Source organism: Trichomycterus rosablanca, chromosome 1 (genome assembly GCF_030014385.1).
Source record: "Trichomycterus rosablanca isolate fTriRos1 chromosome 1, fTriRos1.hap1, whole genome shotgun sequence".
NCBI lineage: Eukaryota > Metazoa > Chordata > Actinopteri > Siluriformes > Trichomycteridae > Trichomycterus > Trichomycterus rosablanca.
In genome coordinates, this window is record NC_085988.1 from 49,358,998 (window position 1) to 49,482,509 (window position 123,512).

At 39.5% G+C, this 123,512-nt stretch overlaps 2 protein-coding genes across 3 annotated transcripts; both read right to left on the reverse strand.

Annotated features, from left to right (window-relative positions):
• Positions 1–25,841: 25,841 nt before the first annotated feature.
• Positions 25,842–87,010, reverse strand: slc38a4 (solute carrier family 38 member 4). Of its 2 annotated transcripts, none has more exons than XM_062993968.1 (16): positions 86,938–87,010; positions 64,202–64,397; positions 63,983–64,073; positions 62,419–62,534; positions 60,408–60,481; positions 59,737–59,829; positions 58,275–58,356; positions 56,190–56,272; positions 55,128–55,186; positions 53,935–54,201; positions 52,835–52,914; positions 52,637–52,737; positions 50,930–51,054; positions 32,626–32,770; positions 30,218–30,315; positions 25,842–30,014 (listed from the first exon to the last, which is right to left on the reverse strand). In XM_062993968.1, exons 2-16 carry the CDS (start codon positions 64,312–64,314, stop codon positions 29,910–29,912), a joined length of 1,632 nt encoding a protein of 543 aa, XP_062850038.1. In that variant the 5' UTR covers positions 64,315–64,397; positions 86,938–87,010; the 3' UTR covers positions 25,842–29,909. The 2 variants fall into 2 exon arrangements, with proteins under 2 accessions (XP_062850038.1, XP_062850029.1); XM_062993959.1 differs by lacking the exon at positions 86,938–87,010 and adding an exon at positions 68,276–68,327.
• A 2,811-nt stretch (positions 87,011–89,821) lies between these two features.
• LOC134322037 (uncharacterized) lies at positions 89,822–90,738 on the reverse strand (the record flags this gene model as incomplete). Its single annotated transcript, XM_063003911.1, has 1 exon — positions 89,822–90,738. A coding segment is annotated over one exon (897 nt), but the record flags the coding sequence as incomplete, so codon positions are not given.
• Between the last annotated feature and the right edge of the window lie 32,774 nt (positions 90,739–123,512).

Genomic DNA, 123,512 nt, shown 5'->3' on the forward strand with positions numbered 1-123,512 from the left:
AGTGTTGGTCATGGTTTGTACTGGGCCCCTTATTTTTAGTGGACAGAAATTTTTATGCTGTAGTATAAATACAATGATATTATGAAGACTGTGGTAGAAGCTGTCAACTGCAATGGACATTACAAAATACAATACATGTATCATGTTGGAGTAAATTATTTACTTTAAAAGAAGTCAGGATGTGAAAATCTCAGAGACAGGTGATAGAGTAATTTTGCACTTGAATGTGAGCGGTTTGATGGATGCATTTCAAGTGTTTGTGCCGACAGAGGTCTTTGACCTTTTGCTCCATGTGTGATTTGCTCTGATCTGATTCACACAAACACTTACCGTAGGTCTTACTCAATAAGAGTGTATAATGGTTCAGACATGAGCAAAGTGTACTAATTGTGCACAGTAGTTGTATATGATTGTTGTATATGATGGAAACGTGTATTATTTGTGGGAGTAATTCATTTCTTCCAATAATCCAAGTGCTTGTTTGAGAAATTGTACTGCTTTTGTACATTTGTTTTATTAATTTAACATTTTTACTGACCAATTAACTGTAATTTGTAAACATATGCAAACTCCTGCAAAAGCTGGGACAGAGGTATGCTTGACACAGTGTTCCATCTCCCTACCTATTAATTACACTTTTTAATGGTTATATAACCGAGGATACTAATTGCTGCAATTTTGCAAATGGAATCTGCCCATTCACGTTTGATCAAGGACTTCAGCTGCTCAAAAACCTGTGGTCACTGTTGGCTAGTTCTCCTCTTTATAATACACCATATGTTTCTAATAGGAGACTGGATTGCAGTCAAGCAGCCACTCAGTGTCTACTAAGCTGTTGTTGCATATGGTATGGTCTTGCTGAAATAACCTTTATTGTCCCAGGAATATACCTCACCTTGATGGCAGCATATGTCTCTCTAGAATCCCAATTTATGCCTCCACAGTAATGGTACGTTTACACATATGCAAGTCACCCATGCTGTGGGCATTGATACACCCTCCATACCAATACCATGACAGTCTGGATGGTCTTTTTTGTCTTTTGCTCAGATAATTTGACATTTGTTTTTCCCCAAAAACAAGCTACAACTGGGACTCATCTGACCACAGCACACATTTTTACTCCACTTTCAGTCTATCTGAGATGAGCTCAGGCCCAAAAAGCTTGATAGCATTTCTACCATAAATGAATATTTGTTTTTTTCTTTGTGTAAGTGTTTAGTTTCATTTATTGATGCAGTGATGGACTGTTTTAAGTGATAACAGTTTTGCGAAGTAATCCCCAGCCAATGTAGCTATATTTATCACTGTAGCATTATGATTTTGCATGCAGTGCCATCTGAGGGCTCAAAGGTCAAACATTTAACAGTAGTTTCCAGTCTTGACCTTCTCTGACAGAGTTTTCTTTCGGATGCCCTGAATCTTTTTTGCAATCTTGCAATAAGAAATGTTCTTTTACAGAATTCTGCAAAAAGTGGAAAACCACATCCCATCTGTCCTTGTGAATTCTCAGCCTTTTGTGGATCCACCTTTCAAACCCAGTTATGATACCCTTATTATGCAGACTTACAAGTAACAATTGTTTTATTTTTACTAAATACAATCAAATTGATCAGCCAGAACATCAAAAGTCATTTCTTTGTACTTTTATTAGCTAAATAAAGGTTCAAGAGAACCACAGATATTGCATTTTCTAAAAATAGGGTTCATTCTCTTGAAGTACAAGGAAACATCTTTTTATATTCTGGCTGACAAACTTGGCTGTATTTTGTAAAAGATACACATTTTAACTTTTAACTGCAATCAGACTTTTTAACTGCAAAAACGTGTCTATTATGTGTTAAGAGTAACAGTGATGCTTAATCACTTATCGCTGGCATGATGCTAACTTGGCATTCAGTCTGGCCTGAAGGTCTAGGGTTCAGCCAGACAGTTATATAATGATTTGTTTCAGCAGTGTTAAGTGAAAGTCACAGTCCAAGATTGGTTCAAACCTCAGAATCATCCATTTTTTTTTGTCCCTTTCTTATAGCCACACTCATACACAATAAACACCTCAGACTATTCACTGATACAGCTCTAGACTGAATGAATAATCAACTACTCCAATCCAATTTTTCATCTATCCTAAGTGCCAATACTGTGTACCCAGAAACAGTCTGGCTTTATCTAACCCTGTTACGTAAACGTGTTCCTGAAAAGTGAGTTGAGCAATCTGTAAATAAATATGACACATTCACTGTTAAGGTAACTCAAGGTGATGTGTTACATTTTAAATAGTTAATTTACTATTTCCCCAAAGCTACAGGTTATGAGTTTGATCAGTGCCCCTGATTATTGCCTGAATAAAAAATTGGCATGTTTGACATGAGTTTTCTCCAGGTACTTTGAGTGCTGCACAGCACTTGGGTCCTGAGGATCTTGGTTCAAACCTCACTTATGGTCACTGTCTGTGTGTCTACATCGGTTTTGCTTAGGTACTTCCATCTTCCCCAAATTCCAAAAGCAAGCAAGTGTTAAGTGTGTAATGGACTGGCACCCTGTCCAGGGTGTACTCCTGCCAGAAGGGACAATTGTCTGGTTGAGGCTGGACCAGCCGCCAACCTGTATGGAATTACATGGTTATTTAGAATAAATGAATGAATAAATGAATGTATGAATCAGAAGCTACATTAAAAAAACAGTGATACAGTAGGTGCCGTGGTTGGTGATGTATAGCTTCAGGTTTTTAGATTTAATCCTTTCATTTAATTACTGTCTGCAGGAGGAGTCTAGTTTACAAGGACTAGACAAAGTGCATACTACTTTAATACATAGAATTTTTAATAATTGTTTTCTGTACCCATTAGGGTCTAAAGCCTACTTGACTAGAGATAAAGCAATTCACCTCTTGAAGCTAAAAGCTAGAATACTGAAAAGGTGCAGCACTGTTGTGTTTGGTATGTGGTACCCATGTCTATGTGAGTTTTCTTGTGGTACACTAGTTTAGGAATCCCCCTAAACATGCCAATAAATTGTGTGGGTGTGTCACTGTGATGGGCTGTTGTGCTTTTTTGGTTGTATTTTGTGCCTAGTGTTTGATTTAACTGATATAAACCTAAACAGGTTACTAAGTTGAATGTTTAATATGAGTTAGATTGGCTAATTGGGGCTATCAAAGTTCTAAAGGGCTCCACTTTTCTGAAAATACTTACCACAGAATTTTGTCTGTAAGAGTTTAAAGGAGGGCTACTGGAGTTCACAGAAAGCTAATCAAAACCATGTATTTAGAGGCCTTGGTTTGTGCACAGATTCATGTTGAAACAGGCTTTCTCCAAACATCTGCCACAAAGTTAATATAATATAATAATATAATATACTATTATAATATAATATTGTATAATTATATAACTGTTTTTATATACCTGGTTGGAGTAGGTGTGTCTGATACACCTGGACCTAATAAAAGTATCCACACACTTTTGAATTGTACAGCACCCCTGGAGTCGAGAGGATTAAGGGCTTTGCTCAAGGGCCCAAAAGTGTCTGTGTAGCAGAACCTTTAAACAGCCTTCTGTTTGCAAGTCCAAAGCTCTTCCCACAAGGCTACCACTGTCCTTAATAGCAGACCAGTTTTATTTACAGCTCAATAAATGTTACAGGTTCTTTTTATGAAATGATTTAACCTCCAAATGAAGCATACTTTTGGATAAACCATTGGATTAGGCTCAGTGTTTTTGGAGCCACTAGCTCACTGTCTGGATATTTCTGTCTTGTGATAAAAACATTTCCCCCCTTAAATTACTACTGCGTTAAGAGGCTTGATGTAGGGTTACTCAGCATGAGTCAGCATTCATTAAATGTTTATCCATGAGAGTTATTTATCATCATCCTGACCCAGCACTTTTACAAGAGTTAGGTGAGTGTTACTGTTGTGCTAAGTACAGTCTTTTTAATGACTGGGTAGCATGAAGAGGTGAGAGTCAGTTTCTGATTCTGCTGTCATGCCCTCTTTACAAACCTACCAGACGGCTTCTGTGTCTGCTACTTCACAGTGGTTTCTGCTTGCCCTGCATTAGCTCTAGTCTGCCCTGACATGGCCTGATTATTATCATCTGTACCTGTTTCTTATTCATGGACTCATCAGTACTCTCACGTATACAGGTCCTTCTCAAAAAATTAGCATATTGTGATAAAGTTCATTATTTTCCATAATGTAATGATAAAAATTAAACTTTCATATATTTTAGATTCATTGCACACCAACTGAAATATTTCAGGTCTTTTATTGTTTTAATACTGATGATTTTGGCATACAGCTCATGAAAACCCAAAATTCCTATCTAAAAAAATTTAGCATATTTCATCCGACCAATAAAAGAAAAGTGTTTTTAATACAAAAAAAGTCAACCTTCAAATAATTATGTTCAGTTATGCACTCAATACTTGGTCGGGAATCCTTTTGCAGAAATGACTGCTTCAATGCGGCGTGGCATGGAGGCAATCAGCCTGTGGCACTGCTGAGGTGTTATGGAGGCCCAGGATGCTTCGATAGCGGCCTTAAGCTCATCCAGAGTGTTGGGTCTTGTGTCTCTCAACTTTCTCTTCACAATATCCCACAGATTCTCTATGGGGTTCAGGTCAGGAGAGTTGGCAGGCCAATTGAGCACAGTAATACCATGGTCAGTAAACCATTCACCAGTGGTTTTGGCACTGTGAGCAGGTGCCAGGTCGTGCTGAAAAATGAAATCTTCATCTCCATAAAGCTTTTCAGCAGATGGAAGCATGAAGTGCTCCAAAATCTCCTGATAGCTAGCTGCATTGACCCTGCCCTTGATAAAACACAGTGGACCAACACCAGCAGCTGACATGGCACCCCAGACCATCACTGACTGTGGGTACTTGACACTGGACTTCAGGCATTTTGGCATTTCCTTCTCCCCAGTCTTCCTCCAGACTCTGGCACCTTGATTTCCGAAAACAGTACTTTGGACCACTGAGCAACAGTCCAGTGCTGCTTCTCTGTAGCCCAGGTCAGGCGCTTCTGCCGCTGTTTCTGGTTCAAAAGTGGCTTGACCTGGGGAATGCGGCACCTGTAGCCCATTTCCTGCACACGCCTGTGCACGGTGGCTCTGGATGTTTCTACTCCAGACTCAGTCCACTGCTTCCGCAGGTCCCCCAAGGTCTGGAATCGGCCCTTCTCCACAATCTTCCTCAGGGTCCGGTCACCTCTTCTCGTTGTGCAGCGTTTTCTGCCACACTTTTTCCTTCCCACAGACTTCCCACTGAGGTGCCTTGATACAGCACTCTGGGAACAGCCTATTCGTTCAGAAATTTCTTTCTGTGTCTTACCCTCTTGCTTGAGGGTGTCAATGATGGCCTTCTGGACAGCAGTCAGGTCGGCAGTCTTACCCATGATTGCAGTTTTGAGTAATGAACCAGGCTGGGAGTTTTTAAAAGCCTCAGGAATCTTTTGCAGGTGTTTAGAGTTAATTCGTTGATTCAGATGATTAGGTTAATAGCTCGTTTAGAGAACCTTTTCATGATATGCTAATTTTTTGAGATAAAACAATAAAAGACCTGAAATATTTCAGTTGGTGTGCAATGAATCTAAAATATATGAAAGTTTAATTTTTATCATTACATTATGGAAAATAATGAACTTTATCACAATATGCTAATTTTTTGAGAAGGACCTGTATATACTTCCTTTGTGTCTGGTCTCTGTGAACTCTTGCCAATAACTATTTAGCTTGTTTTGACAATGATTCCTGATTGCTTTAATATAAAAGTCTGTGTATCATATAGTTAAAGCCTCCTGTAAGCTGTCAAATAGTTATACTTTCACATTAGATTACTGTACATGATGTACATGATGAAGTTTTCTTTTGCAACTGACTCTCTAACATAGGACAATTTTCACTGATTTGAAAAAGGTATCCAGTACATTTTAGAACCCGACTGTGGTGATTCCATGAAGTTACAAGTTCTTTAGTGAGGTCAAAGACTGATGTTAAGAAATATACACTGATCCATTTATTTCTCTACATACTTTTTTAGCCTGCTTTCTCCCTGTTCTTCAATTATCAGGACCCCCACAGCACCACCACACAGCAGGTATTATTTAGGTGGTGGATGATTCTCAGCACTGCAGTGACACTGACATGGTGGTGGTGTGTTAGTGTGTGTTGTGCTGGTATGAGTGGATCAGACACAGCAGCGCTGCTGGAGTTTTTAAATACCATGTCCACTAACTGTCCACTCTATTAGACACTCCTACCTAGTCGGTCCACCTTGTAAATGTAAAGTTGATCAGACAATCGCTCATCTTTTGCTGCTGTTTGAGTTGGTCATCTTCTACATCTTCATCAGTGGTCACAGGATGCTGCCCACAGGGCGCTGTTGGCTGGATATTTTTGGTTGGTGGACTATTCTCAGACTGGCAGTGACAGTGAGGTGTTTAAAAACTACAGCAGCATTGCTGTGTCTTATTCACTCATACCAGCACAACACACACTAACACACCACCACCATGTCAGTGTCACTGCAGTGCTGAGAATGATCCACCACCTAAATAATACCTGCTCTGTGGTGGTCCCGTGGGGGTCCTGACCATTGAAGAACAGCATGAAAGAGGGCTAACAAAGCATGCAGAGAAACAGATGGACTACAGTCAGTAATTGTAGAACTACAAAGTGCTTCTATATGGTAAGTGGAGCTGATAACATGGACAGTGAGTGTAAAAACAAGGGGGTGGTTTTAATGTTATGGCTGATCAAAATAAAAAAACAATGTATAAGCAATAAACATCTGGAAATTATTCAGTATTAAAGAATTCTACATTTTGCTGCTACTGCAAATGCAAGACTGTGGCTTATATAACAAAGATGTGCTCCAGTCGGAAGGAAGCTATATCAGAAGTCATGTCCTTACCTACGGTAGGTGTTTGATCAAACAGCATTTAAACCCCCGAGACATTTTATTTGGAAAGCACTCATTTTAGACTTTATGTTATACTTCTCTCTTAGAACGCCATGTGTTTATTAAATAATTGTAGTATATTTAGTAATTTCCTATATTATATTTTTATAATTTGGGAATGATATGTGAGACACATGCAGACACAAGGAGAACATACTAACACACTCCACACAGAAAAGACTCTGGCTGCTCGGCCGAGAAAAAAAATCTAACCCAGGTCCTTCTTGCTGTTAGGCTACCCACTGCACCATGGTGCCACCACCATTTTATATATAAGTCAACTGCAAATATAAACTGTATAAAATTAGGCATGAAAAGACATCCATTCATGAAAAATGAGGAGCTGAGACACTGTGTCTATAGACTATAACAAAGTGCTTCTATTTGGTAAGTGGAGCTGATAAAATGGACAGTGAGTGTAGAAACAAGGATGTTATGGCTGATCGGTTTATGTACAGTGTATCACAAAAGTGAGTACACCGCTCACATTTCTGCAAATATTTCATTATAACTTTTCATTGGACAACACTATAGACATGAAACTTGGATATAACTTAGAGTAGTCAGTGTACAACTTGTATAGCAGTGTAGATTTACTGTCTTCTGAAAATAACTCAACACACAGCCATTAATGTCTAAATAGCTGGCAACATAAGTGAGTACACCCCACAGTGAACATGTCCAAATTGTGCCCAAATGTATCGTTGTCCCTCCCTGGTGTCATGTGTCAAGGTCCCAGATATAAATGGGGAGCAGGGCTGTTAAATTTGGTGTTTTGGGTACAATTCTCTCATACTGGCCACTGGATATTCAACATGGCACCTCATGGCAAAGAACTCTCTGAGGATGTGAGAAATAGAATTGTTGCTCTCCACAAAGATGGCCTGGGCTATAAGAAGATTGCTAACACCCTGAAACTGAGCTACAGCATGGTGGCCAAGGTCATACAGTGGTTTTCCAGGACAGGTTCCACTCGGAACAGGCTTCGCCAGGGTCGACCAAAGAGGTTGAGTCCACGTGTTCGGCGTCATATCCAGAGGTTGGCTTTATAAAATAGACACATGAGTGCTGCCAGCATTGCTGCAGAGGTTGAAGACGTGGGAGGTCAGCCTGTCAGTGCTCAGACCATACGCCGCACACTGCATCAACTCGGTCTGCATGGTCGTCATCCCAGAAGGAAGCTGACGCACAAGAAAGCCAGCAAACAGTTTGCTGAAGACAAGCAGTCCAAGAACATGGATTACTGGAATGCCCTGTGGTCTGACGAGACCAAGATGAACTTGTTTGGCTCAGATGGTGTCCAGCATGTGTGGCGGCGCCCTGGTGAGAAGTACCAAGACAACTGTATCTTGCCTACAGTCAAGCATGGTGGTGGTAGCATCATGGTCTTGGGCTGCATGAGTGTTGTTGGCACTGGGGAGCTGCAGTTCATTGAGGGAAACATGAATTCCAACATGTACTGTGACATTCTGAAACAGAGCATGATCCCCTCCCTTCGAAAACTCATGGCAGTTTTCCAACAGGATAACGACCCCAAACACAACCTCCAAGATGACAACTGCCTTGCTGAGGAAGCTGAAGGTAAAGGTGATGGACTAAACCCAATTGAGCACCTGTGGCGCATCCTCAAGTGGAAGGTGGAGGAGTTCAAGGTGTCTAACATCCACCAGCTCCGTGATGCCATCATGGAGGAGTGGAAGAGGATTCCAGTAGCAACCTGTGCAGCTCTGGTAAATTCCATGCCCAGGAGGGTTAAGGTAGTGCTGGATAATAATGGTGGTCACACAAAATATTGACACTTTGGGCACAATTTGGACATGTTCACTGTGGGGTGTACTCACTTATGTTGCCAGCCATTTAGACATTAATGGCTGTGTGTTGAGTTATTTTCAGAAGACAGTAAATCTACACTGCTATACAAGTTGTAAACTGACTACTCTAAGTTATATCCAAGTTTTATTTCTATAGTGTTGTCCCATGAAAAGATATAATAAAATATTTGCAGAAATGTGAGGGGTGTACTCACTTTTGTGATACACTGTATATGACAAATAAAGACATTCTTCATTCTTCTTCTTCTTGAGCAGGAGCAAACTTACTACAGTCAATCCATGAGGTTAAGTCTGAGAGATACATGACAGAACATGCTGGATATAAACAGCATCCCACGTTGTGGCCTAACCATGATCTCTTTGTACATTAATATAGACTCATCTGTACTCCTCCGGCAAGGCTTTTCACAAAATGTTGGCGTGTGAATATGCTATTTGTTTTGCAAATTTAGTAAAGAATAGCACTTGTGAGATTGGCTGGCTTGAAAAATTTTAACCAGTTTAATCAAAAGGTGTTTAATGAGGTTAAGGTTAATAAGAGCTCTTTGCAGACCAGTGGAATTCCTTGATAGATAGATAGATAGATAGATAGATAGATAGATAGATAGATAGATAGATAGATAGATAGATAGATAGATAGATAGATAGATAGATAGATAGATAGATAGATAGATAGATAGATAGATAGATAGATAGACTTTATTGTCATTGTAGTTATACAATGAAACTTTGTTGGTAGCTCTCAGTGAGAGCAGATACCCAACACACTAAACCATGTCTTTATGAACCTTTATGAACATATTGTGCACAGTGGCACAGTTATGCTGAAACAGGGAAAGATTCTGTTAGCAGTAGGTGTTGCTGAAACAGCTGAACTCTGTAATTATAGTGTATACTGTAGCTTATAGTGTATTAACAAAGTTTGCTTCAGAGCAAATTTTTGCTGTTAGCTACAGCAATGCATTAAACAACATTTAAAATAACTTAATTAAATGGTATGGTTATTCCTCAAGAAATATTTTTTTAAGATTAGGATTGTTGTTTTGCTTGTTTTATACACTGATCAGCCATAACAATAAAACACCTCCTTGTTTCTACACTCACTGTCCATTTTACCAGCTCCACTCATTACCAGCTCCACCATATAAAAGCACTTTGTAGTTCTACAATTACTGACTGCAGTCCATCTGTTTTACTGCATTGAAGAACAGCATGAAAGGGGGCTAACAAAGCATGCAGAGAAACAGATGGACTACAGTCAGTAATTGTAGAATTACAAAGTTCTTCTATATGGTAAGTGGAGCTGACAAAATGGACAATGTGTATAGAAACAAGGAGATGATTTTAATGTTATGGCTGATCAGTGTAATTTAGCTTCTCTATTGTTGAACTGGGCGCATTTTAAAGCTCAAAATTTGCTATTTTGTAGGAGTCTGTATGATGGTCTCAGGGACTGCTGTGTTTTCTGAATGGTGTTGTTGCCAGTATCCTGTCCTTGGCACATGGATAAGTAAATGTTGATTGGGAAATATGACGTGTCCCAGTGTAGGAGTTAGTGACCCTGACACATCAGATCAAAAGTAGTATCTAGAAAAATGTTCTCCTGTTTTGTGTGCTTTAGTGAACACACCTCCATAATGCTGGGCATAGCCCTTATGATTATGCAATTTCTGGCTTGTAATGATCAAATAAATGGCTCTTCTTGTGGTTTGGAGTCATTAAGCTCTAGCATTTTTTTGGCATTTGACAACAGTTATTAATTCATGTTTTGAATGTTTGATTCAGATTAGTCTTAAATATGGGATAAAATAATTAGACTAAAAATGCCATGCAATGTGGCATATGCTGGAATTGGTGAGTTGAAAGGATTTTACTAACAACACACAAACAATTGTATTTACTTACAACCCCAAATCAGAAAAAGTTGGGATATCATGGAAAATGCATATAATAAAAAAAAAAAAAACAATTTCTTACATTTACTTAATAAACATCCATTCCTACATTTCAGGTCTGCAACACATTCTTAAAAAGTTGGGACAGTAAAGCATTTACCACTTTGTAATGTTGCCATTCCGTTGCAATTCCTTCCTCACCGCACTTAAAAGACATTTTGGCACCGAGGATAAGTGATTTAGTACACATTTCCACTGTGTGATGGTCCATCCTAGATGTCTTAGAGCCCATAGAAGTCGATGCCACTTCTGGACATGGTTAACATAAGGATTCTTTTTCGCACAGTAAAGTTTTAAGTGGCATTTGTGCATGTAACTCTGTATTGTAGTGCTTGCGTAGGTATGCCAAAGTAATCCCTCACCCATGTGGTTATATCAGCTATTGTTGAGCGACGGTTCTTGATGCAGTGCCGTCTGAGGGATCAAAGATCACAGGCGTTCAGCTTAAGCTTGCACCCTTGGCCTTTATGCACTGAAATTCCTCCCGATTCCTTGAAGCGTTTAATGATATTATGCACTGTAGAGGGAGAAATATGCAAATATGGTTTATTGTTTTTAAACATTTCAATCATTTTCTCATGCATCCTCTGATCATCTTTGCTCATCAAAGACTCAGCCTTTCCTGGATGCTGCTTTTGTACCAAACCATAATTACAATCACCTGTTGACATCACCTGTTTGGAATCACATCATTATTTAGTTTTGTCACCTCATTACTAGCCCTAAATTGCCCCCATCCCAACTTTTTTTGGAATGTGTTGCAGGCCTTAAATGCAGGAATGGAGGTATATTAACAAATGAAATGAAGTTGAGCAGACGAAACATGAAATATCTTGGGTTCAAACTGTCTGCAATCAAACAAATGTCAAAGTAAATATAAGGAAAACTGCATTTTTATTTTATTTGCATTTTCCATACTGTCCCAACTTTTTCTGATTTGGGGTTGTATCATTTACTATCAAAGCTGTGAAAGCATCTAAACCTCTGTGTATATGCCTTTTCCAAAAGATGCAACTTATGTGCCTATGCTTTGTAAAAAAAAATACACCAGGAGCACATTGTGAAAAAGAAGGTAGCAACTAAAGAACCTGCAGAAATCTAAAGCTTTTGCTACAGTATTTGATTGTGTCCACTTTTACACTAAACTTATTTATTAATAGTTCCCAGAGACCACCACTGCTGTTAAAAATACATCTGTTCCAATGGTCTATAAACATCTAAACAGAATTTTTTAAATGCTCAACTTGGGGGGGGGGGGGGGGGGGATTGTATTGCACACCAACACCAACACTTCATTCCAACTAATCTTCAGAGTGAACATCATATTTTAGAGTGGCTTAGTACCTGGATGGCTTAATAAGAGATTTATACCAGCTTTAATTCAGTGTATTAGATTTTTTTTGTGCATAAAACAGTTGACTGTCTTTAAACAGTTCTTTTTTTCCCCTATTTTATTTACGCATTTCCTCCCAGTTTAGCCTAGTCCCTGATCAGGGGGATCCCTGATTTGCAGTCGAGGTGGGTTTATTGCTGCTCACTGCAAGGCATTCTCGCAAATAAGTCTTCCTGCAGGACAGTGATCCTAAGGATTCCTTCAATATCATCACAAAATAGCTTAAGAACAACAGGGTGAATGTATTGCAGTGTTCATTGCCAAGTCCTGAACTGAATACTATATATAAAATTTATGGGCTGAACTAAAAAAAGTGTGTCAAGTAAGGAAGCAAAACTCGACTGAATTGGCCCAATTCTGTCAGGAGGAATAGGTTAAAATTCAAAAAAATATTGTGAAAAGCTTGTGCAAGGCTACTCTAAGCAGAAATGTGTAGTTTTGTTTTTCTAGACCAGTGTTATTTTGTGATGTCCTTCTGTAAACATTCCTATTGTTTTTGTTATAACAGGTATACGCTCAATAATTCCTGACATTTTTGATTGTTCTTGGTGGGATATTTACAGGACATCACTTCTAGAAAGATTATCAACTTGTAGACAGTTTGTTGTATTGTAGATTAGTGAACTTTCAGGTCTTTACAATTCTTTATATAAGCTTAAAAACTGTTTGGATATAGTAGTAGTAGATAATAGTACATCTACAGTATCTCACAAAAGTGAGTACACCCCTCACATTTTTGCAAATATTTTATTATATCTTTTCATGGGACAACACTATAGAAATGAAACTTGGATATAACTTAGAGTAGTCAGTGTACAGCTTGTATAGAAGTATGGATTTACTGTCTTCTGAAAACTCAACACACAGCCATTAATGTCTAAATGGCTGGCAACATACTGTAAGTGAGTACACCCCACAGTGAATTTCTATAGTGTTGTCCCATGAAAAGATATAATGAAATATTTGCAGAAATGTGAGGGGTGTACTCACTTTTGTGAGATACTGTAGTTATTACAGATCATTTTGAGAACAGTAGATTTCAACACAGAACAGCTTCAAAAACATGGAAAACAAGTTTTAATTATATCTGTTGTATCTAATTTTGGATCATTATTATAAATGTAGACAATAACTATGTACAATATTTCAATAATAAGATTTAAAAAAGCTACCTAATATGAATACATTCATGAAAATACTTGACTAGTGACCACAAGGTCAAGGTTTTACAACCCCAAATTAGAAAAAGTTGGGACAGCATGGAACATGCAAATAAAAAAAAAAAACAGAGTTTTCATTTATTAATAAACATCCATCCCTGCATTTCAGGCTTTCAAAACATTCCAAAAAAGTTTTGTCCCATTCTGCCTGCAATCATGTCTTAAGATGTCTTAAGGTACTGGACTAGTAAACAGAAGGTTGCCGGTTCAAGCCCCGCCACCACCAAGTTGCCACTGCTGGGTCCCTGAGCAAGGCCCTTAACCCTCAATTGCTCATCGTGTTCCGCTCACTGTGTAAGTCGCTTTGGATAAAAGCATCTGCTAAATGCTGAAAATGTAAATGTTGTCGCATTTTTCATTTTAAAATTGTCCACACAATGTCTATTGGAGGCAGGTCAATGCAGGAATGGATGTTTATTAATAAATGAAATAAAGTTGTGCAGGCAAAACATAAAATATCTCAGGTTCATCCTGTCTGCAATCAAATAAAAGTCAAAGTAAATGCATTTTTATTTTATTTGCATTTTCCATACTGTGCCAATTTTTTTCTGATTTGTGGTTGATTCTTCCAAGCTTTCACTTTTGGGCACTTCAAAAAGATCAATAACCATAAGTTGCTTGGACTGTATCCTGTTTTTAACAATAACGTCAAATTCATAAATGTCAATCTCTCTTTATTTCAGTGTTCCTTCCTGAACATATTGTCTTAAACCTTTGATTATTATTAAAAAGGGTAACAATTAAACTGGCATTGTTGTTACAAAGCTTATTGTTACAAAGCTTAAGATTAATAAACAGACTTTGGAGAAGAATGTGGAGGAAAAGTCACAGCTCTGATTTATCCAAAGAAATTAAGATTCAGGGTCAGAGTTGGTGTGTTCAAAAGGTTTGAGTTACCGTTCTCCGTTTGTTTATGGAAGAGCAAGAACTGTGTAACATTGCTCTCGGCAGGTCCCTGATCAGCAGGTGGGGTCATGACGCAGTTGGAGGTCAGGATCACGGAGTCCTCCTTTGCTCTAACGCTGGACTGCTGCTTCTGGCACATTGTCACTAAGTCCATAGTTTGTGTGAATGCTGGGAAGGGTGTGTAAAAGAGAATGGGAAAAGCAGAAGTGTGGTTTTACAGCTGGACTTATGGTCAGGGCCTACACATCTCTCACAGACTATATGATGAGTCTGAAGAGTATTGGCATGTACTGTAACCCTGCCACCACTGTGAATTTTCAGTTCCAGTTTAATTATAGCACATTATGTAGTATTATATATTGAATACACCAAGTTAAATAGTTTGTTCCAATTTACCCATAACACTGTGTTCATTCACCTTAATAAACTAGTGGCACAGTAAATGTATGTTGTATTGGTGCTCTGCATCATCTAAGGCCCAAGCTAGATTATTGCCTTTGATTACTGTACTTATAACTTCATATGCGTCAGGGTTTGCCCAGAGTACTTCGGTTTCAAACCAACTACTAAATATATGTCCATAATTGCTACTTAATAAGTTATTGTGAGTTGCCCTGTGAGGTGTATTTAGAACTTACTAAACTGTAGCTGTAACTAATAAAATAGCCTACAAAAATACACATAAGATAAACTTAATACTTAATACTTAATAACGTGGTTACTGAGTATCATGGGGTGGTGAGGGTCTTGTAACAGAAGTGTGAGATATAACCATGCATCTTGATCATGGAAAAAAACAGGCAACTATAAGTACTAAATAAAAATAAAACTCAAGAAAGCGAGACTCAAAAGTAAAACATAGACAGACCAATGACTGCATTACAGGGGCAGAAATGCTGTGCTTCATGAAACTCAACCACCAGGAACATGGGGGAAAAAAAAGGACAGACTTAAGACAAAACTAAAGAGCTCTTGTGCAGGTCCACCAGCTACTCAATCCACCGATTACTTACAACCTAAAATAAACCAAACTGGGTAACTTAATAAACTACAGACACTGCCACACTACCAAAAGGAAAACTTGAGAACAGAAGGGCACCCATTGCAGCTGCAAAACCAAAACACTGCTGCTGTTTACTACATTTCTGGAAAGTGCATCAGGGAGTCAGAGGCATCCCCCTTAAGCTTAGTCCAAGGTTTGCCTTTAAACCTCCCATTTGCATTTAAATGCAGCAGGAAGATAAATGAAACAGATTATTTAACACTTTTCCTGGCACTATAAGGCAGGATGATGTCTTTTGCCTAATGAATGCCACAACCATCTTTAAACAGTTAACTCTTGACTTTGGGAGGCTCTGGGCTGTTACATGTTTTTGTGGATGATAAATGTTACATGCTTGTCTTTTTGGATGATATTCTTATATATATATATATATATATATATATATATATATATATATATATATATATATACAGTATATATACAGTATATATATATATATATACTGTATATACACGTTGTATCACAAAAGTGAGTACACCCCTCACATTTCTGCAGATATTTAAGTATATCTTTGAATGAAAAGTAGTCTGTGTGCAGCTTATATAACAGTGTAAATTTATTCTTCCCTCAAAATAACTCAATATACAGCCATTAATGTCTAAACCACTGGCAACAAAAGTGAGTACACCCCTAAGAGACTACACCCCTGAATGTCCAAATTGAGCACTGCTTGTCATTTTCCCTCCAAAATGTCATGTGACTCATTAGTGTTACTAGGTCTCAGGTGTGCATAAGGAGCAGGTGTGTTCAATTTAGTAGTACAGCTCTCACACTCTCTCATACTGGTCACTGAAAGTTCCAACATGGCACCTCAATGCAAAGAACTCTCTGAGGATCTTAAAAGACGAATTGTTGCGCTACATGAAGATGGCCAAGGCTACAAGAAGATTGCCAACACCCTGAAACTGAGCTGCAGCACAGTGGCCAAGATCATCCAGCGTTTTAAAAGAGCAGGGTCCACTCAGAACAGACCTCGCGTTGGTCGTCCAAAGAAGCTGAGTGCACGTGCTCAGCGTCACATCCAACTGCTGTCTTTGAAATACTGAAGCAGAGCATGATCCCCTCCCTCCGGAAACTGGGTCGCAGGGCAGTGTTCCAGCATGATAATGACCCCAAACACACCTCTAAGACGACCACTGCTTTATTGAAGAGGCTGAGGGTAAAGGTGATGGACTGGCCAAGCATGTCTCCAGACCTAAACCCAATAGAACATCTTTGGGGCATCCTCAAGCGGAAGGTGGAGGAGCGCAAAGTCTCGAATATCCGCCAGCTCCGTGATGTCGTCATGGAGAAGTGGAAAAGCATTCCAGTGGCAACCTGTGAAGCTCTGGTAAACTCCATGCCCAGGAGAGTTAAGGCAGTTCTGGGAAATAATGGTGGCCACACAAAATATTGACACTTCAGGAACTTTCACTAAGGGGTGTACTCACTTTTGTTGCCAGTGGTTTAGACATTAATGGCTGTATATTGAGTTATTTTGAGGGAAGAATAAATTTACACTGTTATATAAGCTGCACACAGACTACTTTTCATTGTGTCAAAGTGTCATTTTGTCAGTGTTGTCCCATGAAAAGATATACTTAAATATCTGCAGAAATGTGAGCGGTGTACTCACTTTTGTGATACACTGTATATATGGACAACCAACTCAACGTGAAACTGGAGCAGTCACATTGATTTGGTTACTTTTCTTGGGTTTGTACTATACAAGGGCAGTGTACATATAGATCCAGGCAAGACCAAGGCCATTACAAAATGGCCACAGTCCATCTTTGCCTGACTGGTAAAGCGGTTACTGGGCTTTGTCAGTTTTTAGTGATTGCCCAAAATAGACACCCTGTTGGACTGGCTGTACCTGCTTCTACCAGGGTATATATGCTAAATATTGTTTTATTCTTTGATATGTGTAAAACACTCACACAAAAATGTGTATTTAATGATGTAATACCTTATATTGTTGCAGGTATGTTTCCTTAAATAACACTGCACTGTTTTAGAAGAAATGTTTGGCTTAACTATGTGTATTTTGAAGTAGGTAGCTCCTTACAAAATTCATGGGATGTAGTTTGCTGCCATATAAAAGGAATGTAACCATTTTACTATACCCTAATTCATAAAAATGTGAATTAGGATTAGGTTTCCTACCTTTCACAGTGAATTGCACTTACTGCGATCCTGAATAGGATAAAGCAGTGTTAAACAGACTATGAATGAATGAATGTATGGTATTTGAAATACTATATGCATCCTCATAACTCTTACTCACATGTTCACTAGCACACCCTTTGTTTGTTTAGACATATCAGTACCACGTCATACCAGCCAATTAAAAAAAATTCCTTTGTTCATGATATTCCTATGCCCCGTGATGCGCTGCATGATAAATGGGCAAGACCTCGATTGGAATGTAAACAAATGCACTGGATAACAACAACAATCTGAGAGCAAAACAGAACCATGTTAAAGCTAGGTGAAATTATCTTACCTTTTTCTTTTATAATAGAAGAATAGGTTAATGATGTAAAGAAGTGGCCAAGAGTTATGTACAGAAATATTTTTACTTACTTTGTGGAGTCATTAGCTAGTGACAAAGAGGCTATGGATTTTTTGAAGCTCTGAGGCATGTCATTATCTTCAAAGCAATGAGGCTGATCAGATTCTAGTGAGGACTGTGGACTATTTAAAAACAGACATTAAGCCTGGCTGGATTCTGAAGAATTCATTCCACCAAGCTTGAGCTGTGTCTACTGGAGAGATCTACTTATGCATGCAGGAGCTCATAGTCATGCTGCTACTATGTAGTGCAAGGTTAGCTGACAGAGTAAACAGTGCATGGAATAATATGAATAAGTTTGTTCCTAATAAATTGTCATTTCAGTGTTCACCGCCGAAAGTGCCAACAATGGGCATCGTGAGCATTGGAACTGGACCATGGAGCAATCGATGAAGGTGGCCTGGTCTGTTGAATCACGATTTCTTTTACATCACGTGGATGGCCGGGTGCGTGTGTGTCGCTTATTTGGGGAACACATGACACATGCACTATGGGAAGAAGGCAAGCCAGTGGAGGCAGTGTGATGCTTTGGGCAATGTTCTGCTGGGAAACCTTGGGTCCTGTCATCCATGTGAATGTTACTTTGACACGTACCACCTACCTAAGCATTGTTGCAGACCATGTACACCCTTCCATGGAAACGGTATTCCCTGATGGCTGTGGCTTCTTTCAGCAGGATAATGCGCCCTGCCACAAAGCAAAAATTGTTTATATACTATATAACGTATATAACAATATCATATTGCCATTACTGACAGTATTAGATAATGTATTTAGGCATTAGAAATAGACTGGTATACATTACCTTTATTTTTTATTGTAAATTGCTAGTATATCTTTTATATATTATTTTGTACACATAACAACCTTGACACAATAAATTGCCTTATTGGAATTAAAAAAACTTTTTAATTAACATGGTAAATGTATAGAAGAAAGGGAAACTGTTATAATTTCCTTTTCTTTCTTAAGCCTTTTATTGGATGTAAGTAAGCATTTGCAGTTGTACATACTGTATAGGTGTCTCAGAGAGTTTTTCTTTAAACAAAGACTACAAATCATCCGTGCTCTTTGGCAGACAGCAGCCAATAAGCTCTGGCATGAAGCTCTGGCATTTTCAGCAGTTTGAGATCAAAACATTTCATACTTTTTAGAGACATTTGAATCACAGTGAAACTATAATTTAACACGCAGGACCAGCTTCGCCAAAACAATGTTTAAAGGCACTTCCGTTTCTAACCGGTTACTCCACCTATATGTTAGAATACAGAGGTCACATAAAATATATTGGATCAGCTTTTCTTTTGTTTTTGACGTCAGCAAGGCCGTCAGTTAGGTAGTAACTGATGATACAAATGCCAACAATGCCAACGTCTGCTCTTAAAGAAACAGTGAAAAACAAAACAGAAACTTCATGCCTGTTTCCCTGATCAAGGTTAAAAAGATTATGTTTTTCGGAATGGCTGTACTTAGTTAATCCCCTGCAATGTATTAATCCGCTCAGGTTACATAAGAGCAATAGAAAAAGACATTGGCTTATATACATGAGTGAACATTAATGAATAAAAAGTTTAGCTAACCAATAGTTCAGTTTTCTTGCTGAATTCGATTCTTGCTTGATGAGTTTTGCATGTTCTATGTGTCTGTGTGGTATTCCCCTCGTACTTCTGGTTTCCATTTCAGCTTCAAAAAACACCCAAACAAACAAATTGGCTACTCCAGATTGACTGCAGGTGTAAGTAAATGTATATGTGAATGTGTGAGTGTATGTCTCTTTGCAATGGATTGGTGACCTGTCCATGATGTGTTTCTGCCTTCGCTTAGTGTTTTTTGGCTGAAATGGACCCAAAACAACACCGACCAGAATAAAGCAGTTAGTAAAATTAGTTAATGAATAAAGCATATTGGAACAGAGATAGAGAAAAATAAAAAGACTATAGCATCACTTCATTATAACAAAAAGATTTGAATAGATGTTTGTTTTGACACTTATACACTGAAATAACACAAATATAATATAAGAAAACACTAAACACAATTGAAAAACAGTTAAATACAATAAAATCTGCACTTTACCTTTACTTCTTTATTGTTTCCTTATGCTTCTTAATCGTGGCGATGCTTGATCTTGGAATACTGTGTTCACTTCAGTAAAGGCTCCTTTACACGGGAAGCTCCACAACAGTGTTTGCACTGGCTGTCCCGGTGCACAAAGCTTAACATGACTTATTGCACCAATAGTTTCAAAGATTTTGAGTTTGGCGAATGTTGAGTTACAAGGTACCACTGTGATTTATTTGCACAAACCTCTTCATTCTCTAAGCTGCTATGAGTCCGGCACCACCAAAAACACTGGGGGCAATACAGGGGGCAAAACAAATTCATTAACTCCTTTCTAAGACCAAGGGACAATTTATTGTTTTGCTGGTATAGAAGTAATGCATTGCCAGTAGTTGATATTATGGAACACTTATAAAAAAATACTTTCAATCTTTGATGCAATTATTTGTTCCATCATGAAAACAAGGACCCAACACATTTGTCAGGACTGGTTTTGGAACCAACTAAATGAATGTAAATCAAGTTGTTGGAATCCTATTGTAAATATATGAACTGCACTGAAAAGTAAAACCAAAGCCAGAAAGGCAAGTTGAGCTCTGCCAGTTTATGCAAGTAGAGTAGGCAAAAATCCAAAAGCTTGTTTGATTAAAGGGGATTGATTGAAGTAAAAGTGCAAAATGTGCTGTATGTACTCAGATAATGACACAGATGATTTGTCCTATTAGAGAAAATTTATGAAAGAACAAAAATACAAAAGTAGTGTGCTCCAATTATTTCATCAGAGAGGAATAACAGTTGCCATGGCAAACACTATACACCGACCAGCCATAACATTAAAACCATCTCCTTGTTTCTACACTCACTGTCCATTTTATCAGCTTCACTTACCATATAGAAGCACTTTGTAGTTCTAAAATTACTGACTGTAGTCCATCTGTTTCTCTGCATGCTTTGTTAGCCCCCTTTCATGCTGTTCTTTAATGGTCAGGACACAGAGCAGGTATTATTTGGGTGGTGGATCATTCTCAGCACTGCGGTGACACTGACATGGTGGTGGTGTGTTAGTGTGTTAGTGTGTGTTGTGCTGGTATGAGTGGATAAGACACAGCAATGCTGATGGAGTTTTTAAACACCTCACTGTCACTGCTGGACTGAGAATAGTCCACCAACCAAAAATAACCAGCCAACACGACCCATGGGCAGCGTCCTGTGACTACTGATGCAGGTCTAGAAGATGACCAACTCAAACAGCAGCAATAGATGAGCGATCGTCTCTGACTTTACATCTGCAAGGTGGACCAACTAGGTAGGAGTGTCTAATAGAGTGGACAGTGACAGTGAGCAGCACTGCTGTGTCTGATCCACTCATACCAGCACAACACACACTAACACACCACCACCATGTCAGTGTCACTGCAGTGCTGAGAATGATCCAACACCTAAATAATACCTGCTCTGTGGTGATCCTGTGGGGGTCCTGACCATTGAAGAACAGGGTGAAAGCAGGTAAAAACAGTATGTAAAGGACTACAGTCAGTAATTGTAGAACTTCAAAGTGCTTCTATATGGTAAGTGGAGCTAATAAAATGGACAGTGAGTGTAGGAACAAGAAGGCGGTTTTAATGTTATGGCTGATCGGTGTATGACCAAAGGTATACAGACATCTGACACACAAAGCTAGCTTTTTGGACTTCCTATTTGAAAACAATGGGCATTAACTGTGCCCTAAAATCTAAAATCTTTACTGGCAGGTAGGTCTAATTAAAGTCTGAGGAGAGGGGTTTGATGTGCCAGGGGATGCCGGACGGGGGCGTGCACACATCACGGAAATATTAGGCCTTCTATAATTAGACTTTACAATTATGATTTAGTAGTCTTTTTGTAATACAGTGGTACCTTGTAACCTGACGTCCCCTAAACTCGAAATCTTAGAAACTCAACCCCATTATTTTACATTAGCCTAAAATATATGCAGTTTCACAGGATCATGAAATGCATTAACAGGTTTCCCACACATCCTTATGGGAAAAAATACCTTTAAAACTTGACGCCACTCCCAGAACCAATTGATGTCAAGTTTCAAGGAACCACTGTATTTAGAAATAACAATATACATAGTATTAGTAAAAAATAGAAAAAAATAGAATTAAATTCAATTGGAACACTTGGGCATCTCTATGGATGGACGGTGCCCTATGCCGGCCATGCCACGGGCTGGCTCTTAGCAGGAGTGAGAGGCAGTAGGCGGAAGATCATCCTGTATCCAGGACTGTAGGCTTTACATAACCAGCTGTTTATCTACAAACGTCATACTGCAATCTAAGGCCACACACACGTGCGTACACATGCACACACATACCTTAACACACACACACCTACACACAATGTGTACAAATAAAGAGCTGTTCTGTCATGACCATAAATCCCACCTAGCTATGTCAGTGTGTAAAGTGTTTTTGTTGCATATTGTGGTGAAAAAGGCAGGGCCAGTGTGTACTTGTGTGTCCTTAGACCAGTTGGTAGAGCAATGTGAGTGTACAGGAGGTCAGAGAGAGCAGATCACCAGTATGTGAGCAGACTGAGAGGCATGGCAGTCTGGTGATATTTTCAGCTGCAAGATTAGGTGTGTGTGTGTGTGTGTGTGTGTGTGTGTGTTGGGGGGTGGAGACATCATACAGTCAAGCCCATAAATGTTCACATGTAATTTGTAATTGTGAATTGTAATTTAGCTGTCTGTCACATGATATTGGAGTTAAATATTAGATATTTGAGCTTTAATTTAAAGATTTAGTTAAAAAGTTGTACAACTCGTGGCAATAACAGTCATTTTCAAACAGAAGGCACAGATTTCATAAGCTAAAAATTAAAAGTGCCTAACAATCATAAATTTAAATTGGCTAAAAATCCTTCGCAGTCAATGACTGAAATCTGATACCTACAGACATCACCAGACACGTATCCCTGCAGATGATTTGCCAGACCTTCACTGCAGCCATTTTTAATTACTGTTATTAAACAGCAAACTATTCTAATTTTGCTCTGCTTTTAGTTTTCTCTCCAGCAGGTTAAATAAATGTTCAGTTGGGTTCAGGTAATGAGAAAGACTTCTAGAAAGGCACTTCTTTGACTTTAGAAATTCTTTAGTAGCCTTTGCTAGATGCCTTGGATTATTTTTCTTCTGCAGTGTGAAGCACAGTTCATTGAGTTTTGGAGCATTTGACTGGACATGAATTAATAAAATTGTCCTACATACTTCAGAATTGCTCCTCTGCTTTTTCCAGCCATCACATTATCAATAAATACAAGGGATCTTCAAAAAGTTTCCACACTTTTATATTTTGGTTGGAAACGATGAGGGTGGAAGTAGTAATTGCTCTTGTCTGAGAGACTGAGAGAGAGCTTAAAGTCTGCATTTAGCACCATCTGATTTCCACCTTTTTGAACCGCTCAAGGAAGCTTTAAGGGGAAGAAGATTTTCATGTGATGATGTGAAAGCAGCGGTGCATCAGTGGCTACGCGCTCAACCAAAAAAATTTTTTGCTGATGGCATTACAACGGTACGACGCTGGGAAAAATTCATTGCAAAAGAAGCTGACTATGTAAACGAAAAGTTATGTAATTCGTTTTAAACAAAATCTTAATAAATAGAGTGCGGAAACTTTTTGAAGAAAAGTACAAAGGAAAAAGTAGAATTTGCAGCCATACTAGAAGATGCCATAACACTACCTCTAGATCTGGTCATTTGTTGTCTTTCAAAAGAAGGAACTGTTTAGTCATCTACAGCAGTTGATAACCTTAATCTTCTAGGTCTTTTAGTGTTTCTTAACTCACACTCAGTCACTCACTCACTTTCTTAACCGGGGGGCTGCTAGCCTATCCCAGCTTTTCAGTGGGTGCAAGGAACACAGTAACACCCTTGATGGGGCGCCAGTCCATCGCAGGGCAGACACACATACACATACCCATTCACCTATAGGGCAATTCAGGGTCTCCAATTAACCTGACTGCATGTTTTTGGACTGTGGGAGGAAACCGGAGCTCCCAGAAGAAACCCACGCAGACACAGGGAACATGCAAACTCCACAAAGAAAGAACACGGACCGCCCCGCCTAGTAATTGTAGAACTACAAAGTGCTTCTATATGGTAAGTGGAGCTGATAAAATGGACAGTGAGTGTAGAAACAAGGAGGTGGTTTTAATGTTATGGCTGATCAGTATAGGTCTAATTACTGTGCTTAGGTGTTTTATCCACACCCATTGCTAACAGATGTTGAAAAGTGCCTCTTTATAGCTAGGTCCATAAAGATATAATCGTTTGGCGTTTGTACATGTTTGGTGTCAAAGAACTCCAGTGCTCTGTGCTGAGCCCTGACCTCAACCCCACTAAACACATTTGAAAATGAAGTGAGGCCTTGATTGTGAGCCAGGTCTTCTCATCCAACATCAGCGCCTGAACCTTTTTTTTACTGAGTGGGCACATAACCTCACAGACAGACTAGAAAGCCCTCACAGAAGTGTGGACGCTGTTTTGGATGCAACAGAGATGGGGGCACTCACAGCGACTTCAGACTCGTTTCAAATGACTCAGACTCATGACTTGCAAAAAAATTACTCGTAAACAACAAAAGTCTCTAGCTTCAGCATGTTAACATTAGTTACGTGTGACAATTATATACGGTATATATCTAATTATTGTTATTATAAATATTCCGCACTCTAATAACGCTCCGTCCATCTTAACCCGCAACGCATGCAATGGGTAAATGTTACAGCCAGCTTCCAGCATAGTGATGAAGCGTCGCTCCCTACTCCCTACACAGTTTGAACATTTGAACATTTTCATTACCTTTGTACTGGAATCTCACTTAAAATGGTGGAATACCCTACGTAGTTCACTTCACAGGAACAACTGGGGTGAATGGAATGCTCCTACAGAATTGGCACTAATGGTTGAAAGAACTGCTTTCTGAATCAATCAGACCTTCTGATTTAAATTTTTAGTAAGAAATGCTGTTATTTGCATTTATTCAGTTACGTCACACAGATGATGTGTCAGTGAAATGCTTGATTGGCTTGATTCACTAACGAGTTCGTGTTTTACTTCACAACCGGGAAAAGTTTTTTTTTTTTTTATTATAAGCACATTTACAAAATAATGAATTATATTCCTAATGGGACAACACACGGTTATAAATGTAATAGCATCTGGAAGAACATAAGCTAAGGTAAGCAGTGGTCATGATTTGTTTTGCTGTGTTTTGGATTTTGGCCGCTGTGCCGTGTTTTATCGCACGCTTTTGTTTTGCAATGAAAACAAAACGTATCAGTTTAAGCTTTTAATTGGTACATATTTGTTACAGAGATTACATTAATTTGCACAATGACTAGGAAAGTAAAGGCACTAAGTAAAACGGCAAAATACAGTTGCTAATCTGTTGTTTTTATCTGAACTTAGATTATTTGTTTATTTCTACTCTACATTTCCAATATATGTTTTGTGTAGATTATATTGACTCGTGACTTGACTCGGACTCTAGCCTAATGACTTGTGACTTGGCTCGGACTCTAGCCTAAAAGACTTGTGACTTGACTCGGACTCTAGCCTAATGACTTGTGACTTGACTCGGACTCTAGCCTAAAGACTCATGACTTGACTTTGACTCACATTTTGTGACTTGTGAACATCTCTGGGATGCAAAGATACAGTGATTCCCATGGTTTTTGAATGGAATATCTGCAGGTGTCCACATACTTTTGGTCATATTGTATATGTACTGAAATGCTCCTAAATTCAAAAATTGCTTTGTAATTTTTTGTGTGTAACAGCTGCCCACGAAACCTGTCAGAAGAACCACATCATTACATGAGCCAAAAATAACAACATCTGGACACCACAATTATGATTTTTGATCTTGTTTATTTTTTGCATTACATAATATCAATCAATACAAAAAAACCTTTGACATGTTCAATATGCAAATCACGCATGGTTGATCCACAGGAGGCAGATTCTGCTTGGCCAGCAGTGTGCTAGTGCTTCTTGCGGGTCAGATGGCACTGTTAGAACATTTAGGAAGACGGGTCGAGCTCTAGCTGTGGGGTCGGGCTTCAATTGCGGAGGTGCTTTCGGCTTTTAGCTTTGTGCGATCAGCGCTTTAAAAGTTTAATCAAAGTTAGCATTACATACAGCAATAAATATTTCATTCTGAGGTACTGGAAAAATCAGTATAGGCTCCTCAACAAGTAAAGCTGACTCGCTCTTGTTAAAGACCTGAAGAATAATTAAGGCACAAAGCTAAAGCCCATCCAGAATGAGTTCAACACACTGAGCACACACATGCGTGCAAGATGAACTACAGCATGTTTCAGCATTTTTCTGCTCATGTACAGAAGGACTGGACCAAGCTTTATGTTAGTTTACTCAAGACATTGCAGGTAAGTTTACAAATGTACAAAAAGTGTTTTAAAATGAAATGGACAAGGAAGATACTCAGAACTTCACATGAACAACAATGTGTCTATCATTAAATGTACCATCATGAGCTGACAAGTAGGATAAAAAGGTTTCACGTTTTTGTTGATTCATAAAAATGGCCAAGGAGGACAATGAACAATAGAAATACAATAATCCTTTTCACAAAATTTACAAAGCAAGCTCAAAATAGAAAGAAAAAAACGTTAGTAGACTGTACCAAACACCAGTATCTAAAATACATAATGCTAAAACTGTATTGATAAACACTTGAGATGATATCCCTTTGCACCCTTAAACAACTCATAAGTTTTACCTAATAGATAGGAGATTATTTACAATGAATATACAACCGTCAAAAAAGACAAAAGTTTGTGTTCCAAAACATGAGCAAAATATACCATTTCATTTGAAATATCCATTCGTCTAAGTAGATCAACAAACGATCTATAAATATTGTCCACTTTGGCTGAATAGTAACAAAAAACACACTCGGTCAAATTTGCAGTGTTTGGTTTGTCTGGCAAAATGGTCTCTGCACCAAACATGGAGACAACTCCTCTCCGAAAAGGCAAAGGAGCTACGGAATAAACCAGTAAGGCAATACAGCAAGGCACGGCACAACATAAATATATAGGAGACTAAGATGAACTTCTACCATGCAAAACCTGTCAAACTAGTTCCTTTAAGAACAATAAAAGTGAAGTATTGGAGCTGGGGGTGTCCAGATTAATAAGGAGCCGGGAATGACATCAGGTCAGATCTGACATACAGACAGGTGACAAATGAAAACCATAATCTGATTAAATGTGTTGGGAAACATAAGGACAAATGCTTTCAGACAGGGGTACTGCATGGTTTGGGTCCAATTGTCCCCCTGAAGCACGGGTGTCAGAGTCTAGTTTTTTTTAATGCATTTTCTCCCCATTTTCCTCCCGATTTAGCGTGCTCAAATTTTTTTTCTTCTGCTGCCGAGAGATACCAGATTGAATCCGAGGAGAGCACGTCGCTGTGCACGCCTCTTTTGACACATGCACAGCTTTTTTTCGCCCCTGCATTCTGCACAGGCGTCTTTCCGCCAATCAGGGTCCTTACACAGTGTATGAAGCCCTACCCACCCACCCACACATAGTCCGGCCCCCACGCTGCAGATACGGTGGCCAATTAGTATCTGCTGCAGGCACTACCAATCATGCCCGCTAGATGGCAACACTGAGTTTCGAACCGAGGAGTTTAGTAACTCAGTGCTGGTGTGCCAGCGGAATATCCCGCTGCGCCACCTGGGGGCCAGAGTCTAGTTTTACAGAACTAAAGTCGTGAAGCGTTAATAGTTCTATTATACTGAACATACCTCATCCAAGAGGTTGTTCTGCCATTTCTATACTTATGGGAACGATCTCTTTCAGAATGTCAGTGTCCCTATCCTCACTACAAAAAATGATGTTTATCAGGTGGTGGGGCTTTACACTCACCAGATCTTAATTGGGTTGGAAAGCTGAGGGAAATTTTGGTTTGATGTGTGGGGTAATACACAGCTCTCTCAACCACCATCATCAAAACCTCAGACGAAACATCTTTTAGAGAATCAATGCTCAATTTCATCAGTGTAGTCATCTGTGCTAATGACAGTTCATTACCACAGATGTTTTTTGGGATCATTTGTCACCTGACTGTATTTTTCAGTTTGATCTACTGATATATTTTACAGTGTACATGATCACAAGCATTTTAAAAAACTTGCAAAAAGACAGTAATGCCTACCAAATAGTCTTATAACGGGAAAACTGGTCTGGATGTTTACTATTTTAACCCCTTTTTATAGCCCGATATAAGGGAAGCTGTGACTATGGCAAACCTTCAGTAGACATACGCACAGTAAATGTTTGAAATTTGAGGAGCTGTACAGTACAATACTGTAGTGTGTGCTCCCACACTGTGATGGCTATGTTTAGCCTGTATCCTTGCGTCCTGTCTCAAACAAATGCATTTCATATATTTACTAGTGGTGGATAAGCCTTTCATTTAGATCTACTGTATGTCGTTTCATTGTGGCAGAGGGGGTTGGAAGAAGCGATCTATAAAAGTAAGGGGACAGGATTAAAAATAGAGTTCGAATTTTATTAAATTAAGTGCAGAATTAACACAATAAAAACAAAAAGCTCTGCATTTCCCTGCACCTGTGACCTGTGTTTTTTTTTAACTCCACCAATGGCTCTTCAGTACTGTTTGTCTTTGATTGGCTCTTCAGTAATGTTCACAATTGATTGACGGCATACGGTTCATTTGAGCCCAATGACTATTTAAGCATTTTAGAGGATGTTTTGTTGAATTATCGTCATAGGTGTCACTTGTGGGACCGTGCTACCACCCGTAACTCTCTGAATCAATCCTGCTCCACAAGCTGTTGTGTCAGGACCATGATGCAGGGCACTGCAGTACAGTACATTAGAAAATTTTAGGAATTTTATCATCAGATCTGAAAGCAATCACTCCCTTACATTCAGAATAAAGCACTAGTCAAGTTAACTGGTATGTGAGGTTCAGAGTGGTCGATGACTATACTGTACAGGCCTTCCAGGCATCAAGTTCTCAATGTCAATGTCAGCCATTTTATTTTTGTTCCATGCCCGGAGTCAAAGTGACAGCATCGGAGCTGAAATGCAGGTGGACTCAGCATTTAGGCGAATGTTTCTGAAGCCATCACGTCAACTGAATCACATATTCAGTTTGTCTTACTGACACTATGCATCCAGCATAATATAAGCGGATATGACTCTTAACTCAAGGATTTTCTAATTCTCTTGAGTGGAAACACTAAACTGGAACATTTCCCTTGAGATAAAAACAGCTTAGGACTTTACAAGTCTGCAAACAAGATAATAATGTGATTGATCAGATTAAACTACCATCAGCAATATAATATGAAAATTCTTTTTAAAAATAGATTATGGCCTAAACAAGAAATGCTCTATGACATGTATAAACACTGATGTTAGTTAAAAAACGTCTTTGTTAGCATGTGTGTTCGAGTGAATTCACCTGCTTGTGAACACATATAAAAAATATTAAAACGCAATCTAAAAGTGCTCTTTATACAACCTAAAAATGACCTCCTAAAGAAGAGGTGGCCATTTCTTTTGAGGCAGCTGAGTCAGACTCAGTGTTTTTTTTTTTTGCATCTCTTTCTATCTCTTTTCCAAAGCAAGAACTCTGTGACATTACCTATTCAAATGTGCTGCAATGCAAGTATGAACATTTTTAGTAATTCTCAGCATCAATCTACATTCACTATGCACTAAAGTACTACAGGATCTGATCTAAAACGAGGCAAATGGCACATACAGATGATGTGTAATGATATCAGTAAAACAGAGAGACAGAGAAAGATTCTGATGGCTGAACGTCTGTTGGTAATACTGTGTTCGAGGGTGAACTCGGCAATGTGACTGTCACATTGCGTATTGTAAACCTCAGTCAGCGACTTTGGGGAAGTTTAGTGGCCACCTCCAGAGCCTGGGGGATTATGGATCCAGTCGAGGATGATGAGAGACAAGCTGCCGATCATAAAGACAACGCCGACTGTCAGGAAAATGGCTGCCTGTGGACACAGAACAAGATACAGTGAGTGGCTACTACTAACTACATGCAGACTCTAAGGTTAGACACAAAAATGTCTTCTCTTTATTTGGCATTATTCTGCATTAAGACAGAATGTGATGGTGCAGTGTTAGACTAGCTTACAAAAATTGTAAATAACAATGAAAACATTGTGTTAATGTTCCAGTTTTAAAACAGACTTACGGATATCTTTTGGGTGGATCTGAATGGTATACTTTTCACCAGGCGCAGATAGAAGGCAGCAGGTAGGATAAAGATCAGCATCGTGGCAGCAGAGGAGCCTATGTAAGAAACAAGAGTGGAAATGAAAACCCTAGCAGGCATAACTTGATTTTTCTAATAATCTCTCTTACTCTTTTAGTAACTAGTCTTTATTATTAACAAATACCAGGTAATTTAAGATGTACTACAAGCCCCTACAGATGCGTTAGGATCCCCTGATGGAAGGTGTGCACTGGTGTAAGAATTGTTCTTTATTGATCTGATAGATTGCTTATATAGATATTCTCAACACAGATAGTTCTCTCAAGTTTCTTTAGTAATTTTGAATGGGGTAATATGCAACACCGGCCACTACCTTACCGCCTGGGTCATCCAAGTTCAGTGACTCAGCAAAGAATTAAACTCCAGGGTTGGTTAAATAGCCCCAGGAGTCAGCTGCTTTAGCGCATAAACTTTAGTGCAGATGAGCACTGAAGCTCTTGGGATTTGTAGTCCGCTTGAGACGAAAGCGAATTAAAAGGCAGTTGAACCGTTAAAAAAGCCTAAGCAGCTAGTTTCCCAAACCTTAAACTCTAAAATAAAATATGCATATGTGATATGTACTATATCTTCAGCCTTTTAATGCATCTTCCTATGGTTTATGTGATCCTTATTGAGTTGCCTATAAAGAAAACTGCATCCACATTGTTCATGAGAGTGGGCAGAAACTGTGCAGTATGTACAGCTTCATGAGTTTACATGTACACCGATCAGCCATAACATTAAAACCACCTCCTTGTTTCTACGCAAATTGTCCATTTTATCAGCTCCACTTACCATATAAAAACACTTTGTAGTTTTACAATTACTGACTGTAGTCCATCTGTTTCTCTGCATGCTTTGTTAGCCCCCTTTCATGCTGTTCTTCAATGGTCAGGACCCCCACAGGACCACCACAGTGGGGTAGGTATTATTTGGGAGGTGGATCATTCTCAGCACTTAAGTGACACTGACATGGTGGTGGTGTGTTAGTGTGTGTTGTGCTGGTATGAGTGAATAAGACACAGCAGTGCTGATGAAGTTTTTAAACACCTCACTGTCACTGCTGGACTGAGAATAGTCCACTAACCAAAAATATCCCGCCAACAGCACCCCATGGGCAGCGTCCTTTGACCACCGATGAAGGTCTAGAAGATGACCAACTCAAACAGCAAGCAATAGATGAGCAATCGTCTCTGACTTTACAACTTCAAGGTGGACCAACTAGGTAGGAGTGTCTAATAGAGTGGACAGTGAGTGGACACGTGTGTCTGATCCACTCATACCAGCACAACACACACTAACACACCACCACCATGTCAGTGTCACTGCAGTGCTGAGAATCATCCACCACCTAAATATTACCTACTCTGTGGTAGTCCTGACCATTGAAGAACAGGGTGAAACAGGTTAAAAAGTATGTAGAGAAACAGATGGACTACAGTCAGTAATTGTAGAACTACAAAGTGCTTCTATATGGTAAGTGGAGCTGATAAAATGGACAGTGAGTGTAGAAACAAGGAGGTGGTTTTAATGTTATGGCTGATCAGTGTATAACTGTATAGTATATTACTATTCTCTAATTTTAAGAAGTTTGATTAAGTAATGAGAGTTTAGCCTAAATCAGTTTATTCTGAGTATGTAACAAATAATCTTTGTTAAACATGCAACAACAGAAAAAGAAATATACAAGATAATGGATTGACTAATGTTGTGCATTACTAAAATCAGTATGAGGTGCTACCAGTTTGTTAAAATAATAAAAATAACTTTTAAACGAGATTAAAATAAAATAAACAGTTATTTTAAACGAGAAGTAAAGCTGCCACTGCTATATGGGAAACTGAATTAACCAAAATATTTAGTACATAATAAAGATGCAGCTGTGAAATGGCTGAGTGAAATATCTGGACCTGTGCCTTTCCGTTATCAGAAGTGCAGGTGTTAGACATTTGAACCTATAATTGATTAACATAAAGCACCTTAAACTTCAAGCTCTTCGTGAAGTACATTTATCTGATTTAATATGTGTTTCCAATGGAATTTAAACTCCATGTGCATGTATCTCCAATTGTGAATATAAATTTTTTTTTAGTTATCTAATTATTCTGTGCATGCAAACACACTGACTGATAAGCAGTGTCTCCTTGACCATAACTGACTTCACCACATTCTTTTGTTTATTTTCGTAGGTCAGACCAGCCTCACAATCTGTACTTTCAACAATTAGTCACACAGGAAACCTAGAGGTATCTATGATCTCAATAATTATATATTAAGAACACACAATAATGGTTTTGATGAAGATGTATGACAGATATGTGAGTGGACTGTGGAACATTCTGACTCACCTATGAAGCCAAAAATATCTCTGATGGTTGGAACAAAGATCACAAGGAGATTGTTAAACATCAGGATGGCGGCGGCGATGAGGATGTGCCGGATCCAGCTGAATTCTCGACCAGGAAAAAGCAGTGTGGTGATAGATGAGCGAATCTAACAACAAAAAAGAGACACAGAGAGAAGCACAGGTCAGTATGTAGAGTAAAACATGTACAAGTGTTGCACAGGCAAAAGTTTAGACATTTTGTTGACGTTCTAAGTGCAAATAAATGAATACATCTTCTACCTGAAACACATTTAAATACACCTACCAGGCATAAAATTATGACCACTGACAGGTGAAGTGAATAACACAGATTATCTCTTTATCTGTTAGTAGGTGGGATATATTAGGCAGCAAGTAAACATTTTATCCTCAAAGTTGATGTGTTAGAAGCAGAAAAAATGGACAAGCCTAAGGATTTGAGCGAGTTTGACAAGGACCAAAGTGCGACGGCTAGACGGCTGTGTCAGAGCATCTCCAAAACTGCCGCTCTTGTGGGGTGTTCCCGGTCTGCAGTGGTCAGTATCTATCAAAAGTGGTCCAAGGAAGGAACAGTGGTAAACCAGTGACAGGGCTACTGTAGCTCAAATTGCTGAAGAAGTTAATGCTGGTTCTGATAGAAAGGTGTCAGAATACACAGTGCATCGTGGTTGCATGGCTGTTTTGACAGCAAAAGGGGGACCAACATAGAAAAAATTAACCCCTATGTCTAGGGGTGGGTGCAGAACAGCCTAGCCATAGGAAGTGCATTTGTCAATGCACTCTCAGTGCCGGTCCTAAGCCCAGATTAAAAAAATGGGCAGGTTGTGTCAGAAAGGGCATCTGGCACAACAGAATGTTAACTCGTCTTTATTTAGAACAGAGATAAAACATAACATGACAAGCGGTGTCCAAACTTTTTGGAACTGTATGAAACTGCTACTACCTATTATATAGTTCCCGAATAAGGCAAGGGTGTCCTAATGCTGTAGAAAATGGTATTCTGTTATATTGTAAGCTTTAGTCTTAAGTCTTTCAAAAAGTCAGCATTTATGCCATTTAAGATACAGGATATTGTGGATTTGTGGTAAACAGAGTAAAAAATGAAAAAAACAGGTGCATTGCTGAAATCTAAACCTGGATTTATAGTCTAATAAAAAGCTTTGGTAGGATACTGGTAAAGGATATTGAGATAATATGTACTTCTTATTTAAAAAAGTGGGGCTGTTTTCTTTCTTGCCAAGTGAAAAGTACAACCCGTCTCCAACAGTTGTGGGAACCATAAACAAAATGAGGTAAATCTATATTTACAATATTTTAAACATGTCAGTGAATTACAGTTACTACTACTACATTTAAAGGAAGTGACTAAATTATCAATTAGTTTGGGTAACTGTTTAGGTCAATTATTTTAACTACATTTTCAGGCACTACTGCATGACTGAACAAAATAATGGTATTTTTTAAATCAAGATGCAAAGGACAAAGTTGCAGACAGAACTATGTCCACCAGCACTATTATCCTCCAATGTATATGGTCAATGTGAATGGTATGTAAACATCAAACCGTGAGCTTGTTAATTAAATTAAACATTAAATTCAAGATCCATGGGTATTAATATGTACTTTGCCCAACCTTTGAGGCCTCAATATTCTGGCGCTTGTGGGAATTTCTGCTCATAAAGTCAGGAGAACACTCCTGAAGTAAGACACTAACACTGGACAGGAAGGTCTGGGTTAAAATTGACACTTCATCCAACCCAAGTCAAGACTCTCTATAAACTCTCACTCCAGTCTTTATAGACTTCTCTCTTACTATTTTTGTTGCCACAAAGATGGAACCATATAATGTATTTTATACAACTAATTAGGCAATGGGTGTGGTTGAAACACCTGAATTTAATAATTAAGAGGGGTAACCACATACACATAGTGTACTCTAGCACATAGTGTACTAGAGTAGGAGCAGGTGCTAACAAACTGTTCTAAGCAGTCTATGAGCTGAAGCCGGATCACAAGACCAGCGCTGATCTGCTCAGTGGGAACTGGGGGAGGAGTTTACCAACCAGAAGTGAGGACAAACCATAGTCACTCACACACACACACACACACACACACACACACACACACACACACACACACGAGGGCGGGACCTGGCGCTTCAGATTAACTAGATGTGTTTGAAGCTTATGAAAGGGCAGGAGAGAGTTGCATCAGACAGCTTGTCGGAGGTGTGGCACTGCAGCTCCCATACTGTGTTTAACGTGCCTAAAGTTTATTGTTAAGAACAGCCTAAAGAACTTTGTCCAGTTGATCTGAGAGCACTGATTTGGTATCTATACAACAAAATCAGTTTTTACCAAACCAGGGATTTTTTCCAAATCAACACAAGCTTCTTTATTGCAAAGAAAAAACAAGGATAATACTTTTTCACAGTTATTCCTGTTAGATTACTAAAACAAAGAATAAAACTAAATACAAATGTACAACCCCAAATCAGAAAAAGTTGGGACAGTATGGACAATACAAATTGTGTTTTTTACATTTACTTTGACTTGTATTCATTGAAGTGCAAACCCAAGACATTTATTTCATGTTTTGTCTAGTCAATTTCAACTTTGACGCTTAAAATACATTTTGGCACTGAGGATACCAAGCGATTAAGTGTTTCAGGTGTTATTTTGTTTCATTCTTCCCGCAAACATGCCTGCAAACAGTTTTTTTCCCCCTCATTACGATACCTAAATTGCCCCATCTTAACTTTTTAAGAATGTGTTGCAGGCCTGAAATGCAGGAATGGATTTATATTAACAAATGAACAAAGCTGACAGGACAAAACATTAAATATCTTGGGTTTATACTGTCTGCAATCTTCAAGTCAAATAAGCACTACAATTATTAAAATCAGCATTTTACATACTATTCCAACATTTTCTGATTTGGGGTTGTATTAAAACTAGTCTACAAAAAGATATCCCTAAATATTAAGGTCTTATTTGGTCATATTTACATTTTTGTCAAGTTAATGCACAATAACTGGTCTTTTATAATAGTAATTTTCAGTGTAGGATAAATGTGACCAATGTGCATGCTGTGATGACCTAATGGTATAAAATATAGACACCATAGTTGTGAATCATAAGAGGAAATTAACTAGAAAAATATTTCAAGCTGTAGCAACTGGGACTGAAAAAAGTCTTGTTGCCTCCACCTGTGTTAAAGTCTATCTCCTTCCCTCACAGCTCGGTGTCTAGGTTGTATTTTTAGCAGGCTGATACCATGGTCCCTCTTTTTTGCATGGGGTCTCAGATGAAGGAGCTGCTATTGGTTGGCACCTAAGTGTGACATTTCGGTTGTCCCAGCTTTGGGCAGCAAAAATTCGGCATCCACCAGTGAGCATGAACCTTTAGAAAACGCATGTGTGATCTTCACCCAGCCGCTTTGTCCGTTTTACTACTTACTAAGGTAAAGCATGTGGCAGCCAGCCAGCTATGAATTATAGGATGTCCGTGCAAATGTATTGCACTTCATAAAGATTTACCAATCATGCCGTAGAACTAAGGCAGGAACAGGTCATTATGGGAACGAAACACCTAAAACTAAGCTATATTCTTGTCCTAATGCTTCGGTTTGTACTGCATTGTTAAAATCGGTGCATTTTAATCCTGTGAATAAGGCATGCCTTAGTATTATGCGGATTAGTCATGCAGTTAATCCGTCTGGTACAACGGCAGGGCTAGCATTTTAAATGCTGAATGCCTTTGGTAGGATGTAGACAGCATGCTCGTCTGTGCTGCATCATACGCCAAAGACAGCCAGTGATTAATACGAATGTGTGCCTGTCAGACCCGGGGTGACAGTTAAGACAGGACACACCAGCAGAGATTCTCCCTAGGATCTCCTTGCTGGCAAAGTCCAGTTATTGCACAGATAAAACAGGTGCACATGTGCATGGGCACAGAAGCCAAGCTAGAGACATCTTGTATTAGTGCTGCACAAATAAATCTTATTTAATTTAATCATATTTACTTATTGCATTAACTGCATCAACTTTTGTCTTCCTAATTTCATTAAAATAATCAAGTGTGATATTTATTAGCTTGACCTAAACAGCCAGTTGGTTAATGTTAAATTCCTTACATAAAATCATGATTTACACATTTATTTATTTATTAATTCACGTTTAGTACCCACTTAATCCAAAGGGTCAGGGAGAGCCATGTGCCACCTAAAAAAACTCAATATACAGTGTATCACAAAAGTGAGTACACCCCTCACATTTCTGCAGATATTTAAGTATATCTTTTCATGGGACAACACTGACAAAATGACACTTTGACACAATGAAAAGTAGTCTGTGTGCAGCTTATATAACAGTGTAAATTTATTCTTCCCTCAAAATAACTCAATATACAGCCATTAATGTCTAAACCACCGGCAACAAAAGTGAGTACACCCCTAAGAGACTACACCCCTAAATGTCCAAATTGAGCACTGCTTGTCATTTTCCCTACAAAATGTCATGTGATTTGTTAGTGTTACTAGGTCTCAGGTGTGCATAGGGAGCAGGTGTGTTCAATTTAGTAGTACAGCTCTCACACTCTCTCATACTGGTCACTGAAAGTTCCAACATGGCACCTCATGGCAAAGAACTCTCTGAGGATCTTAAAAGACGAATTGTTGCGCTACATGAAGATGGCCAAGGCTACAAGAACATTGCCAACACCCTGAAACTGAGCTGCAGCACAGTGGCCAAGATCATCCAGCGTTTTAAAAGAGCAGGGTCCACTCAGAACAGACCTCGCGTTGGTCGTCCAAAGAAGCTGAGTGCACGTGCTCAGCGTCACATCCAACTGCTGTCTTTGAAAGATAGGCGCAGGAGTGCTGTCAGCATTGCTGCAGAGATTGAAAAGGTGGGGGGTCAGCCTGTCAGTGCTCAGACCATACGCCGCACACTACATCAAATTGGTCTGCATGGCTGTCACCCCAGAAGGAAGCCTCTTCTGAAGTCTCTACACAAGAAAGTCCGCAAACAGTTTGCTGAAGACATGTCAACAAAGGACATGGATTACTGGAACCATGTCCTATGGTCTGATGAGACCAAGATTAATTTGTTTGGTTCAGATGGTCTCAAGCATGTGTGGCAGCAATCAGGTGAGGAGTACAAAGATAAGTGTGTCATGCCTACAGTCAAGCATGGTGGTGGGAATGCCATGGTCTGGGGCTGCATGAGTGCAGCAGGTGTTGGGGAGTTACATTCCATTGAGGGACACATGAACTCCAATATGTACTGTGAAATACTGAAGCAGAGCATGATCCCCTCCCTCCGGAAACTGGGTCGCAGGGCAGTGTTCCAGCATGATAATGACCCCAAACACACCTCTAAGACGACCACTGCTTTATTGAAGAGGCTGAGGAATAAGGTGATGGACTGGCCAAGCATGTCTCCAGACCTAAACCCAAAAGAACATCTTTGGGGCATCCTCAAGCGGAAGGTGGAGGAGCGCAAAGTCTCGAATATCCGCCAGCTCCGTGATGTCGTCATGGAGGAGTGGAAAAGCATTCCAGTGGCAACCTGTGAAGCTCTGGTAAACTCCATGCCCAGGAGAGTTAAGGCAGTTCTGGGAAATAATGGTGGCCACACAAAATATTGACACTTCAGGAACTTTCACTAAGGGGTGTACTCACTTATGTTGCCGGTGGTTTAGACATTAATGGCTGTATATTGAGTTATTTTGAGGGAAGAATAAATTTACACTGTTATATAAGCTGCACACAGACTACTTTTCATTGTGTCAAAGTGTCATTTTGTCAATGTTGTCCCATGAAAAGATATACTTAAATATCTGCAGAAATGTGAGGGGTGTACTCACTTTTGTGATACACTGTAATTGTTTTTGGTAGTGCATTAAGGTTATTTATTTATTTAGATTGTTTAAATTATGATTTATTTTTATTGTATTTTTTAATTTTTTGAAAATTAAATTATGTTTGTATTTACCTTTTTAATTGAATTTAAATTTTCTTGTCACTAAATTTTATTATTATTATTATTGTTGCTATTAGGTGGAAATAGTAGTAGTTGTCAGTAACACCCTGGACGGGGCACCAGTCCATTGCAGGGCAGAAACACATACACATACACTCACACTCATACACACACCCATTCACCTATAGGGCAATTCAGTGTCTCCAATTAACCTGACTGCATGTTTTGGACTGTGGGAGGAAACCGGAGCTCCCGGAGGAAACTCACACAGGCACGGGGAGAACATGCAAACTCTGCACAGAAAGCACCCGGACCGTCTTGCTGTGAGGCGACAGTGCTACCCACCGAGCCACTGTGCCGCCCTAGTAGAAAACTAGTAAAATAAACTAAAGAAACCTAAAATTTAAAATAGTGCATGTGGCAAAAGGCAACACTGACTGGCAACACCAATCCCACAGTAAACTATGCTCATGGCAGCAAGAGTTAACAGGGATTGTGGCAATCTAGTTAGGCCCTATACAGAATCAAACTATTCACCCTACAGGGAGATCCTAAAGAACAACCCTTTCTCCCTACCCAAAAGGTTTGTGATTATATAGTTAAGGTTTGCCATATCATAATTGCCTTTTTGGAGTGCAGCTAACAGTTAAATTAATAACACTAGTGCTTAGACACTTAAAGGTTTAGTAATCGCTGCTTTACAGTGTCAACTTCTTGACAGGTAATGAACCGCTTGAGGAATATAAGATTAAATGCTACAAATATACAAGATACAATGTTACAAATACAAGACAAATGACACAGTGAACTACGTGTATATTTACACACAAACATTTGCAACGCAAATGTAATTCGCCTAAAAGAGTTGAACCACCACATGAGTCGAGTCAACTTATTCCTGAAATCACATGTGTAGCACAATGGAAAAATTGCAGTACGGGAACCTGTGTCGTTGTGACTATGAGTAAGAGAAATATTTATAATTCTTTATCACTTTTGCTAGCCCAAGGTCTCTGTATCCCAGAGACAAAGCAAATGTAATCTTTTTTCCCCCTGTAGAGATGTGACCTTTCAGTAATGTAAAGAACACGCACTACCAGAAAGCACAATGTGTCTCTCAATGTTCACAAGCCCTCTTCTTTAAAAAAAAAAAAAAACTTCACTAACGTACTTTACTAAAAAGTTCAGCTGTCTGGCTGACATTTATTTATTTTCAATATTTGCTTCACTCTGATTATTGCTATTGCCATGAGGCATGAATACACAGTGGGCAGGGATCTAGTGTATTGCAGGGAATCAACCATTTCTCCATTCATTCACTTACCTAGGAACAAACTACAGAAAGTGACAAAAAATGCTTTTTGCTGTGTGGCACCCTGTGCTATACAGTGGACCCTTGAGTTACGAACGGTTTACCATACAAACATTTTAGGTTACGAACGATCTTTTTCAACTTAATGTACAAACAAATTTCGGATTACAAACCGAAATTCGCGAAACACGTGTCACGAACAAGTTGACTGACCGTCTCTCTCTCTCTCTCTCTCTTTTTATATATATATATATATATATATATATACAGTGTATCACAAAAGTGAGTACACCCCTCACATTTCTGCAGATATTTAAGTATATCTTTTCATGGGACAACACTGACAAAATGACACTTTGACACAATGAAAAGTAGTCTGTGTGCAGCTTATATAACAGTGTAAATTTATTCTTCCCTCAAAATAACTCAATATACAGCCATTAATGTCTAAACCATCGGCAACAAAAGTGAGTACACCCCTTAGTGAAAGTTCCTGAAGTGTCAATATTTTGTGTGGCCACCATTATTTCCCAGAACTGCCTTAACTCTCCTGGGCATGGAGTTTACCAGAGCTTCACAGGTTGCCACTGGAATGCTTTTCCACTCCTCCATGACGACATCACGGAGCTGGCGGATATTCGAGACTTTGCGCTCCTCCACCTTCCGCTTGAGGATGCCCCAAAGATGTTCTATTGGGTTTAGGTCTGGAGACATGCTTGGCCAGTCCATCACCTTTACCCTCAGCCTCTTCAATAAAGCAGTGGTCGTCTTAGAGGTGTGTTTGGGGTCATTATCATGCTGGAACACTGACCTGCGACCCAGTTTCCGGAGGGAAGGGATCATGCTCTGCTCAGTATTTCACAGTACATATTGGAGTTCATGTGTCCCTCAATGAAATGTAACTCCCCAACACCTGCTGCACTCATGCAGCCCCAGACCATGGCATTCCCACCACCATGCTTGACTGTAGGCATGACACACTTATCTTTGTACTCCTCACCTGATTGCCGCCACACATGCTTGAGACCATCTGAACCAAACAAATTAATCTTGGTCTCATCAGACCATAGGACATGGTTCCAGTAATCCATGTCCTTTGTTGACATGTCTTCAGCAAACTGTTTGCGGGCTTTCTTGTGTAGAGACTTCAGAAGAGGCTTCCTTCTGGGGTGACAGCCATGCAGACCAATTTGATGTAGTGTGCGGCGTATGGTCTGAGCACTGACAGGCTGACCCCCCACCTTTTCAATCTCTGCAGCAATGCTGACAGCACTCCTGCGCCTATCTTTCAAAGACAGCAGGTGGATGTGACGCTGAGCACGTGCACTCAGCTTCTTTGGACGACCAACGCGAGGTCTGTTCTGAGTGGACCCTGCTCTTTTAAAACGCTGGATGATCTTGGCCACTGTGCTGCAGCTCAGTTTCAGGGTGTTGGCAATCTTCTTGTAGCCTTGGCCATCTTCATGTAGCGCAACAATTCGTCTTTTAAGATCCTCAGAGAGTTCTTTGCCATGAGGTGCCATGTTGGAACTTTCAGTGACCAGTATGAGAGAGTGTGAGAGCTGTACTACTAAATTGAACACACCTGCTCCCTATGCACACCTGAGACCTAGTAACACTAACAAATCACATGACATTTTGGAGGGAAAATGACAAGCAGTGCTCAATTTGGACATTTAGGGGTGTAGTCTCTTAGGGGTGTACTCACTTTTGTTGCCGGTGGTTTAGACATTAATGGCTGTGTATTGAGTTATTTTGAGGGAAGAATAAATTTACACTGTTATATAAGCTGCACACAGACTACTTTTCATTGTGTCAAAGTGTCATTTTGTCAGTGTTGTCCCATGAAAAGATATACTTAAATATCTGCAGAAATGTGAGGGGTGTACTCACTTTTGTGATCACAAAAGTGAGTACACCCCTCACATTTCTGCAGATATTTAAGTATATCTTTTCATGGGACAACACTGACAAAATGACACTGACACAATGAAAAGTAGTCTGTGTGCAGCTCATATAACAGTGTAAATTTATTCTTCCCTCAAAATAACTCAATATACAGCCATTAATGTCTAAACCACCGGCAACAAAAGTGAGTACACCCCTAAGAGACTACACCCCTAAATGTCCAAATTGAGCATCGCTTGTCATTTTCCCTCCAAAATGTCATGTGATTTGTTAGTGTTACTAGGTCTCAAATGTGCATAGGGAGCAGGTGTGTTCAATTTAGTAGTACAGCTCTCACACTCTCTCATACTGGTCACTGAAAGTTCCAACATGGCACCTCATGGCAAAGAACTCTCTGAGGATCTTAAAAGACAAATTGTTGCGCTACATGAAGATGGCCAAGGCTACAAAAAGATTGCCAACACCCTGAAACTGAGCTGCAGCACAGTGGCCAAGATCATCCAGCGTTTTAAAAGAGCAGGGTCCACTCAGAACAAACCTCACGTTGGTCGTCCAAAGAAGCTGAGTGCACGTGCTCAGCGTCACATCCAACTGCTGTCTTTGAAAGATAGGCGCAGGAGTGCTGTCAGCATTGCTGCAGAGATTGAAAAGGTGGGGGGTCAGCCTGTCAGTGCTCAGACCATACGCCACACACTACATCAAATTGGTCTGCATGGCTGTCACCCCAGAAGGAAGCCTCTTCTGAAGTCTCTACACAAGAAAGCCCACAAACAGTTTGCTGAAGTCATGTCAACAAAGGACATGGATTACTGGAACCATGTCCTATGGTCTAATGAGACCAAGATTAATTTGTTTGGTTCAGATGGTCTCAAGCATGTGTGGCGGCAATCAGGTGAGGAGTACAAAGATAAGTGTGTCATGCCTACAGTCAAGCATGGTGGTGGGAATGCCATGGTCTGGGGCTGCATGAGTGCAGCAGGTGTTGGGGAGTTACATTTCATTGAGGGACACATGAACTCCAATATGTACTGTGAAATACTGAAGCAGAGCATGATCCCCTGCCTCCGGAAACTGGGTCGCAGGGCAGTGTTCCAGCATGATAATGACCCCAAACACACCTCTAAGACGACCACTGCTTCATTGAAGAGGCTGAAGGTAAAGGTGATGGACTGGCCAAGCATGTCTCCAGACCTAAACCCAATAGAACATCTTTGGGGCATCCTCAAGCGGAAGGTGGAGGAGCGCAAAGTCTCGAATATCCGCCAGCTCCGTGATGTCGTCATGGAGGAGTGGAAAAGCATTCCAGTGGCAACCTGTGAAGCTCTGGTAAACTCCATGCCCAGGAGAGTTAAGGCAGTTCTGGGAAATAATGGTGGCCACACAAAATATTGACACTTCAGGAACTTTCACTAAGGGGTGTACTCACTTTTGTTGCTGGTGGTTTAGACATTAATGGCTGTATATTGAGTTATTTTGAGGGAAGAATACATTTACACTGTTATATAAGCTGCACACAGACTACTTTTCATTGTGTCAAAGTGTCATTTTGTCAGTGTTGTCCCATGAAAAGATATACTTAAATATTTGCAGAAATGTGAGGGGTGTACTCACTTTTGTGATACACTGTATATATATACAGGTCCTTCTCAAAAAATTAGCATATTGTGATAAAGTTCATTATTTTCCATAATGTAATGATAAAAATTAAACTTTCATATATTTTAGATTCATTGCACACCAACTGAAATATTTCAGGTCTTTTATTGTTTTAATACTGATGATTTTGGCATACAGCTCATGAAAACCCAAAATTCCTATCTCAAAAAATTTAGCATATTTCATCCGACCAATAAAAGAAAAGTGTTTTTAATACAAAAAAAGTCAACCTTCAAATAATTATGTTCAGTTATGCACTCAATACTTGGTCGGGAATCCTTTTGCAGAAATGACTGCTTCAATGCGGCGTGGCATGGAGGCAATCAGCCTGTGGCACTGCTGAGGTGTTATGGAGGCCCAGGATGCTTCGATAGCGGCCTTAAGCTCATCCAGAGTGTTGGGTCTTGTGTCTCTCAACTTTCTCTTCACAATATCCCACAGATTCTCTATGGGGTTCAGGTCAGGAGAGTTGGCAGGCCAATTGAGCACAGTAATACCATGGTCAGTAAACCATTCACCAGTGGTTTTGGCACTGTGAGCAGGTGCCAGGTCATGCTGAAAAATTTTATCTTCATCTCCATAAAGCTTTTCAGCAGATGGAAGCATGAAGTGCTCCAAAATCTCCTGATAGCTAGCTGCATTGACCCTGCCCTTGATAGAACACAGTGGACCAACACCAGCAGCTGACATGGCACCCCAGACCATCACTGACTGTGGGTACTTGACACTGGACTTCAGGCATTTTGGCATTTCCTTCTCCCCAGTCTTCCTCCAGACTCTGGCACCTTGATTTCCGAAAACAGTACTTTGGACCACTGAGCAACAGTCCAGTGCTGCTTCTCTGTAGCCCAGGTCAGGCGCTTCTGCCGCTGTTTCTGGTTCAAAAGTGGCTTGACCTGGGGAATGCGGCACCTGTAGCCCATTTCCTGCACACGCCTGTGCACGGTGGCTCTGGATGTTTCTACTCCAGACTCAGTCCACTGCTTCCGCAGGTCCCCCAAGGTCTGGAATCGGCCCTTCTCCACAATCTTCCTCAGGGTCCGGTCACCTCTTCTCGTTGTGCAGCGTTTTCTGCCACACTTTTTCCTTCCCACAGACTTCCCACTGAGGTGCCTTGATACAGCACTCTGGGAACAGCCTATTCGTTCAGAAATTTCTTTCTGTGTCTTACCCTCTTGCTTGAGGGTGTCAATGATGGCCTTCTGGACAGCAGTCAGGTCGGCAGTCTTACCCATGATTGCAGTTTTGAGTAATGAACCAGGCTGGGAATTTTTAAAAGCCTCAGGAATCTTTTGCAGGTGTTTAGAGTTAATTCGTTGATTCAGATGATTAGGTTAATAGCTCGTTTAGAGAACCTTTTCATGATATGCTAATTTTTTGAGATAGGAATTTTGGGTTTTCATGAGCTGTATGCCAAAATCATCAGTATTAAAACAATAAAAGACCTGAAATATTTCAGTTGGTGTGCAATGAATCTAAAATATATGAAAGTTTAATTTTTATCATTACATTATGGAAAATAATGAACTTTATCACAATATGCTAATTTTTTTAGAAGGACCTGTATACATACACACACACACACACACACACACACACAGTGAGCAAACATTTGGACAGCGGACGTTTTTTCCGGTGTTTTCTTTATATTTTGTAAAAGTCAATATTAAAATGGCCCCAAAAAATATGCAGAAAAAGCATAGTGTTGAGAAAATGAAAAAATCTATTACATTTGTTGTGTTGTATAATTACTCCTGCCAGTAGCTGTCACTGTATCAGACAGGGGACAGTTAGTGAGAGAGAAGAAGGAAATCGCTGAGTAAAGTATTCTTTCTTTCGTGCATTACATCTACCAAACACAACACTATTGAAATAAAGAAGGAAATAATAAAGAAATATGAGAGTTGTTGTTTCTGGTAGATACATTTTATTAAAAAAGAAGGAAATTTATTATGGTACTGTACTGAAACGTGATGTGTATTTTTTATGTACAGTACAGTACTACTGTGTGTTGTTTAGTATTGCTTATTACAGTATTATCTATTCTATAATTTAAGATTTAAGGGGAAATATACTTGTATTTATAACAAAAATGAGCATTTAAGACATTAGAAAGGTTAGGTAAGGGGTGGTTTGGGAGGTCTGGCCCGGATTAATTTTATTTACATTATTTCTTATGGGAAATATAGGTTTAACTAACGAACATTTTGACTTAAGAACAGCCCTTCGGAACCAATTAAATTCGTAAGTCAAGGGTCTCCTGTATATTTATTCAGTTATTTAGTTTTATTACTATAAACAGTAAAAATGTACTGTTTTTAAATATTAAAATGACTTATTACATCTGACAAACTAACATAAAGCAAAATTGTTTTATTTAATTAACAATTTATTATTGTTTTTCACAGTATTTTATCTACATGTTCTTGGGAAACGTGGGAAAGCCCACATTAGAGGACTGATGCAATGTTACTTGCTTGCAGCACTACTAGCGGCAGTTAGGTGCCACTGCACTGTCTAAGTCTTTTCAAGGTCGTGTCTGTCTGCGCAGCACCTGCTCAGTACAGTGGAATATTCCACTCACATGTACCCTGTTCAGTGGCCCCCCTCTTTTCTGTCGTAAATCTGCTTTGTGCATGTGCACCATCCTGATGAATACAGGAGTGGGTTCTTACACTCCTTTGTATTTTATCTTGCAATCATATTTGACTTGATGCAGATCATTATAAGAGGCAAAACTGATGATAATATAGTACTTTAGTACAAATGAAAATGATTGGTTTTCTTAGTCTTTTCATTATAAGCACCCAAGCAGGTTCATTTGCTGTACTGAATAGCTACAGAGTTATTTCAACCTCTAGTATGCAAAAATGTTGTCATATGCATTGGGATGTATAAACATCCTCATATCTAGTGCTGTGCTAGATGAAAGCCTTAAATGAGCCAACCAATGAACTGCTCTACAATTTTCTGCAGTGTTTGTGTTGAATTCATGGACTCATAAATCAAAGTAATTATCAAGCAAACATTTGTTTACTTTATTTTAAGGCTTGTAACATATTTAACACAATTATGTATATGCAAATGGCAATGCAAGGTACTTCCTGTTATACATCAGCCATAACGTTAAAACCACCTCTTTGTTTCTACACTCACTGTCCATTTTATCAGCTCCACTGACCATACAGAAGCACTTTGAAATTCTACAATTACTGACTGTAGTCCATCGGTTTCTCTACATACCTTTTTAGCCTCATTTCACCCTGTTCTTCAATGGTCAGGACCACTACAGAGCAGGTATTATTTAGGTGGTGGATGATTCTCAGCACTGCAGTGAAACTGACATGGTGGTGTGTGTTAGTGTGTGTTGTGCTGGTATGAGTGGATCAGACACAGGAGAGCTGCTGGAGTTTTTAAATACCGTGTCCACTCACTGTCCACTCTATTAGACACTCCTACCTAGTTGGTCCACCTTGCAGATGTAAAGTCAGAGACGATCGCTCATCTATTGCTGCTGTTTGAATTGGTCATCTTCTATTCTCAGTCCAGCAGTGACAGTGGGGTGTTTAAAAACTCCATCAGCGCTGCTGTGTCTGATCCACTCATACCAGCACAACACACACTAACACACCACCACCATGTCAGTGTCACTGCAGTGCTGAGAATGACCAACCACTCAAATAATACCGACTCTGTAGTGGTCCTGGGAGAGTCCTGACCATTGAAGAACAGCATGAAAGGGGGGTAAAAAAGCATGCAGAGAAACAGATGGACTACAGTCAGTAATTGTAGAACTACAAAGTACTTCTATATGGTAAGTGAAGCTGATAAAATGGACAGTGAGTGTAGAAACAAGGTGGTGGTTTTAAAGTTATGGCTGATTGGTGTACTTAGCATCCATCTCATGTGACAGTTAGGCTGATGTACTCACAAACTTTTTTCCCTTTTATCTGACAGTTACCTTGTCAGAGTCAGTGTAGAGCTGACAGAATGTGTTGTTTGTACTGCTGAACTAGCTCTAACTTTGCCTCTTGTCCATTTTTGGCTGGCACTGTTTGCATTAACGTGTTTGCATTGAGTATGTTCTTAGTCTTGAGCATTTTTACTGTAAAGAAATGTGTTCTGTATCAAATCCAATGCTATCAATCTTTAGACATTCTCCAACTGTTTAACATTCAACACAAGACATCAGGCTGAATTGAGGAGTAAATTTAGCAGTATTTTTGGACTCTTAGAGAGATTTTAGTCCATCCTTACTATGTTAAGCCTACTTGAAATGGCTGTTCATGTCTGGGACCTTTTTCAATTTTACTAAATACCCCTAGCTTTACTCATAAGCGTTACAGAGTCGTAGAAGCTTCTAACGGCACAATGGCACCATCCCATGGACACTCATGCTCACTGATCATCTTAGATTAATATCCTCTGTTTTATAAACCGATATTGCAAAAGCTGCTATACTCCAATGAATTAAGTAAATTACAGTAAACATTTGCTAATGCTCTTGAATCTTTAACTGACAAAAGTAGAAAAAATAGATTTCCAATGTTTCTCTGATAAACTTCAGTTTAACCCTTTGATGCACAAGCTAAGCAAACCCCTTCTAATGCACAACAGGGGTCAAAAATGACCCATATTCATCCATTCAAGAATATTTTCATATGCACATTTGTCAGTTATTCATGTATTTGCTGTCTTAGCTAATAAAAGCTATCTATACTAGAATATGTAAACAACTAACAAGCAAATAGTATTGGACATATTCAAGATTCAAGAGCCTAATCTTTCAAAAGATCAGTAAATATGTTTTTGACTACAAACACTTACAAATGTCAGTAGTTTCTGTAAAATTCCATAGTAAATACATAAGGGTCATTTTTGACCCATGTTGAGCATTAGAAGGGTAGTGATACAAAAATGATTTTTATTAAAAAAGTAAAAAATATAAAACTGAAATAAGGATTTGTGATGATCAAAAACAAGTTAATTGAAGCTTGAATGACAAAATAAATTTTTTGCAAAGATGTAGAAAATAAAAACTCAGTTGGGTCACTTTTGACCCAGGTTGTGCATCAAAGGGTTAATTATTTGCAAGACTGCAAATAATTTAGTTTCCATACCATGACAAAAATAAAAATGGAAATCATTTCTTTCAACTTTTATTACATTTTGCAAAATGGCCTGAAATGGGGTTTGTATGCAAACCAATTAAAAAGCACTCACAAGGCTCAAAAGCTTAAACACAGCTTTAAAGATTTACAACGTGCTGTGCTTCACAAATTCAGACATGATATGCTCTCAGAAACAAGACTTTTGATTTGCATCTTGAAAAAGCTTTGAACTGGCTGCTAAAGAAATACTTTTGTTTGAAATTCTCTTTTTCTTTTATCTAAAAATCCTTCCTGATTTATTAATACTCATCACCGTACAAATAACTATAAGCAACTCACTTAAACTTCCCTAGTGACTAAGATTTAGGTTTTTACGAGATTCTCATAAGAATGAAGGGAACATGTGTATATAAATGTACATGTATAAGTGTGAAAGAACCTGACAGGGCTTCAACTATGCCACACTTCTGCTAGTGCTTTAATATAGCTGCTGCCATGTAGGGGTCCATAGCTACAGTAACAGATCTCACCCCTGTTGCCCTCTCTCACCCATAGACGCAAAACCCCATGTCGAACGCACATTAGGTCTTAAAGAGCTACACGTTAAAACAGTTTTATACTGCTGTTCACTGACATTATGAGGGAAAATGATGAACAACGATGTATAAACCCTAGAGCACAGCAAAGCTCACTAAAAATAGATTTTTGACTGCCAGCAATAAAAAACAAAGCTGTATTTTCTACAGTTGCATTGCCAGTTACTCACAAATCATTGCTGAACATGCATTTAAATAGTTTGTTTTTAAATTACCTTTCATCCCCATTCTGTTTTATTACATTTTATTTATAACAAATATCTTTATACATACACACACTGACCAGCCAATATATTAGGACTACCTCTAAAAATCTGTATTTCAGGGTGAGAAAGATATTAAAAGTTGGGTTGATGGTAGTTACCCAAATAACTCATATCGAATGAAGAATAAATAGAATAGTATTATATGTCATATATACATATAGAGGTGTACAGTACAACAAAATTCTTTTTTTGCATATCCCAGCTTGTTTGGAAGATGGGGTCAGAGCACAGGGTCAGTCATTGTAAGGCACCCCTGGAGCCAAAAGGGTTAAGGGCCTTGCTCAAGGGCCCAACAGTGGCTGCATGGCAGAGCTAGGATTCGAACATTCAACCCTTCAGTTGCTAGCCCAAAGCCCTACCTACTTAGGCTTATGACTTACTAGGCATATGACTGGGCATGAAGACCTGAGTAACTGTGATTAGAACCAAACCATTATGACTGGGTTGGAATATCTCTGAAACAGCAAGGAGTGCTTAAAGGCAGCCGTGGTGAGTAACCACCAACAGCGGTCTGAGGAGGGACAAGCCACAAACCACTAACAGGTTGTTAGGAGGCCAAGACTCAATACAAAAAGAAGGCTAAGGCATCTCTTATGGACCATCAGAAGAGCTAATGCAGATCAAATTGCAGCTCATTTTATTAATGGTGATATGTTATTGAGTCACACACGCAGTGCATCAAACCCTTCAGTTTATAGGGCTGTGCAGTAACAGGCCAGTCAAAGTGCTCATGCATTTTGTAACTCTTGTTTACCTCATATAGTACAAAAGGTGAAGGACCTGCTGGTAATGGCGTAATTTAAGTTACCACAGGACTATTTCTGTTGTTTGTGGATTGCAAGTCTTTGTGAAGCAGACATGTTTTGACATAACATATTGACAGGTGGTCTTAATGTTTTGGTTTGTATGTATATAATTTACATGTACATCTATATTTCAAGATATAATGGTTTCATGAATGTGTTATTATTGGATGAAATGCTAAGAGTGCAGATAATTTCATTTTAGGGTACCTGTAGGAAACCTGCATTTAAGAATGTTGGACCAGAGTAAATATCACCAGTATGCCACAGACTATGTTTGAGTCATACTTGGCTACATAGACTGGTTAGACAAAGTCCAACCGCATAGTTACAGTATCTGAATGTTTCAATCATGGTTTTAATCAAGTGTTGCTATTGGAAATTACATATTACTGGAGAATGTATACAAGCCAGTCAACTTTTAAATACAAAGGCAACAACAATTATATGTTGACCCTTAAATTGATGCAAATTTAACAGTTTTAAAATAACATCAACAAATTGTTCTGCTGAGATTATTTATAGCTATTGTAAATTGCTGGAGCAGAAAATTTGAATATGTAGCTGAAGGCCAAACACCCCAAGGTGTTAGTGTGTTCATGTCTGTGTGTGTGTGTTTGTGTGAGTTTGTTTGTCACATGGTACTTACAGGAAAGAGGACAATGGGAACGGTGAGCGTTACAGCAGTCAGCACAGCCAAACGCACCAAGAGCAGCATAGTGTCAAACTTATACACTTTAGTGAAGGTGTGTAGCAGCTCTGCTTCAACGTTATCTGTGTGTGAAGGAAAGAAAACTTTTAATACACTAGTTTTTAGCTCTATTGCTAATTTGTTACAGTTGTATCATCATTTGTATGGATAGAAATTAACCTTTGAAATGGTATTTTTTAATCACTGGCCCATGGTAAAGTCACTTTGCTTTCTGACATTTAGAAAAATACAGCATATCTATGTATTGCTGTAAATTAAACTGAATCATTATGCATTAATACTGTTAATATTGATTATATTCACAGCATTTAGCAGACACTTTTATCCAAAGCCACTTAAATTTGTGACAGTACACAGTTTAAGCAATTGAGGATTAAAGGCCTTGCTCAAGAAACCAGCAGCGGCAACCTGGAAGGGAGTGGGCTTGCACCAGTAACCTTCCAGTTACTAGTGTAGTACCTTAACTTGTTGAACTATCACCGCCATATACTGATAATCATTCACCAAGCATAACAAATTATAAACTAAATAGATATCAATCTACTATAAAGGAGCTCAGGTGGCGCAGTGTTCTAGTACACTGATCTGTAGTATTTCCAGAAATTGGAAGTATTGATCTCTTATCAGTAATACTAATTGCCTTTCCGATTGCCTATTTTGCATATTTGTCATAATATACACAGAAAGAAGTAAAAACACTTCATTTTAATGTATTCATTTAGAAATCAACATTGTCACACATTCACATTATCCCTGTACAAAAAGTACTTACCCTCTTGGTTACTCAGTGTATATATATATAAACCACATACAACTGGTTAGCCAATTTTGCTATTACAACACAGCCAGGCTTTATTTCATTAACCTCTGCAGCATGTGAATCTGGCTTAGTTTAAAATTAACCATTTAAGTCAAAGCAGTCACTTAAAGTTTTCTAAGAACACTAAGCCACAATGTAAATAATTTTCACAAGGGCTAAGCAATACATTGTTCTATTGTATTAATCTGGACAGGGTAACACGGCCATGGTGAAAGTAATAATATTCAAAGAGGGAAAACTAAAACCCCTTTTCAAAGTCATATTAAGGAAGTTTTCACAAAAATAATGATAAAGAACTGCAGATTTATTCAGCATAATCTAAGGTCAGTCCTAATTACTTATGAATGCAAAAAAGACCAGATAACAATGGTAATAATGGTAGACTGACAAAATGCAAATACAGCATTAGATGTCCCAACAGACAAATTTGATGGTGGAAATGTAATGGTGTGTTGCCAGTTTTGAGGTAACATTGAAGGTAATGATCAAATATTTATAGGGTTGAATGTGAGAATGTCAGTGAGCTGAAGCTAAGGTAATCAGGCAAGACAATGTTGTGAGACAATGAGCCAAAACACTAAAGTGGGTGTACGGAAACAGAATTTAAGTTTGGAGTGGTCTAGTTCTGCAAATAAAGCAAACTAATGAAGTAATTAATGAAGCAAAGTGTTTATTTGCAGTCATTGCTGGTACAGGTAGCGTTGCATGGTCGATATGGATGTTGGATGACTTTGCTCTTTGAATAAACACAAGGTTTAAATTTGTGATACATTTGCAATAACAAAGGTAGTCAGAAAGAGGGGTCGAGTAGCTGAAGAACATACCATAGAACGTGAGGTAGCCGAACAGAGCTGACAGCATGTACATGACAAGCATAGCCAGAATGGACAGGTTAGATACACGCTGCATTTTCCTTCGAGAGCGACTGTGAAATTGTTGGAAAAACACAAAAGCATGTTAAGGTCATAGAACCACTTTATTGTAGGTAAAAATGCTGCAATCAAGTGTGAGAATGTACTCACTCTTTGAGTTCACTGTAGATGGGAAGGACTTCTGGGTGACACACAAAGGCAAAAGCCAGAATAGGAATAGTGTACGCGGTCTGCAAAATGAAGTCATGGGGTCATTTACAAGTGAATAAAATAAACCACTGTAAACCTTACTTCCTTTTTATATTACAGTTGGTACTGTGAGTCTAGTCATCTACTGTAATTTTACTTCAGCTACAAACATTTCTCATAATGTTACCGTAGTGAACAGTTTATTTTTACAAACTGTATTGTTCTCCTTATCAGGAGACATGCCTCAACAGTAAACTGATGTTATCTCGTAATTTTTAGCTATGCTGGCTTACATACGCAGGTAGATTTCGTAGCTGTGCCCCAAACCACATCCTGGTTGCTACATTATGTGTAACTACATCATTACTAGTGCATATTATACATGCTAAATAGTGCCTCATTAAGCATGATTTTGCATAAGCTGTTGAAAAAAGGCACTGGTTGGCTAAACCTCTTAGAGAAAGTAAATGTTAGCCCTTACCCTTTTAAGGGTGGTAGCCATTTTGTATTTAGCTAGTAAATGGGAACTGGCAACTACTCACTGTGAACTTATTTGGCTTAATGGTAGGGGCCTGAGTTACCTGAGCCTGGGTTCAAATCCTGGGCTAGGCTGATAGGTTGTTAAATATTGAAGGCACATCATGCAAATGTGAATGGCACAGTGCATGTGGTGGGAGGCTATGCTAAACATTATTTGTCAGTAGGTAATGTAATGGAATAGCAATCAGAAGGCTGCTGGTTCAAGCCCTACCACCGCCAAGTTTCACTACTGATGAAAGTTTGAACATCTAAAACAAATGTCAAATTACATGCCTTTTGGCATCATTTAAAACAAGTGTCTATTTTTAACTAACTAAGTATAGATAATAATTGGCAACAATTTCTTGGGTGCCACACAGCATCATGGTCACCGTGTTCTATTTAAACTGCAGTAATTACTAAAGGTAAATGAAAAACCTGATTTAGCTTACACAGCCCTAATTGTACTGCTTACATATTAATAACTAAGAGGTAAACAAGCCATGAGGGTTCAGCAGACAAACACAAACACATTTCCTCACCTGGGAGTTGAACACAAAGTATTTAGGTGTGCACATGTCCACATAATTCTCTGCGTGTGGGGTGTAGTGGACACCAGAAACATGGGACACTGCAGGAGAGTGCGGGTCCAGGTGATCATTGCCCACAATGGCTTGAGAGAAATCCATTAGAGCTGAGCTGTTATGTAGCATGTAAGGACTCAATTCTGAACCATTCAGACTCATATTAGCTGCGTGGTGGAAGAAGAACGGTAAAGGGCATGGAAGCTGGGTCTTCTTGTAAATCAACTATGGATAAAGATTAAAAGAGGAAAATATTATTATGGTACAAGAAAGATTCACGTAAGTCAAAAGCAATAAGGAAACATTAATAAATGAAGCAAAATGTACAATAAGTGTTACAATTCAAAATGATTTTTAATGGTGGAAAATGTTACATTATGTAAATAATTAAACTCATTTATTTTTTTAATTCAAAGCCTTATTAAGAAAAAGATGGTTTGCAAGACTAATCTCCTAGGATCTAACACGCTATAATGAACAACTCACTATCCCACATCCGCCCCGGTCTGCAGTGGTCAGTATCTATCAAAAGTGGTCCAATGAAGGAACAGTGGTAAACCGGCGACAGGGTGATTATGCACGTGGGGAGCAAAGGCTGGCCAGTGTGGTCCGAACCAACAGACGAGCTACTGTAGCTCAAATTGCTGTTTCTGATAGAAAGGTGTCAGAATACACAGTGCATCGCAGTTTGTTGGGTATGGGGGAGCAAAAGGGGGACCAACACAATATTAGGAAAGTGGTCATAATGTTTTGCCTAACTGGTAGCCTTACACTGTATTCAATTATTAGAGCTTCGCTACCCACACCCAGCATGGGAAATTACAGAATAAAATGAACACATGTCTTGAACCAGTTTGAGATGAGGGATACACTTGGACCAGTTTGTTTAACCTGCTTTACATGAGATTACATAAAACACAAAAATTGTAGTGTGACCGTTTTACTTTGCAACAAAGGCAAAATTATGGTAAAACCTGATTAAAAATGATTAATTATGAGAGAAATTCTTGAAAATAATTTTAATGCTTTTCGGGTTGGCTATTGCAAATCATGCCCTTTAGCTAGCATATTAAACTAGTAAAAAGAATGACTATTATTATTAATCATTTCTTAATTAGTGAACAAAAAATAAGAAGCTACAGCACACTTACCACCCCTACAAAGAAGACCATACACGAGAGAGAGAATCCACTGGTGTAACCCAGGTAGCCTGAAAAAAAAAAAAATAATAATAATAATAAATATATATATATATATATATATATTAGGGCTGTCGAAGTTAACGCGATAATAACGCATTAACGCGATTTCAATTTAACGCGATTAAAAATAATAGTGCCGTTAACGCAAATTCTAGTTAATGTTGAGACTTGACTGGTAGAACTACAACGCTCGGTTACATTATGTTAACATTATGTTAAAACAAACGTTTTAATGTCGGACTTGCCACCGTTTTTCATTTGCGGTTTGTTATCATAATGTAACCGAGCGTTGTAGTGATGCACTTATAAAGAAATAAATACACGCTATATTCACAAGTTGTCAGGAGCAGAACACTTTTATTAACTTATTCTGTTAAGGTACCAAATACCGGAAAGCTGAGTCAAGCACGTTAGTCCATGAACTATGGAAGCCCCAAAGGGTCAAAACACACTCACTTCGTGTAGAAACGGCCATCAAACCAGTGTCACAATACAACCACAGAAAAGTCTGTTACAATAACTACGCCTTATCCCACCTAAAGCACCGCTGATCTACAATGTTTGCTGATGGAGAAATTCTAAACTACAATCTGACATTTACTGCCTAGTATGTGAGTGAATAAAACTCCCTTACAGTTTTCTCTTGTCCCAGCAGTTTTTAACATCAGTACATTTAGCATAAAATGTGTTCACCATTTTAATTGTAACATTTCACATAAAAATCCTTGTTTTCTATAACATTTACACAGATTTTTTTTTATGCGATTAATCGCGATTAACTATATGAAATTCTGAGATTAATCGCGATTAAAAATTTTAATCGTTTGACAGCCCTAATATATATATATATATATATATATTGTATATAATGCATGAAACAAATATATATATATATATATATATATATATATATATATATATATATATATATATATATATATATATATAATGCATGAAACAAACACATGCCTTTTACAATGTACATACACAGTAGAACAACACAATGCTTACCAAGGTTTTTGAGAAGGGCCAGGGGTAGTATAATACCAGCAGACACAAACACCACCAGGTAATTACCATTGAGGTACCATTCACTACAAAGGAACAGGGAAGAGAAACATTACAAGTTCATACTTTTAAAGGACTACACTTTCAACCATTACAGCATGTAATGTCTGCATGATTTTGGAAGTGGTATGGAGAAAACTAGAGGACCCAAACATACAGGGGTTGGACAAAATAACTGAAACACCTGTCATTTTAGTGTGGGAGGTTTCATGGCTAAATTGGACCAGTCTGGTGGCCAATCTTCATTAATTGCACATTGCACCAGTAAGAGCAGAGTGTGAAGGTTCAATTAGCAGGGTAAGAGCACAGTTTTGCTCAAAATATTGCAATGCACACAACATTATGGGTGACATACCAGAGTTCAAAAGAGGACAAATTGTTGGTGCACGTCTTGCTGGCGCATCTGTGACCAAGACAGCAAGTCTTTGTGATGTATCAAGAGCCACGGTATCCAGGGTAATGTCAGCATACCACCAAGAAGGACAAACCACATCCAACAGGATTAACTGTGGACGCAAGAGGAAGCTGTCTGAAAGGGATGTTCGGGTGCTAACCCGGATTGTATCCAAAAAAACATAAAACCACGGCTGCCCAAATCACGGCAGAATTAAATGTGCACCTCAACTCTCCTGTTTCCACCAGAACTGTCCGTCGGGAGCTCCACAGGGTCAATATACACGGCCGGGCTGCTATAGCCAAACCTTTGGTCACTCGTGCCAATGCCAAACGTCGGTTTCAATGGTGCAAGGAGCGCAAATCTTGGGCTGTGGACAATGTGAAACATGTATTGTTCTCTGATGAGTCCACCTTTACTGTTTTCCCCACATCCGGGAGAGTTACGGTGTGGAGAAGCCCCAAAGAAGCGTACCACCCAGACTGTTGCATGCCCAGAGTGAAGCATGGGGGTGGATCAGTGATGGTTTGGGCTGCCATATCATGGCATTCCCTTGGCCCAATACTTGTGCTAGATGGGCGCGTCACTGCCAAGGACTACCGAACCATTCTGGAGGACCATGTGCATCCATTGGCGGTGCCGTGTATCAGGATGACAATGCACCAATACACACAGCAAGACTGGTGAAAGATTGGTTTGATGAACATGAAAGTGAAGTTGAACATCTCCCATGGCCTGCACAGTCACCAGATCTAAATATTATTGAGCCACTTTGGGGTGTTTTGGAGAAGCGAGTCAGGAAACGTTTTCCTCCACCAGCATCACGTAGTGACCTGGCCACTATCCTGCAAGAAGAATGGCTTAAAATCCCTCTGACCACTGTGCAGGACTTGTATATGTCATTTCCAAGACGAATTGACGCTGTATTGGCCGCAAAAGGAGGCCCTACACCATACTAATAAATTATTGTGGTCTAAAACCAGGTGTTTCAGTTATTTTGTCCAACCCCTGTAGAAAAACATGCCAAACTCAATAAGGTTTCAATCCAGGTCCACAGGGCCTTGTTACTGTGGGGCTTCAACGTGTACCAAGAACCTTGATATGCTCTTAGTATCCTTCCAGCGCTCAGGCTTATGACTCAGTCCGACAGCAGGAACTGACAGCAAAGAGGTAATTGCCCATCTAGCATTCCCTTCCTCAAATACCAGCAATGACAATACTTGTCATAAAAATTTTCAAAAACAGGAAATAAAATCTGCCAAACACTACACCTAAAAGAAATCTGGTCTAACATCACTAAACTTTGGACAGTGTCAAGATTACCATTAGGCCAGTCATTTAGTCTACTTCATATTTTAATACATGCTCCCATACGCAACCCTCCTTATTTAAGTACATAAGGTTCTCTGTTCGACTAGAAACAGCTAACAAAGTCCATTGCTGTTTTAATAATTTCATGAGTAGCATTTTTAATACAAGATTGCCATGTCTAAATGTCATTAAAACGTTTGTACACTGTGTCCTTCAGCAATGTTTCCCGGTATTACGAACTGATAAAGATCACTCTAACCTCACCTTTCCCATCACAACAAACAAACACACCCACTTAAATTAAATATGTTAGCATAACTTACCCAGATATCTCCTCCAGTCCCAGAAAGGCTCGAATGACCTCGGGTAGCTCGTATTTCACTATGAACAGGTAGCTCGACATGGCTGAGAAAAAGAAAAAACTTCAATCACATGCTAACAGTTTACACGGCAAACTACTTCTGTTAATATTTACTTTTTTTTTATTTGTACTGTTATATAGATATTCAATATTTAATATAGCTTAACATATTGAGTAAGTAGTCATCTTTAAATGCAAAACAGAAACCCGAACAATCACAACTCAGCTCATGCTAGGCTTGATCCTAAACAACATATGGTGCACTAAATTAAATGTTAAATTGGCATCATAATGTTGTTTTTAATAATAGATTTTTGTCAAACTATTTATAATGGGGGGAATATACTGACACTAGCTCGGTCATAATTATGGAATTATACATGATGGAAGCTGATCTTAAATTGACACTGGTCCTATTCAATGTAATTTTTTAAGTGAAAATAATTTCCTCAACAGGGAACATATTGCTCATTTTAATGCACAATTACTGTTTATTTGCTAGATTTAACCATAAGAAAAAAATACATTGTTTATTGATAATTGATTTTTTTTTCTATTGAATGCTGATTTTCCAACTGGTGAATTTCTTATATAAATGTGTTTTTAAATTCTCTTTAGCAGGAGTGCCAGTAATTGTGAGGGGGGCAGTAAAATGTACCATGTGTAATGGGTATGGCACTTTTTAAAATGCTGAATTGTAATCAAATGTGCAGATTTAAAGTTGTTTCCTGTAGATTATCCAATATAAAAATTAACAAAACTAAAATGAAATTTAATCAGGGTTGTGGGACACTGGTAGCCTAGTGGGTAGAGCTTTGAGTTATCAATCGAAAAGTTGGGAGTTTGAATCCCAGCTCTGCCATGCAGGCACTGTTGGGCCCTTGAGCAAGGTCCTTAACCCTCTCCGCTCCAGGGGCGCTGTACAATGGCTGACCCTGCGCTCTGACCTCAGCTTCCAAATGAGCTGGGATATGCAATGAAAGAATTTCATTCTACTTTACACCTGTATATGTATATATGACAAATAAATCAGATTCAAATTACTCCATGTCCATACATTTAACAGATAACATGATAACAGATAACAATGACAATACTGCAACCAAAAAGTCAGTTCTGACACAACCTATATGCTTATGAATGGTAATTGTTGGGAATTTGAGACCAGATCCATGGGTGTCTTCGCACTAATGCACTATTTTGTACACTCAGTGTTGCTTTGGTGATTAAGTTTAAGAAAATAGAATTTATTAAGAGCTGCAACACTTCAACAATATTAACATTGCATAAGCCACAGTGCATGATCCATCCCAAGCATAAACACAATATAACATGTGACAAAAAAGTTTGTTTAAGTCTAACTCTTCAGTGAAAATAAAGAGCACCCAAGTTCCCAAGCGGTTCATTATGGCTCTAGTCCTCACCTCCTATATTCTGCATGATTATAGATCCAAACGCAGCCATTTTCCCTGGCCAGCCAAACGCCCGTTCACCCAGCTTTTCATAGATAAGTGAACCTAAAAACAAAATAAGATGATTACTAAACAGCATAGAACACTGATATAATGTTGATATTTGCATTTGCAAAGATGACACATTTCCATGTTCCATTAGCCATATGGTAAAAAGTATTGGACTCCTGATCATGAGCTTGTTGGACATCCTATTTAAAAAACAAATGGTTTCGAAACAGAGTGACCTCCATTTGAGCTTTACAGCTATAACAACAGCCTCTCTTTTGATCCTATTTAGTCAAAAGAGCATTTGTACGGTTGGGCACTTATGTTGATCTAAAATTACTCAATTAATGTTCCAGTTCAAGCTGTTTAGTAGTGGTGGGGTCAGAGCTTTGTGTAGGCCACTGGAGTTTCTTTAAACCAAGCTTTTCTTTGTGTCTTTGTAGACAACGTCACAGTCATGATGGAACAGAAAGTATCTTCCCTACACTGCTGATGGAAGCTCATCATTTGCTTTATACAACTGATTTACTACATCTGTTAGCAAGTGTTATGTCTGAAGCACATGGATTCAATAATTAGAAAGGGTTTCCCAATACTTTTGTTCATATATTGTATGTTATAGAATAAATGTCTACCTCCTTCTTTTGCTGTAACCAGCAGCAGGTGTATAGAGTAGAGTGAGAGAATAGCCACAGCAAAGAGCAGAATGCTGCAGAACAAAAGCAAGAGAAAAACATCAAAATAAATTACATTTTCCACAGCAATATACATGTAAACTATAGGAAACTGTATTTTTTCTTAATCTTTCACCATCTACTGTTCATAATATTACGAAAAGATTCAGGCAATCTGGAGAAATCTCAGTCTGTCTAGGCTAGTCAAGTCACTGCTTTAAATTTCAAAGAAATATTTCAAGTATTCAAGTTAAATGATCGGCTTCAATTTTACTGTGCACTCAATCAGGAAATAGGAGTTTCTGAATGTAAACAGTTAATTAAACATTTAAGACTTCAAGCTTTCCTCCTGTTGTTGCCTCAGTGTGTTAATAATTTAAATTAGGTGTCTCACTATACACCAGCATGTTTTTAACAGTAAAGTACCAGTTTGCCTACGCACATAAACGCTACCGGTTATTCTGGTATTTAAAAATTGTACTTGTTCTTTCTTGTCCTCTCTCCACTGTTTGTCTTTGGTTTGCATTCACATGTAACCCAGTACTCAATAAAACTGAGTAGACTAAGTACAGCTGCATGTGTGAAAGTGGCTGTACAATGGAATGAAGGAATGAAGTAATGTATATACAGGAGTGGTCATACTGTATGTATTTCTGTTTGTCTGGAGACAATGCGGGGTGGCACGGTGAGTAGCCTCACAGCAAGAGGGGCCAGGGTTCGATTTCCTGCCCAGACGACCAGGATCCTTTCTGTGTGGAGTCTGCATGTTTACCCTGTGTCCATGTGGGTTTCCTGAAGGTGCAGTCTAAAATTGCCCTAAGTGTAAATATGCGTGTGTGCCCTGTGATGGACTGCTTTTTGTCTAATAAATCTGACCCACTGCAAAAAGATGTGACATTACATATCAGTCATCAGCAGTCCAGGTGACTCTCTTTAACCCAGTTAACTTTCCTGCCAAAGCACTTGACATCTTGACATCGGAGCAAGAATGACATAGAAAAAGATTGAATAAAGGGAACCCTATGAACCTATTCATTACAGTTCTCCCTTTTAATGGATTTACCAGACATTGAGACAGGGTTAAACACTGACCCATGGTCAGGTGAAAACAGGTGTCCTTTTTACCACACGCTATGAAGGGAACGTCAAATAAACCAAGCAGTCCAGCTGGTCGCCGTCAGTCAGAGCCGGCCAAGTCCGATCGTACCCAGAAAGATAGCTCTCTCCCATTTATTTCCTCTCAATCATCTTTCCGTCTCTCTCTGTGTCTGGATCTCATTCGTTCTTCACCCTGGCCCCTTGGCCAAAAATAGTACTGGTGTTTGTTACATCTATCACGTTAACTGGAACAAGTCTACACACACTGTCCCATTTCAATGTTACATATAGAACTATGAAACCAAGCAACCAAAAGCTTCTTAAATTATGTACATATAGTACAAACCTGTTTGGTTGCTAATAAAAAATTATTTGCACAGTACAGCCAGTCATTTTGACAGTGTGTAATGTTTTTTACATAAAGGCTGATGCACTGCTGATTTAGGTGATAGACACCCAGAGAGCGGCAGAAGCACAGCAATCTGGTTTCTAGGAACCTGGGTTTGATTCTCACCTCACATGTGGATCTGCTAAATGCTGCTACATAGACAGATGTGCATCTACACAGCATATTACCAATAAAAGTGTTTGGAGTTTTTTTTGAGTTTTAGTGCTGTTCTGACCTGTAGTGGAAGCTTTCAGTCCTCCAGGTGTACAGAAGGAATGCATGTTGGTGTTGCTCTACTCAAAGCTGAGTCTTGTCTATCCTGGCAATTTAATACCTACTGTATTGAAATTGTATTGTATTGTATTGAACCCTTATTGGTGATTCCACAGCAATCAATACAAGATGTTTAATCTGTCCTGTGTTCACACTTATACACATATCTCATACTTCAGCTTTGATCAGATGCTCAATAAGTAGCTCACTTACCAAAAGAGAATGATTCCAGTGTTGGCCATGGCAAAAGATAGACCCAGAATCCCACTACCCATGATGGCATTGCTGAGGTTAAAAACAGACATCCCAGTGGAAATATGACCTGGATGCTGTAGAAAAGAGATGGAAAGACAAAAATCAATAAAGTGTCACCCTCAATAAACATGGTTTTAATTATAGTTCAAGCTCTAAAAGGTATTACCATTATATGGTAGCCAAATAGACCACTGAACTAAAGGGAGTTTCAAGGAAAAATAGAAATGAAGAAACAGAGAAAGACTTGGTTGTGCCCCTAGGCTGGCTTGGCTTTGACTAGTCTAATGATTACTGAGCAGCACATAATTCAAATGCTCTTTCCTTTGGGCTAAATGCAAACATTTACTAGTGAAGCTGCCAGAAACACAGAAGGTGGACAAAACATTATATAAAGTGATTCAATTTTAAAGTGACAAAATCACAATAATAAAGGCAGCTGATTATATCCATCCTATTATGTTTATTGCCACTCAACAGTATAGATCAGCTATGAAAGATAGCTGATAATTACCAATTTAAAATGTGATCAATTAAAGCAACATGCACCATGTAACTGGGTTCTGGAAAGGCCAAAATAGCAAGTGCCCTAAATTGCTGGTGAATTGCTTACAAAAACTAAAAAAAACTGCATAATGTTATAGTAAAAGCAGCGTCAAAATGACAGTAAACATTAAACATGGATAAACGGCTTCATTAAAGAGGAAGAAAACTGGTAAACTCAATGACATGGATTGATGCCACTTTACAGGATAGTTGTTAATTATGAAAAATTCCTCCCCAATAACCACAGATTTGAGTAAGCACCTAAGAGGCATCCAGTCTGAATAACAACTGTACATTGTACAAACATGCATGAAGGGAGACTGAATCTGAAACCTAAGCTATGTAAAAAAAAATGATATGATCTAATGTGTGAAGCATAACATTATGACCACCTTTCTAATATTCTGTTGGTCCCCCTTTTGCTGCCCCATTTGCAACAAACCACGATGCACTGTGTATTCTGACACCTTTCTATCAGAACCAGCATTAACTTCTTCAGCAATATGAGCTACAGTAGTTCGACTGTTGAATCAGACCACACAGGCCAGTCTTCACTCCCCACGTGCATCAATGAGCCTTGGTTGCCCATGACCACTGTTCCTTTCTTGGACCACTTTTGATAGATACTGACCACTGCAGAGCGGGAACACCCCACAAGAGCTGCAAGTTTGGAGATGCTCTGACCCAGTCGGCCCTTGTCAAGCTCGCTCAAATCCTCAAGTCCATTTTTCCTGCTTCTAACACATCAACTTTGAGGATAAAATGTTCACTTGCTGCCTAATATATCCCACCTACTAACAGGTGCCGTGATGAGAACATAATCAGTGTTATTCACGTCACCTGTCAGTGGTCATAATGTTATGCCTGGTCGGTGTATATATGAGGGAATTCACAGTATACCATTTCCCCAAATTTCTGCTGGCAAATTTACTCCCAGCACAGAGAAACATAAACTTCATGTATCATTTCATATACTTACATATTCTTCATGATACTCCTCAAACTTCTTTTTCGCTAGTCCATTTGTGAGAAATTTTTGACTCTCTGCGTCCTCCTCATCAATAAACCCACTGGAAAATACAAAAAGGAAAGTGTGTTGGAAGAAAAATCTAGATAAATTAAATGAGTTGGGCACCGGGCTGATTAACGCAAAGCAGAAGCATAGAAACCACACATGAACAAGATTTGTACTGCTGACCTGTTAATTGTGGCCTTTTCTGAATCGATGGGCCCTGTGTAACGCTCATCCAGGCTGTCATTGCTGTCTTCATCCGCCTCTGTGCTCACTTTCTTCAGTTCCATTCGCTCCATGCCTCTTAGGTGAAGTGCAGACTACTGGTTGAACAAGGAGTGCAGAGCAGAGTCTTCTTTTGGTCTCCAGGAAAGAAACCTTACTGTAAAACAAAAGTGTAAGGGACTGTTAGACAGACACCTTGAAAAATAATTTTACTTACAAGTAAAGTATAAGAGCAATGAACAGGCAAACTAGATAAGATGCATTTACTGAAAGCAAGCAAGATACAGCATATGTGCTCTTGTTGAAGGACAGATTCAAGGCCAAGAACGGCTGAGATAGATGTGCAGTTACTATGTGACTATTTCTTTCCTCATGCTCTAAAAAAGCAGTATGTATGCTAGCCCACCACTGCTGAGGTGCTGGGTTCGAATCTTAGCTGTGCTCTCACCCCTTTGGGAGTCTGCACAGACATGTCTGAGGAAGGCGGCTGAACAGCCTAGCCATCAGAAGGTGCACTTGTCAGTTTGTTCATCAGTTCACAAGGTAATATCGAACACAGTCAATTTAGTATCACATGGACAATTTAGTATCTCCAATTCACCTCACTTGCATGTCTTTGGACTGTGGGAGGAAACCGGATTACCCGGAGTAAACCCATGCAGACACAGGGAGAACATGCAAACTCCACACAGAAAGGACCCGGACCGCCCCACTTATGGATCAAACCCAGGACCTTTTTGCTGTGAGGTGACGGTGCTACCCACTTAGCCACCGTGCCATCCATGTTGTAGTATTTCTGAGCACTACATTGACATTATATGTTTAATCAATCATACACCTTTCTCCATAGTGTTTTCAGTTTGATTATTAAAAAACGCACACGCTCTGGGAGCAGCTCTTAGCTGAACCCAGGCTGTGCCTCAGTTTGTTTTTATTATATGCCAGAGCAGAATGGCATACTGTTTGTGCCAGAATGGCATGGATCTGGGTACATTCTGCTCGTCAGCTGAAAGGAGAAAGTTACACAACTCGTTATTGGACTGTAAATAAGAAGACCGGGCCAAACCGTTCATACGTGCAATTACCCACAATTTGCCTCAACTTCTCACAATACCGCCTTTGAAACGATGTGACGTGCGAAGTTAGAATTGTTCCAGACACTGAGATTTAGTTTATGGAAAGCCAAAAACTTTCCACTGCAGCACTGCTGGACTGCCTGAATGCTGTAGCCAGGTGCCTCAGTCGTAGCTGAGGAAGAAAGCTCTGACGTGAAGAAGACCTAACAAGGTGTGGTTGGTTTGCTCGTGATCATGTCAAGTCAATTAGATTTATTATCACCTGCTGCACAACTAGTTTTTAAACTGCCATCTAAACCACTAGTGCTACTTTAACTACTTCTAGAGAGATCGGTCAGGAGTACGATATGTAGATTTGTAAATAGGCCATTTCAGTGATAAACCCGAGCAACTGTTATCAGCAATTACGGACTTTCTGGGAAAAATCGCCTTGATGGCAGCATGTGTCCCAATGTACGCCTCTGCATTAACTGTACCTTCACACATATGCAAATCATCCATACCATGGGCACTGATACACCCCATACCATGTCAGATGTTGGTCTAACAGTCTGGATGGTTCCTTCATTTTGGCACAGATTACTCAACGTCCATTTTTTTCCCAAAAACAAGCTGAACTGTGGACTCATCTGACCACAGCACAAATTTCAGACCATCTCAGATGAGCTTGGGCCCAGAGAACTTGAAGCAGTTTCTGCATAGAATTGATGTATGACTTTCTCTTTGTGTAACAGAGCTTCATGTTGCTTCAATTTCTTGAAGCAGAAGCACAATAATAAAGAATTATCAGGTTTTTGTTGTTGCCTGCCTGCATAAAGTTCATTCATTTTATTTCATCAACCACTATTCACACAGTTTCATCAGGAAAAGCAGGAATATCCTGGGCAGGGCTCCAATGGTTGGAAGAACATTTGTTTGGGGATAAGGACAAAGTGCACAATGTTATTTTCAATTTGGTTCTATTTGGTTGGAAAAACAGATGCGGACGAAAGCAGCACCAAGCAATTGTTTGTTCTGTTGCAGGCTTAGCTTTGGTGATATTTGCTTTATTTCTTTTGTCTGCATTCTAAGGTTATCTAATGCAAAAACAGACTAAGCAACAGACTATTCAGTGAATATAATTATTTTATCTAACTTTAAATGTCTGTAAACCTTAACCTACTCCTTAACTGTAGTTAATTGCTGGGAGAGCAAACAAGTCAGGACATAAGCACAAAAGAAAGCCTATTGCCTATAAACCATGTATAATTATTTATTGTATTTAGTAATCACATAACCAATGACAGTTACCTAGCAAAACATTTCCATCATTTAATAAGCCTTGTGCCAGACATTACCTATGTCTACAATCAAAGCTATTGAAAGACAACAACATTTAGTGGCTATAGAAAAATAATATTAAAAAATATTAACTACAGTACCGAGTCCAGTCACAATTGGCTGGGGTCTGTCTATTTTGCCAGGACTGCTGGTTTGATATGCAGCCCTAAACCAAGACAGACCCTCCACTATGTTTTAGTAAAGCTCAAAAACACTTATTCTTCACTTATTTCTTGTTGGACCCAAACAATTTAAACTTGGATTTGCCACTCCATAATACTCTTTTCCACTAATCTTCATTCCAATCTTTGTGAACTTTATCATACCTTTATCCCCTTCCATAAAATTGGTATCTTGGCCCTTTTAAAAAGACCATTTCTAATCTAGCTACTTCAGGTCAACTTTGCATCCGGATGAAGCTGCCAAATGCTGAGCTTGGTCTTTGCTGGATTTATTCCAGTCTCTTATAGAAGAAACTAAATAATTTCTCATCAGATTTTGGAAGCCCTTTTTGCCCTTGACCTATCCTGATTATTCAAATTTCAAGAAATGCAACCTGAACCTCTATTACACATAGAGAAAGCCAGAGATCTATTCTATACCGCAACGGTGCAGAGTTCTTGGGCCTATGCTCATCTCAGATAGACCAAAAGACAATGGAAACATGTGCTGTGGCCAGATGAGTCCACAGTTTAGCTTGCTTTTGTACATGCTACAACAGTGTGGCTTTGTAGACAGGGTGTGTGTGCTTGACTGGCCTGTCTGCAGTTTAGACTGGTGTCCTATTAAGTGCAGCATGAAGAGAAGAACTAGACTACGGCAGTCAAAGAAAGGTCTCATTAATAGGAAATGTGATTGAACACACGAGTAAACAGGCCTCTGTCCCAACGTTTTTAAGTGTGCTGCAGGATTGAAATTCTAAATGTGTTCATATTTACCAAATACAGTAAAGTTGATCAGTGAAAATAGTGAAAATCTTTTCTGTATATCAGGATTATATACATATAAAAACATCAATAAACACATATTGACAGTTGACACTTGAACCGATAGATAATGTAAAAGTATTAACAACTCCTGACAACAAAATATGAAGTGCTACAAATTAAAACAAAATATTCTAACATTTACCAAATAAAACAAAACATTGCAACATTTAATTCCAAGAACTGTATCATATTGTAACTGATATATTGCCCAGCCAATATTTAAAACCCTGCTGGCAGGGCTAGCAGACCAGTCAACTCCTAAATGCAGGACATTCGATGAAGTGCTAAAGTCAAAACATTTACACTTACTGCAGTTTAAAGTCCCATAAATAATGTCCAGCCTCAGTACAAATGCAAATCAAGCTTCTTTGCTCCATACAGCAGATCAGCTTCCGCTCACTGACTACTCTAGGAATGCAGGCCATCTGGATACAGATAGTGCTTCACAGCAGGGCAAGCCCTTAATTTTTAAAGTGCACCCATGCTACGATTTTGGCATGTTCAATACCAGTTCTGATACCAATCAAGAGGCCTCTGCAACCCCTGAAGCATTCAGATAACATGCTGACTGAGGTGCAGCATACAAAACTCAAACATGCACCAACACAGGTCTGATGAATTGAAACTGGAAGTTGCATTTTTGTACTTACATTTAGTGTATGGTCACTTCTAGCTGACAGGAACGATTCAAACAGACTGATTTTACTCCTGCAGGTGAGTGGCAGCTATAAAGAGCAGAGGGAGGTCCCTTCCTAGCCAATCACTTCACCTCTACTCTGAGCTATTGCTCCAATAACCCCCCTTCCTCCACTTCACCTCCCCCTAACCTGCGTCATTAGACACAGAGAGGACACACGCTCCTAAAGCCAAGTGCAAACCAGAGAACACCCATTACATGTTTGTGGATTTGTTACAATTTAAAAGACACCAGCTACAGATACATACTCCTTCATCATCATGAACTCCTCAGAATGTGGACAGTACAGAACTGTGACTTTAAGAACATGGTGAACATCTTCATGTTTCTCTCACTATGACTTACCAAAATCAGTACATGTTTGAGCAGAGAAATCATCAAACAGCTGGACTGGATTGGTGCCCCCCTGATCTATGATTATCTAAAATTGGCATACAGTGTGGGTGTTTCTACTGTTACTGATTGGTGGGTGCAGTCACTGCCTCCAATACTGAAACAGCTGACCGCACGTGTGTGTGTGTGTGTCGGTATGCGTGCGTTAACATGTGATCATGAAAACAATGAGGGTGAATACCCCACTCCCATAAAAAAGGCCATCCCGAGCATCCCAAAAGAACAGAACAAACAGTGGCTGATGCAATGCGTGACACAATTTCGTCTGCACAAAGTTTCTACATGGTTTTAACAAAGTTTTTCAGCATGCTTTTGTATTACACTTCGACTTTAATTAATATTTAAAATACACCTACATTTTCTTTTTGCTATTTGTATAATTCTTTTTTTTGTATTTTCAACCAAGATACAGATTACGAATGAGAACTAGAGAGGGAGCGAGAACTTCACTGTGCTTTCTGCCCAGGAAATCAGCTTGATAACTCCTGGTAGGTAAAGAAAAAAAAACTAAATCCTACTAAGTAAATTCATTGCTTATGAAATTCATTCATAAGAACTCATTGCTTGTGATGAGTTGAAAGCAGTCTTAGATATTTGTTGTCTGTCTGTACCGTAGGGCATCTCATATGCTACATAAAAAATGGTCCAGAGGGTGGTTTTAGAGCTTGTATGACATCTGAACTTGTTGTGTGTTGAGCATGACTTTGTTGCTTTGCTTTGACCCTTGAGCCACAGATTGTGATTGGCTTGTAGGGTTGAGCCACGCACTTTAAAGAGAGCTGACTCCAAATAAGGAATGACCCTCAGCAATGGAATAGTCCTTCTTGAGATTTGCAGAGAAATGCATTTGCATCCATACAGTAAGACTCACTTTCTTATATTAGATTATTACAGGGGTTGGACAATGAAACTGAAACACCTGTCATTTTAGTGTGGGAGGTTTCATGGCTAAATTGGACCAGTCTGGTGGCCAATCTTCATTAATTGCAGCATTAATTGGACCATGTGCATCCAATGGTTCAAACATTGTATCCTGAAGGTGGTGCCGTGTATCAGGATGACAATGCACCAATACACACAGCAAGACTGGTGAAAGATTGGTTTGATGAACATGAAAGTGAAGTTGAACATCTCCCATGGCCTGCACAGTCACCAGATCTAAATATTATTGAGCCACTTTGGGGTGTTTTGGAGAAGCGAGTCAGGAAATGTTTTCCTCCACCAGCATCACGTAGTGACCTGGCCACTATCCTGCAAGAAGAATGGCTTAAAATCCCTCTGACCACTGTGCAGGACTTGTATATGTCATTTCCAAGACGAATTGACGCTGTATTGGCCGCAAAAGGAGGCCCTACACCATACTAATAAATTATTGTGGTCTAAAACCAGGTGTTTCAGTTTCATTGTCCAACCCCTGTATATATTTCTTATATTGTTTGGCTCTGGGATCTTGACTAGATGTTGTACTTTTTTTTGTGTTTCTTGGTTTGAAAAGTCAGGATGTGTTTTCTTATTTCATAATTGTAATATTGTAATGCTATTCTTAAATGAACTGCTCTGCTCTTTAATTTAAATACAACTGTTGTGACATTTGCTATGCTATGCATACACTATAAAAAGTGTTTACATACATTACTTTTATTGCCTATTTTTATAGTTAGTGAATGCTGTATGTTGTATGTATGCAAGAAGTTGTTGTCTGATGTGAGCTGCTGTAACATTATCTATCTATCTATCTATCTATCTATCTATCTATCTATCTATCTATCTATCTATCTATCTATCTATCTATCTATCTATCTATCTATCTATCTATCTATCTATCTATCTATCTATCTATCTATCTATCTATGATTTAAGCTGTTAGAAGAGGTTGGTATTTAAAAGTCCTGAGAGTACAGAACTGTGCCTTCTGGAACACGTTTACCATGTTCATATTAACTCACTAGTTAATTAAAACTTTAATGAACTGGAACTGTACACACTGGTGTAGAATACAACTGCCAAAACTCTGTAAGTGCGTAAATGATGTGTGTGCTACTCTGATTCTGCTGATTGGTGGCTGCAGTCACTGCCTTCAACCCCCAAACAGTAGTCTGCATGTGCTCACGTGTGATCACAAGAATAATGAGGATGACCGGCCCAAAAAAAAAAAAAGAGCCATCCGGAGCATCCCAGTAGATCAAAGCAAATGCAATATGTGTTATCTCATCTGAACATGTAGGATCCTGTATTGCCTATGCGTCTGTGCTACAAATAAATTGTGCATAGACAAATAATTGTATGTGTAAAGATAGATAAGACACAAAGTTTCACTATCAAGGCTGAAAGATAATGGAGGAAAACATTGTTATATTTTGAGTTTTACAATTAAAAATATGCACTGTTACCCAGATTGTATTCTTTATTATTGATTGTGTGTCAGTATACACCGATCAGCCATAACATTAAAACCACCTCCTTGTTTCTACACATACTGTCTATTTTATCAGCTCCACTTACCATATAGAAGCACTTTGTAGTTCTACAATTACTGACTGTAGTCCATCTGTTTCTCGGCATGCTTCGTTAGCTCCCTTTCATGCTGTTCTACAGAGCAGGTATTATTTAGGTGGTGGATCATTCTCAGCACTGCAGTGACACTGACATGGTGGTGGTGTGTTAGTGTGTGTTGTGCTGGTATGAGTGGATCAGACATGGCAGCACTGATGGAGTTTTTAAACACCTCACTGTCACAGCTGGACAGAGAATAGTCCACCAACCAAAAATATCCAGCAAACAGCACCCCGTGGGCAGCATCCAGTGACCACTGATAAAGATCTAGAAGATGACCAACTCAAACAGCAGCAATAGATGAGCGATCGTCTCTGACTTTACATCTACAAGGTGGAACAACTAGGTAGGAGTGTCTAATAGAGTGGACAGTGAGTGGACACGGTGTTTAAAAACTCCAGCAGGGCTGCTGTGTCTGATCCACTCATACCAGCACAACACACACCAACACACCACCACCATGTCAGTGTGACTGCAGTGCTGAGAATGATCCACCACCTAAATAATACCTGCTCGGTATGTAGAGAAACAGATGGACTACAGTCAGTAATTGTAGAACTACAAAGTGCTTCTATATGGTAAGCTGATTAAATGGACAGTGAGTGTAGAAACAAGGAGGTGGTTTTAATGTTATGGCTGATCGGTGTATAGTATGTGCTCTAATAAATTATTCAGGTATTGTTAATTTCTCTTTCAAACATTTTATAATGTATTTACTTAGTAAAAAGTGGTTGGGACAAAAAAGCAGTGACTCTCCACCAGGCCCAAGTGCAAGTGTTAAACAGAATCAGAAATAACAAACAGGGCACAATATCACATCAGAACTGTGAGTAGACAAAAACTGTTTTTTTCTCAACCACCAGAAACAGGATTTGAAACCAGACTATAAACAAGCTGACACTGTGTGGCAGCTTGGCAAGCAAATGAAAAATAAGGGTATAGAGTTGAATAAATTAGGAGTCAAGGAGTTGATTCTTTTCTCACAATGACTATTATGAGAACTTAAGTATGGCTAGTGAGAGATTGTGGAACTGTTGGAATCCTGACCGTGGCCAGCAGGTCAGCTCATAAACCAATCAAAATACTGACACGCAATAATGACACTATGCTTCTTTCTCTTTCTAAATGAAAGGAAAAGGGAACTGGAAATATAAAGCATGGAGTTTCTTAATGAACTGATTTAAACAAGGAATTCAGATGAATAAAAAACAAAGCAAAATCAAAATTCAAATGTTTACAAGCAAGGCCAAATATAGAGCTGTCTCAGAATAAGAACGGCTGCAACACCAGTCGACTACATCACTAACTGAGTTGGTCCAATGATTAAGCACCACACTGGTCACTGGGCAGATCTTTATATAGCCCAGGAATGAGCGGCAGCATACTAGCAATGATGAGTGCTACAGCTCCTGGTATTTGTAGTCCACTTGAGAGAATAACAAGTTGATTTACACTTCCTGTCTCAAGAGGGAGCGGACAAAGGTCCCCCAGTTCAGGGAGTTGGTTCCGGCAGATGCTTTTAGCCTCTGGTTCTCTTTGGAAATGTGTATATTGGTGTGAAATGTGTAAATTAATATTCAAATGAGCTGGTTTAGGGTTTTCTAATATAAAGTGGCTGTGAAAGTAGTGTCATAACATGTAAATGTAAAATCAACATACTCTCATGAATTGTTCTAAAGCTTGTCTATTGCAAAGTGACCTACAGTGCCAAAACATACCGATCAGACATAACATTAAAACCACCTCCTTGTTTCTACACTCACTGTCCATTTTATCAGCTCCACTTACCATATAGAGGCACTTTGTAGTTCTACAATTACTAACTGTAGTCCATCTAGTTCTCTACATACTTTTTTAGCCTGCTTTCACCCTGTTCTTCAAATGGTCAGGACACCCACAGGACCACCACAGAGTAGGTATTATTTAGGTGGTGGATCATTCTCAGCACTGCAATGACACTGACAGCGATTCCATCAGTTTTCACTAACTAAGCTAACACAGTTAGCCTAATGCCATTCAAATCAATGGGATGGGGTGGCACAACATACTAGCATGTCAACTAACATCTCTCTCCATGTACCGAAAACAGTTAAATTCACAGACAAGCCCGTTTCTCCGCACCGTCCGCCATATATATTTTTTTCTGTGAGAAAAGTTGTGCCGCCTTGAATGCTGGGATTGCCTCCACCGCTAAGGCAGCATCGGATGCTCACTCATTCTTGAGTCAAAATAGCGTTGAAATTTTAAGATACATAACTAGTGAGGCATCTAGGATTACAAACAGCCTACTTCTCGGAAGCGCGTAGGATGACGTAAAATGCTTTCTATGTAGAGAGCTCTAGGTTTTCAAACACACCCTTTGTCACAGACAAGCCTGAATTTGCTAATAAATTACACTTCTACACCTATACAAATAAATTCAAAATCAATGAGAATTTACTTTACATATAAAAAGAACCACACATTCATCTGACATTTGTAATTTTGTGCTGTACTGTACTGCACTGAATGCTGGGGTTGCCTTCACCAGTAACGAAGCATCAGGTGCTCCCTTGTTATTCAGTCAGATTAGAGCTTCAAAATAAGTCACCTTAGTAGGCAGTATTTTAAGGTATGTAAGAATTCGGACAGACTTCTTCTCTGAAGCGCGCATGAGATGACGTAAAATGCTGTCTATGTAGAGAGATCACTGGGTTTTCAGACAGACCCTGTGACATATTTCCAATAAGTGAACTAGCTGATTTAGCACACGTGATTTATCACCACCGCTTCAGACTAACATTCCACATCTGTCACGAGGTGTTGAGCGTCTAGTGACAGAGATACCAGGTGTAACCCCACACCTGAGATTCCAACAGGCAGAACCCAATCACAGGAGGCTTAACCAAGGCAAAACAACAACATGGCAAAAAGACAGGAAAATAATAATCAGCAGAATCAGACTGGCACAATCACAAGACGATAGAATGAAACCAAATCAATGATGCAGCACAAAATAAGACTCAAGAGAAGAAAAGACAGACAGCGAATCACATCACTGGAGCACAAACACTGCCATGCAATTGCCAGAAATTCATTAATTATCTATCTATCTATCTATCTATCTATCTATCTATCTATCTATCTATCTATCTATCTATCTATCTATCTATCTATCTGTCTATCTGTCTATCTGTCTATCTGTCTAATCTGTCTAATCTGTCTAATCTATGAGCTTTAATGCAACTTCGCAAGCTACTCAGTCCACCTGTAAGTTACAACTCAAATGCTCACCAGAGAAACAAGAGATAGTTGGAACAAAACCAACCAAAGCTAAATACTTGGGACACGGCCACACCACCTGTAGGAAAACTCCTAACAGAAGGGTGCATGCAACAGCTACAAAACCAGAAAGCCGCCGCCAGCTGTCCCCTAAATGAGTTCACAAAAACCCGAGCTAGAAAGAGAGCCAGCAAAAACAGACAGTCATGCAGTCAGAGGACTCTGAGCTGAGTCCCAGGTAAGCGTTTTCATCATTCCCCCAAGTGTAACTAGTAAGTGTTTATTCAGGTGCAATGAATTTTTATATTGTATTCAAAAGAGAAGAACTGCCTGTCCCATTGCACCTTCTCCACCTGAGAGGCCAAACTGAGTACGACATGTGGGCACGTAATGTCACGCGGGGCTAAGGACGAGACAAAGGGGTGGACACACGCAGAGATGGATTCAAACTAAGATTTATTAATAACAAGACAGAACAGAACAAACAAGGCTAAACAAAACTAAACACAGCTAAACAAGGCTAACAAAGGCTAAACAGGCTAACTAAGGCTAAACAGGCTAACAAGACATGAACAGAATTAACAAAACAAACAAACCGGAGGAGGGAGGAGGGAGGAGGGAGGAGGGAGGAGCGAGGAGCAAGGAGCACAGCAACCTGCCAAACAACCAGAGTCATCAATCCCTGCTCTACAGCTCCTCTCTTATATGAGGAGCAGCTGTAGCTAATTAGTCCAGGAAACCAATCAAGAACTGGGGCGTGGCAAGAGACAGCATGTGCTCCTGGTGAGAGAGGGGTGTGGCACATAGGCACACTGGAGCACACAAAGGCTCCAAATGTGACACGTAACCTCACTTGCACTTGCTCATTTGGTAAATTACATCATCTTCTTTCTTGTAAATAACTGCATTTCATTTCAAGCATATGCACGCGAGTTAAAGTCTAACAAGCAAACATCAGAAAGAAAGTGCTCTATAGATCCAATTGCTGTACTTAATGTGAGTTGGAGGAAAATCAAAGAGCCATGCCCTTGATTGCAGACAGCCTTATCAAGTATATTGATTTGCTCATCTTTCACATCATCAGTGACACAAGAGAACTTGAATAAATGTTAACCTCGCCAATGAACTTTTGCAAAAATACTATTATGGCCTTGAGGAAAAAAGTGGCCAATGCTATCTCGCACAGAGTTGAGATAAAACGACTAAAGGTGCACAAAATACACTACACTTTACGTTAATCATTAGTGCAACATAAGCCCACCAGCCATAACACCAGTGCAGCAAATAATATGATCTAACTAATCGTACATAATGTGTACATACAATGCTTAAGCCATATTTGTAGATTTAAAACAACTTATCATACTGCCTGAAAATGTTTTATTTATTAGTGAATTATAAAAAATGTACATTCAAGTGTAAAAAAACAACAGGTCAGCTACCCCACATTTACATGAACATGCTGAATTAAATTTCTGCTTTTAAAATAAATATGGAACTCTAGTTCTGTATAGGTTAGCTCTTATTGCCTGTAATGTGAAATATGTGAGATGTAATATATAACATGTACACTGATCAGCCATAACATTAAAACCACCTCATTGTTTCTACACTCACTGTCCATTTTATCAGCTCCACTTACCATATAGAAGCACTTTGTAGTTCTACAATTACTGACTGTAGTCCATCTGTTTCTCTGCATGCTTTGTTAGCCCCCTTTCATGCTGTTCTTCAATGGTCAGGACTCTCCCAGCTACAGTCAATTACTTATAGATAATGTCTGCTAACTTGACTGTTTCAGGTATTTATAGATGTTTAAATGGTAATTTAGAACAGTATTTCCCAGTATTCTTTCTGTACAAACACAGTATTAAAGGGTTTTCTTAATAGATCTATGAAATAATCATATCTGTGTTTTGATGCTTTATTGATGCCTTATATTAGATCAAAACATTATGATTGGTGCACCTGTTTTCAGTGTCAGGGTCATGAACAGGAAAAGATCCTCACTTTTGTCAGATAATGTGCTTTCTACAATGAATTTAGATTTAATAATCATCATATTTTATGAATGTTTTATTGGTAAACACGTTCTTGCAATAACAATGTGCATAACTGTTCAAATTTTGCTTAATTATTAGTTTGCGATTAATTGAGATGAATACATATATATTTAGGGCTGTCACACGATTAAAAAATTTAATCGCGATTAATCTCAGAATTTCATATAGTTAATCGCGATTAATCGCATAAAAAAAAATCTGTGTAAATGTTATAGAAAACAAGGATTTTTATGTGAAATGTTACAATTAAAATGGTGAACACATTTTATGCTAAATGTACTAATGTTAAAAACTGCTGGGACAAGAGAAAACTGTAAGGGAGTTTATTCACTCACATACTAGGCAGTAAATGTCAGATTGTAGGTTAGAATTTCTCCATCAGCAAACATTGTAGATCAGCGGTGCTTTAGGTGGGATAAGGCGTAGTTATTGTATCAGACTTGTCTGTGGTTGTATCGTGACGATGGTTTGATGGACGTTTCTACACGAAGTGAGTGTGTTTTGACCCTTTGGGGCTTCCATAGTTCATGAACTAACGTGCTCGACTCAGCTTTCCGGTATTCGGTACAGAAGAAGAAGTTAATTAAGTGTAATAAAGTGTTCTGCTCCCGACAACTTGTGAATATAGCGTGTATTTATTTCTTTATTATGCAAGTGCATCACTACCACGATCGGTTACATTATGTTAACAAACCGCAAATGAAAAACGGTGGCAAGTCCGACATTAAAACGTTTGTTCTACCAGTCAAGTGTCAACATGAACTAGAATTTGCGTTAATGGCACTAATTTTTTTAATCGCGTTAAATTGAGGTCGCGTTAATGCGTTATTATCGCGTTAACTTCGACAGCCCTAATATATATATATATATATATATATATATATATATACAGTGTATCACAAAAGTGAGTACACCCCTCACATTTCTGCAAATATTTTATTATATCTTTTCATGGGACAACACTATAGAAATAAAACTTGGATATAACTTAGAGTAGTCAGTGTACAACTTGTATAGCAGTGTAGATTTACTGTCTTCTGAAAATAACTCAACACACAGCCATTAATGTCTAAATGGCTGGCAACATAAGTGAGTACACCCCACAGTGAACATGTCCAAATTGTGCCCAAAGTGTCAATATATTGTGTGACCACCATTATTATCCAGCACTGCCTTAACCCTCCTGGGCATGGAATTCACCAGAGCTGCACAGGTTGCTACTGGAATCCTCTTCCACTCCTCCATGATGACATCACGGAGCTGGTGGATGTTAGACACCTTGAACTCCTCCACCTTCCACTTGAGGATGCGCCACAGGTGCTCAATTGGGTTTAGTCCATCACCTTTACCTTCAGCTTCCTCAGCAAGGCAGTTGTCATCTTGGAGGTTGTGTTTGGGGTCGTTATCCTGTTGGAAAACTGCCATGAGGCCCAGTTTTCGAAGGGAGGGGATCATGCTCTGTTTCAGAATGTCACAGTACATGTTGGAATTCATGTTTCCCTCAATGAACTGCAGCTCCCCAGTGCCAGCAACACTCATGCAGCCCAAGACCATGATGCTACCACCACCATGCTTGACTGTAGGCAAGATACAGTTGTCTTGGTACTTCTCACCAGGGCGCCGCCACACATGCTGGACACCATCTGAGCCAAACAAGTTTATCTTGGTCTCGTCAGACCACAGGGCATTCCAGTAATCCATGTTCTTGGACTGCTTGTCTTCAGCAAACTGTTTGCGGGCTTTCTTGTGCGTCAGCTTCCTTCTGGGATGACGACCATGCAGACCGAGTTGATGCAGTGTGCGGCGTATGGTCTGAGCACTGACAGGCTGACCTCCCACGTCTTCAACCTCTGCAGCAATGCTGGCAGCACTCATGTGTCTATTTTTTAAAGCCAACCTCTGGATATGACGCCGAACACGTGGACTCGACTTCTTTGGTCGACCCTGGCGAAGCCTGTTCCGAGTGGAACCTGTCCTGGAAAACCGCTGTATGACCTTGGCCACCATGCTGTAGCTCAGTTTCAGGGTGTTAGCAATCTTCTTATAGCCCAGGCCATCTTTGTGGAGAGCAACAATTCTATTTCTCACATCCTCAGAGAGTTCTTTGCCATGAGGTGCCATGTTGAATATCCAGTGGCCAGTATGAGAGAATTGTACCCAAAACACCAAATTTAACAGCCCTGCTCCCCATTTACACCTGGGACCTTGACACATGACACCAGGGAGGGACAACGACACATTTGGGCACAATTTGGACATGTTCACTGTGGGGTGTACTCACTTATGTTGCAGCTATTTAGACATTAATGGCTGTGTGTCGAGTTCTTTTCAGAAGACAGTAAATCTACACTGCTATACAAGCTGTACACTGACTACTCTAAGTTATATCCAAGTTTCATGTCTATAGTGTTGTCCCATGAAAAGATATAATGAAATATTTGCAGAAATGTGAGGGGTGTACTCACTTTTGTGATACACTGTATATATATATATATATATATATATTTATTATATAGAGACTCAAAAGAATATATATAGACACAATACCTCTCTACAACTGTACATTATGTGTGCTGTTTGCCAAATCCAATCATTTTACAAGCTACAACATATGCAAGAAAAACCTTTACAAAAATGAAACAATGTATTACAGAATATGGTCCAGGAGGAATGATGCGAATCTTACACATTATACAGTCTTTTTAAGAATGAAGATTATACAATAGTCGACCATGCAACATCTGATGTACATCTGGACACAGACGGCACTGCAAGTGTTTACAAGTGCTGAAAGACGGCTACAAAATGGAACAACACTATTTATCTAAATTTGTGAATTACACTGAGACAGAGGAAACACCAAGGATATGATCCTAGACGAGTCGACTGCTTTTAATAAAATGATAGGCGCTTATATAACATATACGCTACCAATAAAGCCTTCAGGCAAGCAATATACAGTATGTGTCCTGCTGAACTATTTAGAAGTTAAAAAAGGGTCGACCGTTAACAGATTTTATTTTTATTTTTTTTACCTTCCATTCAAATTCAAAGTCTTTCTTAAAAGCATTATAAAGGAAGACACATTACGGACTGGAGTTCTCGCTTATTAGGTTTCAGCAAAGTTTGGACTTTGCTCTCTGTTATACCTGAACTACATGCCAAAACAACCGAACACCAAGTCCAAGTTTCTCAAAATGCATTTCAACAATTTATATCAGATCCAGTGGGAAGATTTGTATACACTTTATGATGAACACCCATTATTTAACTACATCAAATATAAATGTGTAAGACAAATATACATAAATGATTAAATGATCAGAATAAAGATTAAAATGTATGACTGCCCAGACTTGATGTATGACAAACACAGTCATGAATAAAAAACCTGGGGTTTGCAGCTGCATGATAATATGAGACAGTAATTGTAGAATTAACTGTGATCATTTGAATAGTAATCATGGTCAGCCTAAATAAGTGCAATAACATTATACAATAATTATAACATGCCTGAGTCATACTAGGTAGCAAAGATTAAGGTACTGATAAGCAAAATTACAATCATGTATTTCATTTATTTATTCATCTTTCATATTTGCTTTATTTATTAGAGTGCTGGAATACACCCTGGACATGGCAACAATCCATAGCAGTTTATCACTCACTTAATCCAATACTTTATTTACACACCTGGGAAATTAAAAGTAGCCATTTATATAGTGAGTGCCCCACAACAACAGTGTTTCTATATGTAAGGGTTTTGGTATGTGATCTGTGTGTCCCAGTAAAGGCTAACTGGCTACCCTTAATTGCCCATGGGTTTGAGTAAGTGTGTTGCTCTGTGGTTAATATGTGCCCTATCCGTGGTTTATTCTTGTCTCACATGCAGGGTTATAAGGTGGCACCAGACAAACCGTGACCCTGACAAGAGTCAAGTAATAACTAAAAGTTGATGTTTATTTATTTTGTTTTGTTTATTTATTATTTATGCATTTTCTACCATTTTCTCCCAATTTAGCGTAAGTCAGTTTGTCTTCCTCTGCTGGGGATCCCTGATGGCAGTCGAGGTGGGTATATAGCTGCTCAAGCCTCCTCTGACCCGCGTGCAGCCCTTTACGGAACCCTTTTTCACCTATGCACTCTGCACAGGCGCCTCTCTATCTGCCAATCAGGGTCCTTACTAGAGCTGCAACTATCGATTATTTTTGTAATCGAGTATTCTATCGATTATTCCAGCAATTAATCGAGTGATCAGATAAGAAATACTTTTGCTTTAATTAAGAGCAAAAATAAATAAATATAAGATAAAATAAGACATGTCTCTTAAAACAAACTGCACATTTTTATTCTTTGCATACAGGACAGTTGAAAGAGAACTTTTTTGAAATGCAAGGAATCGTTGAGGAATCGTTTCAGCCCTAGTCCTTACACAGCATTTGAAGACCCCACCCACATAGTCCGGTTATCCCGCCCTAGCAGAACCATGTCTGCTGCAGGCACTGCCAATAATGCCCGCTAGATGGCGCCCAGCCGACCGGAGGCAATGACGAGTTTCGAACCGAGGAGTTCAGAATATCGGTGCTGGTGTGCTAGGGGAATATCCCGTTCTGCCACCTGGGTGCTATATTTATTTAAAACACTTTACTAAAGAGAAAGACACACTAGGATACCTTTCAAAAGATTAAAAATATCCAATTAACAAAGCATTTTACATAAAGACTAAATACCAGCTTGAGAACAACAAAGTTTGGAATTGGATATTTTGGAATAAACTGAATGAATTAATACAACACGTTCCATTTTCCTTCTGACTTAAAGACATTTGCACAAACAGCTTAAGGACAATTTAGAATGGACAGTCTACCCACTGGCATGTTGTCTGGACTCTAGGAGGAATCAAAAGTACCTGAAGTACCCTCACCCTCACAGTAACAGCATGCCAAAATCCACAGGCAAGAAATTAATGTGGATTGAGTGTGCACCAGGACTTTTTGATGCTTTATCATCAGACCAATATTTATTGTAATTATTAACTTAGGATTTGGCAATATAGTCTATTAAATATAATGTGATTTTAAATAATAAAATGTTTTATTCATTACTGCATTGACAGTGTTTTGCAAACACTTTCATCCAAACTTACTTACAACTGAGCTGAATAGTTAAGGATTGAGAGACTTGCTCAAAGTTCAGTGAGGGATTTGAACACAGCCTTTTAATTGGAAATCCAAAGACTTAACCTCTAAGCATCCACTGTCAATAATTTTATTAATATTATTTTTTTTGCCTTATATCAGAATAAAAAGTCAATCCACAATGACACAAAAAAAGCCAGAATTATATTTGGACAATATAAACTGTTACTTAACTGCATGCACAAAAAGACTGTGATGCAAGTTCTGAGAGTGTAAAGTTCACATGCAAAGTTTGTTTTCAGCTATTGATCACGAACATGACTGGTGCCACACTCTTAAAGTCATGTACAATCTAACATTTTAAATAATCTACCAAAAGTAAGGTGCGTATGTATGTCGTACAACAGCAGGGTAATTTTACTCAAAAGCAGGATACCATGAAGTTTCAATGAACAAACAATATTATTTTCACTTTTACAAACCAATCATAAAAGAAAATGCTACAAAACAAAGCACCACGCTGGCTTTTATATTAGTATATCTGATTTAACCTTTTTTGTGAAGCAGGGTTGGAAAGAGTCCAAATATGTCATATTTTTATCACTGCTGCTACTGTTCAGACTGTAATTTTACTGTTATCAGTCTATACTACTGTACTGTAAATTTTACAACTGTATAGTCTGAATACTACTATAAAAGTGGCATTACAAGGAACCATTCAATTGTTTATGTATGTTTTAGTATTGTGATCTTACAGCAGGAGGATTATTTAAAGTGGTAACTTGATTGATTACCATTTCACTACACGAGTAAAGGTAATCTTTTGTTAAGCTAGGGAACTTTAAAACATTAACATAGTAAAGGTGTATTGATTTGACACAGCAGTAGGGCATTACTGCCCTAAACACTAGGTTGGATTACATGTCTATTTTAACACTAAAATTACATTTAAATAATAGACTAGTTTAACTGTTTAATAGTTAAACTAACTAGGTAATCAATGTTAAACAAGGTTGATTTCTGAATCCAGTAATACTGTCTGTCTTTATGGAAAACTGAATTATGCTGGTATAACGTAAGTGAGTTACTCAATATTAGAAATTACAATTGGTTTAAAATGATGTATAACAAAAGCAAAAGTAAAACTATTAACAACTAAAGCTAATCTACAACAGAAAATATTGTTGTACATGATAGCAACCAGCAATAAATGATACAGGCGTGGTGTGTATTAACTCCACAAATTACACACTACAGATCTACTTCGGGACAAATTTCCAAACAATCCTAATCTAGTATGTCTTAAAAATCTCAGAATAATAAGATACAAATCCACAAGCTACCCAAATGTAATACAGCATTAAGATAAGCAAAGCTACTTAATTATATAGCAAGTCTGTTTTTCATTATCTGGTAATTTATCAAATTTTAATTGTGTCCATGTTGTAAACATAAGGTGCTGTTAATAATAAAGATATAAACTGATAACATTTACTTTACAGTAATAAAATTAATCTGAAATGACTATATTGTTATTGCTATGCTTTACTGGTAATGATATTTTAACAAAGTAGATTTTGCCTCTCAACTAAGGTGGCAGGTGTTGCCCTGCTATGCAAGAATTCAAATGTAATCCAATTTGCAGGATGCTTAATAATACTGTGGCTAAAAAGCCACAAACAAAAAGGGTAATGGAAAAGCGGTGACCAAACTAACAGATACAAAGTGACAATTGAAAGACACAAACCCTCTGCAGCCAGCGACAGAGAACGTGGATAGAAAATGGATAGAGCAGAAATAAAAACTGGTTGTCCCGATATGGCAAGCTACTCGGAGCACCTTGGAGTTTTCCGGAAAAAAAAAAGAAACTCTGTGAAAAAAAGAAGTGGATGCCAATGCATGAGAGGCACGCCACGGCACTCCATGCCTCAGAATGGGTCCAAACATAGGGCAAGCTCTGGAAAAGGGCCATCATATGACCTCTGGGGATGCACCAAGTTCCATGATATCGGCTAAGTTCCTAGAAAAAGATAAAAGTGTGCTGGCTATGCCTGCAAAAAACTGAACCAGACAGATTCCGGCATCATAGTTTCAGAAAAAGCAGGTTGCCAACAGAGAAGCTGACAAATCTGTGAGCAAGAAACTATACTAAATAAAAACACTCCCACCTGGAGCAAATTAAAGCTTAATGAGGCACAGGTGACTGTCAGTTTAGAGAAAGTGACATGCCAATCATCTGTGCCTCCATGCCCCATCTGTCAGCCAGATTCGAAAAGACAAAAGACCGTAACTAGTTCCGTAACTAAGTCATGCTGCCGATATACAGATTTACTATGTAAATATAAGAAAGAAAAGCTTTAGACCTTGACACAAAAACACCTTGATTTTGTTAACTGTTTTAACGTAGGCTTTGTTTTCCTTCCAGCACCAAACTGATAAGTAAAATTAGACATGTATATGAGGTACAATGCTAAACCCAGGCGCCAAGTCTGACTATCCTTTTCTGGACTCCTTAATATAAGTGCTCCTCAAAATAGGTGCACATTGAGTCCTACCACAGTAACATGAGTATGTTGTTAATTAAAATGTAACTTTTAATACGTAACCCAATATTAGCAATTAGATACTGGTTTGGATTACTATGTACCAAACATAAATAAAAAAATTTATCATGTTGTGTTACAAACAACACAATGTAGATATTTAAACTGTATTGCTGATTTGAGGTGGTCAGATATTCTGTAAAATCAAATCAGTAGTAAACTGAGCTGGATTACATGTGTATTTTCAATTTATATTATGGTATAATTTTAGACTAGTTTAATTGTTTTAATAGTTAAACAAACTACTTAAGCAGTGTTAAACAAGGCAGATTTCTAAATCCAGTAATACTGTCTGTCTTTATGAAATACTACATTAATTGAATATATCATATATTTAAAAACGTGAGAGGTGAGTTAATTATGCTGTTATAACTTAATTGAGTAACCCAATATCAGAAATGAGGGGTGGATCAAAATTATGTTTATAATAGTTTTAAAGGCTTTGTTATTATTTATAGTGATGCTGCTGATTTGGGGCAGCCACGTTTTACATGATTTTCCTAACAAGTAGGGGAGGGTGATTTAGCTCTGTACAGGAAATACTGTTTGCTATGTTACATCATAACAATGGTCAATTTATAGATTATGGCAAATAATAATTCAAAGAAAATTAATAGTTAAGTTTGCTCAAACTAAACATTTTCACCCTCACATCTAGAACGCATTGTAATTACCCAGAGCTCAGTGTACTGTAATCTAATGACACAAACATTTGACGGCATGCCTTTGTAATACTGTAAGAACACAAGTATCATATCATAATATCATAATGAGCTTCTCATAATATTCAGCTGGTAATTGATAATGATCTACGTTATTCTGCATATAAATTGGGCTTTAGATAATATATATATATATATATATGTGTGTGTGTGTGAGTGTGTGTATGTATATCATGTAAAGCACAATATTAAGCACATACATTGTGCTTTAGATTATATATATATATATATATATATATATATATATATATATATATATATATATATATATACAGTATATATATATGTATGTATGTATGTATGTATGTATGTATGTATGTATGTATATCTAAAACACAATTTAAATGCAGAACAACGTAGATAACGTATATAACGTAGACGTAGATGACGTAGATAACGTATATATATATATATATATATATATATATATTACAAAACAAATACAAAATTGATGACTATAAATATGAACACGTGGTCTACGTCGAGTAAGAAACGGTGGGAGGAGCTTAACACCTCAACACCACAATGTTGTTGTTGAATGTCCTAGAATAGTGTTCCACATTAGGGCCTTTATTTTACTTTTTCTAACACTAAGCATTTGTATGTATGTATGTATGTATGTATGTATGTATGTATGAATATATGTATATATAGATAAATAGATAGATATAGATAGCTGTATGTTATATGTGTGTGAGCATGCGCGCGTGTACATATAAATATATATAGTATTAACCTGATTACACTAACACATCAATTTCTTGACTTGAAATGACAGTTGTGAGTTAATTGTACCGTAATAACTTTAAATGAATGCCCAACAAGTAAAATACTGGATTATGGGTGCACGACAAACGTTAATAATAACAAACTAATGTCTAATAGAAAACATGAAAAGATTATATCACACCTATGACAGGAAATATATTTAGTATTTTACAATACTAATTCGAATGCGCCAGACATAAACAGTCCATTTCATGTAAAACAAACACAATTCTATGGTATTTATGGTGCAATCTACACGCCTCAGATCTACGATTCCACACCCAACTCCCAACCCTAAAGTTTTTCATATCCAAATACATACAGCAATACTCTGTACTAATATAGCACAAAGTTTAAATACCACAGCACTGGCGCCCTTTAAAAACATATACTTTAAATACATTGTACACTAAACAAGGTATCTAAACAGACAGCCATAGCGCCCCATACAGCTCGATAGTATTGTTTGGTTTTATTGGCGCAAAAATGCTGTCAACTGTTAGCGTTTCACTAACTGTGTTCATTTTCTTCAGTCTTCATGAATGAAAGATTGTGGACGTTTACTTGTATAATTTATTCCTACGAATATATACGATTTAGATAATGGTATTCGTGTATTTGTAATATCGTTTCCAATGGAGCCACGCGCCCATGCAGCCAAACAATGCGCTGTACGGAAGCGACGCTGCACCTATCACATTAATAACTAATAAAAGAATTAAACAAACGCATGCACGGTCTAGCAATGCAGCAAGACAGGTGCAGGCATACACTGTGTTAGATCTGTATGATCTAGATATGTTTGCTTTCTGGACGATTCAACTCGTTGGTCATTACTACTCATACACAGATGCATCCCGCCAATATTTGTTGAATGCACGAATGCACATATATAAATGTAATTAAATCTCATCTTCCAGTTAAATTTCCGAATTATTTATTAAAAGCACGTCGACATACCTGCTTACATGTAATACAGACATCAAAACAATCAGTTAAAAACAATGATGGCTGCAGGAAAGCCTATTTTTAACAATGTTTGAATCTCCAAGGCAACGTTTGCCTGTTAAATTATAACCAAACGTCTTACAAAATGCATCCAAACAGAACCCACCTGTTTCAGTCAGAAAAAAGTGGCTCCATATCTCTGAGATGAGGCGGACGATTGATTCTAGACTACTCTAGTCCATACCCATTTAAACCAGGGGAAGCGAGCATGGAAATTTCCACCATGTGATGATGGCATAAACCCTCCTGCAGCATCAAGTTACACCAGCGACAATCCGATGGTGGTCTCCTGTACCCCCTACATAGTGAATAGCAGTGGAGAAGAAAGCTCTTGAAGGGGGTTCCTGTAGCTTTTATTCTCAAGATCCCCTGCCAATCTTTTGAATAGTGTGAAATGTGCTTTTGGTAGCTTGTAGTTAGCAGAGCAAGTGACAATGCCTGGAAGCTTAACAGTGTGTTGCCTGACTCTTAGTATATTCTAATATCATCTTAGAGTTCTTCGAAAACAATTGTCATTTTAGAGTTTTGTAGTATTTGTACGATGGCGTATTAGGGCCACTTTAAAGAATTTTTTTTTTTTAAGTTTCGATTTTGAGATTAAATTCAAAATATTACGAGATTAAAGTCAAAATAATTACGAGATTAAAGTCAAAATAATTACAAGATTAAAGTCAAAATAATTACGAGATTAAAGTCAAAATAATTACAAGATTAAAGTCAAAATATTATTGCCATAGCAACCTCCTTGTGTTAAAATGAGGGATGTTCATGATTTGTTATACTTTCATATCGGTTTCACAAATAAAGAAATCCCCGATCTCCTGTAACATCAGTACCAGTCTGTGGACTGGACACTGAAACGGCTTTGCAATAAACTGGGTTTATTTAGAAGAACGTGTGCCAACGGTCTGAGTCGTCAGCAGTACTTCAACCGAGCCTTATGGACTCGTACGATAAACTAAAGCCGTATGGCATCGCTATAAATGATTACATTGACAGGTTTAGTCATCATGTCATGTGGATGGAAGTGTACAATACAAACACCCACCCAAAAATAATCACAGGTTATTGGATAACCACAATAACACTCATTATAGGCTGCCCTCAGCGCTTGCGTGCCGATCCAGGTACTGAGACCCGTGCTTCTCTGAACTGACAAGCCTATAACGACTGCACACTCTTTGGCCATAATATTTCGACTTTATTCTCATAATCATTTTGACTTTAATCTCGAAAGAATTTCGACTTCATTCTCATAATATTTTGACTTTAATCTTGAAATTGAAACTTATACGACTTTATTCTCGAAATCAAAACTTTTTTTTACAGTGGCCCTAATACGCCGTCGTAATTTTTGACTCAAATGCTACTCGGAAGTTTTCTCAAGAATGTACTTCACACATGTACAACCAGTCAGGGATGCAAAATAACAACAAGTTTTTCTTGTCCAGTCAGTACATGAGGCTGGATTCCCAACCCTATACTCACACATTCAGTACTTTTAAAAATATTTGAGGTCATTACAGAAAAAGGTAAAAGACAGTATCAAAGCTCATAAAATGACAATTACAACTCAATGTAATGACTCATTATAAACTGTTATGGATTAATAAAACTTAATTAATTAATTTAACTTTTGACAGTAATAATTAAACCTGAAGGCAAATTTTTAAACCACTATGGTTCTGCAACCTGTTTTTATACTGCAGTCTGATGGGTGTTTCCCTGATACTCACCAACATTACAATTTCAACACAACATAACAATATCAAGTCTAAAATAATGCTGATGAATAATTCAATTGCAAGAGAACCTTAAGACAATTACATTTGACACAAACATTCCAAAAGGAATTCTTTTTGAGCAATTTTTATAGGCATTTAACATTTTTAAAGGCATTTAACAGTGCCATTGTTCTTACTGGTAGTTTCCTGACTGAGCTCAAGCAACCTTTAAAAGAGTATGCCTTTTAAAGTGGTGGTTTACTGTGATCAGAGGCCCCTCGGCACTATGAGTAGGTACCCCAATACTCATGCTGTCTTTTCACTACCAGACAACCAAGAAAATTCTTATTTTGTTTTAAACATGCTACCATCAGGCAAACTAATAAAGAAAAACAGGCTTACAAACATTAAAATAAATTAAAACAACGTGTACATCTGAAAAAAAAAATCCTGTGAATAACTAATCTACTAATTTAACAGTTTTATCAGAATGTAGCAGAACATTGTACTAGTCAAGTCAAGTCAAGTCAACTTTATTTATATAGCGCTTTTTACAATAGACATTGTCTCAAAGCAACTTTACAAAATCCAGGACCAACAGATACAAAAACCCCTGTTGAGCAAGCCGAGGGCGACTGTGGCAAGGAAAAACTCCCTGAAAATTACAGGAAGAAACCTTGAGAGGAACCAGACTCAGCAGGGCCCATCCTTCATGGGTGGCCTGGAGGATACTTTAAATAAATACACGATTTACACAAATCATACAAACACAGAATTAAATGATCTAAAAGTCATAACTGGTAATAAATAGATAAATAAACAATTAAATAATAATAGAGTTGTTATCCGCTCTAGTCTTCAATAAAGTCTGTAGTGATTTCTTGTCGTTGCAATTACTCCAGACCCGTCACATCTGACAGGAGAAGCATCGTTGTCCCGGCAGTCTCGACTTCAATCCTTAACCTCGGCGGGTAAACAGGTTTCCATCAGAATGCCCTCGGGGTAAAACAACAGAGAATGTAGTTAATAATGCACAATGCTAGTTGACAAACAGTTTTACAGAGAGTTTTAGACTCCGGCAGCCCTAATTATTACAGCATAACTAAAAGGGAGAGCGAGCAGGTAACAAGGTCATGAAGGCTTTCACAGGACATCAGCGCCCATCTCCCCACCGTCACCAAACCTGAGTGATCGGACAAGAGAGGCAGAACGACAGCAACCCAACATCCCTGATCACCACAAGTTTCTATGACCAAGAACCCCCAAGCTCTGCTCCTTTGTCTATACTAATCAAAAGCCTGAGAAAATAAATATGTTTTCAGTCTAGACTTAAACATTGAGACTGTGTCCGAATCCCGAATAGAGGCAGGAAGATTATTCCAGAGTTGTGGAGCTTTGTAGGAAAACGCTCTTCCACCAGCCGTGATCTTTTTAATTTTAGGAACTATAAGTAACCCTGCATCTTGTGAACGAAGTGGACGCGCTGGGCTGTAGTGATTAATAAGTTCACTCAGATACTGTGGAGCCAGACCATGTAGCGCTTTATAAGTTAGTAAAAGTATTTTGTAATCAATGCGAAATTTAACTGGCAGCCAGTGTAGAGATGATAGAACAGGAGTAATATGGTCAAATTTTTTTGTTCTAGTTAGCACTCGAGCTGCTGCATTTTGAACTAACTGGAGTTTGTTTAAGGATCTACCAGAGCATCCAGTTAGAAGAGCATTACAATAATCTAACCGAGAAGTTATAAACGCATGGATCAGTTTTTCGGCGTCATTAACAGATAGTATATTTCTTATTTTAGAAATGTTACGCAAATGATAGAAAGCAACTCTAGTAATATTATTAACGTGTGTATCAAATGAGAGATCTGAATCTATTGTGACACCTAAGTTTTTTACATCTGGGCTGGGAGTAACAGAGAACGTGTTTAAGTTTAGCACCAGGTTAGACAACTTGTCTCTTGCAGCTTTAGAGCCAACAAGTAAAACCTCTGTTTTATCTGAATTAAGTAAAAGAAAATTACACGACATCCAGTTTTTTATGTCGTTTACACAATCTTCTATCTTACTGATTGTGTCAGTATCATTTGGTTTGGCTGATATATACAGCTGTGTGTCATCTGCATAGCAGTGAAAGTTTATGCCATGTTTATGAATAATTTCACCTAGTGGAAGCATATAGAGTGTAAATAATAGCGGTCCCAGTACCGACCCCTGTGGAACACCATACTTTACTTTTGTAGTTTCCGAGCATTATTATTCCGAGTACTAGTTGTTGACCCAGTAAATTCTAAAGTCTAAAGTAATGCAGTTAAAATAATGTGTGCATGCAGTGTCGTCATTTTATGTGCTATGTGTGTTTCTGCTGGTCTGATAATAAAGTTTCCAAAAGGGATGGTATGTCCAAATTGTGCAGAATGTTTATCTGTTCATCTAAATTGCAGCTAGGTGTGACAGCATCTTTTAAATCATAGTGCTTCACCTTCAAGCTTTAAGTAACTTTCTGAACTTTTGTAGACAGCGCAGCAAAGTGTGGGTTGTGGATACAATACAATACAATTTGGCAACCTACTGTCTACTGTTTAAATAATACGCTTTCTTATAAAATATATAAATAATATATAATAATTAAAAATAACAACTAAGAGTAAAAAGAGAGATATGTAGTGGCTGTATTAAGAAGAATATAAAGGCTTTTTCAGCTAACAAAACTATGTGGTCATAACATTGTTACAGCTACTTTTTTGCACATTGCATTACAACATTTGCTGCATTATATTTAATGTAGTTAGAAAGTCAAAATGAAATTTTTATCATTTAATTTCTTGTTATTATAACCCAGCACGGTGCCTAAGTGGGTAGCACTGTCGCCTTACAGCAATACGGTCCTGGGTTCGATCCCCAGGTGGGGTGGCCCGGGTCCTTTCTGTGTGGAGTTTGCATGTTCTCCCTGTGTCTGTGTGGGTTTCCTCCGGGTGCTCCAGTTTCCTCCCACGGTCCAAAGACATGCAAGTGAGGTGAATTGGATACACTAAATTGTCCATGACTGTGTTCGATATAACCATGTGAACTGATGAACATTGTGTAATGAGTAACTACCGTTCCTGTCATGAATGTAACCAAAGACGTAATGTAAAACATAACGTTAAAATCCTAATAAACAAACAAACATGTTATTATAACCTAAAATGTCATGTTAGCCAAACTGCTAAATGAAAGCCTTGTGTTATCTAATAACAATACTAATTTTATATTATACTTTTACATTTAGGTTTGAAACAATCAATAAAAAGTAATGAAAATTAAATATCAGCCAAACTGTCATTTTCTTTTTAATTTTTATTGTGCTTATAGAAAACAAAATCCCAAAAAATCTTTTAGAAAGGTAAACACAAAGGTAGAGAGGCAACTTGTTGTCAGATATTACGTTGCTGGTTTTGCTGGCACCAACCAATTCACAACCTAATGCACATGTAATGGGTCAGGTCACAGTGTGCATCACAGAAATATGTGTACTCGGTTTGTAATGTTCTCCATGTGTCTGCTTGGGTTTCTTCTGTGCAGTCTGGTTTCTCCTACTGGGTGTGGGTGAGCGAATGTGTGATGCACTGGTGTCCCGTGAGTTCCTGACTAGTGCCCAGTCTTTTTGGTGAGCAATCAAGGGCAAAAAAACTTTAAATTGATCTAACAACAAATTGTTGGTCAGAATATGAACAAGAACTAAGAAAATGCACTACTGAGACCCGTGCCAGCATCTCCTCATTATTGCTTGTTGCTACATTGAACTGTTGGGGGGAAAGCTGGAAATTCACTTGAACACTGATACTTTCACACACATTTTTGGCCTCAAATTGTATTTGTCTTGCTTTATTTATTTGAAGTTCGGCTTTGTCACTGACCAGACCAATTTTAAACTTTTTAATTTCTAATTGAACTGAGATATGAAATATGATTTAAATATGATTCATAACATTGACATTTAAAGAAACATTGTAGTCAAAACAGTCTATCCACAAATCACTCCACAGATCAAGACCTACACATGACCAAGGTTTTTAATGGTAAAGAACAAGAACTACATGAACAAGACTTTTGAGTGTAGACTACAGACCTGGACAGTAACTTGAAAATGAGAAACCCTGAACCCACCGGCAGGCCACTGGAGTTTATGTGTGGGAGGTTATTATGAAAGCAGTTTGTAGTCATATGTAATAAGAATGATGTTTTGATATAATAATGATAAACATGGAAAACGTGGAATTTGCCCTTCACCCATTTTTTTTCTAATTTTGATAATTTAGATCTTTCAATAAATTTTAATATGTGATAAAGACAACACGAGTAAACACTAAATGCCCCCCGCCACCCTTGTCAGTAACAACTGCAATCAAATGATGCACAAAAATTATTCATACAAATCATATAAAGTTGGTACAATTTGGAAAATACAAATAAAAACTGCAGTGTTTCTTACATTTACAGTGGGGGAAATAAGTATTTGATCCCCTGCTGATTTTGTAAGTTTACCCCCTTACAAAGACTTGAACCGTCTATAATTTTTATGGAAGGTTTATTTTAACAGAGAGAGACAGAATATCAACAAAAAATCCAGAAAAAAAACATTAAATAAAAGTTATAAATTAATTTGTATTTAATTAAGGGAAATAAGTATTTGAGATCATTGACAAGCTCCTCCCATGTAATTCTGGACTGACCTCACCTTTCTCAGAATCATTCTTACCCCACCAGGTGAGATCTTGCATGGAGCTCCAGAGTGAGGGTGATTGACTGTGATCTTGTATTTCTTCCATTTTCGAATTATCTTTGACATTCATTGCATGCAAAGTCAAAATAGCCTAAATGTAAGAAACACTGTGTTTTTTAATTTGCATTTTCCATACTGTCCCATACTTTTCTAGAGATTCGGGGTTGTAACTAGGAAGTGCACACTGTACAAATTGTACAGCAGGTGAACAAAAGTAAATAAATGCTGTTATTTGAATTTTTCAGCCACACCCATTGCTAAAGCGTGAATAAGATAAATCAATCTTAATATAAAACATTGTCAATAAAACTGGGTGTACTTAGCAGTTCTGTGACTTTCAAGTGGCTTTTATATCAATAATAATATCAGTATCAATAATTCTTCAAACTGCTCCCTGCTAAATCTGCCCTGGTCCTTCTAAAGTGCTAGTATTGAGTTATAAATGTCTATGGGGCAATAACAGCTCAGGTGTGAAGCAGTAGGCCACACAAGCTTAAAATGAATTCAGTGAAGAAAGTAGAGAAGTGCATAGAAAAATACATACATAAAATAGCCATCTTTAGTAGCTATACACACTACCAAGTTCCAATCTACTGCTGAAATTAAAGTAATCACAAGAGATGTTCATCAGAATCTCATCAGAAAATGATTTAGATTCATGGCAATGTGAATTGGCAAATATTGGCTGGAAGAGTGGTAAACCATTTTTAAAATGCCACTTCTAATAGCCCACTGCCCTGTTTAGCTTTATGATTTTACAACTTCCAGTATACCTAATGCATCTCATCATCTAAGTGACAGGATTTCATAAGCTTGATCAGGTGTGCTAGGAGCTGTACAGGACTGTCAATAATCAGTTAATAATTCTTGGCATAAAGGACACAGCTACTGGACACAAACATTAATCACTCTATACTTTGGCAGGTCCCTACATGAATGTTAGTTGGATATTTACCGTTTGTTTCCCATAGTGTAAGTGTGCCAATTATAAAGTAAATGAGATATAATGTACAGTATTTTGGCTGTTTCTCTTGGTTAAGGTAGGCGTTTTAGTTCTGTTAAATATAAATGTTTTAAGATGCAATGTTGCAACAAATGCTTAAACATACAATACAATTCCAGACATTGTAGCAACATTGTGGCAGTAGTGTATGGAAGGCACTTTTCCTTCTTTGGTATGGCAGTGTCCCTTTGCACAAAGCAAAGCCTGTGAACAGGAAACGCTTTAAATGTTTTCTGTGATTAAAGGTGACTGGCCAGCACAGAAAATGCAACCCTATTAAACAACTTTTGGATAAATTTGAATGCTGACTATGTGCAGGTTTGGGTTACTTTTGTGTGAAGTTTGGCATGTTTACCCAATATTTAGGGTTTCTTATGTTTTCCCCACCTCCTAAAACATGCCAGTAAGTGAACTGGTTACTTTTCTCTGCCCCAAGACGTGAGTAAGTGAATGATCGGATGTGTGGTACTTTGTATCCAGTTTGTCTAAGATAGGCTTTGAACCCACCACAACCTAAACATAAAGATAAAGCAGCAATTAGATAAAGCATAAGATTAAACAGTCATAAAGATCATTTTTACAAGTTTATACACAGTAAGGTTTATAGTGAAGGAGCAGCATGAGACGAAATAGTCAAAAAAATGTTTTGAAAAAGAATGACTAATAAACAATTTGGTTTTTGATCAATCGGCAAGAACTAATTGGGCCATGTTGTTGATAAAGAACAATTTTCTGTCATATGATTTAATTACTTTATAAACTCCATACACCTCCAAGTAAGGTCAACAAAAAAGCATTTATTTATTATTCTTCAGTAACTGTTTCATACTGATATACACTGATCAGCCATAACATTAAAACCACCTCCTTGTTTCTACACTCACTGTCCATTTTATCAGCTCCACTTACCATATAGGAGCACTTTGTAGTTCTACAATTACTGTCTGTAGTCCATTTGTTTCTCTACATAACTTTTTAACCCACCTACCCTGTTCTTTAATGGTCAGGACCCCCACAGGACCCCCACAGAGCATGTATTATTTAGGTGGTGGATGATTCTCAGCACTGCAGTGACACTGACATGGTGGTGGTGTGTTAGTGTATGTTGTGCTGGTATGAGTGGATCAGGTTCACTAGCGCTGCTAGAGTTTTTAAATACCGTGTCCACTCACTGTCCACTCTATTAGACACTCCTACCTAGTTGGTCCACCTTGTAGATGTAAAGTCAGAGATGATCGCTCATCTATCAGTGGTCACAGAACGCTGCCTACGGGGCACTGTTGGCTGGATATTTTTGGTTGGTGGACTATTTTCAGTCCAGCAGGGGCAGTGAGGTGTTTAAAAACTGTAGAGCCCCCACCCCCTCCCCCGGTATGTTTTTAGAGTAAAGGGTATACAGTGTATCACAAAAGTGAGTACACCCCTCACATTTCTGCAAATATTTTATTATATCTTTTCATGGGACAACACTATAGAAATAAAACTTGGATATAACTTAGAGTAGTCAGTGTACAGCTTGTATAGCAGTGTAGATTTACTGTCTTCTGATAACTCAACACACAGCCATTAATGTCTAAATAGCTGGCAACATAAGTGAGTACACCCCACAGTGAACATGTCCAAATTGTGCCCAAATGTGTCGTTGTCCCTCCCTGGTGTCATGTGTCAAGGTCCCAGGTGTAAATGGGGAGCAGGGCTGTTAAATTTGGTGTTTTGGGTACAATTCTCTCATACTGGCCACTGGATAGTCAACATGGCACCTCATGCCAAAGGACTCTCTGAGGATGTGAGAAATAGAATTGTTGCTCTCCACAAAGATGGCCTGGGCTATAAGAAGATTGCTAACACCCTGAAACTGAGCTACAGCATGGTGGCCAAGGTCATACAGCGGTTTTCCAGGACAGGTTCCACTCGGAACAGGCTTCGCCAGGGTCGACCAAAGAAGTTAAGTCTACGTGTTCGGCATCATATCCAGAGGTTGGGTTTATAAAATAGACACATGAGTGCTGCCAGCATTGCTGCAGAGGTTGAAGACGTGGGAGGTCAGCCTGTCAGTGCTCAGACCATACGCCGCACACTGCATCAACTCGGTCTGCATGGTCGTCATCCCAGAAGGAAGCTGACGCACAAGAAAGCCCGCAAACAGTTTGCTGAAAACAAGCAGTCCAAGAACATGGATTACTGGAATGCCCTGTGGTCTGATGAGACCAAGATAAACTTGTTTGGCTCAGATGGTGTCCAGCATGTGTGGCGGCGCCCTGGTGAGAAGTACCAAGACAACTGTCTCTTGCCTACAGTCAAGCATAGTGGTGGTAGCATCATGGTCTTGGGCTGCATGAGTGTTGCTGGCACTGGGGAGCTGCAGTTCATTGAGGGAAACATGAATTCCAACATGTACTGTGACATTCTGAAACAGAGCATGATCCCCTCCCTTCGAAAACTGGGCCTCATGGCAGTTTTCCAACAGGATAACGACCCCAAACACAACCTCCAAGATGACAACTGCCTTGCTGAGGAAGCTGAAGGTAAAGGTGATGGACTAAACCCAATTGAGCACCTGTGGCGCATCCTCAAGTGGAAGGTGGAGGAGTTCAAGGTGTCTAACATCCACCAGCTCCGTGATGTCATCATGGAGGAGTGGAAGAGGATTCCAGTAGCAACCTGTGCAGCTCTGGTGAATTCCATGCCCAGGAGGGTTAAGGCAGTGCTGGATAATAATGGTGGTCACACAAAATATTGACACTTTGGGCACAATTTGGACATGTTCACTGTGGGGTGTACTCACTTATGTTGCAGCTATTTAGACATTAATGGCTGTGTGTTGAGTTATTTTCAGAAGACAGTAAATCTACACTGCTATACAAGTTGTACACTGACTACTCTAAGTTATATCCAAGTTTCATGTCTATAGTGTTGTCCCATGAAAAGATATAATAAAATATTTGCAGAAATGTGAGGGGTGTACTCACTTTTGTGATACACTGTAAGTTTAAGTAAAGGGTATTGAGGAACCTAGTGGACACCAACACAGACAATACGGCATATTTGAACCCTTGAGGTTTGTGTGGCCCCACTTTCCCTGCTGTGCCATTTTTCCACACAAAACTTTGACATAAAAAATATTGTGAATTAGATTTTGCTTCTATTTTTTTTTTTTTGCTTGATTCTGTAAATATTCTGTATTATTATTCTATACTATACGTTGACAATTATTACCCTATACATTTTAAAATCAGTCCCACCCATTTACTCACACACACACCTAAAGGCAATTTATAGCAGCACCTTCTATTTTTAAGGAGGGTAAAAGAAACTCACAGCAGACACACTACCTACTACATCACCATGCCACACTTTTATAAGCAATACACTGGTATAATCTGCAGGCAGATCATGTTAATTTTTGGTAAAATAAAGTCTGCTAAATATAGGTTTGGATATTTCCATCAAATGTCACTAAGACTTAAGCAGTAGATGGTGAGATTGTTTGACTATAGAACAAGCAATGGCTTGTTAAGTTTAGTTTTCATGCTGGAGTTCTCAGAAATAGCTGCACATTAAGTGAGGGACAGCAGTAAAAACACCACCCATCCCTCACTTGTATCATACAGAGTCAACTCCAGCTGCAATCAGTACGAAACACGTACACACTTACACTTACACACACACACACACACACACACACAGAAATACATAGACAAAATTACACACAAAGTCCACTCAACCACCATTACACCTGATTTAGATCGTAAAGAAAAATCATATCCATTTGGCTACAATGTATTTATAGATAAACAAAGAAGTCTATGTATTACATACAATATTACAATACATAATAGGAGTAACATACACTTCTGAATATGAAGTACACCATGTAAGTCCTGGGTTTGATCCCCAGGTGGGGCGGTCTGAGTCCTTTCTGTGTGGAGTTTGCATGTTCTCCCCGTGTCCACGTGAGTTTCCTCCGGGTGCTCCGGTTTCCTCCCACAGTCCAAAAACATGCAAGTGAGGTGAATTGGAGATACAAAATTGTCCATGACTGTGTTTGATATCACCTTGTGAACTGATGAATCTTGTGTAATGAGTAACTACCGTTCCAGTCATGAATGTAACCAAAGTATAAAACATGACGTTAAAATCCTAATAAACAAACAAACAAACAAACACCATGTAAAATATCTCCTGAAATAAAGTTTTAAGTGAAACTTCTTTGATATACAGTGTAATTAATCAGCCATAACATTAAAACCACCTTCTTGTTTCTACACTCACTGTCCATTTTATCAGCTCCACTTACCATATAGAAGCACTCTGTAGTTCTAAAATTACTGACTGTAGTCCATCTGTTTCTCTACATGCTTTGTTAGCCCCCTTTCATGCTGTTCTTCAATGGTCAGGACCCCCACAGGACCACCACAGAGCAATTATTATTTAGGTGGTGGATCATTCTCAGCACTGCAGTGACAATGACATGGTGGTGGTTTGAGTGGTATGAGTGGATCAGACACAGCAGCGCTGCTGGAGTTTTTATATTCCGTGTCAAATCACTGTCCACTCTGTTAGACACTCCTACCTAGTTGGTTCACCTTGTAGATGTAAAGTCAGAGACGATCGCTCATCTATTGCTGCTGTTTGAGTTGGTCATCTTCTAGACCTTCATCAGTGAGCACAGGACGCTGCCCATGGGGCGCTGTTGGCTGGATATATTTTTGGTTGGTGGACTATTCTCAGTCTAGCAGTGACAGTGAGGTGTTTAAAAACTCCATCAGCATTGCTGTGTCTCATCCTCTCATACCAGCACAACACACACTAACACACCACCACCATGTCAGTGTCACTGCAGTGCTGAGAATGATCCACCACCTAAATAATACCTGGTCTGTAGTGGTTCTGGGAGAGTCCTGACCATTGAAGAACAGTGTGAAAGCAGGTTTAATAAGTATATATAGTCAGGTAAACCTTTTGTTTAATGCATTTGGACATGCTATTAAAATATTCTAATGATACAATGTTGGTACATACACTTATTTCTGAAGATATTGCCTTTTTATACTAAACAATCAAAGGTGCCAATGATGTTGACCACAACTGTCATGAAGAGTGGCACAGTGGTTTGGTGGGTAGCACTATCGCCTCACAGCAAAAAGGTCCTGGATTTGATTTCCAGGTGAGGCGGTCCGGGTCCTTTCTGTGTGGAGTTTTACATGTTCTCCCCCATGTCTGTGGAGGTTTCCTCCGGGAGCTCTGGTTTCCTCCCACAGTCCCACAGAGGTGAACTGGTGATACAAAATTGTCCATGACTGTGTTTGACATTGAAGACTTGAACTGATGAATCTTTCTGTCATGAAAGGTGGCGCAGCGGTGAAAACACACGCTGGAACCAGAGCTGGATCTCGAATACATCGTATCGAATCTCAGCTCTGCCTGCCGTCTAAGGCTGAGCGACCACATGAACAACGATTGGCCTGCTGTTCAGATGGGCGGGACTGGTGCACTTACGACCTCTGCTGGCTGATTGATGGAGCCTGCACAGAGATGAGTAAAGAGTGTTCTCAGGGTGTGTCTCTCCGTACACAGTGCTGAGCTGCACTGCACTCGTCAAAGTGTAGGTGATAAGATGCATACGGCATGCTGCCAACGTGTCGGAGGGGGCGTGGGTTAGCTTCGTTCTCCTCAATCAGAGCAGGGATCGGCATTGGTGGAGAGGAAGCATGACGCAATCGGGCAATTGGACGCGCTAAAAAAAATGGAGAAAAATGGGGAGAAAATGCATAAATAAAAAATTAAAACATGACATTAAAATTCTAGTAAATAATAAATAATAATAAAAAATGCATTAAATACGTTTTGTTAAGGACAGTTAAACAGCTAAGGACAGTCCCTGTATATATTATACATATGAAATGACATTAAATTACCATAAATGTAATGAATAATATAAATAAGTCACCTAATAGTCTAAGTTTGAGCCTCAACCTTGCCACAAACTGTGTGGTGCCTTGGGCTGGTATCTGATTGTCAGTCTGGGTGGAAGGAACCCAGTGTTGACGTTTGCTCTAGCTAATAGCAACCACAGGTAAAAATAAACCATTTATAGAACAGTACTCAATGAGGTCCTTTTTTATTTCTTCTAAGCAATCACTATAATTCTTACAGTCATGGCATCTTTCCTGACTACCACATCACTTAACTTAATATCCCCTGTAACCAAACATATTGGCTAGAAACAACTGGTCTAATGATATTAATGCCTATCTTATACAATCTTACTGTTCCTTAGCTTTTAAAGCTCTAATAGTATTTAGTACATTAATTATGTGTGTGTGACATCCTGTTTAGGGTATATTCCTATCCCTGCATTTAGTGTGAACACTAATTACCTACCTATTATGATCATGACCAGTAGAAAATGAATGAATGACCAAATGCAAACTGGTCCAGAGTGATGTCATCCCATTTGTGTTTGTGTACGTTTGTAGATTAAATAAAAAATTATAGGATTTCACTTATAAAAAACATCCACAGCAACACAGCTGAATTTTAGTACTGTTCGTGACAGCAGGTTGTTTTTGCCATGCTTTACTGATGTTTTGGAACACTATGGACTTGCCCCCCTCCTGAATGTTAGGCTGTGTAAACTGACTAGGACTTTGTCTGAGGCTGTCATGTGCCTGCCATTTTTGAAAATTGAATCTTCACAAACATCACTAATTTGTCTCTGTGAGATTGTGCAAATGTGTGTTCTTTCTGTAATTTTCCATCAAGCTAAGGAGCAACCATTGCATTCTAAAATCTAATATTGGAGGTGACTTTTTCAAATCCAAATGTATCTAGCATATCTACTTACATTTATGTCCACATTTATTATTGTGTATACTGTAACCAAAATATTATGTTTTTTTTGCAGGTTCATTTAAAATCTTGATTCTGTCCACCTAGAGCTGTAGTTCTAAAACTTTTAGACCAAATACCACCCGTGATCATATGTTCATCACCTGTTGACATCACCTGTTTGGAATCACATCATTATTTAGTTTTTTCACCTCATTACTAGCCCTAAATTGCACCTGTCCAAACTTTTTTGAAATGTGTTGCAGGCCTGAAATGCAGGAATGGAGGTATACTAACAAATGAAATGAAGTTGATCAGATAAAACATGAAATATCTTGGGTTCAAACTGTCTGCAATCAAATAAAAGTCAAAGTAAATGTAAGGAACACTGCATTTTTATTTTATTTGCATCTTCCCTACTGTCCCAACTTTTTCTGATTTGGAGTTACATGCACCATACAGACACATTTATAAACAGGAGATCTTAGTGCACAGTAGACAACAAGCGCAATTTCAACAAGAGCACAAGCCTGCTCAGCTATGTGGTTATGGTGTTTTCTGGCCAAATGCTGTAAAAACCAAATTTGATAAATTGGGTTGTTCCAGTTTGAAAGCCACTTTTCAACACAATCTAACAAGAGAGTCAATGTACTGTATATAATATATGTTATACTTAACAAGTGTGTCAGATCCATCAGAGTTGGAATTGTTTCTATATGTCTAAAAACTCAATAGCCAAAAAGGAATTCCATAAAGGAGGGTTATTCTGGAATGATTCTATTAACATTAGAACATTATTACATTAGAACCAAAAGAACCCCCTACTGCCGTGCAATCAAATTTGCCCAACCTGTCAGGGGTTAAAAAATTGACCCTATTGATCCACCTTGTTAAAACATATGTAAAAAGTTTGTAACTGGCAGCAAGCAGGTCATCCAACTTACTGCTAACATTTTCAATTCCTTTACAGTAACTGTTTGTCCTGATCAGGGTCATGAAGAGTCAAAGGCCTAGTCTAAAAAAATACACCATGGACAGTGCGCTAATCCATCACAGGCCATCAGACAGTCTGCATAGGTCTCCCCCAGGGACTTAGGTTCCTTCCACCTCCTTAAATCAGGAATGGCTATTTGAATTTACCCTTAGTTGTAAAGTGTGTGCGTTAATGTGTATGGTTGAGTGAACTTGCAATGGGGCATCCAAGACTTGTTCCTACACACTACAACACTGACTATGATATAAAAATAAATACATTAAATAAATTCATTAATGAATAAACAAATGAATGTTTTTTGTTGCACCAATAAACCACTACCCATCTAAATAATCTTATATTGTGTTACTTAAAATCCTTTTTAAGCCATATTTAATACTATATATATATATATATATATTGTATTACTACAATTCTTAAATAAATAGTAAGAATACTAGTAATAGTAATAATAATTTTATACATGCTACAATAAACATCACACACATTATTAGATACATAATTAAAATTAGTCAGTATGAGGTAAAAGTTTTAAAATTATGTTTCTGAGCTTAGATTTAATGTAAAATGAAAATGTATAGTGTAATATAAAAGTCGTATCAACAGTGTTTTCATTGTCTGCAATTAATATCTCTGGGAAACATACACAAACATACAAACCTTTCCCCTGCATATTATCAGTGTATTTTTAACATTGTCAGTCCTTCATTAGAGAAAAATCTACATAAATAAACTTCAGACTGAATAAAACAGGCCTACAGGGAATACTCAGCATCTGTGTTTATTTGTGTGAAACAACATCCATCTCTTTCTCCGGGTCCCCTCACTGTTCTAAATATGCTCCCGACCCCCTGACCCTCACGTCTGTCCCTCAGAAAGCAGATTGGATAGGGTCAGCGGCCTTGGAAAGCCTGTAGTGGAAGATTCCTGCAGACTTGCTGTTTCTTTATACAGAACTAAAGTCCTGTGGAGCATGTACTCAGGTGGGATTAACACAGAGAGGCTGTTTTCAGAAAACATATTTGTCTGAAAGGTTGTTTTCTGCACTGGATCTGCAGCTGCAGTGAGAAAGGTCATTAGAACACATGTAAAGCAGTTTGACACGAGTTATGTCTACCAGTTTTTTAAACATATTTTACTAACAGTAATAGTATGTGTCAAGTTTGCTGCGCAGTATGATATTTATTTTATAAAATGGGCTGAACAGCATGATGCATACCTCATTTGTCATGTTTGCAATGTGTCACATCTCTCCCAAAAACTTGCAGAAGGTAAATTGGCTGCTCTAAATAGCTTCAAGGTATGAATGAGTGAGTGGTTGGAAAATGAGTGAATGGAGAGGTCTGCCCGAACCAGACTGTAAGTAACAGTTGTTGCAGATGCAACAAACTATGAGAAATTCTCACACTATACTGTGAGTGTTAATTTAACAATTGAGACTTGTTTACGAAAAGAAAGAAAATAACCAATTACAAACAATTACAATTACATTGTTGTGCTGGTATGAGTGGATAAGAGACAGCAGTGCTGATGGAGTTTTTAAACACCTCACTGTCCCTGTTGGACTGAGAATAGTCCACCAACCAAAAATATCCAGCCAACAGCGCCCGATGGGCAGCAGCTTGTGACCACTGATGAAGGTCTAGAAGATGATCAACTCAAACAGCAGCAATAGATGAGCGATTGTCTCTGACTTTACATCTACAAGGTGGACCAACTAAGTAGGAGTGTCTAATAGAGTGGACAGTGAGTGGACATGGTATGTAAAAACTCCAGCAGCGCTGCTGTGTCTGATCCACTCATACCAGCACAACACACACTGACACACCACCACCATGTCAGTGTCACTGCAGTGCTGAGAATGATCCACCACCTAAATAATACCTGCTCTGTGGTAGAACTACAAAGTGCTCCTATATGGTAAGTGGAGCTGATAAAATGGACAGTGAGTGTAGAAACCAGGAGGTGGTTTTAATGTTATGACTGATCGATGTGTATATATAATAATATAATAAGAGTTTAGTTCTTATTTTATCTATTCATAATTTAATAATTAACATTTAAACAAATACTCATTTAAACAAACAAATAATTCATGCCTGTTTATTCATTTTGTATTAAACTGTAAAGAGTTGCTGATTGATCCAGATATAAATTTTCAGAGACCAATTTCAAATGAGTAAAATTAACCAATCATATTGTCCTTCTAAATATCTCTCTGCAGAATCGTAGATGTGACTGTCATGTGCTTTCTCTCCATATCTTCTGAAGTGCAAATGGATTTTGTGTGGTGATGCACTGTTTTCACGTTGCATTTTTAAGGCTGAATTCTGAAGGCTCATCTTAAAGGGCCAAGGTTTATGAGTTGCTGTTCGGTACTGAGAAACGCCCACCTGTGTCTAGCAGCTAGAAGCATTGCAATGATATGTGACAAAACTTAGTTTTTAATGGTAACCAAAATATTGATTCTCAAGCCAAGTCAAAGTTGTATAAAATAGCACAGGCTAATCTGTGATGGCTATTAAAGTGGCTATTACATCTATTCATAATCTCACAACAGAATAGTGTTTAAAAAGTCAAGAGGTTCAAACACTTCCAGTATCCATTATTTTAAAATAAATACTTTAATTCTTTAAGACTTTCTTTTAGATTAACTACATATCTTTCTTTCCATAAGCTGTTAGAGTGTGCCTATGGATGTGTGTTTCATTCAGTCAAATATCATTTGTGAGGTAAGGAAACTTGTGCAAGACTTTTGAGTTCCTCCACTTCCAACTCATCAGACTATGCATTTATTAACATGGGTTTTTGCTCAGTGGCATAGTCGTGCTGAAACAGGAAAGGGTATTTCCCATGCGGTTGATACAAAGTTGGAGGCATGTCATTTATTTTATATATGATCAGATAATAGTTTATGTAATTTTAGGTAAAGGCATTACAATTATGCAAGATGTATAAGGAATTAATTGAGATTTCAAGTGTGTAAGATTTTTAGTGTACATGGTACAAAAGAGCAAGTAAATGCTTTCAACTCCTAGAACACATTAGTATCTCTGTCATATTCCTTTTCTTATCTCTTGCTCTATAAAGATAGTGATTTGCTTCCTGTTATAATCCTGTTGTATACCAACATAATAATGCAACAAATGATTAAATACCTGTGTTTATTTAGTGTATAATGTTGTAAATGGAGCTTTTACTTGCTGATTTTGAAAGTTATAGAATATAATAAAATGCCTTTATTTGTCAAATATACATATACAGATGTACAGTACAACGGAATTCTTTCTTCGCATATCCCACCTTGTTTTTGGAAGCTGGGGTCAGAGCGCAGGGTCAGCCATTGTACAGCGCTCCTGAAGCAGAGAGGGTTAAGGGCCTTGCTCAAGGGCCCAACAGTGGCTGCATGGCAGAGCTGGGATTCAAACTCTCAAGCTTTCAGTTGATAGCCTAAAGTTCTACCCACTAGGCTACTGTCTATGGGACCAAAACAAACAACCAAGGTCTATCGGTCCCAATCTAGCCTTCTGACTGTTTTCTTCTTCAACTTTATCTTCTAAAATGACCTAATGCCAGTTTAATTATCTTTTAATCTGTGAATGAAGGCGTTGCGTTAATGGAATTTATAATCCATGTATTATTGTTGGAAAGTAATATATTAGTTAGAGTCCAGCTGTTTGAATTGGACATACAGTGGTACCTTGTTACTCAACATCCCCTAAACTCAAAATCTTTGAAACTTAACGCCCCTCGTTGAGAAGTTTGCACCCTTAAACTCAACGTTTCCCTTAAACTCAACATTCAGTTTGTTTTTTAATAATTTATTTATTTAATTTCAAATTAACAATGAATGGTCGCTTTGTTTAGCACTTGGCTTAAGCGGTGCAGTAATACGTCATTAAAGTGTGCATATAAGACGAATCTGCATTTGTGTGTAATAATCGTCAGATTCACTCTGATAGCATCCACATGTATCTGTGTTTAGCTGGATTTTCCTCACTGTTTTACTTTTAAACTTGTGTTACAGCTCGAGGTTCTGAGAAATTGTAAGAATCAACTTTTTATTTCAGTGTTTCTATATTTGTGTTATTTTCAGTGTCTAAAACAACCCCATTATTTAACATTAGCCTAAAATATATGTGCCTAAAATATATAAGACCACGGGACCATGGAATGCATTAACAGGTTTCCCATACATCCCTATGGGAAAAAATATCTTGAAACTCAACGCCTTTTAAACTCAACGCCACTCCCAGAACCAACTGACGTTGAGTTTCAAGGTACCACTGTAGTTTGAAGTCTCACACACCTGGATCTACAAAAGTGCACAATTCACACAGCATTTTCAGACCAAAAACTAAGCCATGTTCAGAAAGAACCCAACATTCACTCTAAAAGAGCTCTAAAAGTCATGAGCAGAGATGGGACAATCTGTTGCACAGAAAATCATCTCTGCAGCACTCTGTAAATTAGTCCTTTATAGCTAAGCACCAAGACAGAAGCCAAATGGAATGTAAAATACTCTGCCAGCACTCTATGGACAAGATCCTGTGGTCTGATGAGACAAATATTAAACTCTTTGGACAGAACATCAAGCACTATGTCTGGGGAAAAACAAGCAATGCTTCAACTGGCTAATACCATTCCTACAGTGAAACATAATGGTGGTAGCATTATGAAATGGGGGTGCTTCTCAGTGGCAAGATGACTGGTAAGAACTGAGGAATAGACAAATGCAGCAAAATGCTAAATAAATACAGCCAAATAAAACCCAGTTTGGTTTTGGGGCAAGTCTAGGAATGCCCTTGTGTGGCCCAGCCAATCGACCATCTTCAGAGAGACCTTACAAATAACAGTTTGCAGATGCTCGCCTTTCAGTCTGACAGTGCTGCTGAAGTTTTTAAACACCTCACTGTCACTGCTGGACTGAGAATAGTCCACCAACCAAAAATATCCAGCCAACAGCGCCCTGTGGGCAGCGTACTGTGACCACTGAAGAAGGTCTAGAAGATGACCAACTCAATCAGCAGAAATAGATGAGCGATCGTCTCTGACTTTACATCTACAAGATGGAACAACTAGGTGAGAGTGTCTAATAGAGTGGACAGTGAGTGGACACGGTATTTAAAAACTCCAGCAGCACTGCTGTGTCTGATCCACTCATACCAGCACAACATACAGTGTATCACAAAAGTGAGTACACCCCTCACATTTCTGCAAATATTTCATTAGATCTTTTCATGGGACAACACTATAGACATGAAACTTGGATATAACTTAGAGTAGTCAGTGTACAGCTTGTATAGCAGTGTAGATTTACTGTCTTCTGAAAATAACTCAACACACAGCCATTAATGTCTAAATAGCTGGCAACATAAGTGAGTACACCCCACAGCGAACATGTCCAAATTGTGCCCAAATGTGTCGTTGTCCCTCCCTGGTGTCATGTGTCAAGGTCCCAGGTGTAAATGCGGAGCAGGGCTGTTAAATTTGGTGTTTTGGGTACAATTCTCTCATACTGGCCACTGGATATTCAACATGGCACCTCATGGCAAAGAACTCTCTGAGGATGTGAGAAATATAATTGTTGCTCTCCACAAAGATGGCCTGGGCTATAAGAAGATTGCTAACACCCTGACACTGAGCTACAGCATGGTGGCCAAGGTCATACAGCGGTTTTCCAGGACAGGTTCCACTCGGAACAGGCTTCGCCAGGGTCGACCAAAGAAGTTGAGTCCACGTGTTCGACGTCATATCCAGAGGTTGGCTTTAAAAAATAGACACATGAGTGCTGCCAGCATTGCTGCAGAGGTTGAAGACGTGGGAGGTCAGCCTGTCAGTGCTCAGACCATACGCCGCACACTGCATCAACTCGGTCTGCATGGTCGTCATCCCAGAAGGAAGCTGACGCACAAGAAAGCCCGCAAACAGTTTGCTGAAGACAAGCAGTCCAAGAACATGGATTACTGGAATGCCCTGTGGTCTGACGAGACCAAGATAAACTTGTTTGGCTCAGATGGTGTCCAGCATGTGTGGCGGCGCCCTGGTGAGAAGTACCAAGACAACTGTATCTTGCCTACAGTCAAGCATGGTGGTGGTAGCATCATGGTCTTGGGCTGCATGAGTGTTGCTGGCACTGGGGAGCTGCAGTTCATTGAGGGAAACATGAATTCCAACATGTACTGTGACATTCTGAAACAGAGCATGATCCCCTCCCTTCGAAAACTGGGCTGAAACTGAGTTTTCCAACAGGATAACGACCCCAAACACAACCTCCAAGATGACAACTGCCTTGCTGAGGAAGCTGAAGGTAAAGGTGATGGACTAAACCCAATTGAGCACCTGTGGCGCATCCTCAAGTGGAAGTTGGAGGAGTTCAAGGTGTCTAACATCCACCAGCTCCGTGATGTCATCATGGAGGAGTGGAAGAGGATTCCAGTAGCAACCTGTGCAGCTCTGGTGAATTCCATGCCCAGGAGGGTTAAGGCAGTGCTGGATAATAATGGTGGTCACACAAAATATTAACACTTTGGGCACAATTTGGACATGTTCACTGTGGGGTGTACTCACTTATGTTGCCAGCCATTTAGACATTAATGGCTGTGTGTTGAGTTATTTTCAGAAGACAGTAAATCTACACTGCTATACAAGTTGTACACTGACTACTCTAAGTTATATCCAAGTTTCATGTCTATAGTGTTGTCCCATGAAAAGATATAATAAAATATTTGCAGAAATGTGAGGGGTGTACTCACTTTTGTGATACACTGTATATGTATATATATATATAAATTATATTAAAATAATTTAGTGATTATATTAAAATAATTTAGTGATTTATATTTATTGACACATTGATCTTTAAAACAGGGCCAGGTAGGACATATCAAGTCACCCATTCTGTAGGCACTGATGCACACTCATACCATGTAAAGTGTCAGCTTTTGCACTTTCCTTTAATAGCAGTGCAAAACAAACTGAAACTTGCATTAATCTGACTACAGCACATTTCTGCACAGAATTGAGGTTTGGCTTTCTCTTTGTGTAATAGAGTTACAGGTTACAATTCATGTTGCAGCGGAGGACTGTGTAAAGTGACAAAAATTTTTAGAAGTACTCCCCTACCTTTACAGTAGCATGATAGTTTTAACAGAATTATCTTTTCTTGCAAAGACTAAGCTTTAAGTAGAACCTTTTCTACCCAATCATGGTACCCTCACCTGTTATTAATTCACCAGCTAATTGTAGACTTTCTTTTTTAAACAATGGGGTACCTTAAACATTCTATAATATTTTTACATTTTATTTCTGCCCCTTCCTGACATTTGTTTTTGTAGGCATCAAATGTGAAATGTTGTTTATATATACAAAATACATTTAAATGGGTCAGTAACAACATTAAAAGAAATATCTTGTTTTATTGCATTTTACGAAATGTCCCTACTTTTCCAGAAACTGGGTTTATAAATAATTAATTATCGTTCATTACACACTTTAAAGTCTAAATGATTTTACAGACTCAGATTTGCTGAGGGATTAATTTAATTTCCTTTCTATTTATATATCCATGTAGGGAGTATCAAATTAAACCCTTCTGTCTATTAAAGGTCTTCTAATTACAGGTCATTTAACATCAGGGTGCTATATTATACTAGTCTATTATACTCATTTGTTTGCCATTTTGTGTTTACAGAAAACGTGTCAGATAAAACCTGGTAATCCAAGGTATTAAATTCTGATTTTTAACCTTTTTGCAGTTGATTGGATTCAATATATCGTAACAAAAAACCCAAATATCTCAATGCTGCTCTCTACTGGAACTCATGACGACATTACATTTAGCATCTGTTCAGTCCTGTCAAGTCTATAAACAGTACACTTCAGCCAAAATTACAGCTGTGAATCAAATACACTGTGGTACACGAACTGTGTAATGATATACTGTATAATCATTTAAATGAATGGGTTAAATCCAAGCTAGATAACCTATTTCAAGTCCAAATTAATTTGAATATACAGCCCCAAATCCGAAAAGGTTGGGACAGTATGGTAAATGCAAATAAAATGAAAATGCAGTGTTCATTACACTTACTTTGACTTTTATTTGATTGCAGACAGTTTGAATCCAAGATATTTCATGTTTTGTCTGGTCAACTTCATTTCATTTATTAATATACCTCCATTTCTGAATTTCAGGCCTGCAACACATTCCAAAAAAATTTAAGGCTAGTAATGAGGTGAAATTCCAAACAGGTGATGTCAACAGGTGATTGTTATCATGGTTTGGTACAAAAGCAGCATCCAGGAAAGGCTGAGGATTAGCAAAGATGGCCAGAGGATCTCCAGTTGGTATGAGTGGATCAGACACAGCAGTGCTGCTGGAATTTTTAAATACTGTGTCCACTCACTGTCCACTCTATTAGACACTATTGCTGCTGTTTGAGTTGGTCATCTTCTCGACCTTCATCAGTGGTCACAGGACGCTGCCCACTGGGCGCTGTTGGCTGTGTATATTTTTGGTTGGTGGACTATTCTCAGTCCAGCAGTGACAGTGAGGTGTTTAAACACTCCAGCAGCGCTGCTGTGTCTGATCCACTCATACCAGCACAACACACACTAACACACCACCACCATGTCAGTGTCACTGCAGTGCTGAGAATGACCAACCATCCAAATAATACCTGCTCTGTGGTGGTCCTGGGAGAGTCCTGACCATTGAAGAACAGCATGAAAGGGGGCTAACAAAGCATGCAGAGAAACAGATGGACTACAGTCAGTAATTGTAGAACTACAAAGTGCTTCTATATTGTACGTGAAGCAGATAAAATGGACAATTTGTTTAGAAACAAGGAGATGGTTTTAATGTTATGGCTGATTGGTGTATAAGTAACAGTGTATGGGTTGTGTAGCAGTTTTTATATTAAAGAGTTATGTGCAAAAAAGCAATATTGTGCAAAATATGATAATGCAGTAACTGAGTAGTTGTATGTAGTTTTGGATCTGTCAGAGCCCAGGGAGCAAGTCAGTTGGTTGTATGTATGTTTTTTTTGTGTGTGTGTGTGTTTGATTGTGTGTTTGTGTGAATGTGTGTGACTATCAGTTCAGACTCTGTAAGCTGAAGAGTCTGATTGATTGTGGAAATCTGTTGCACAGTCCAGTAAGAGACCAAATTCTACTGTACCCTCTACTAGCTGGCAGGAGACTGAAGAGTTCATGTGATGGGTGTGATGGATCCTCCACAATGCTGAGAGCTTTGTGGATGCGGTGTTTGTTGTAAATGTCAGTGAGAGATAAAAGAGAGACCCCAATGATCTTTTCAGCTGTCCTCGTTATTGCTGGAGAGTCTTGCGGTCAGATACTCTGCAATTCCCAACCCAGACAGTTATGCAGCTGCTCAGGATTCTTTTGATGGTTCCTCTGTATGATGTGGTGAGGATGGAAAGTGGAAGATGAGCTTTCCTCAGTCTTAACAAAAAATAGAGACGCTGTTGGCCTTTCTTGGTTATAGAGCTGGTGTCAAGGGACCAGATGAGGTTCTCAGCTAGGTGGACACCAAGGAATTAAGTGCTCTTGATGATCCCCACAACGGAGCCGTCGATGTTCAGCAGAGAGTTTATCAGGTGCTGAGGAATAATGCTGCTGAATGGTGAACAGAGGTCTATAAACTGCTTATTAACATATGTGTTCTTTTTGTCTAGCTGTATGAGAGCCAGATGATGTGTCAATACAGAGTGGCAGATTATCTGAATATGGATATGGATTTCTAAATCGAGAAACACCTCAGGGGGTCTAGGTGCACCCTCCTCCTTCTTCCCTGACATGAACCCCCCCCCATATGAAATTTGTTTCATATATACAGTATATTTGTTGAGGGGGCCCAATTTTTTTTTTTGCACTAGGGTCCATGAGCTCCTAGTTATGCCACTGCTAATTACATATAGTATTGTTACTGTTATTATTGTTTAATATTGTTTTTATTGTTGTTACCATTGCACTGTTATTATTATTTTACTATTATAATTAAGGTTTGTGCATTTATGTTTAAGCTGTTTTTTAAATGTAACAAGCTTTGGCATTCACTCCTTAGTGTCATTTTTCTACTAAGTGTTCTTGACCAGGATCTGAAATTATAATAAAAATATAAAAATTATAATTATAAAAAATTATAATACTTCTATTATTTAATGATAAAATAACAATACTAATAATGATACTATAGTACACAAAATGTGTTATATTAGCCGCTCAGGTGGCGCAGCGGTAAAGTACGCTAGCTCACCAGAGTTGGGGTTTCAAATACATCGTATTGAACCTCAACTCTTTCCGACTAGGCTGGGCGGCAGTATGAACAACGATTTGCTGTTGTTCTTAGGGGTAAGAAAGTCGGATCATAGGTCCTCATAACTGGTTCGACTGCGGCCCCTGCTGGCTGACTGATGGCGCCTGCACAGGGCTGAGGAATAATGCTGATGGGGGTATGGCCCTCCGTACACAGTGACCGTCAAGTGTATGAACTCGACTCGTGCGGGTGAAAAATGCACTATCTGTACTGACTGTGCGTACCGGAGGGGGCGTATGTCAGTTGAGAGGCGTCCTCAGTCAGCGGTGAAGGGATCAGTATAGAGGGTAATCAGGGTAATTGGACACGACTGGGGATCAAAAATTTTTTTATATATTAAATTTGAATATAACATTAAAAACAAAGTAAAAATAACAAAAACGTTAAGAGTAGTACACTGGTAGTTCTTCTGCCAATTATAGTCTGTTTTCTTCAAACATCTGTGACACCTTAAATTTTGGGCTAGATTCAGCTTTTGAAGAGAGGGTTTTAGACAGACTTTGGGCGTTATAGACCTGGCAGCCCGAACAATAAAGCACGGGAACATCGTAATATAGGGCTATTTCTCTGCAAATATTACTTGACATTACATATAAGATTATAAAGATTTACTGACGATAATAAATAATAATTTAATCTAATCAGGCCTGAAATAAAATTTAAATGTTTAAACAGCCCCATCTTTATTTAACCAAGTATCAAAATAATATGAAACCTACATGACTTTAATGATTGGTTTGATTAAAAAAAAAACGTACTTAGACTTACTGTCTATTTTATCAGCTCCACTTACCATATAGAAGCACTTTGTGTTAGGAGTCACTGCTGTGCTCACTTCTCTTCTGGCTCAACCCAGGGTGTTTTGGTGACTCCTGGTGGCGCTTATTGCAACTGCACCAGCTTAATTGGTTCTGGAGCTAACCAATAGATCTCCACCGTGGCTAATTAGTCACACCTGCTTCCTATCTACTCCTCATCTACCAGCAGTTAAAAACCCCCAGTTTCTCTCAATCTCCACCAGATCGTCTGTTGATGTCAGCGTGAACTGCTCAGCTCTCCTGGTTACCTTTTTGAACTTTTGATATTGAACTTTTGATAATTGAACTTTGTGCTTTTTCCTGGATCCCATGCTTCCAGTGTTCCTGACCCCAGCCTCGTTTTCTCCTGGTTCCTGGGTTTCTCGCCTCCTTCCTTTCTCCAGCGTTCCTGCCAGTTCCTCCGGTCTTCACCTCAGCCTTCTGGTTCCAGTGCTGCTTCTCCCAAGCTCCTCCTGCCTCTCTCCAAACCTTCGGGTTCCAGTGCTGTGTCTCCAAAGCTCCTCCTGCCTCTCTCCAAACCTTCGGGTTCCAGTGCTGTGTCTCCAAAGCTCCTCCTGCCTCCTTCCCAGCCTTCTGGTCCCCAGCCGGCAGTCCCACCTACCACGATCCCTGCCTCTTGGTTTCCTCGTTGACCATTCCTGTGCTCCTGCCCCGGCATGTTTTTCCTCCTATATTTTCAATAAATCGAACTAACTAATCTCTGTGTCTGTGGTGTGGTGTTCGCCTGGTGGTTCCTCCAAAAAACCTTTTATTGGCTCTGCCAATCGTAACAGTACGATCTGGTCCTATGGAACCCGCGAACCCGCCCTCCGAAGACCAGAGGTCCCTAGAGGCCCTCCTTTGCCACCAAGCCACCCAGCTGGACCAGCATGACCAACTGCTCAAGTCCCTAATTGAGAGCAACCGCCAACTGGTCCAACAGCTGGGAAATGTATCCAGACAGGTTGCCGCACTTATCTCCTCCCCTAATCCCAGTGTCACTCCCCACGTCCCTGGTCATGTTCACCCAGACTCTGGGTTCGCTCCTCCGGCTCTGGTTCCCTCTGCCTCGCCTCATTCCCTAGCGGAGGGACTCACCACTCACCCTGAACCGTATCATGGTGAGCTGGATAAATGTCGGGGCTTTTTGTACCAGTGTGGTCTGGTTTTCGGTCAGCGACCAGTCACATTTGCCTCAGACGCCAGCAAAGTCTCATACGTTATAGGACTCCTTAGGGGGAAAGCCCTGACTTGGGCCGAGGCCGCCCAGTCCGTGGTCGGCCCACAGGTGGGCTCGTTCGGGGACTTCCTCAGCAGGTTCCGGGCAGTCTTTGACCACCCAAACTATGCTGGGGACGCCGCTAGCCGTCTATTAGGGCTACGCCAGGGCTCCCGGTCGGTCGCGGACTATGCTGTGGAGTTCTGGACCTTGGCTGCGGACTCCGGCTGGAACGATGAAGCCCTTCGCGGGGTTTTCCGTCGTGGTCTGGAGGAGCGCCTCAAAGATGAGCTGGCAGCCCGTGATGAACCCACCGAGCTTAAGGAACTTATTGACCTGGCCATTCGGTTAGATGGACGTCTCCGGGAGCGCCGCCTGGAGAGGTCAACACGCCCAGTCCAGACCCCGAGGCCTATCGCTTTCAGGCCCACTCAAACATTCGTCCCCCTAGGCCTACCACCAGCACTTCCTACTGCCAATGCCCCAGAACCCATGCAGCTTGGTCGTGCCCGGCTCACCCCAGAGGAACGCTCCAAAAGGCTCCTCTCAGGTGAATGCCTCTATTGTGGCCAGGGGGGACACCTCATTGCCACATGTCCAGTACGCCCAAAAGACAGAGCTCGTCAGTAGGAGTGGGGACTCTGACGAGCACTATCACTGAGGTCCCCCTGTCTCGGCCCCGTTTCCTGGTCCCTGCCACCCTTTGTCTTCCTGAAGGCCCCATACATCTCTCTGCGTTAATTGACTCTGGGTCTGAGGACAACCTCATTGATGCAGACTTGGCCAACCTTGCTGGCTGCACCTTGGAGACCCTCGACACTCCCATTACTGCCCATGCCCTGGACGGCCGGATCCTTGCCCGTATCACTCACCGCACTGCCCCACTGACCCTGGTTCTCTCTGGAAACCACCGCGAGACCATGACGTTCTCCATCATCAAGACTCCTAAATCCCCTCTAGTTCTGGGTTTTCCTTGGCTTGCCACCCACAACCCACACCTTGACTGGCAGCAAGGAAAAATTGCTACCTGGAGTGATTTCTGTCACTCCTGTTGCTTACAGTCTGCTGTCCATCCCTCTGGTCCTCGACCAAGTCCTCCACCCTCCAAGGACTCTGTAGACCTCTCTAAGGTACCCTTCACGTTCCACGACCTCTGGGAGGTGTTTAGCAAGACCCGTGCCCTGACCTTGCCGCCCCACCGTCCGTATGACTGTGCCATTGACCTCCTCCCAGGGGCCCCTCTTCCCACTAGCCGTCTTTACCAGTTGTCACGCTCCGAGAGAGAAGCTATGGAGAGTTACATCTCCGAGAGCCTAGCGGCTGGCCTCATCCGCCCATCCTCCTCTCCTCTGGGTGCAGGGTTTTTCTTCGTGGAGAAACGAGATAAGACCCTGAGGCCCTGCATCGATTATAGGGGCCTAAACCAAATCACGGTGAAAAACAAATATCCCCTTCCTTTGACTTCGTCTGTCTTTGAGTCTCTACAAAAAGCTTCCATCTTTAGTAAACTGGATCTCCGCAATGCCTACCATCTTGTACGAATTCGTGAGGGGGATGAATGGAAGACGGCCTTCAATACCCCCCTGGGACACTTCGAATACCGGGTCATGCCTTTTGGCCTAACCAACGCCCCCGCAGTCTTCCAAGCCCTGGTGAATGACGTCCTGCGTGATTTTCTCTACAGGTTTGTCTTTGTATACTTGGATGACATTCTCATTTTTTCTCAGACCCCTGAAGAACATGTCACCCATGTCCGCCAGGTCCTTAACTGCTTGCTGGAAAATCAGCTATTTGTCAAGGCGGAGAAGTGCGAGTTCCTTGTGGACACTGTTACCTTCCTGGGCTTTGTCATCCGGCCAGGACTAATCAAGGCAGATCCCGAAAAGATCCGTGCTGTGGTGGAGTGGCCAATTCCCTCATGCCGCAAGGCTTTGCAGCGCTTCCTGGGTTTCGCCAATTTCTACCGGAGGTTCATCCGGGATTATAGCAAGGTAGTTGCTCCGCTCACCCATCTGACCTCCACCAAGATCCCTTTTTGCTGGACCCCGGAAGCCCAGTCTGCTTTCCACCATCTGAAAGGCATGTTTACCTCTGCTCCCATCCTCATTCAGCCAGATCCTTCCAAACACTTCATCGTAGAAGTCGATGCCTCTGACTGTGGAGTGGGTGCTATTTTATCCCAGCGTTCAGGCCCTGACAATAAGCTCCATCCGTGTGCATTTTTCTCCAGACGTCTTACCCCAGCGGAAGCTAACTACGATGTTGGCAACCGTGAGCTCTTGGCCATCAAACTCGCCCTAGAAGAGTGGAGACACTGGCTGGAAGGTACGGAGTTGCCCTTTGTCGTCTGGACAGACCACAAAAACCTGTCCTATGTCCAGACGGCTAAGCGGTTAAATTCCCGGCAAGCCAGGTGGGCGCTGTTCTTCAGCCGCTTTAACTTTACCCTGACCTACCGCCCTGGCTCTCGTAACACCAAGCCGGATGCGCTCTCCCGCCAGTTCTCCTCGGGTGACTCCCCATCCCCCTCTGAGACCATCTTACCTTCTGACCGCGTCATAGCCAGCGTCACCTGGGAAATTAAAGAAGCCATACAGGAAGCCCAGAAACTAGAACCTGACCCCGGTAATGGCCCCCCTAACCGTCTCTTTGTACCTCGAGCAGTGCGGTCTTCTGTCCTCGAGTGGGGCCACAGCTCCAAATTTGCCTGTCATCCTGGTGCAAATCGAACAGAGTCCCTCCTTAGGAGGCTTTTCTGGTGGCCCTCTCTGGAGTCCGACACAAGGGAGTTTGTCGCTGCATGCCCTACTTGTGCTCGGAGCAAGCCCTCCCATCAGTCCCCTGCAGGCCTGCTACAACCCCTCCCGGTCCCTGGGCGTCCCTGGTCCCACATAGCCCTCGATTTTGTAACCGGCCTTCCCGAGTCCCATGGCATGACCGTCATCTTGACTGTTGTGGACCGTTTCTCCAAAGCGGTACGCCTACTAGCACTTCCCAAGCTTCCTTCTGCCCTTGAAACAGTCCAGCTTCTAGTTGATCAGGTTTTTAAAATCCATGGGATACCTCAGGACATCGTATCTGACCGTGGCCCCCAGTTCGTGTCCCAAGTCTGGCGTTCCTTTTGTAAGGCCCTGGGAGCATCCGTTAGCCTCTCTTCAGGGTTTCACCCCCAATCCAATGGGCAAGCAGAAAGGGCAAATCAGGAACTGGAGGCCGCCCTGCGCTGCGTCACTGCGAGTAACCCTTCTCACTGGAGCACTCACCTCGCCTGGGTGGAATACGCCCATAATTCTCTAACCTGTTCTGCCACTGGGCAATCTCCGTTTGAAGCCTCTCTGGGTTATCAGCCGCCATTATTCCCGGAGCAGGAATGGGACTTGGCAGTTCCCTCGGTTCAGCACCACATCCGCCGCTGTAGGAAGATCTGGAACACTGTCAAGGCGGCCCTAATTAAATCCCAAAAATCAACCCAACAGTTTGCCAACCGCCATCGGAGACCCAGCCCCCAGTACCTTCCCGGACAACCAGTGTGGTTATCTTCCCGAAACATCCCTTTGCGCACCGATTCCAGGAAACTGGCACCCCGATTCATTGGCCCCTACAAGGTTGATAAGATTATCAGCCCCACTGCTGTCCGCCTCAAGCTCCCCAAGCACATGCGGGTCCACCCAACATTCCATGTCTCTCAGTTAAAACCCGTTCGCCACTCCATTCTGTGCCCTCCTTCCGAGCCCCCTCCGCCCACCCGACTTATCGAAGGTCATCCGGCCTATACAGTCCGCCGCCTCCTTAATTCCAGACGCCGGGGCCGGGGCCTTCAATATCTCGTTGACTGGGAGGGCTATGGGCCTGAGGAACGCTCCTGGGTTCCCCGCTCAGCCATCCTGGACCCACAGCTCATCCAGGAATTCCACCTAGGCAACCCTGACAAGCTGGGTAGGTCACCTAGAGGTGCCCGTTAAAAGGGGGGGTACTGTTAGGAGTCACTGCTGTGCTCACTTCTCTTCTGGCTCAACCCAGGGTGTTTTGGTGACTCCTGGTGGCGCTTATTGCAACTGCACCAGCTTAATTGGTTCTGGAGCTAACCAATAGATCTCCACCGTGGCTAATTAGTCACACCTGCTTCCTATCTACTCCTCATCTACCAGCAGTTAAAAACCCCCAGTTTCTCTCAATCTCCACCAGATCGTCTGTTGATGTCAGCGTGAACTGCTCAGCTCTCCTGGTTACCTTTTTGAACTTTTGATATTGAACTTTTGATAATTGAACTTTGTGCTTTTTCCTGGATCCCATGCTTCCAGTGTTCCTGACCCCAGCCTCGTTTTCTCCTGGTTCCTGGGTTTCTCGCCTCCTTCCTTTCTCCAGCGTTCCTGCCAGTTCCTCCGGTCTTCACCTCAGCCTTCTGGTTCCAGTGCTGCTTCTCCCAAGCTCCTCCTGCCTCTCTCCAAACCTTCGGGTTCCAGTGCTGTGTCTCCAAAGCTCCTCCTGCCTCTCTCCAAACCTTCGGGTTCCAGTGCTGTGTCTCCAAAGCTCCTCCTGCCTCCTTCCCAGCCTTCTGGTCCCCAGCCGGCAGTCCCACCTACCACGATCCCTGCCTCTTGGTTTCCTCGTTGACCATTCCTGTGCTCCTGCCCCGGCATGTTTTTCCTCCTATATTTTCAATAAATCGAACTAACTAATCTCTGTGTCTGTGGTGTGGTGTTCGCCTGGTGGTTCCTCCAAAAAACCTTTTATTGGCTCTGCCAATCGTAACACTTTGTAGTTCTACAATTACTGACGGTAGTCCATCTGTTTCTCTGCATGCTTTGTTAGCCCCCTTTCATGCTGTTCTTCAATGATCAGGACCCACTGATGAAGGTCAAGAAGATGACCAACTCAAACAGCAGCAATAGATGAACGATCGTCTCTGACTTTACATCTACATGGTGGACCAACTAGGTAGGAGTGTTTATTAGAGTGGACAGTGAGTGGACACGGTATTTAAAAACTCCAGCAGTGCTGCTGTGTCTGATCCACTCATACCAGCACAACACACACTACCACGTCAGTGTCACTGCAGTGCTGAGAATCATCCACCACCTGAATAATACCTACTCTGTGGTGGTCCTGACCATTGAAGAACAGGGTGAAAGCAGGCTAAAAAGTATGTAGATAAATAGATGGACTACAGTCAGTAATTGTAGAACTTCAGAGTGCTTCTATATGGTAAGTGGAGCTGATAAAATGGACTCTACATTAGGGGCCGGTAGGACCGGTAGGGCCTGGCCCCACCAGATGTCGCTGTGGAGCAGTGCACGACATCAATGATTCAGTGCAGCTGTAATTCAGCAAATAGAGACGCGTCTGGTGTTTGGTATGTTCTTTCTTTGTCTGCAAAAGTTACTTTCGTTTTCTTCACACGCACCCAAAAACATTGGCTACTCTACATTTCCCCTATATGCGAGTAAGTGAATGTGCTGGTGTGTTGCACTGGGCAGGGAATATTCCCGTCTTGTGCCCACAGTAACCCTAACCAGAATGTGTGCTTAGTGAATGAGTTCACTTTTGTTCAATCAGGTTTACATTCACAGACATCCCAAGTTGCAAAAACTCGTTTCAGGGAGGTACCCTCGGACCCGGACCTCGATCCCGACCCCCCCAAGCCCAATAAAAAAAAAAAAAGCTAAAAAACCTCTCGTACACACAGGATATGGGTGATAACAGAACTTTTAGGAGCTGCTAACTGAGCTACTAAGCTAACTGTTCGCGTCACAAACACATTAATGTGTACTACATAGTGCACTAGATAGTGTGAAAGATAATAGATTTATGTTCCCTACCCAGCTAACACAGAACGTTCCCGTAACGTTAGATTTTGGTTCCCCTATGGTTATTTTTAGGGAACCATCCCATAACGTTAAGGGAACGTTCTATTTTCGTTAAAAAAATTAGCGCTGTTCCCGGAACGTTCCGGGAACTATGAAACCTAACGTTCTCTCATGGATTTATGAAAACTAACAGAGAACGTTATCTAAAAGTTGCCTTAAGATTTTCTTTCTTATGTGTTTAAAGTAACGTTCCAGTAACGTTCCCGGAAGGTTTTCTTATGATCTTTAAAGTTTTTTGGTAGGAACTTACCAAAAAAACAGCCTTTTGCTTGAGAAGGTCCATGTAGATCAACCTTTACTTACAAGTACCAACTATAAAACTATGAAACCTAACGTTCTCTCATGGTTTTATGAGAACTAACAGAGGACGTTAGGTAAAGCTTGTATAAGGTTTTATTTCTTATGTGTATAAAGTATCGTTCCAGTAACGTTCCCGGAAGGTTTCTAAGTTAACCCAGCTAGCACAATCATCTGGCCCAGTTCCCACTTTTCTATCGGCACAGTCGGCCGAGTGTCAGAATCGGCCAGAATCAATGTAGCCAGATCCGGCCCAGTTGTTACCACAGCTGGGTTTGGCTGGTGCTCGTAGAAACGCGTGCGCGCCGACGCTGGTTGTCCGGCTGTGGCCCAGCGACCAGTCTCTGATTCAGCGGCGGCAGAACGAGCGTCACCATAGCAACAGTGCGACGCGAGCCGTTGAAGAAGAGGAATCGTTCGTTCGTGTGAGGTAAATAAACATTTAATCTCAACAACTTTTTACTTAGTAAAATGTAAGCAGAAAGTATATTAATGAGTTTTGGATTAAGATAGAGAACAATTTGGAAATGGAAACTGTTTATGGTAATGTTATCTAGTGAGTTTCAGGTTAACTGGTAGTCTGAACTGAAACACTTCAGGTAACGTTAGCTAAAAGGCTAACAGTTTCTAGCATTAGACAACAGCTGCTAAATAATTAAAGTTCATTGAATACTGTGGATGACGTTAACTTAAAAGCTACAATAAGCAACAAGAACAACAACAACAATAATAGTAATACAATGATAAGCAACAGACGACCTACCATCTCTGACTACATCCACAAGGTGGACCAACAAAGCAGGTGTGTATAATTTAAGAGTGGACAGTGAGTGGACACGGTATTTGAAAACTCCAGCAGCGATGCTGTGTCTGATCCAGTCATATAAGCACAACACACAGTAACACACCACCAACCACGTCAGTGTCACTGAAGTGCTGAGAATGATCCACCACCTAAATAATACCTGCTCTGAGGTGGTCATGTGGAGGTCCTGACTATTGAAGAATAAGGTAAAAGGGGGCTAACAAAGTATGCAGAGTAACTGATGGACGACAGTGGAACTGTAGAGCTACAAAGTGCACCTATAGATAGATAACTTTATTAATCCCATAGGGAAAGTCAGTAAATGGTTAGTAAACTACGTATATGGTTAGTGGAGCTGATAGAAAAAGAGTATACATACAAAGAGGTGGTTTTAATGTTATGGCTGATCGTATATAATTTTATAACCCAAAGATTGTCCCTTGTATTTTTTGTAGATATTCAAGTGTCCACTACCATCACTGAGCCACATTTGCTTATTCACCTCTCATACATGAGTAAAAACTATGAACACTACTCTGCAGCATCTAACAGCCGGTGTAGATCATCAGCCAAGGTCACAAGATCCAGCAAGAAGGTTCTGGGTTCGATCCCCAGGTGGGGCGGTCTGGGTCATTTCTGTGTTGTTTGCATGTTCTCCCCATGTCCGCGTAGGTTTCATCCGGGTGCTCCGGTTTCCTCCCACAGTCCAAAGACATGCAAGTGAGGTGAATTGGAGACACTAAATTGTTCATGTGTTTGATATAACCTTGAGAACTGATGAATCTTGTGTTATGAGTAACTACCGTTCCTGTCATGAATGTAACCAAAGTGTAAAACATGAGGTTAAAATCCTAATAAACAAACAAACAGTACTTCTTTATATTGTATATATATATATATATATATATATATATATATATATATATATATATATATATATATATATATATAATTTACTTTTATAATTATTATTCTTATATGCAATTATATGTTATTTTCTATGTATATTATTCATATAGCTGTCATTTTGGTTCACTTTTGTAATTGGTCTTATTTATAATATTCTGATTATTATTATTATACTACTTGCTGCAATTATCTTAATAAAATACTTTCTACTGCACAATCTGTAGTTAATCTGTAGCATCTGTAGTTAATCTGTAGCATAAATCTACTATTTTATCTATGAGGATGTGAAAGGAGAAGAAAACGGTAAATAAATGGTATCGTAGTGTTTCGGGGGCTATTCCGGCCCAGTTATGGGAGAGTCGGCGGAGATCTGGCATCCGGATTTGGGCCAGTGTATTTGGCCCGATTCTGGGCAGTCATTCAAAAAGAGTCAGAGCCGACACGGGCTGCCGGTGTTACCGGAGTGTTATTGCAAGGTTGTCTAAAGTTTTCAATAATTTAAAGGTTAGTACAAGGTTCCCTTAAGGTTTCAATAATTTTAAGGTTACGGGAACGTTAGGGGAACGTTCCCACAACTATAATGCACAACCAAACGGGAACGTTCTATTTCCGTAAAGAAAACTTTCCTGGGGAACCAAAAGGCAACCAAAATGATCCGTTCCCAGAACGTTCTGGGAACCAAAAACTAACGTTCCCGGAACATTCTGGGAACCAAAAATTGTTAGCTGGGTACATAGTGCACTAGAATGTATATTAGAAAATAATTTATGTTCCTTACTTAGTGCACTAGATAGTGTACTAGATAATAGACTTATGTTTCTTACATAATGCTTTAGGTAGCGTATTAGTTAATGGATTTAGGTTCCCTACATAGTGCACTAAATTGTATATTAGATAACGGATTTATGTTCCCTACATAGTGCACTAGATAGTATTTTAGATATGAATTTATGTTCCCTACGTAGTGCACTAGATAGTGAATTAGACAATTGGTTTATGTTCCCTACACAGTGCACTAGATTGTATATACGATCACGGCTTTATGTTCCCTAAATAGTGCACTAGATAGTGTATTACATAATTATGTTCCCTAAATAGTGCACTAAATTGTATATCAGATAACGGATTT

Bases quoted from the DNA above. Each gene is read 5' to 3' on its own strand.
- slc38a4 (XM_062993968.1), bottom strand. From the start codon at position 64,314: ATGGAGCGAATGGAACTGAAGAAAGTGAGCACAGAGGCGGATGAAGAC. The intron at 62,535-63,982 runs GTAAGTATATGA...TCTTTTCTACAG, and splicing joins AGGAGTATCATGAAGAATAT to CATCCAGGTCATATTTCCAC. The intron at 51,055-52,636 runs GTATGTTCTTCA...CTTCACACACAG, and splicing joins CGGCTACCTCACGTTCTATG to ATAACGTTGAAGCAGAGCTG.